This window comes from Pyxicephalus adspersus, chromosome 12 (genome assembly GCF_032062135.1).
Source record: "Pyxicephalus adspersus chromosome 12, UCB_Pads_2.0, whole genome shotgun sequence".
Lineage (NCBI taxonomy): Eukaryota > Metazoa > Chordata > Amphibia > Anura > Pyxicephalidae > Pyxicephalus > Pyxicephalus adspersus.
Window position 1 is genome coordinate 20,002,783 of NC_092869.1, and position 144,179 is coordinate 20,146,961.

The window sequence follows — 144,179 nt, forward strand, 5'->3', positions numbered from 1 at the left end:
GACTGTTGTCATTGTTATGAGAAACTTACCAATTTATAGTTGTCATTAGAACAGGAACATTTTTTGTAGTGGAACAGAAGTTTTTTTTCTAGTGGAAACACTTACGTGTCACCTAGAAGAGCATTTCCCTCACTCTCAAATGGCATTCAAATGGCAAAAATAAAAATCTGCCAGGGGTTTTAGTTATTTCATATCCAATTAAAAGATCTGTAAATCAAAATTCTTTTATATGATGGCTTAGATAATTTCTGTCAGCAGTACATGAGCCAAAGCCACTGCAAGTGTTGAGTTGACCCCATACAAATAATGCAAATAGGGACTCCAATATAATTCCTGTGTCTTCTGGTTTTTAGAAGACAATGCACATTGTTGTCAGAGCAGTGAGCAATAGCAAGCAATTAATTTGGACGAACTGCTCTAAATGATGGAGGATGATTCTGATCAGCTATTATGGGAAACTGTGTTACTTGTAAGCTATCCTTTGAAGAGCTTTCAAGTCAAGTAAGAAAGTGAAGGTTTTTCAAGCAGCTAGAATAGTCTCAAACTGTAAATTATCTGATTTCACTGTGCGGCCTATTCTTGAGTCTGTTTGTGTACTCAATTATGTGTATGAAGAATGAATCGGTGTTCAGAAAAGTATTCTCTGCCCCTCCTTCCTGCCAGAAGTTCAAAGCCTTTGCTAAAATCTCTAGGGGCATGAAAACCAAATACTCCTACTACTGCCCAGATTAGCATTTAGAACTCTGCACTGATATATTTATGCCCCTTTAGCTTTAACTATAACTCTTTGCTAATTCTATACAGTTTGTCTAGCTCAGTATTTTCTGAGGATACATATACTAGTTTTCACATAATTATCCTCAAAATCCCTGGCATCTGTACTTTGTCAAAAGTAAAAATATTTCTGATTCACTTTACCTAATGTGGAGTAACCCTAAGCATATAATAGATACTTGCAAAGTTTGGCTTTAAGAAATATATTATAGAAAGATACAAATAGATTTTGTTGTATGAATAGAAAAGAGACAAGCTATACTGTGTAAGTAACAACCAAACCTAATATGTGATCAATAGAGATTCCCCAGTCCTGGGGGCAATATGGAGTAAGGTAATATTCTCTCAGGGTTTCACTGAAAATTGAAATGTTGAAAGAAATACTTTTAGAAAAGAACCAGCTGCATAAATCCTAGTCTACTAAACATGTGATGGCTCAGAATGTCATGTATTGCATGTATGTTATAAGAGGGCCCTCTCAAGATAATCCAAGAGACCAATAGGTAAACACAGTAATTTTCTGCAGAAAATGTGGTTAGGTTTCATACAATCCCATTTAGAGATCCCACTGAGTGCTGTATGATGCACCTTGGGACAAACCGTAATTGTGTAGCTCAAAAGCTACTAATGTAAGTGGTCCACCTTTGGAACGTGTAGTGAGTATGTGATGTATTACCCCTTCACTATATGAGTAAATCTCCATTTTTAGCATGAAAGCCTTGCATCAACCAAGCATGGATCCATCAAGCACTGTCTATATGTCAAATAATTCATCTAACTATGTTTGTCTACAGTAAAAGCTCATGAGATCATTATTCAGTTTACTAATGCAACATTGCATAATAACCATATTGTTTAAAAAATTATTTATGTAGGGTTCTGAATGATTGTATGAAATGCCATTTTTTTTCACCTCAGCTGTGACAGAAATTTATTGAAAAGAGGTGAGGGTAGAGGGCAAATAAATTAATGGGTGAAGGCTAAAAAAGGGTGACTTGATACAATATAATAGTAAAAGTTAAGAAAAGCACTAAAGAAAAAGAGGGTGGAGGAAGGGTGGGAGAAGTGGGGTCAAATAATTTCTGTCCTCATTTTTGAAGGTCTAAGATATAAATAATTGTGAGCTATCTGGAAGCATTTGTGTTTGCAATATATTGTGTTATTATGAGAACCTGATGTTAAGTGAGCAATATTCCTTCTAAGGTAGTATGGGAAAGAAAAGGGCAGAGAAACCATTTAGTAGTTTTTAACTATGTGAGGCATAACTTTCTTATAATGTAAACTCATGTTAGCTTCAAGTAGTACAATTATTTTTAAATAGCCAATGTTTTATGATTGTTTAGATTTTTTCTTCAAAGCAGCATAATTACATTTTGGCTGTGTTCGGTAAGAAAATTTTTAAAGCATTAGAAGATATGCTTAATTATCTATCAGAAGTCTTTTTCCTAGTGTATAGAAGTAATTCCATCAATGTATGTTTGTAGTTTGATCACAGAGAGCTTACCACACTACAACACCTTCTCAAACATTTATCATTTTTTCTATTAATACATTGTACTAATTAGGAATACGTTTCTCCCAGTCATTAATTTGTAATTACTCTTCATGGTTTTGGACATTTACCGTGTTTCCCCAAAGATAAGGCATCCCCATCAAATAAGCCACCCCCCGATTTTTGCTCAATTAAAATAAAGCACCCCCCGATTACTGATACTGTGTGCCTCTGTGTGACTCCTCGATGCTGGCTGCAGTGCAGAGTGAAACTGAAAGTAACTTCAAAGCCAGGAAGGACAAGCAAGCTGCTGATCCCTGCCCTAACAGAGTCTGTTATCCGGCCGTAGAAGCCAAAGTGGGTTAATAGACACTTTGGGAGTTAATAGACCCTCTTTTAAAGTAGTCCCAGTACATTTAAACGCCATTCTAAAAATGATTGAGTTACAAAATTAAATAGGTGAGTGGTGAGGATTATTGGTAAATGCATGTCTTTTTATATGCATCCGAATGTCGTATGTGTTAGGCACTATTAGAAATTCTTTTCATAAAAAATCTCAAAGCCTTTCCTTCTAGGCACCTGCAGCTGTTTAGCCCTGTTTGTTCACTACTAGATCCTTTCCCACTGGGATAAATCTATTATACCTTAGCATTAAAAGAGCATGTCTCTCATTCTAGTTTTTTTTCCATTATATTTCATTTATTTATTTATTTCCTAAATGTGTAGGAAAGGTGTCTGTGTAGCTAGTAAGAACTAATAAAATATCAAAGAACAGAATGAGAAAATAAAATACAACAAGTAAGAAGTATTACATTCACAAGACAGATTTAAATCGTAATAGCATTAGTAACACTGTCAATAAAAGAGGAAGCTACACAGCATAGGACAAGATATACTCTTAAGGAAAGAACAGGCAACACAGGAAACCAAAACGGTATAGTTTACCAAAACGGTAAAGTATAGATGCTGATCTAGTTAAGGAGAGAATAGCGTGTTTATTGGTACCCTGCTGTTCCTTCTGTATTCTTTCAACTGGGGCAGGTCCTAGGCCAGGATGTATTGCTCAACTGCAGTGTAGAGAGGAGAATAAAGGTTTTGGGACAAGATTGTGTTGGGTAACGAGGGTCACATCACAAAGGGTTAAACAGGTATAATATATACATATTTGTTTCTAGCAAATTGTTTTAAATTTCATTTCTTTATCAATTTGGCAAAAATGACTGTTATTCATGGCTAGCATGTATTGTCTTTACCTACCTGTGCTTCCACAAAGATACTTTTATGTACTGTAGGAGTGACACATGGTTCTCTTACATGCCTCCCATAACACAGATTTTTGGGCTTTAGTGGACAATAGCTAGATCTAAGTGCTGTCACACAGGGAAAGGCCTGGTAGGTGTTGTCTGAACATAGACTTGTATGCAAAGAAGACATTGTGAGCCTTTGTAGGTACAAAAGATGAAAACAAAACCTTTAAATTAAAACATATCAAAATTCACTACACTGACCATCATGGTATAAAAATACAAAGTGTTCTCATACATGTTTTGCACACATTGGGCCTGATTTATTAAAGCTCTCCATGGCCGGAGAGAATACACTTTCATCAGTGAAGCTGGGTAATTCAGCAAACCTGGAATGGAGTTTTGCTATTTGTTAGCAAATGTTCTCAATCCTGGACCAGATCCATTGCAGATTTTTGAACACCCAAATTCACTGTCGAAAGTGTATCCTCTCCAGCCTTGGAGAGCTTTAATAAATCAGGCCTTTTGTGGTGTGGGTTCTAGTGAATTTGTATCTGTTATAATTGAAGTTGTTTTTATAATTTGTACCTAAAAAGTCCCACAATTGTAACATATGTATACACTAAGCAAAACCATTACATTAGCTTACCATTGTCAAAATACGGGTTTTAAATAAAGTTGCTTTTACGTAACTTTCAGATTTATGTAACTGTACTCTTTGTAGTTTAATTTGCTGTCTGGAAGATGGTTTCTACTGATGTGCTATATGAAGTCTTTAAATTACTCTATCTGTTCTGTATTTTCACACTCTGCTTTTGTATATTTTTATTTAATTCTTGCTTGCAGGAAACTAATGTATCAATAGCTACATCAACCTGCTTTTCTACAAAATAAACAAGGGAAGGATGATCCAGCAATTTTTTTTTTAACAATATAAGAGTGATTTTCTAATGGAAGAAAATGCATCTTAAAAATAGTATTCTAACTATAGAGCTGTGTTTTGTTAAACAGACAAATGCTTTTGCAGGAACAACTAAAAGTAACTACTGGCTTGTGTGTGTGTGTGTGTGTATATATAATATGTAAGTTATTTTCCATATTTCCATTTTCAAAAAGTAAGTGACTTGTTCCAAGGAGTCTGGCCGAGGATTCTGAAATGGATTTCTGTACTGATTTCTACTGTGCTATAGTCACTTGGTAATTTTTTAGCAAAAAGTTAAGAGGCCCCAGCATCTGTCAAGGTTTAATTTTTTGCTACTGCTATTTATGAAAACTGCTGAATGAAAAGGGGGGATACAGCATTTGTCACTGTGGCATTTTCTGCTACTGATTGCTAATTAAGGAAGTTGGGGAGTAAAAAAAGGAGACATACAATATTTGCCAAGGTGGCACCGATTATCTTATCAGTAAAAGGTAAAAGTAAAACCACAGCAGAAAATTTGCAGCCACACAGGCATTTTTCTCCTATTTGTGCTAATACAATTTGCCTTTTTTTTTGCATACTTTAAATGTTAACATCAGAACAAAAAAAAAAACAGATAGCAGAAATAGCCTCACTTGAGATCAACAGCCACTAGTGCAGCAGGAGGGAGGGCACCAGCTTTGTCACTACTAAGCACACCACCAGCGGGCGGCAGCAGACAAAGAGGTATCATTATATATGTTTTCACAAGAAAGCAGGAACAAGATTCCTCACAGCCAAGCTTCACCTCTTGTTGACTGGCTGACTCATTTATTTTCACAGTCACAGCAGGGAAATGAAGACAGTGAACACAAAACTAGCCCTATACCAGGGTCACCACAACTCATAATCACTCTCTACACCAGTTTTCAATTCACTTTCTGTTTTCAGACAGTATTGCTGTTTCTCAGGAAATTAGGACAAGAAAATGTTGTGACTCACAGGAGCTGTTGAGGTTGAAGAGGACCAATCCTGGAAAGCTGCAAGCCAGTAGTGTTGAAGAGCAGAGCATTGATAGTGGCATAATTCCCTGTCTTAGTTCTGCAGCTGCCTCTGCTGGTGACAGTAGTTGTGCTGCTGCTGTTGGCAGTAATGGCAATGCAGACGGTGGGTAGTGTGTTACCAAGTCCAGGTTGCTAAGTTCTGGGCAAGACCTGGGAACTTGTGAGAGTGAGAAGTATGACAGTGATGAGTTGGTAGTTACTGTGCAGCAGCACCCATTGGAAAAAATGTTTTTGCAAGGCAGAGCCTTCTATAATGTTTGCAGGTCTCTTCCTACAGAAGCAAGAAATTAATTGGTGTCTCCTGTATGGCGTTTTTTTTTTTTTTTTGTGTCTGTTCATGCTTTTTTGTGCCTCTCCTAATACTTCTTCTTCCTGTAGTTCTACTGAAGAGCTTATGGAGTTTGTTCAGCCATGGTAGAAGATACCAAGCTGCCATTATTTTTCATAACCATCTGTCCCAGCACTCTACAAACAAGTAGCCAGTAATGTCCCCACATCCCTTTTTCGGGAAGTAGCCTTGTCCATGCAACAGCAGATACCGGGAGCAGTGGCTTTAGGCAGAGCAGTACATATACTTCAAGGTATATATGTCTTGTACTGGACCGACATTTCCACACAGAGGGATCTGTTATCACCCAGTAGAATTGTTAAGAGGATGCGCTTTAGGGTTGGCTGATTTTTTTGATTCTTCTCCTTTCTTCCAAATCGGTAATGTGGTCACTGACAATGGGACCAAAATCATAGCTGTGCTTTATACATTTGCTGAATTTGGTATTGAAAACATTTCTGCAGCACCACCTTGGCTTGCAGGATGTCTTGACTATAACAAGAAAGATCTATGTCTGCTTCAGCAGCTCCTACAGTGAAAAACACGCACTTGCAGGCTTGTAGAAACAGAATGGTGTCCCATTCCACATAATGACCTATGGCTGCCCACCCACTGAAATTGAAAATTATGTTGCACCACCTCTACGAGCCTAAGAAAATGGTAACTGAATATCTGATCCACAGAGCAAAGACAATGAGCTTGGATTTTAATGTTGAAGCCCATGGGAGGGGTCACTGAAATGTGTCAGCTGGGAAAACCATATTAAAAAAACAGGTCATCATTTCCTTATCTTTGTAGTAGGTACCAACCACAGCAGTAGCAGCACCAAACAAAGTAGGACCAATTACAGTTTCTTGTATATCATGGGCAACCATTTCCACTTACGCCAAAAATATGAGGGTGGAAAGTTAGAAGATCAGATAAGCCAAATGGTGTCATCTTATCTGGCATGTCCCAATGTGCCCAAAAACTTAAGTCTTGGCAGTATAGATAAATGGGCCAAGAAACTTGATATTTTCGGACAGAACTGTATGACATCCAGCTGCTGTCTTGTCCACCCTCAAAGTTTAATGTCAGAGAAAGTTTTCAATACTGCAGATTTGCTCCCAGACTATCCCTGTCTGCCTCATTGTGGAGCGATTGACATTCATTAAAATTAACCAGTCTGGATTGGTGACCTGTTTAAGCTTAAGCTACCTGTACCTGCCTCCATCACACTTCCAAAAGTGCAAATATATATGTGAAACCTAGGTAATTTTCTTGGCAATAATGAGGAAAACTATTTTATGGGTGATGAGGATAGAAATTGCAACGTGTAGTTGCAATTACTTACTGGCAAATGTTTTATGTTGCCTTTTATATGCAGAGGTGATAAAAACCATACATTGGTATGGTCTGCGTAAACCATACATTATCCCAGATTTCTAAAATTGCTAAAAAAAAACATTCATAGTCATTTTCCCCCAGAATAGGCATTTTAATATTTTTTAATCTGAATTCCAACTGGGAATTCCAACTCTGATTTTTTTTCTTTTCTTTTTCTGATCTTTCCAACTGAACAGTCATAATGTTACAGTTTTAAATACCTTTGGCCAGGACTGGGAAATACCATTGCCTTAATGATTATGAGCTTGTGTTCTTGTATAATGTACTTGTTCGATTCAAGTAATAAAAATGAATTAATAGGATCACTGCTTCAATTGTAATAATTTACCCCAAGCAAACAAAAGTAATTTTCTAACAGTAGGACACTGCTAAGCCATAAATTACCTCTTCTCGCTGTAAAGGAGGATAGCCATATTATCTCTGTAAATTTAAACACATACTTAACCCCCCCCAAAAAATATGCTGGCTTCATTAGTTTTTGCATTTCAGTCTAAGAAAGAGTCTAGAATAAAGTCTGTGCGAGAGTGGGAAAAACTGAAATACCCACAGTTACCAAAACAAAGTCTAAAATTATGTGTTACCTGATAAATAAAAAAAATCTGCCTCTCCTAATGATTTTTTAGAGAAGTTCTGTAAAATTTTCGAGCCCTGGGTTCAGCACTCTGTGCCCTTAAACATCAATCCCGTTCCTTCATAGTTTAAGCGATCTCAGAGTTGCAGTCCCAAGTTCTTTATTTTTTATAGTTTACTGATTTTAACCATGCCTAGTCCTTCCCCGTCCCTACCCCAACTATTTTGTTTTTTTTTCTTCCCTGCCCCTCTCGTCCTGTATGAGGTGTTATCATTTTTCCTTTGTTTACATATAATTTAAACATTTATTGAAACTAAATATTTATGAGAGTTTTTAGTTGATTTAGCAACCATCCTCAGAAAAATCCTATTGTAGAAAGTATGTTCTGCACTGCTCTGGACTTTTAACACCTTCATGCTTTTGATATATAGTAGTTTCTATGTGCAATTCCTATTCCTCGATTCTGTTTTATTTCCCACAATGCCCTAACTAGACCACTGAGCTGTAAAGGTCCAACTATGTAACTGTAGCTAAACCAACAGATACTGTGTCCATTAAAGAGTTATTTCTTTACCTTTTTTTATGTAACCGCCATCTGAGGTCTTTCTGGGCTTATCTACCTTTTAAAAAATTGTAAATTATAATGCATTAATTGATACCCTTCAGACTTCCTTCCAATATTGGAATCATGAAGGCAGATCAATGAAAGATCAAGTTTGTATAACAAACCTATAGTAAGCTATCGTTGTAATAGCTATCAGGCTCCATCCAATATGAATCCCATATGTATTGGTTATATATCCAAATCTATGTCGATTAACAATTAACCATTATTTTTCATTCATAATGTTCTTGAGATAATGCACAAGAAGATAGCACAATTTATTAAAGTTCAAGGCTGGGGAGGATACACTTTTATTAGTAAAGCTGGGTGATCCAGCAAATCTGGAATGGATCTGGTCCAGGTCAAAAACATTAGCTAAAAGATAGCAAATTAGTTTTAGGAAATCAATTCCAGGTTTGCTGGATCACCCAGCTTCACTGATGAAAGTGTATCCTTTCCGGCCTTAGTGAGCCCTTAGTGTCACAGTGTCATGGACAGCACAGTTGGCTCAAGTTAGGACTCACTTTGCAGCACTAGGTCACAGGTTTCTATCCTGGCCCGGACTCTATCTGCAGTGAGTTTGTATGTTTTCCCTGGGTCTCCGTGGGTCTCCTCTGAGTACTCCGGTTTCCTCCCACATCCCTAAAAAAATGCAGTTAGGTTAAACAGCTTTTCCTCAAAAATTGTCTACGACTTTTAGACTTTTAAACTATTAGACTACGTTAATGACATATGACTATGACATTACATTGTGTGCCCTTTTAAGGAACAGTTAGTGATATGACAATGGACTTTGTAAAGCGCTGAGTAATATGTCAGTGCTATATAAATACTGGTACAAATATTAATACCAGTACTGGGTGAAAGTATATAAAAAATCAAATAGACAATTCACATAGCCCCATTGAACTACAGATATTTGATATCCCTGCTGTTAGAGGTTTATGCAAAAATATTAGCATTGATAAAGTACAACAAATAGATTTAGTATATGTTTTTGTGTTAGAGCTCTAAGTGAAAAGTACTTTTTCATGTCTCATGTACTTTCTGTAGCTGGTATATAACTGCTGTTTTATTGCTAGAGAAATTAGTTTATTTTTTTCCAATGAGTTTTGCTGTTTCATCTTGTTATACATTTACATTTTTGCAGAATCTTTTAATTTCTACCACTAAAAGTTCAATACAGGCTTGTGCTCAGTTAATATTTTGAATTCATTGACAGGTGCGTTTTACCTGCAATTGACAACATTCTGACCTGAACTTAACCTGCATTAGACTGTATGGTGACAGAAACCAAGCAGACCTTAAGTCTGATGGACTACAAGAGTAGAAGATGACTATTTTCACCACTGTCAACCAATGAAAGTGGAGGCTTGAGTAGGAACAGGATCACCAAAATGGAACAGTTTAAGAATAAAAAAAGGTATCCAGTCTACATAGTACACATAGTTGATAGACTTGTCATACTATCTAATTCCTATTAGACCTCTATAGAATGTGATAAAATGGGGAATTTGTGGCATGAAAGTGCAGCTAACAAATCTGCAGAACTTCTATGGTGCAATATTGTGCACACGGACCAGAAACTCAAAGAACTCCGGCTGTTCTAAGGGAGACCCTACCCAATATTAGTATAGTGTTCTTATTGAAGTGCTCAGTGAGTGTATAAACAATGATCTACTTAATTTTTAAACTAGTTTTTTTAATTATAACAAATAACATATATTTAGAGGCTTGACCCGAATTTAATCCACAATTATTTCAATAAGTGTTTTGCTGTTCAGAAGAAATATTATACTCTGCATTCCTGGTCATGAAGGAGACCTTGAGTACTCAACTACCTCCTGATTAGTAGTCTTCCATGCTGAAATAAGATCTAAAACATATACAAATAGTCTTTGATTAATTAGACTTTGACTTGTTGCTAAGCTATTTTATGTTCTTTTTTTTTTTTTAAATAATCACTTTGAATAAAGATTTATACTAAGAAACAAGTGTTTCTGATTCTGACATTTCAAATCATCCTCCTTAATAATAAATGCCTGTCACAACAACCCTTCCACACAACAGCTTAGGTTTGAAATTAATTTGATAGTAATGGTGCCTGCATTGCCTCCTGGAAAAAAGGAGGGAATGGTAAACAGAAGACAACAATCAAGCACAAATCTGCAATTACACCTTGGGATTAGATTGTAAAAGATCCGTACACTGCCTCTAACTCCTCACTGGTACAAATAAACATTTCTTTCACTTCTCTGCCTCATGGTTCACCTGCTGGGAGTGATAAAGGACAGTCCTGTGGTTGGTACTAGTAACTCAATTTTAAGATTACCCAGGGCTGAGGACTCTTTCCTGCTCCAGGCAACAGCACAGGAGCCAACCAACTGTCACACTTACCTCTTCCTCACTAAAGCACAGGCATTCATCCCCTGTGCATGCTTGCAGTTCTGAAGCTGGGTGAACCTCTGTTTCCAAGCTTTATTAATTCCATCCAAGTCCAACTTACCTGGCTCACAGACTGCACTTCGTGCTCGTGCAACAAGTCTTTACTGGTGCCGAGCTTCCTAGTTTTGTGAACTAGCTCCTGTACACCTGCTGCTTAATCTAGTGTTTCCTGTGTCCAGTTCCTGTGTTAACCCCTCATTGTCCAGTCTGTTGGTTCCCAGCCAACTTCCCCGTGCTGTTCCTGTGTTCCTGTCTGCCTGTGGATATCCCTGCCTCACCTGAACCTCCTGCTGTTTCCAGTGTCTCATGTGTTCCCTGTGCCAGCAGTGGCCTCTGCATCAGTGCTGTCTGTCTCCTGGATCCCTGGCTATTGACCCTTGGTGTGTGACCTGACCTCTCTTGCTTGGTGCCTGTCTCGATACCGGCTTTCCTTGACTACCCTTCTGCTTAATGATTTTGTACCCTGTATTGCCCACCTTGGTGTGCCCAAGGACCGCAACCTGGCCGTAACCTGCAGCGCAACATCCTCACCATCAGAGGCTCTGGAGAAAACCTGGTTATGGCTTAGACTCTGCGCCTAACATTACTTCCTGAGGGAAGTACATTCCACATTTTCATCGATCTTACAGTGAAGAATCCCTTTGTTATGTCGAATTTAAACTTATTTTCCTCCAGACACTAAAATTGCCCCCTTGTCCGTTGTGCCAAATAATTGGGAAGTTAGTTCTCTATATAGACCAATTATATATTTGTTTAGGATGATCATATCCCCCCTTAAATGTCTCTTCTCAAGGAAAAATAGATTCAGGTCAGCTAATGTCTTCTCATAGCTGAGCTCCCCTATTCCTTTTATTACTTTTGTTGCTCTTCCCTGCACATTTCCACAATATCCTTTTTGTTTACTGGTGCCCAAAACTGGTGACCAATGCTTTATAAGGGGCCAGGATTTTGCCTTATTTTCTGCAGTCTATTCCTCTTTTAATACAAGAAAGTACTTTGCTAGCTTTGGATATTGCAGCTTGGCACTGCATGCAGTTATTAAGTCTTTAATCTACCAGCACCCTCCGTTTTCATTTCTGACTCCCCCAAATGTATTTCCCTAGACAGTATGAAGCATGCATGTTATTAGCCCCCAAGTGCAAAACTTTACATTTATCTATTTTAAATGTCATTTGCCACTTGGCTGCCCAATCAAACAATACATCCAAGTCTGCTTGTAGATTATATACATGGACTTAATTCTTTTACATAGTTTGGTGTCTTTTGCAAATACAGACATTATACATATAATCCCAAACTCTATATCATTTATAAACATGTTTAATGGTAATGGTCTGAACCCTGGGGTACACAACGAATAACCTTAGACCATTCAGAGCATTATTCAATATTCACTTCTCTCTGAACAAAAGTAATTTTCTTGGACTTGAACTTGGACTTGAATGGTTGGATTTGCAGGTATGTTCTTAGCTCCCTAGTAAATAAATAAAGAGAAGGGGTAAATTTATACAAAGATGTGTACCCCCCCATAATAAAAGGAAAAATAACAATACTTTAATCCTTTGTTTCTGTCCAGCTTATTTGCATGAGTGACCTCACTAGTCCTTTTACTGGGATAGCTGGGAGATTTCAAGAAAAGGATCTGTTCAGTGATCTGTTAAGGTGATGCATCTGGATGCCTCCCAGTTTTTCTAGAAATTAGGGAGAAGGGTCAGTTGCATCAAACTCACCTAGGTCTAGGATGGAAGGCATATCATTTTACTTTATGTAACTGGTATTGTTTTTAAAAGGCTTCCTTAATTATTCTTAACCAACATACCTACGTTGTCATATCACAAGACATAGCAACCCACTACAGTGTTGTCATGTGCTGGTTAAGAATAAATATCGCACATGCACAGTTTGACCTATATAAATACCTATTTATAATACACTGCAATGGTGTAAATATGGTCTTTTGAGCCATACTTTTACAAAGTCTGATTGTTTCATAATCAACAGTTAAAAAGTTAAAGGGAATGGATCATCTGTTGTGGTGCTTTAGGCTTTAAATGTTAAAGCATTAGGCAATGCATGGTAATGTGAACCAGACTGATGTAATCCATTATCAAAAAAACACTTTTACAACTTGCCCAGCACTATCCTACCTGCACGTTCAGATTTTCACTACTGTAACTACTGTGCAGGTTTTTACTCAGTCAGGATGAAACGTGATGTCACCAGAACCCCAAACAACAGTAAGAATGCAAAAAGGAGTTATCTTCCTAAAAATAATATTTCACAAACAAGCAGCAATGGTTTAAAAATACTTTTTCTCTTTTCTGGCTCTAGTCTCCCATTAATTCTCCATGCCAATATGAAATAGAAGTATTCATATTTTTTTGCTGTATTCAAGGAAACTCAGACAGGATCTAGTTAGGTAAGGTTTGATTCCAGCAAATGCAGCTTTAGCAAAAAACACCTAACATACACAACTCGGATTATGCAGACACAAGCAGTTCTGGAATGGAACGGCAACAGTACAAAGCAATAAACCTGCACATCAAGATGCTATACATTTGGAAACATCACGAAGGGGCTGCTTGTAGCATGCAGGCTTCTTATCAATATAATCACAATTTATTGTGTTATATCTTCGCTAATGATTTTTTATGGCAGTTTATCAGCCCTGCTAGAGACACACAGAATTAACTATAATATACAAGACATTGTAAATGGTTATAAAGTAACAATCTCCAACACATCGTTCTTCCGGGAGAGGGGAATATAAATTGACGTCTGTATAAGTGATGATCAGTGTTTATGCAGGAGAATCAGAAGCTGTAACTTTTCTGGTAAACGGATTACACCTACACTAAAGTTGTATGTTATGTCATTGTGATATATAGGCCAAGACACAAAAGATTGTACTGCTTTTTTTCCCCCCTATTCCAGTTAAAGGGTATTGTAAGTGAAGTTTAAATCCAGGCAAACCACAAAAAAAAGTATATGAAAACCTGTCAAAGGATTCTTAATTCCATCCAACCACATTCGTAATTATTACACCTCACGCAACCACCTCCTTGCAAAATGAAGGGAGAGGCATTATCTTTGTTAGAATGTAATTATATTTAAATATAAGAACAAAAAAGCTCTTTGTATACTTTGAAGCTTATTGTGATTTAAAAGGGTAATGTCCAAAAACATTAAAGTTGATTTTACATGTCACCAATATTATGTATGCAGGATCTGGAACCCGATGATTGGTTATATTTCCCTAGGGACCCCCACAAAGATATTTGGCAACATAGATCACAGTCCTGGAGTTTACCCCTGTGGAGAAAGACGACAGGCAATGAAGCAATGTAATGAATTACCAGAGAGCAAAATTCATTTCTAGAAGCATTCAAGCATAGTCATAGCATGAGCAGAAGGTCAAGGCAGGCAAACAGGATATAGAGGTCTAACTGGAGTAATTACCAGAATAGAAGGACAGGATTTGCAAAGCATAATCAAGGATCACAATAACCTTTTCTTTAGCATTGCTTCGCTCAAAGCACACTTTTACAAACCTGCAGTCTACTGACTTTACAAGCATTTTGGATCATGTTTGTGCTGTGGTATCTAGTTCAAAACATACTATGTCATGACAGCTCTAAAAAGGGATTACTGGTACACAAAAATCACTCCAGCCACCAGTGCTAGTGCTAGCAAAAAGGGATGAGCAAGCGAGATTTGTAAATTCGATCTCGAGGCGAATCAGGCCTTTCTCGCTTACCGAATATGTAAGCGATAACGGCCTTGAGAATTCGTCCGTCGAATTTGAATTTTTCGGGACCTGCAAGAGCAATCGTGGAATCGTGCAAGAGTGGAGCTGACAGCTTTGCTCCCCTGATTGCTCCTGCAGCCCTAACAGAACTATAGTATGTATTCTTGAATAGAGATTCTCTATCCAAGAACACAGAAGTCCAGCGGCTGTGCTCATGAATGAATGCAGCCGTGGCAATCAACCTGTAATGATTCACAAGGCTGCATTCATTCATAAGCACAGCCGTAGGAATCCTCCTGTCAGTGTGCCATCCCTGGGCACTAGAGGTTAAATGGGGACAAGTCTCCCCATTCATCACCACTAGTGCTCTGTGATTGGCTGAGGAAAGGAAAATCCTGATGACGCCTGAGCCAATCAGAGAGCAGAGATTATATAAAATCAGAAAATATTTAAAAATATAATAAAAAAGGAGAAACTGCTTAACAATTACACTGGGGAACAATTTTGAACACATTTTTTGTTGACTTCAATTTTACACTAAAATAGGTATGCTGATTCTGAAAGTGCAGTTAGTTTTCTTCTATCACCTCAGAATTTTTTTCTACCGCTTATATTGATGCGATTACTTTAGCGTGGATTTGTATAGGCTATTCATTTACACACAAGACAGTGAGGTCAGAGGTTGTGCGCTGCTCTACGTGGTGAATAAGCAAAATTTATTTTTCTACTTACACGCGTATTTCCTTTACTTCAAATCATGTCTGGCTCTGCTGTTTTTCGTCGTAAGTGCCTAAACAACCCTGATTCATTTTGTTATATCTGTGGCAGTTTCACCATTCCCAGTCAAGGGGCGAACATCAGCACATTTGTAGAGCAAACCTAATTGGCATATTTCAAAGTTAAACTTGGTGATCAAGATAAGTCTTGGGCCCCTCATAAAGTATGCAAACAGAGAGTCGAGGGTTTATGGATGTGGACAAAGGGAACAGGTGATAAGATGCCATTTGATGTACCTATGGTTTGGCAAGAGCCAGGAAATCATTTCAGTGACTGTTACTTTTATATAGTGAAAACTTCAGGATATAACAAGAAAAATAAATGTAACGTAGAGTATCCTAGTCTACCATCTGCTAGACGCCCAGTGGCTCATTCAGGTGAAATCCCAGTGCCGATTTTCAGTACACTACCCTCTCTTGAAGAACATGATTATGGTGATGAACTAGGTGACAACAATGATGAAGAGTTTGAAATTGAAGGGGACTCTGTTCGTAAGGATTTGATCAGCATGGGTTGAGTGATTTGTCTTGTGATTTGGGACTATCGAAGAAGGCTTCGGAACTCATAGCATTACTTGAAAAAGGAACAAACGTATCGTACTTTCGAACCTGAGAAATTGCATTTCTGCAGTACTTTAGAACTGACAGTGGCTTTGTGTATTGCCACAAAATACCCTAATTTAATGGAGGAATTGGGAATTCCAATCTATAACTCAACTAAATGGCCACTATTCATCGATAGTTCAAAGCGGAGCTTAAAGTGTGTCCTCCTTCACAATGGCAATATATTTTGGTCAGTCCCAATTGGCCATTCAGTTTCTCTTTGTGAAGAATATGCAGACATAAAGAGAGGTATTGAGTTGTTGCAATATCACCAACACAATTGGGTCATCTGTGTTGACCTTAAAATGGTATGCTTCCTTCTTGGTCAGCAACGCAGATACACCTAGTATCCCTGTTATCTGTGCATGTGGGACAGCAGGGCTCATGAGAGGCATTGAGAGGAAAGGCTCTGGCTCTGATGAAGCAGTTCTTTAAAGCTTTGCCAACTGAAGGAGACTGTTTCAAGTACTTCATTTTGGCATTTCCTAGCCTGTCATTTGAAAAAATAAAAGGCTAGTGTTAGGAGGCGGCCTCTGGGCGTAAGCACCTAGGCGATACCTCACCGCAGGAGGGCACAGGCAGCCTATTCCCTCCGGCGGCTGCGCTCACTGTAGCACTGGGGTTGCAGAAGCAGCACCCTGTAGGTTTCAGCATCCCTGTGGATGAGGTTTCCCCCAGCATCCTCTGCACTGAGGCTGCACAGCTGAAGTGAATTGTTTAGTGTGCAGCTGATTGCTGAGTAAGTTCCTGTGTATCCCAGGGTGTCATTGGCTGGTGGAGCTTTATAGCCTCTCTGCTCACATTCAGAGGTGCCTGTTAAAGCTGGGCTAATCTGTGTTAGAGTGTGTTTTTGTTTGATTACTGTTGCTGACCCTGCCTGTTCCTGATTTTATGAGTTTTTGCTGCCTGGAATGACCTTTGACTGTGACCTGGACTGTGCTTGTGTTTTGCCCTTGTGTACTTCGTTTGGTGGATGGATTTTTGGTGTATGACCTCTGCTCTGTATTCTAGACTTGGCTCTGTGTGAACCCTGGCCCTGCTTTATCTGTGGGCTCCTGGCTTGCTGCCAGCTTATCCCCAGACCCCACCCCACCCAAAAAATTGTAAAAAACAAGTGTAAGATCTAACTCAACAAAAAAATGCATTCCCCAGTGTTATTTAATAGAACTTTATATAGCACACTTTTTTACATGTATCTCCACTTCTACTTTTTTTCATATATGATGGGCTCACTGGATGGCTAAACAAATTCTAAGCTGAGTCTGGCTTTGTACTGAAGGGACCTAAATTACTGGGACTTAAGATACTAGGTCAATTACTAGGACTCTGGTCAATCCAGCTATATAAATTTGAAAAAATCCAAATTTGCACTGCACTCCGAAATATCTTCCTTGAAAATACACCACCTAGTCTTAGAATTCATGTTCTGGGAAGGGTTTTTCCTTCTAACATGTTTCATTTAAATAGAAAATATTTTAGCATCTTTACATTTAATTTGCTTTGGACTTGTTAATTTGCATATTGCATTTTTGATGTACGGTTCCATGTTTCGTGTTGTCATAAAGCAAAGTTGTTTTCTGTTTTTCTACAGTTCATTTGTTGTGGCAATTCTTCAAGTTATTTTACTTGAAAATTCCCTTTGAAAAGGTTGCCAATTCGTTCTAGTGATTCTCTTGTGAATCATTGTCCTTTTGTTGAAAGCTGGAGGTTTGCCAGTAATCATGTAACTAAAGCCACCGTGGCCCAATTGATTGCCTATCACCCAACACCACAGTCAGCCTAATATACAGAGAAAATAACATATTTAAGACCACTGTGCTGGCAGAATAATGGTCTATCCAAGCAACAGTAGCAACTGGTTGCTAATTAGTAGATAATGATAATTGGTGGAGAATGAATTTATACATGATTCAGGCACCTGTGCCAGACTACTATGAAAGCAATTAATATCCTGTGGAGTCAGATTTAGAATGGCACAGGGCTCAGTAGGGGGACTAAGATGGAGCTCGGAGCTCCAGTGGACCCTCTAATGTGTTATTGCTGGAACATTTGGTATTACACCTCTGTGAAAGAGTAAACACAAGCATTACCCAATATAACTCTGAACAAAATAAAACTAAAGTCATACTTAATATTTATTTAAAAAAAAAAACATTATCAGATGGAGCTAGTACAACATGGACCTGATGTACAAAAGGTACAAAACAGGGTGTGTGGACTAAAAAACCAAAGAAAGCTCTGAGCAAATGCAACTAAGCATTGTGTGGTGTATTATTTGGGTTTTAACATAAAGCAAATGCATAAGCCAAATGTCAAACCATATAATAAAAAAAAAAGTTCTTCTTAAGAATTGGCACCCCAGGACCCTTTTTAGTACCTTTGCTGGTTTTTATAAAATTCTCCATAGTTCAGCGGATGCCCTACTATGCACTCCAACAGTCAGCCATTACCCCTACTTGCTAATCCTCCCATCCGATAAGAGGACCAAAGCATTAAGCTAAATCTCATTACGTTTTAAGAAGTGGTGTGGGTGAGGCCTAGCTTCCAATTTAGGAAGCGACATTCCTTTTGGAATGCCTCTGCACAGCCCTGTCTTACCATTACCGACCAAATGCTATGGATGACTGATAAAGAGACTCAAGAGAAAAGAAAAGGGATGGTAGGAGGAAAGACAAATTTTATCCATTGACAAAAATTTAAAAGAAATATACCATTGTGTAAAACAAATTACTTGATCTCTTTAAAGCTGGACATTAGGATCAAAAAATGTCTACATAAGACATGTAAAACCTGAATTTTGGTGATCTCTTTGTATTCCTTACAGGTCTGTGCAGCAATCTGGTGTGAAACTTTACCAATGTTTAGGAGCTTCCTGTTATGAAGACAAGTCACTACCACTCTCTCTCCTCATGCAAGGAGTCTGATCTATTGCCTGTTCCACATATTGTAAAAAAAAAAAAGCAAAAAAAAGTTCTAGTGAACATAAAAGTAAGATGTTCACATTCTAATTTTTTTAAAGCTTTTTCAGAGGAATACACTTTTAGTGTTGTTTTAAACCTTAAACAAATAAATTAAAAAAAATGTATGTAGAGGCACACATGGTCTCATTACAGAAGTGTCTCTGCTTGCTTTTGGGATACTACACTAATTGTTTACCATATATTTAAAAAAAACGTCCCAAAAAAAGTATCTAAAAAGTATCTAAAAAATAAGCAAAAAGCACACTGTCACTGAGTAATATATACACACATACATACATACATGCAAATATACCTCTGACATTTACCACAACTATGCACAAAGATCAGCTGTGCACTCACATGAGTCTCAGTCATATGTATAGCAAGTTTGGTTGAAATGTCTGAATGTGTTTTCGAGTGATGGTGGAACATGCAAACACACACAATTTTATATATATATAGATATTGTGGTATACTACCCTTGTGGGATCATCTTTTCTGGTGTAAAAGGTACACTCAGACTGCAGGAGAGGTGTATGAAGCATACTGGAAAAAGAAGAGAAGGTTAAAACTGACCCGCAGTCAATTTTATTAAAAGGTTACATAAGATAAAAGAAAACAAAAATAAATCCAAGCCAGGAAGGCACTAACTAAACAGCGGGCAGATTCCTCTCTACCAGTTGGTGGCTAACCCAGCCAACTCAACACAAACGTTCCAGCAACCTTTACTCACATGTAGTACAACAATGGCTCTCACAGGCAGCTTCCCTGTTCCCCAAGTCAGAGAGTGCTTCCTTCATAGCTGTGCAGTAATTATTAGCCAGACAAAACCAAACTCTGGCTGGGATCAGAACACTTCTGAGTGACATGCCAAACCCAGGTCTGGAATCCCAGCAGACCAGATGATGGTTCATCTTTTACATAGGAGAGGAAACGGGGAGAAATATATATCCCTCCAAGATGACCCGTTTTGCCATGTCACATATTACCCCCCCTCCCTGCCCCTTCTGCCCAAGCCACCGCGATTGAGTAACAGATATTGAGTAGCAGTGGACTCGTGACAAAGTGTCTACATTATCCTGAGGTTTAGCAGGTCTGTGTTCCACTGTAAATTTAAAGGGTTGGATAGACAAGAACCACCTGGTCACACATCCATTTTAGAGGGGCGTGATCTGTGACAAGTCTGAACTTCCTACCCAACAGATAGTACTTAAGGGCTTACAATGCCCACTTGATTGCCATTCTTTTTCTACAATGGAATAATTTTTTTTCATGTACATTCAGTTTTCTGCTCAAGTACACATCAGGATGCTGTTACCCCTCTTTGATTTGGGACAGTAACGCGCCTAGTCCCACCTCGGAGGCATCAGTCTGAACAACAAACTCTCTGGTGAAGTCTGGAGTCACCAATACTGGTTGTATACAAAGAGCCTGCTTCAGAGTCTGAAAAGCCTTCTTGGCTTTGGGGTTACACTTGATCATGAAAGAACTTCTGCCTTTAGTGAGGTCTGTCAATGGGGCTGCAATTGAAGCAAAATTGGGAACAAAGCCCCTATAGTTGCCGGTAATTCCCAAAAAGGCTCCAACTTGTTTTTTATTTATAACCTGAGGCCATTTTTGAATTGCCTTAATTTTATTAACTTAGGGCTTAATTACACCTCTAACAATGACATACACCAGATACTTGGCTTCCTCTATGCCTATACAACACTTCTTAGGGTTGGCCATCACTCGCTCTTTTCTGAGTGCGTCCAAGACAGCCTGTACCCGAGGCAGGTGGGTTTCCCAGTCAGGGCTGTGAATGATTATATCATCCAAATACGCAGCCGCGTACTGGCGATGAGGTCTCAAAGTCGTGTCCATCATTCTTTGGAAGGAGGCAGGAGCACCATGCAAGCCAAACGGCATCCTTTTGTACTGCAATGACCCCCCTGGGGTAGAAAAGGCTGTCTTTTCTTTGACGGTGTCAGTCAGGGGTATTTGGTAATGGCCTTTGTCAGGTATGAAGCTGTTCCCAATCTGTCAATAAGCTCGTCCACCCGTGCCATAGGGTAAGCATCAAATTTAGACACACTGTTAAATTTCCTAAAGTCACAAAATCTGATTCTTCCATCTGGCTTTGGGATTACCACAATTGAGCTTGACCAGTCACTATGGGATTCCTCTATTTTTCCCAATTGTAGCATGTTTCTAACCTCCTCAGCCACTGCTTTATGTCTTGCTTCTGGGATAGGATAAAGCTTTTGATTCACCCGAACCCTGGGTTCGGTAATAATGTCATGCTTGATGACTGTGGTTCACCTAGGTATTTCTGGAACATCCCTGTTTTTTACAAGAAAATCATTTTTTTGCGACAATGATAAGGTTTCTGTGAGTTTTATCTCGGGTACTAAGGGACCTGAAATGCTTTTTGGGACTGACATGGCTACCAACATTTCCCTGTCCTTCCAAGGTTTGATGAGGTTAATGTGATTGATTTGTTCTGGTTTCCTTTTCCCTGGCTGATGGATTTTATAATTCACCTCCCCTATTTTTTCCATAACTTCAAAAGACCCCTGCCATTTAGCAAGAAAGGTGCTTTCGACAGTGGGTTCTAAAACTAGTACCCTGTCTCCTGGGTTAAGGTTGCGAACCTTGGCATCTTTATCATACCCAGCTTCTCTGCCTTCTGGGCTTGCGCCATATGTTAACAAGGGGCATAACAGCAGCGAGTCTTGCATTAAAGAGATGTGCTCTATAACGCTTCTATAGGGCATGGTCTGACCACAGTTTCTTTCCCTATATCTAATAGGCTGCAGGGGTGTCTGCCATACAGCAACTCAAAAGGTAAAAAGCCCGTAGATGACTGGGCATAGCAAACATCAGGTGAAGTAACAAGAAATCCCAATTTTTCCAATCTTTGTCCACCACCTGTTTTAACATACTCTTTAGGGTCTTATTAAATCTTTCCACTAGCCCATCAGTTTGTGAGTGGTAGACAGAAGTGTAGAACTGCGAAACTTTAACAATTTACAGACCTCCTTCATTACATGGGACATGAACGGTATACCCTGATCTGTTAGCAGCTCCTTTGAGATACCAACACGGCTAATTACCTACACCAATTCTTTGGGGATGGTTTTGGCAGGGATGTTCCTTAAGGGAATGGCCTCCGGATATCTGGTGGCATAGTCCATTATGACTGGTATATGCTGATGACCCAGAGCCGATTTTACCAGCGGACCCACCAGGTCCATGCCAATTCTTTCAAAGGGTACTTCAATGATTGGCTAAGCTACCAGGGGGCTACGAAAATGGGGCATCGGAGCCGAATACTGACACTCAGGACATGACTCACAGTAATCTCGGATATCTTTGTGTAACCCAGGCCAAAAGAACCTACTGGTTATCCATTCTCTCGTTTTCTCCATCCCCAAGTGTCCACCCATTATATGCCCATGGGCAAGATCCAATACTGTCCTTCTATAAGGCTTAGGAACAATTAGTTACATGATCACCTTGTTTCACAACTGGATACAGCAATTCATTCCAGTGTAGATTAAGGGAAGGACATATCTCTCATATCTTCATCAACAGGTTTGCCATCAAATACTTTTACATTTTCCCAGGTTTTATTGAGCGTGGGATCTCTCAGTTGCTCGGAAAGAAAATCTCTTTTTACTTCCAAATCAGGCATACAATCATGTGCATCTGCAGCATCAGAACTAGGCAATGCATTGTGAACACTGTCTATGACCTCAGCATCCTCTTGGCCTCCAGCCATTACAGAGAAATGGAAGGATAAATCGCCTTCATTGGTCACACCTACAGTTTCTCCTTCTGGATCAATTGGGACAGGGCTGATTCCCACAAGCTGACCTTCAGGGTACAGATATTCCTGACTCCTGTTTTCCCACAACTTCCAAAAGTATGGAAAATCCCTCCCCACGATGGCGTCATGAAACAATGTGGGAACAACATCTACCATTTGTGTGGCCGTGCCCCAAGGGGTATCAAATTGGACCACAGCAGTCTGGTAGTCACGGGTATCCCTATATACACAAATGACCCCTATAGTGTTGGGTTGGTATTTGGAGGGACACACAAACTCAGCTTTTATCAGAGTTACAACCCAGTGACAGGTTTTTCAAGACTTCTTTGGCTAGCTGGAGTACACACCACCTGAGCAAAGACATATGTTTTTTCAGAAAATCATATTGCATTGGCTCATGGGTTATTGGACAATTAGCAGCAAAATGTCCTAACCCTTGGCAACAAAAACATTTTAAATTTTCTCAACTCCATCCTCTCAAAGGCCACTTGGACCTTACTGCCCTCTTTGGCCCCTCCCTAGATTTACGCCTACAGTCTCTTCACAATCTGAAACTCTGAAAGTCTTAATATTTTTCCCAGGATCCATATCCCCTCGAACAGTCTTACCAGGGGTTCTCTCTCAATGGGAGTTAAAATAGGTAACCACTCCTCAGCCGCACTATACCACTCCACCATTTCCACAAGCTGGTCCACCCATTTGGGGTCCCCATGGGTTACCCATCTCCTCAGAGTGGCAGGCAGTGCTGGTGAATAACGTTCCATAACGACCAGCTCGATAATCCCTGGAGCCGATAAGCACTCTGGTTGTAGCCATTTCCTGTTAAGATGTATAAGATCATATGTTTGTGAACGAGGCGGTTTTCTGGGCTTGTACCCCCAGTGGTGCACTCACTGAGCTTGGACCGCTAGCGTTACTCCCAAACATGCAAGGATCTCCGCTTCAAGTTTTTCATAGTCCAGGGCAGCCTCAGATTCCAAATCAAAATAGCCTTTTTGGGGTTCGCCAGTCAAAAATGGTGCAATTATTCCAGCTCATTGTTCTTTAGGCCAACTTTCACGCACCGCAATCCTCTCAAAAGTAGCAAGTTAGGCCTCCACATCATCAGCCACTGTTGTTTTCTGCAAAACGTGGCCTGGATCAGAACTCTACTGAGTGACATGCAAAACCCAGGTCTGGAATCCCAGCAGAGCTGTTGCTGGTTAATCTCTCCCATAGGAGAGGAAACGAGGAGAAATATATCTTCTCTTCAAGATGAACCCTTTTGCCATATCATAATACATATATATATATATATATATATATACACACAATCCAAATACGGTTGTATATGGAAACTAGAGATCAACTATAGATTAACTAACTTTATTAAACTGATTCTTTGGGGCTCTATCCTACACTGCATGCAATGCTTTTTTTATGTGTTATCACATTGCAGTGACAGTCATTGTCACTTGCACCACATTAAGCAAGGAAGTACAACACAACTTCACTACCTTGTGTTACAGTGTAGTGTATCTAAAAAAAAAGTAGAGCATGATTGATTTGTTGTCTATTCCAGTATGTTGCTGGACAGTGCACTTGTTTGGGATGCCCTATTGCAACAAACAATTTCAATAAAATAATGAGCACATTTTTATGCAATGCACCAAGGCAGACAGATGCGAATAGGTATTTGGTGTTTGCTATGAGTTATTGGTACTGAAACCTGTGCCTGGCTCAAAAATTTTTTCTGCCTTACTAATAAAGCCTCCTGAGCTGCTTGTATGATATACTCACTTGTATTCTCAGTAATACATGCTTCTGCCCGTAGGTAACAGGAATCACCTGCCCAGGTGCCTTTTAGTAGCCTTGCTTTTGCTTAAGTTCTTATACTATAATAATACCTTAATTGCTAGTCAGAGTGAACAGCTTTCTTTAGTACTGTATACTAAATATTTCAGGTGCAGTGTTCTTGCTTCATTGAACTTTACATCAACATTGTTTCTCAGTGCACAGGGAGACAAATGTTCTTGTGTGAGGTCAACAGGAGCTGACATTGACATTCAGCCTGGCCAGACTTATTTCCCTTGTTTTACAGTCAGATTGTTTTAAAGTAACTCCAAAGCGTAAAATACAAAAAAGCACAGAAAATAAACTGTTTTTGACTTTTATACCTAGAGTGGATTCTTACAGCTTTTCAGAATGCAGATGGAACTCCAGGCAAATCCATTTTTTATGTAGATAAACAGATATGACAGAGGGAGAAAGAGAGAGAAAAAGAAGAGAAATGTTAGTAGTGAAAAAAAATATAAAAAAACAGTTTGACATAAGGATGATGAGATTGATGGCTACTGCCTGTACACTTACCTAAGGGATTCCTACTCTAAGACACCTAACCCTACTCACCTGAGCCCATCTTTTCATTTCATACTCCTATTTTTCACTGCTGTAACCATCCCAGTGCAGACCTGAAATCCACTTTCTACTGGCACAGAGGAAACGCTGAGTACCACCATCTTCCCTTCTGCTTACGTCACCCAGTCCTGCACTGTGCAGGCAGAAAGAGCAGCCAGAAGCCTCCTAGTATGTGTGACATATGTATCCCTGGGGGCTCTGAGGGCGTAGAGAAGACCTTTTCTAATGGGAAACATCAATGATAACTGCTTGAGACTAGGTACATGCCCATTAACTTGATGTGTTCTTGGGGAAAGGCAGTGCAGGCAAATACGTCCAATATAATCAAGTCGAAATAAAGAGAAAATTAAAGCCATGGATTTTGGCAAACAAAAGTATATTTATTAAGTTAATTATATTGAACATCATATAAAAGACATTAAATTGTATAACATGCAAAATAAACAAAGTTGGTAGGTCAATAACAGGTAAGTTTAGATGGGATGTGAGACCTTAAAGGTAGACAGAGAAATCCCTGGATATAAAAAAACATATGGACAATGGTAAGGTCTTGTATCCCAAAGTGTTTCACCTGTCGGCTTTCTCAGGGGATCTGCGTTGTAGATGGTTAGGAAAACTTTCAAGCAGGGATTTCAATATGATGTAAATGTATATGTGAATTTTTTTTTTTCCACAAAAAGTAACAAAGTATCATATTTGTGCGGAGTTTCAGCAGATTGATGTGCTTGTAGGTATCAGAGGCAAGGGATACTATGTGTTCTGATACAAAGGTATGAGAACACATAGTATAACACCTTGTTGTGTATAGGACTGTGTAGTCACAAACCAGTCCCCATGCTGAACCTGTCCTCCAACAAAAGAATTTACAGTGGACACATAAGCATCATTACTGGAACATGGAACAAATGAAGAAGATGGCCTGGTCTGATTAATCATGCCTTTTGTTATATGACAATCATGACATCATTGACTTTTAAACCAGGTGGTGTGTGTTGCAGCCTGGCAGAGATGGTTTAGCTAACAAGAGGGGCTACATAATATTAGAGCAGTTTTAAATCCAAATCTGAATTCCAAAATCAGCACCATGGACAGCGATTGAGAATCTGGCACTTTCAAAACATCTCTTGATACCAATAAACCCACACACAAACATGGCAAAAATATGATGGTGGACAAAATATAAAATGCATGATGAAATGCACTCAATAAAATATTCTGTAGCACAAAAACTAGTTTTTCCCTAACAAGATTTGGCCACAAAATAATGGTGCATGTTTTTTTTTCTTATTCAGACAGATTTCAGAACACAAAAAACATTAAAAACACTAACATACACAATATTTAAGGTGCCAATGTAATCTTGTTATTTTAAGGACTTCTCCAAAAATTCTTCAATAGTTTGACTGATAAATACAAATATGTAAATGCTTCAATTCACACTCAGGATGCATTTACTGTAGATGGTGTAACGTTTTCCCCACTCCATCATGACCTTCATCTTCAGCTTTCTAATGTTTAACCTGCACTGGACACATTTTAATTAAGTCACCACCTTTTAATTAATGGAAAATTGAATGGGTGAACTTGGTGAAAAGTTAATCACCAATATTTTTTAATCTTCAGTCTTAAAATTCTTCCGTTTACAGGATGGTAGTGAGACAGTTCAAGGGAAGGACTGCCTTAACCAAACACACATTAATGCTCTCAAACTCTGGACTTACAAGGTTTTATAACACCTAGGCTAGAACATTCAAAATGTGGACCCTTGGGGCCATTACATAGCAAGAATCACTGGGATATACCTACCAGCTCACAAAACTATAACTGTAATAATATGCTACCCTGTCTGCTTCCTTTCTTTGATCCCCAAATGTTCTAGAACAGAGAGGTGTAGAAATTCACACTTGTGGGTAACATCCCTTAAAACGTCATCACTAAGGTGTTATTACAATATAAAAAACTATACCTATCAAAATATGCTGCAGTTCCTTGAACCCCATTTTCTCTGGAATGGGCAGGTGCAGAGAACTGAAATTCTAGGTGCAAGTGGGAGACACTTGTGGATAATATTTCTTCACTATAGCATTTATAAAAATCTTTACCCATCAAAACTTCCTGCCCTGTCACACATAACTGTCCACTTCCAATATTTGAACTCCGTTTATTTAAAAGGAGGAGGTATAGATTAACAAAATTATTGGTGCAAGTGGGGAACACTTCTGGCTAACTTCCCTTAAAATGTCATCATAATAGCATCATTACAACAAAAACAACTGTATTCATCAAAATGTGCTGCCCTATTACACATAACTGTTTGCTTAACTTCCTTGAACCCCAATAGCTGGCCTACACATCTTTGAACCCCAATTTCTCAGGAACAAGAAAATGTAGAAAACCGAAGATATAGTAGTAAGAACATGTCCCATGAACATGTCACATGAATTGTATTTCACTGTAAGTATCTATTACAGTGTCAATGGGCTTCAAAAAAGGTTAGCAGTTTCCTCTAACTGACATAAAGCATTGTATGATAGCTTTAGTTTTGTATCTTTTATGGTTTGTATTATTTATACTGGTGGGAAATGATTGGGAAGGGGTGGGGGTCACAAGCTCCTGGCCTAGGGGAGGAAAAAAAATTTGGCCCTGATAGTTGATATATCTTAGTCAATGTTAATCATAGTGCACTGCACACTACTGGGAATCAAAAAGAATTTCCTCTTTGAAAGAGAGAGCAAAGTACCCTTATTCGGTCAGTGGTCATTCACAGCTTTGTTCTGCTTGTATTGCTTTGACTGCAGTAGAAAAAAGTGAGTGGCTTGGATTTTATCCAGTGGCTGGTTAGCTTGGTTCAGTGTTAAAGAACTGACTGGAGAAAGGTCGCTAAGCACAAAATTGGAGTTGTTGCTCACAGTCAGGTTTAGGTTTTCAATTTTATGAAAAAGAAACAAAACTTCCTAATCAACTGCTATGGATATCTATATCATCTGTGCTCCATTTTTTTCTCTAGTTATCATTAAGCAAATGTTTTAGATGGTTAAGATAGTTGACAAGGATTTAGCCGTTTGCCTTTCTTACGCTTTCATCCTTAACTAGATGCGTACCTCAGTCCGTAGATCTCATGGTGGCAGGACATTATTCTATGTTTTCTTTCACATCTATAGACACGAAAGCATAGCTGTAAGCCTCCCACTGTCACAGATTGGTTTCTGACCCTTAGTAGAAACCGGGCGCTATCAGTATGGTTCCGGAACAAGTGATCACCATGTGTTAGTGATCACATAAAGCTGATAGTAATCAAACTAATATGGCTCCACTGTCAGTAAATTCCTTTCTTTGAGTACTTGCTGACTACAAAAGACAATAAAATGTTTAAAAATATTAAAAGTTGTATTTGTAAAAAAAAAAAAAAGTTTTACATTTGGTATCATCTGATATTTAAAAGTGAACTTTTTTAAAACTTTATAAAAAAAAGTATTTTATGTTCCTAAAATAATGTAAAAATATTAAGGTAAACTGTATTGTATAGACTGCTAAAGTGGAACTAAATGTAAAAATTAAAAAACTTAACAGTAACAGCAACTAGGCAAGTCCTTTATGGCATTCTTGGCAGCCCGGGGCCATCATGTATTTTTTTTTTTTTTAAATCACCCAGCTTCACCCATGAAAGTATCTTTTTGCAGTCTTGGAGAACTTTAGTAAATCAGACCCAGTGAGTCAGAGCTCACTTTTTCACCTACTTTTCTGCCAGCTCACAACATACTGTTATTTTAAGTCTTTTTGGGGATCCGTAGAATCCATTCATTTTAAAGTTGTTTTTGGGTGATCCATGGTTCACATTGGAATGCACTTCTGGACTATTTTTAGTATTTATTTACATGCACTTGAGATGGCTTGTGTTTGGAGTAGGGATTCCTTTGTTTAATTCCTGGGACTATTAAACGGAGGCTTGGTGTGTTCACATTTTTTCAGTTTGCCTGAAGGAAGATCTGGTTAGACCTCTGAAATGTTGCTACAACTGTTGATAAATTGTTCATGACTGAGCATATGATGTGCTGGTGATTTCTACGATATATATATAACAAATGTCCTAACATATAAATCTCCTGCAGTTTATAGACAGCAATCAAAATCCTTGTTTGATTTTTTATTTTTTAGCTTCATGCTGCAAAACAGTTGGGAACTGATTGGTTGCTATGAACACCAAGAAATGTTCTTTTTAGTACACATTCTACATGTTCATATACATAAAACCCTTTGGGTTTTGCTCCTTGTGCTGTTCTATTGAATAAGAATACAGAATAAATACAAGTAAATATGTGCAAAATAGTTTTTTTACATTTTACTGGATGGCTTTAGGTAATTGGCCCAGTAGCTGCATTGTTGTTGTGCTAAATTACAGCCCTGCAGGATTAAAGTAGCTTTTTCTGTTAGGAAACCTCTTTCTCTCAGAAGACAGATATTCACCTCGCTGTTTTCAGCATTTGGAGACGAGGCCACTTCATCAAAGCCCTGAAATCAGAAGATTTATGCAGCCTGGGATACACTCTCATTAGAACAAGTTCTATGAAGAAACAGCTCTATCAAACTGTATCCAACCTACTAGTGCTGAGAGTGAAGAGGATAGGAAAGTGGCGGTGCGGAGGTGTGATAGACTTCATTGTTCATGAACTCCAGATCCAACTGAAGGTGTCAGTGGGAAAGCAAATGTAATAGATGTCTGCTAGATCTTAAAGGAAAGCCATACCGTGTTATCAAGTTATTATTACCTTTACCTTACACTAAACCTGTGCTTAACCATACAAATCTACATCTGTGAAATCTGTACTGTGTAACCTAGTAAGGTACTTTTTTTTGTAAATATACTTGTTTTTATTATTATTTTTCCGAAAATGACCCCCCCATTTCCTCTTCCTGACTTACTAACTTTTTGACCCCTCCTATACCTCCTCTTCCTTAAACTCTACCTTGTTCACGCCCAACTAAAATTTTTAACCCTATGCTGTCTGCTCCCTGTCTGCCCAGTCATGTCGGCCTTCCCCTATGCTCCTTTTCCTGCACGCTCCAGGCCTAACTATTCAGGTAGGTGGTTTATGCAGAAAGGGACAGGCGGTGTCCTTTGACTGTTTGACTATTCCCACCTGCCTTGCTAGGAAAATCTGGCTTCCCTTGCGCATGCCGAGAGTGAATGAACTCCGTGCACCTGTGTGGAAGTTACATTATCCAAGCACGGGCAATCAAGTTGGCATTATAAGGAGGAAGAAGAAAAGAAGAAAGATAGGTAGTACTCTGTGATGAAACAGGGATAGTTAGCATGAGTTTAGTTCTGCTTTAATCCTATGTTCTTTTTTGACGATATAACAGGCTGTGGAAGTCTGACGGTAATAAAGGTTTAAAGTTGATATATTTTCTGAATGAATATGCCCATTAAACAACTCAAAGAAGCAATGACTGACAGATATGCTTGTCATCCTAAAATGGTCACAAAGAGTCAGGCTGGACTAATTCTTATTTAAAAAAAACATTTGAAATTACACTATAATGATATTTTGGGTTTTGTATTTATGTATACCCTATAGGTAAATTAAATGCTAAAGTTAGAAAATTGTACACTTTATGGGAATCAGGGCACACTTTTAACTTTTTTTTATATTTAACTCCAAACTGATTTAACAGAAGTATTATGCTCTCTCTGTTCTTTGTGTAATGCCCCACCATGAATACATGATTTATAATCAATTTAAATACAAGCAACACATGGTTTTCCCATTCAATTAATTATTGAATACAAACAGACACTCCTCTTGATGTTAATTAATTGACTTTTTCAACTAACATAGAATATCCGTTTTTGAATAAATGGTCCCTATGATTGTTCCTTGACTTGTTGCACAGATGTATGACTAATAAAATATGACTGCTACATTTTAGACTGTCCCAGACATATTTCAGATGAAACATGATTATTGATTTGCTTGTGCAGGTTTTATGCTCTTAACATACATGTGAATAGATCTGTTTGGGCATATAGATTAGCTGAATCATGTGACAGACTGATTGACCAAGGCCCAGTATCAATGACCACTAGCTACATATACCTGGCTCCCAAGTCTCCTAAATAAATTTGTTGGCTACTCTAACTGTGAATAGGCAATGACAGCTGAAGAACCATTTATGCTTTTGTGTGCAAGTGTATCTAAACCCAGTAAAAATATTTTTACTTGCAGCTCACCAGCAATGTTGCTCATGTGACTTGTTACTACTATGAATATTGGGTTGTAAGGACATTGTTAAGATCTAAAGCGTTCAGCGGAAGTGGTTGCGATGTCCACCCGTCAATGGGAATGACCGAACTATGACAAACTTGAGCAACACTTGTTTACCAGTTCCTAGGACTGGTTTCTGTATTGCTCAACTCATTTAGGCTTTTTCCTTTTATTTTCCCAATCAATCCTGCCCATAACACGCTTCTATCCCAGGGTGTTTTCAATGGTATATCCAACAGACGAAGAGATTTTCATTATTTCATATGTACATACACTAAACTTTGTTTGCACAATAGTCTATATGAATTCTTCCTTACCCCACAGGGTGTGCACATGTATAAGGACTTGTAAGGATGTTGAAGTAAACAGGAACAAGCCACACACTGTTCAGCTCATATTTTTTCATTTTCTCGATCCAGGCTTCAAGCAAGAGATCATGACTTGGAAGACACAAAGCTTGTAAAACCAACCAATTAGAACAGAAGATGCCTGGTGAAGGAGGGGATTATTCTTACAGAGTTATTTATAGAACTGATCAGCAAGAAACATAATTTCCTGTTAATATTACACAGAAGCTTTATTCTCTTAAGGGTAAACAAGCTGCACCTTTAGGTAGGGTTATTGGTGCACATTCAGCTAAGTACACATAAGCGCAGGCGATTGATTTTAAAATAAAGAGCAATTGAAATCAGGTAATGAAAACAATTTACACTTTTACTGAAGCTAAAATAGAACAGCAGCTGATATGCAAAGCCAGCAACTGACAAGCTCACCATAGAGTAGCAGGTATTTCTCCAAGAACATTTTAAAGGGAGACATCTGCCCAACCTTTTACAAAGATATTTAAATGAATTGGTAGACTTGCTGTTATACTCATCTGATACTGACAGTAATGCACAGTTTGAACACTCTTTTCCATAAACAGTATATATTTTCCAGTGGGTTAGATAATCTACCTGTCCAATAGGCAAGCCTGATTGTTGACCAATGGCCGCCTTAGAACTAGCTCTGCTATTAATCTTCCCATTGAAGTTAATTGCAGATGCAAAAGTGTTGATCAAGATGTTTTGCCAAATGTTGTGCCAAACAAATTGTCACAAAAATTGCTATCTGGCGACCTATAAAATAACAATCAAAATGATCGCCACTTTATAAATATGTGAAATTGTGTTGTTTATAAATAATGCCATTTTTATGGTGAACCTGTTCTGCCTAATATAAATAGGCCTCATAGTGACTGACACCACAGTTCAGGCAGCATGAAATGTTCCAATTGTATCATGGAAGTCCAACTCAAAGTTCTCAGACGTGTAAAATTTGTGCACATGTACTCAGAGGAGCCATCAACAATCAAGGTTTGTTTTGTTTTGTTTTTTATTTTCAAAAGGATTGCTTTGTAGTATGGATATATTATACGCAAATTTTGCTCATTCGATTTGTTTAAAAAGGTTTTTTTTAAGTATTGCAATCATTGCTGCAAGGAAGAAAGGAACCTTAAAGAATGTAATACTCAGCATACACATTCACAGTAAACAAATATATAAAAAATAATTGTTTCTTTTTTCATTTTGTTGATGTTTTGGTTTTACATTTAATACTGTTACTTTTGTAGTCTACCCCATAATAATATAGATCATGCTTTGTTATTTTTTCAGACACATAGAAATGTGATTAGGTAGCTGATCGAATACATATAGTTTTTTTCCTAGATGTAATGCTAATTATCTTAAAGTGAAAATGTCCTTTAAGACTGTCTATCCTTATGCAAGGACTACTAAAATGGCCACCTGCAGGTTGCCAACACAATTAATGCTAGCCTGTGACCTGGTTATTCTGCACAACAGGACATTGATCAATGGCTGCAATAAAAGATCAGATGGAAGTTAACCTCCAGATGCAGTTACAGATCCAGACTTTGCCAGGAGATTGTGCTGCTAAAAGCCAATAAGCACAAGTGTCTGTACAGAAGATATCTGTGGATGAAGTATAGGTCTTCCTCACAATATAAGAGAATGTGACCGAGGTATGTTAAGTAAAGTTGTGGCTTGTTTGACCCTGGTTTCTGGTTTTCTAATTTTTGCATATTCCAGTATGGTCAACACTCAGAAACCAAACACACTCTAACTGGGAGTTCATACAGATATACCTGGAAAAACCTGGAAAATGATATGATGTATTGCAAAAAGGACATTGATTATCCCTTCTGCAATAAAAAAAATGGTTACAAGTTTAGTTCCACAAACCTGTGCAACCAAATACTGGTACTACAAAGAGTTATAGGTTTTCCAAAGACAGCAGATATGGTGGGGTGGGGGGACTTCTCTGACACGTTCATCCTAGTTTAATTTGGAGCTATTTATCTTTAGCATTTTGGTTAACGTGGTAAACATTTCAAAAATTGCCTTGATCTCCATCTGTTAGATGCAATTTTATTATTTATTTTACTGAGGTTTTATCATTTTTTTTGTACCCTGAGCATAATATATAAAGAAAAGAAGGCATACACAAAGCACATTTATTGTACTTAAGCATTGTGTTCAATGGTATAACATTTTATTAGAAGAAAGAAAATGACTGCATTGTCAAAGCTTACTAGACTACAGCTGTCATTTTTCGTGCAGTTTAAATATTGAAATCATATTTGTTATTACAGACAAAACAAACATTCCTCTAGTTATACTGAACACTCTCACAGAATTGCATTGCACCCATGCTGTCAGGTTCTTACGTTCTGCATTGCTATAGCACCACACAGCACCATCAATCATTAGTGTAAATGTAATAGGTTGGAGTGTCTGATTAGCAGCATAAAGTTAATTATCAAGGTTTCAGCACTTTTAAACACATCACTGGTCTTAAAAATTGGTCTCTTAACACCGGCAGGGTGTAGCCAGGAGACTGAGAATAACTGACTTGTCAAAAGCTGTAGTAATCAACAAGCCATGAAGATCAGTACTGGGGAATCCACTTAATAGATCTGAAGAATATTACCTGAAAAATTCATCTCTTGCAAGGCTGTTGCTTATCCTGAATCCTTGTGAATATTTATTGTAGTGTCTACAAAAGTCAGGATCAAAATAAAAGTTGTATAAAGTTGAGGTTAATGCAAACAGATTCATTCACAGATACAATTCATATGTTTTTACCTTTAAAGGCATTTGTATCCGGTACAGTAATTCCTGAAATTTACACAGTTCTGCTGCACAACCCAGCCCTATATAGAAAGATAGGAGACCTGTTTTTTGTTCACTGCAATTAGGTAACACTTAAAGGTTTTGTCCTACCCAGCTTGTGGCTGAACAGTAAAAAAGGAAGCAACACACCACACCATACCACAGCCAACTTTTGTTTTCTCTTCCTATCAACATGTTCATTAAGGATGTATTAATGCGTATTGTGCTACAATAATGTGTGTCTTTTATGTTTACATTAGGTTAAGCTATATAGCACTTTTAATCAGGTAGATATAATGTAGGAAAGTGGATATAATGGTGTTGCCCAATTTTGTAGAAATTGTAGATATTTCCTTAAAATACTCTATATATACTACATATAATGCATGCAGATGAATAGATTTTAAATAGATAGATAGGTTTAAAAAAATCTTGATGAAACATCTGCAATTAGGTTCGTTGTAAGCTGTATGAAAAAAAAGATTGTGTGTAAAATGGCACATACACAAAACAAAATAATTTTTGTACAGTGTCCAGATTTTGCCATTCTGAAAGGATGCAATGTATTTTGAAACGATTTTGGAAAATTACAATTGTTGCTAGTATTTTAATGCATTTGAATTAGAAAATTATTTGAAAGGTTATAAATATATTATCATTTTGAATTTTTTTGGGCAGTGATTGTAAGAAGATGAGGGGTAAATAAGTAGAAAGTCGTGGTTGGAGTACTCATAGAACAATGTTTAATATAAGTGGCCTATGGAGGATACTGTCATAGGCAGCAGTCTATGAAAAGCTTTTGCTGGTATTACAACTGACAGATATGTTCCTCACCAGTGTAACCAAGGAAGAAAGCTCTCCTTAATCACCACAAACTTGCTGTCAGAAATATATATATCCTCGAACCTCAGGCTCTAAAAAATCCATCTCACCAGCACTCTGTCCCTCCCAAGGCCACTATTTGCTCATTGATTTCTTCACAGTCTGTGCAGTCACCTTGCTTGCCAATATCTCTACTAGTAATGCTCCACTGACTACCAGCAAAGGACAGAGCACAACAAGAGTGTGTGTATATGTATATGTGTGTGCGTGTATGCAATATGTTTTTAACTAGCTAAACCTTAACTAAATGTTACTTAGTTTGATAGCACTGTGTATCATAAAGCAGATTTATTTTAAATTAAATACTTTTCTTTTTTGCTTCATTTTCAGTGCTGATCTGCAGTATCATAATGGCCACATGACATTTTCCAAGTTGCATTTATAAATGGTGACAACACTAAACCATGCTAGTGGTAGTGTGTGCTGAAATGGCCACTTAAAGTCCTCACTGGAAACCTGTGTGCAGGGGTCACAACACAGATGCACAACTAAGATAAAGGAATAAAGTGCTTTCATCCTATTTTCGGGTGTCTTAACAAAGACCCTAATGTCAGGATTACCAGGTGATTTTTAATGAAAGCTGCAGGTTTACAAATATTGAAAACTGCATGGATACTACATTGACATGTTAAATTTTATAAGAAATTAGTGATTAGGTTTTCTAAACATATTGTTTAAAATGTTACAGCAGTGGAGAAGAATAAGGTTAGATCATATGTAAGGCATATGAATCAAGATCCCCACCTAAGCTAGTTATATACTCATTATCCATGTGAACTATCATTTCTGTCCATCCTTTATTGTGTGTGCCAATGCTAGGGCACTGCAGATATTTCTGCTTGGAAATATGATGCTGTGTTACTATGCTAAGATATTTCTGGTTTTATCATTATGCATACTGAGATTGTCCCTGTGGACATAATTTTAGATGTGTAAACATGAGGTTGTAGCTATGTTTACATTTGTGTCAAGACAGCAAAGTGTCTCTACAGAACTCGTAGTTGCACAAGTATGGAACTGATTGGGACTCCTCTGGTATGTTTTTAGTTGTATTGGTACAATAGTAATTTTGTCTCTGTGGCAAGTTTTTGTGTTACACAGACATGATAAAGTTTTTAGCTTTTAGCAATATAAAGAAAATACTAAACCATTTCAATGTTCCACAGAATCACTTATGCTTATTACAGTATAATACACAGAATAAGTTTGGTTGGCAGACATTTGTCACTTACCTATTTTTAAACATTTGTTCAGATGGGACACCTGCATATCAACCCACAATGCCTGGCCTGACCTTTCAACCAAGGTAAGCCTTTTTCAACCAAGCCTGTTTTCTGCCGCCATTGTATCAGTATATTGGAGCATGGTGGCTCAGGGGTTAGCACTCCGGCCTTTGCAGCGCTAGGTCCCAGGTTCGATCCCCAGCCAGGACATTATCTGCATGGAGTTTGCAGGTTCTCCCCATGTCTGCGTGGGTTTCCTCCGGGTACTCCAGTTTCCTCCCACATTCCAAAAACATGTAGTGAGGTTAATTGGCTTCTACCTAACAATTGACTAATTCCCTTAGACTTAATGACATATGACTATGATAGGGACAATAGATTGTGAGCTCCCTTGAGGGACAGTTAGTGACATGACTATGGACTATGTACAGTGCTGCGTAATATGATGGCACTATATAAATACTGTATATTAATAATTGGAGATTGTTCTATACAGCTCTATATTTCTGGGGGTTTTAGTGTGGTGGGCTACATATTCTTGTGTACCCAGCTGTTTGCACAGTATACAGTACAAAAATGAACTTAGTTATTGTTTAGCTCCTGACTCTCCTTTGTAAAATGTTTCTTTCCACCTAGTTTTACAAAAACATGTTTTGTTTTTTGGGTTAAAGCAGTAGTAAAAAATGCAAGCAGGCAAGTTTTATATCGCATAAGGGACAGGCAAAAACAATGAACGTACCTGTATGTTTGCAATTTGTATTTACATTCAGCTCTCCTACTAGGTTTGGGTCTTTGACCATCTTTATTTGCCAGACTAGAATGCTTTAATCCATACATGTGCATATATTCATTTATGATAGCCAGGTATGCTGGGAATCTACACTGAATTGCACAAGCAAAAATATATATATTTTTTTCTAACTGAAAACAAAAAAGTAGGGGTTCCACTGTATGCAAAACAATTTAATTGTAAAAAGATAATAATAATACTAATAATAAATTGTAGTGCTTAGAATGGGCTGCCAACTGTTCAGAAAAAAACATACTGTTCCATTACACCACATATAGCTTTAAGCACTGTTAAAAAAGGTCACAAGCAATGTTGGATGGGCTTGTGGTTGAGAAATGCTCTCTGTTGGATAATCTACATCTCGTGTATTTACAAGGATACAACAAATCAACTCTATATAAAATTCATTCTATCTTCATTCTCCTGTTTTTACATGAAATGCTTTACGGCTTCAAACATACTGTAGGGGTACATTATCAGTTTTGTATCATTTATATCTTGTGTGAATTTAAGAATAACTATTCAGTAAGCACGTATGAGGCACTTGTTATGCACTTATATCTTTAAATATTATCATTCAAGCAGGGAGCTATCTTTCTCCATTGCACCCCGCTGTTTCCTATGACGTGATTAAGCATTTATCCCTCCTGCTACTGATATATGGGGATTTGAGGCCTTAAATCTGACACCTGTGATATTTTGCAAATTTCGTTTTTACGACCTGAGACTTGAAAGGGATTTGATTGTCTCTGGTTTCAAATCCCTTTTTATCAAATGTCAATGTCTGCACTATGCATTCTCCTAAAATGCAGGGTGGAAAATTGCAAATGTTTTGCAAGAGTAGGCATGAATAGGAGATAGAAAGGTAACATTTTGTGCTACTGTCGCAGCCTGGTAGTTATGAGGTGCCCTTTGTCTGATCCTGCTAGATACACTTTTCACTTTTCCAAGTGGAAATACATCAGGACAATATGGGGTTTAATATAAAGATGTGGAACATGCAATACTGAAATTTATTGTCCTTAGCCGGTAATCACATTTTAGCTGTGACCATTTTAGTATAGAATAGAATTATGCATAATTTAAATTATGCATAAATTCCCAACAGTGTCAGACATTGAAATTTGTAATCACTCTTCCAATTCTTTAGTTGTTCCTGGATTTCTCTTCCTTCTGAACTGTGTGTTTTAGATCCCCTACAACATTTCAATTGGATTTGAATCAGGGGTTTTGAATAGACCAGCCCATAACCCTCCAATAATTTTTGAGCCATTCCTTGGTGGATTTGCTAATGTGTGTTGAACCATTAAAGTAATGGTATTAAAATAATTAAAGGATCCATTTCTGCTTCAACTGCAAAATTTGGAAAGATAATCCCATGTCGTCAAATACACTTTAATATAAAGGAGAGGTACTTGAGTTGATAACTGTAACCTAAAGCATCAACACAACCCTAGACCATATAATTTCCATCACTGTGCTTCAAAGTAGGTAGGACTTTCTCCTGAAAGTTGTCTTCAGTTTATGCCAAATGTATCTGCTCTAATATGATTCTCAGTTCACAGAACATTGTCCAGAAGGCTTATATGTTCCATAGCAAACTGTGACAAACTTGCTACTAATTTTCTTTGTGGACCGCAAATGATTTTTCCTGGCACACCTCCCTTTTATTGAAAAGTAAATCTATTTCCATATAAAGATGTATCTTCGCAATATTTAATGGGACATCTAAGGCATCAAAATATACATAACATTGTTAAAATGCGAGAAAACGTTATTATATTATACAAATTAATTTAAACCACATTACAATATGACACAGTACCATGATAACAACCATAATAAAAATAGCAACCATAGCCGCAAATCTGATTAAAGATGCATGGCTTTCACAATGGCTGGTGAAATAGTTAGCTGCAAGTCACACAATTTATTTTTTTGGTTCTTGGGGATTTCTTTTAGCATTAAACTGTCAGCTTTTAGGCTCAATTTGCTGGCCTAGCCAGTCCTAAAAATGTGAAGTTATTTGATAATGTCCCTTAGAGTTGAATGGTTACATTGAACTTTACTTTGGTAAATATTTATATCACCTTTTAAAATTCTAAGCAAATGGGTTTAGCCAACCTTAACTCTAGCATGGGGTGGCAGGCATGCCAGGCACAGGCTCCCACATATCCTGTTGTTCACTGCTAACACATTTCTTGCTGTGTGATAAAAGAATTTGTCCAGATTGCACTGGCAGGCAATTGACACTGACAAGTGGCAACTGGGACCTATTATTTTTGTGCATTGTGTACTTACACTTCATTTACTCTGAGCCTGTATACCTAGAACAAAACTGGAAGCCTACTACATTACCGTTTGCACTACGTTTTTTAGTCATTAATAGTCGGTGTCTGATGCAGAGTGGTACTGTCTCTTTCATTCCCTCGCCGTAACTTTGGCATTCTAACATGCCATGATTAAATTTAATGTGTTTTGTTGGTTTATCTAAAATGATGCCTTTTTTTACCCATTAGCATACATTCTTTTCCTTGTCCTCCCCCACTTTGTGGGCGGTGCTGTATCGGTGTACCTTTTGTAAATGAGTGGATATATGAAAATTCCTTTTTTATGTGTTGATGCTTTATCTGTCAGCACAAAGGAATGTGGTCCATGTCGGAAACACACAGAAATTAAAAAGTAAGTAAATTGAAAAAGCTAAGTTTAAGTATGGTTGGGATTTGTTTTTAAAACTGCCTGGTAATTTCAATTAGGACATGTTTCAATAGCTCCCACCTTCCATTGGTGTCCATGCTATGTTCATGGCAATTGCAGTTAGCGAGAAAATAGTAACATTATATATTAAAAAAAAAAACATATTCCATTTAGAAACCTATATAAATAGTTGATGCATACGAAGGTGAAAATATATTATATATGATTTTATTTATGAGTTTAGGTTTAGTGACATTTTAAAACGGCCTACTACAAATATATGTGTATAATCTGTGAAGATAATTAACACTATATCTACAAAAGGGCAAGTTACCTAGCAATTCTGTATTGCTGCACACATACTTTCTAAACAGAATTTTCAGCAGACAAATTTTCTCTTATGCAATTCACTTTTCTAAAGAACAGCAACCAATTTAGTGGGTTAAGTAATGGCTATATTCATTAGTGCAATGACAGTTTAGGATGAGAAGATCGCATGAAAGAGCTGTCATTAAACTGACTAGCATTGAGAGCAGTATTTATTTGAGGTCTCAAATTGAGCACTTTCTCAAAAAATAAAAAAGTTAAATAATGCTAAGAAGCAGCAAAGTACTCATTTAAGTCAAACCCAATGATGAAAGAGAATTTGTTAACACAAGCTTTTCTTCCTTTGACTAAAAGAACAGAAACAGTTCCACAACTATGTCCAACTTGTCTAGAATGAAATGGTACAAATGCATCCTCACTAATAATGAAAACATTAACTTTACAAAAAATCACAAGAAAGGGACTTATTGTTTCCTAAACTGTTTAATGTTAAATTAGTCTCTTTTTACTTATTTCTGGGCATAACTACTACTGGGAGAAAACAGTTGGCCCCAGATCTAAAGACAACAAGGATCTCTTGACCCAGGGAGCAAGCATTGTGGCCCTTTCCTCCTTCAACCCCCACTTTGTTTCTCCTCCTCCCCCCCTTCGCCCTTTTCATTCCCTTACCTTCACCCCCACTCCACCATTTCCCACCTCGCCATCCCTGACACCAACTCCAACCTGTGGGAAATTACAATTATGATTCCCTGACCTTAACCTGTTAAGTAGAGAAATATTAACTCAGATGACATGTGGTTAACTTGTCAGTAATAGTTAACAATGTAAATTGCTAAACTACTAGAATATTAGTAATGCCACATCCAAACAATTTTAAACTCACAATTTTAAACTTACCAAAGTTTCAAATGTATTAGGGAAGGGAATTTGACATAAATCAATAAACATCTGTTACTAGACAAACTAGTTACTAGACAAACTGTACTGACAGTAAAACGTCATCTGTTCCAACATTGTTGTGATATTGCCAAACCTGTTAAACTTCAGAGATCCATTTCATATGCTCAAGAAATATGGATAACTCCAGTTAGGAATCCCTGGGCCAAATTTTTGTTTGTAATAGTCGAAATGGATGCTAAACTAAGGATGTTTAAAAGAAGTAATGTCAGTGTCAAAAGCATACTTATCTAAAAATACTTGGAGATATATTTCTGTTTTTAAATTAATATTGCCACTGTGCACCAGGTCCATGGCTATCTGCTGTAGCTAGCATCAATCTCAAAATTCTGATGTTTGACTTTGACCAAGTTTAATTGATTCAAATGTTTAGTGCCAAATCTCTGGACAGTGACGGAGGAAGTGACTCATCTAATAAACCAGGGATGCCCCAAACTTTCTGTTTAAGCCTAGTTCAAATTACCTATAGCGTTTATTTGGTTTTGAAATTCCAAATTCCAGGGGTTCATGATATTATAAATAACTTTGTTGAACCACAACAGATTTCTTTATAAATGTGGTCATCTCTAGCTATATCATAATAAATCGCTGCATTTGTTGGTATCAGAAGGAAGCAAGAGGATCATTTTCTTCAAAAGCTTTATCCATTACTGTCAAGACTTTACAGGGTGATCCACTTTGTCATCCACATGTCATCTGATTCATGGGGGTAAAGGCTTCCCCTTTTCTGTGTCAGTCTAGCAGGCTGCAAAGACCAGCTGCTAAAGCAACTTCATGAAAAGGTATTTCTACTTCTAAACTCTTAACTCCACTAAGTCCATCATTATGGCTTTCTTGGACTTTTGAGATGACATATACAATTTTTCACTCTTAAAGTTTAGTGTGGTAGTAGTGTAGTACTGATTGTAGTGATTGTAGTGTAGTATTCACTCAAGTAAATGCACTTAGTACCATAGACACTATTGTGCACTGTCTAGCTAAATTTGTTTTGGACACAGTACCCCCTACCAAAGTTTTGAACTTAGGGCAATTTTCTTGGATGTACTAGCCACTAGGTGGGACTCACTGTAGACACAGCAAAAGCTATATGTACCATTTCCTGGCTTGGACAAGTAGAGAAATAAGCATAGACAGTTATGAGGTGGAGCAGTTGGAGAGTTTATAAGTTTTAAAGTCTGTGTGAAGTGAAGTAAAATGGGGGGGGGACTTTTAAGTATTTGTTGAGCTGAAAAGAAAACAGACCAAAGTCAAAAGTTTTTAACAATGAAGAGGAATAAAATTCTTATTGGTATAGGGCTGTTTTATTATAAGGTTAAAAGTTGGGCTTGGTGTTAATAAAAAATAAAGTGTTCCTATAAAAGTTCACTGACCATTTAATCCCAAGGGTAAAAATTCTCATATAAAAATGTGACAAAATCTAAAATGCATTTTCTGTAATGTTGATATGTGCCCAGTGTGGCAGGTTTGACGATCCGTTACTTATACACAGGTGAAATTCTAACTGTGCCAGTAATTATCCCACATACCTGCACACAGAAAAATCTTCAAAACACAACTTGCTTGAGTTACCTGAAGAGCATGAAAAAATATTTTCGAACTTTTTCGAAATATCCTTGTTACATTTGAGTGCAGGGCTCTATTTACATATCATGCTGCCACCAGAATGGGACCACCAAATATAATTTGCCTTGAGGAAATAGAGCTGCTATTAAACTGTGTTACCTATTAAGGGTCCATACAGGAAGAGGAAAATGGCTTTACCTTACTAAACAGGACCATATTTATCATAACAAGCTCATAACTTATGATCACACCTATACCACATTTCATAGCTAGGAAAATGCTCTGATTTTCAGCAAATGCCTCTGATTTCACTGGGGAACAATTTTAAACAAATTTTTTGTTGACTTCAATTTTTAACCTTATTTACACTAAAATAGGTATGCTGATTCTGAAAGTGCAGTTAGTTTTCTTCTATCACGTCAGGTTTTTTCTCTACCACTTATAATAATGCAATTACTGTAGCATGGATTTGTATAGGCTGTTCATTTACACGCAAGACAGTGTGGTCAGAGGTTGTGTGCTGCTCTATGTAGTAAATAAGCAAAATGTATTTTTCTAGTTACACATGTATTTCTTTTCTTTCAGATCATGTCTGGCTCTGCTGTTTCTCATTGTAAGTGCCTAAACAACCCTGATTCATTTTGTTATATCTGTGGCAGTTTCACCATTCTAAGTCAAAGGGGCGAACATCAGCACATTTGTAGAGTAAATGGCATATTTCAAAGTTAAACTTGGTGATCAAGATAAGTCTTGGGCCCCTCATAAGGTGTGCAAACAGTGTGTCGAGGGTTTATTGATGTGGACAAAGTGAACACGTGATAAGATGCCATTTGGTATACCTCTGGTTTAGCGATAGCCAGGAAATCATTTCAGTGACTGTTACTTTTGTATAGTGAAAACTTCAGGATATTACAAGAAAAATAAATGTAACATAGGAGTATCCTAGTCTTCCATCGGCTATACGCCCAGTGGCTCATTCAGGTGAAATCCCAGTGCCGGTTTTTGTTACACTACCCTCTCTTGAGGAACATGATTATGGTGATAATCTAGGTGACAACAAGGATGAGGAGTTTGAAATTGAAGAGGACTCTGTTCGTAAGGGATTTGATCAGCATGAGTTAAGTGATTTGGGAGTATCGAAGAAGACTTTAGAAGTCCTAGCATTAAGACTGCGTGAGAAAAACTTACTTAAAAAAGGAACGAAGGTATAGTAATTTCGAACCAGAGAAATTGCATTTTCGCAGTTCTTCAGAACTGACAGTGGCTTTGTCTATTGCCATAACATACCTGGTTTAATGGAGGAATTAGGAATTCCAATCTATAACTCAACTGAATGGTGACTATTCATCGATAGCTCAAGGCGGAGCTTAAAGTGTGTCCTTCACAATGGCAATATATTTGGGTCAGTCCCAATTGGCCATTCGGTTTCTCTTCTTCTTCTCTGTAAAGAATATGCAGACATAAAGAGAGTCATTGAGACAATATAACCAACACAATTGGGTCATCTGTGTTGACCCCCCTAAAATGGTATGCTTCCTTCTTGGTCACCAACACGGATACTTCAAGAATCGCCCTTATCTGTGCATGTGGAACAGCAGAGCTCTTGAGAGGCTTTGGGTGGAAAGGAACTGGCCTCCAGGATCTGTCCTAAAACCGGGTGATCCAAACATTCTACATAAGCCACTTGTTGATAGAAAGAATATTATATTCCCTCCTCTGCACATGAAACTAGGTCTAATAAAGCAGTTCATTAAAGCTTTGCCAACTGAAGGAGTTTTGAGTACCTCATTTTGGCATTTCCTAGCCTGTCATTTGAATAAAAAAAGGCTGGTGTGCTTGATGGTCCACAAATTTTGCAGCTCCTCAAAGATAAACATTTCATCAGGACAATGTCAGAAGTCAAAAAGAATGCATGGTTATCAGTTAAAGTAATTGTCAAGGACTTTCTTGGAAACAGACGAGAAAACAATTACACAGAAATTGTCCAGAAACTCTTGGAGAGCTTACAAAATGCTTGGTTGCAATATGAGCATCAAGGTGCATTTTCTGAATATTCAGTTTTCTAACTTCCCGGAAAACCTTGGTGCAGTCAGTGATGAGCAAGGTGAAAAATTCCACCAGAATTTGAAGGTCATGGAAGGACGGTATCAGGGTAGATAGGATGTACATATGATGGCTGACTATTGTTGGAGCATCCGGCGGGATTGTCCTAACACTTAACACTCCAGAAAAAGCTATAAGTGTAAATGTTTACCTTAACCGCTTACCCATTCATTTTCAAATGTTTTACTGTAAAACAAATGTCATAGAGTAACAATTAAACCTTTGTTTGAACAAAATTTTTTTTTTATTCTATGTAAAATGTGTATGTTTTTTGACAAAAATGGAGGGTATCCTGTATTGTAAAAACTGAATGTGATAGCAAAAAACTGGGATAATTTCTGGATTCACCACCCAAAAATTAGTAGAAAAACAAGTGTAAGATCTAACTCAACAAAAATTGCGTTACCCAGTGTTTTTGTCTGGACTAATCCAGGTTGCATGTAACTATTAGTCTATTGCAAATAGGCTCACCTAATGTCAAAATCTGCAATCTTGTCACTGGGGAAGGCATAAAGCATGTTTGGATACTCACAAGATTCCCTACTCCCTTCATGAATGGCCAGTCACATGTTACCCCATACCAAAAAGTACTTTACTTTGCAGGGTAATGGCATGTTGAAAAACAAGAAGGTAGGTATAAACAGGTGAAAATTAAAGAATCTGTTAAGTTGCTGCACATGGGCAATGCACAATTACCTTTAAAATATTCAAGGTTTTAACCACCTGGGTGTTACACTGATGTCTAGATTTCTGTACCAAAAGCGTTACACTGTTTTTCATGAAATTTTTTTTTTACATTTTAGACCTGTAAGTTACAGAAATATGTCCGAACAAGGGTCTAGTAGATATCATGAATATAAAAAAAAGTTTGAAACACACAATCATGTAAAAAACAAATGTACTTTTAATAAAATCCTATCCTATTTTTTTTTGCATTGAAATTTTTGTTTATATTGTGGGCTTGTAATTCTTAGGATTAACTCCCGGGTATGATAATTATATTTATTTATTATATTAAAATCATTAATTATAATATAATACATAAATATAAATAATAATTTAAAACAATAATGAAATAATAGAGAACAATGTAATCTAAAATAAAAATTAAAAATGTACTTTTATTTTTATTTCATGTTGTGTGGTGTTTTTGTACTGTAAAAACCATTTAAAAGCAGATTACATTGTAATCCTGACACACCCCCATACATCACCAATCACATCACCCGGAAGATGACTCATCCTCCGAGTGATGTGAGGGGGGGATTTCCCTGCCCAGCTCACATAGACAGAGACACAGGCACACACTGGAAGCTGCTGCTGCTGGCATCTCCGGAGAGATGCACAGCACAATGCAGGATTTCTGCATTGTGCTATACATCTCACTGCAGATGCCAGCAGCAATAGCAAATCTTTTATTGCTGCAAGAGGAGCTGCGGACACTGGGTAAGTATTTCCTTTCAGTTGTAATCCGATTGTCATACAATGTATGACAATCGGATTGCAATGTAACATTTGTTTACATTTAACCATCTGGTGAGAAAAACTCGGGGTTAACCATAATTGCAAAAGTTAACGGCCAGGTGGTTAAGGGATTCATTTGTGTGTTGTATTAAATATTAGGGCTAGGTTACAGGTCAGTGGCTTGTATGTAATGACAAAAGCCCTACTCTGAGGACAACTGTACTCAAATGCACCATAAAAATACAGAGTTATTTTCAATATACAGGTAGTCCCTGAGTTAAGGACATCTGAAATACGGACACCTCCTAGATATGAACGGGGCTTCCCTGCTCGTTCTGTGCATGGAGACTTGAAGGGAAGAGGGAGCAGTTGGCATGACCTGCAGAAGAAATCTTTTGCTTAACACAGCTGAGGTTGTGGGTGATCCTAGGAAGGTGAGCTCTTTTCTGCAGCATCTTGTAACTCTTTTATGACCAAGAGAATCTCTGCAGTTGTTTCTTTTTGCATATTAAAGCACATCTTACTCCAGAAGTAATGAATGTCTAGGCTTTATTTTTTTTGCTTTGTTTGTGATTAGCTCACAGTTAGGATTTTACACAGTAACTGACACCATCGCCGCATAATAATTTGTTGAGACAAGCATCTGTCCTAATTCCATTTATTAAAATAGTGTACCTGTACCGACTTACATACAAATTCAATTCAAACCTACAGTCCATATGTCCATATGTAATCCGGGGACTACCTGTAGTTGTATATTAAAGGACAAGTAGCCCTCCCATTTTGTTAAATTTAGCACAATCGTAACAGTATGTAGTACTCTTACTTTGCAGAATATCTGTGTACCCACTGTTGGGCCTACCCAGACTCCAGCCTGCCCTGATAAAAGTACTCAATAAATCTATGTATATCCTGAAATATTTGCCAAATGCTTTGGCTGCCTATAATAATCAATGGGAGGTCAGACAGAAGACATAAGCTAGATTCTAATAACGCCATGTTATCACTTTTGTTGCTCCATTGTAAAGTAGAGAACACGATTTTAGATTAGAAAATTGACAATAGAAAAGGATGCTTGCATACTTGAAAACACTATGACGTGACTTTCTGTAATAGTTCTGTAATAGGTTACAGCTGATCTCCAGGCATCACTAAAAAGTACAAGTTAGGAAACTAGTGCCAATTTTATGTTTGACCAGATCAGTGTGCAATTGGTCGAAATTATGAACATGTGTGTTCTCTATGACCCATTGGCTTTATCGCTGCTTTTTGCCAGGTCAGAAGCATTCTATGTCTCAGTCTTCATTATGGTCTTACATTTGCATGGGGCAAAGCACATTGCTTCAATCCAAGGTTCTGCCCTGTATTTTACCTTTTTAATTGATAGAATAATGGATAGAACTGCCCCAGTTCCTGGCAAACAATGGTAGTTGATCCTACAGAGAACTTCTTTTTCACGCAATGATTAACTCACTTCTCTGATGATCGCACTTCCTTCATCACCTCCCACTAAATTATACATAAAGCAAAATCTAACACAGATTTGTAAGTATGCATATTCTATTTTTAACTTGACATTTTAAAATGTGCGTTTTTTGCATTGAAAAAAGTCTGAATCTCTAATTTCTGGAAAACCTTGTTACTTTATGAATGCCCTATTTTGTTTCTGTAAGATGTTTATGACTACAGCTTTAGTTAAAATGACAAGCCCAGAAACACTAAGTTCAATCTAACTAGCTGCCTTAATAATTGGGGAAAAATGACAATGCCATCAATACCGTGTATTTTTGACACATTATGGAGCTTATTTATCAAGTGCAGCAAAATGGATTTGTAGCAAGGAAACTTCAAAATCGATAGTCCCTTTGTGAATCCGTGTATTAGCATTGATTTTTCAGGGTGTGCCGTCTGTGGTAAAAAAAGACTTTTAGCACACAGAGCTATGATAAAATTTGAAGCTTGAATACTGTAATCAAATCATGTACGAACATCACAAAGAAACACAAAATGTGAACATGAAAGCTCCAAAATCCACCACAAAATACAATAGGCCTTGGGCCAGATATCAAAGGCAAGTCTACTGCTGCTATGTTCATTAATTTAAGGGAAAACTTTTACTATTTTTTTTACTCAACTGTATCATACTGTATGTTCCAGCTTTCGAAAATAAAAATGAATAAGAAATTATATAAAGGGGTATGGGGCTCCTACAAAGATGTGTGTGATATTGAGTTTAGGTAGCTTACTATGATGAAATCTGTCCTAGTGATCAGTTTTTCATAAGTATTCTTGTGTGACGTTTGGTCAATGGGCTAAGTTATCAGTGTGATAGGAATATAAAATAGGCCTGTCTAACTCCTGGAGGGATACACAAAGGCTAGGATTTTCCAACTTTCTGACACTTAAAACCATACCTACCTAAATTTACTGCTCTCTTTCAGAAAAAAATACTAAAAATTGTGTGTTGATCCTGGTCCTCACTGACTGAAGTTAGACAGTCCTGTACTAGAAAGTGAATTCTGGTACCTAGAAGTAACTGGTTGGCTGTACTTATTTGCGCTGGCAGCTGTACATCTGAGGATGGGTGGCAGAGGGCCCTGTTAACTAATCAATGCTGTCAAGCAATCAAAATGTTGTATTTGCCTTTCATCAAGAAAAATGCCTCCATGTTGTAAAGTGTATATGTGTCATTTATTCTGGATGGATCAGCTCTACCATAGTAGTAAATTGGTTACAAATGAAAAGCCTGCCTTGCCACTCTGCGCTCCAAGCAGCATTTTAGTAAATAACTAACCTCTTGTACTACGCTAATACCAATGTGAGAAGTGGATTTTGAATCACCAAAGTAAGAGAAACCTCTCTTTTATACCATCAGTTTAATGGGACTTTTTCAGACAACAAATTAAACAAGTTCATTTCCCACTGACCGACGATGTCAGAAGACCTTTTCCAGTAACAGTATAAATATTGAGGCTATTTCCTACCAACTATGCATCCCCAATTTACTATTATTAATCAACTGTATTTAAAAAGCACAAAAAAAATGAAATCCAAGAGGAAGGGGAAATAGCACACAATATGAGGGGGAATACGGAATGGTGCCTAAATAGTGAGGCAGAAGTAGACTGGTTGGTTATAAGAGATGGTTATAAGTGAGGAAGTCATCACTAGGTCAATAAAGGAGGGAGGAGAGCAGTTAGGGGTGTATTTTTTCCATTAAATTAAAAAGGTAGGGGGAACAAGAGCTGTGACAATATTTAAAGGCAAACCACAATAACTTGAATTTGATTTTGAGGTGAGTTTAAAGCCAGTGTAGAGAACTGCAAAAAGAGCCAGCAGATGGAGAGTGATGGGAAGGATAATTATGTTTGGCTGCAGCAGTTATGATTATAAAGATGAGAGTCTGACTGGTGAAGAGGAGGATGTTACCATAGTCCAGATGAGAGATATGAGCAAATAGAAGGAGTTTGGTGGCTTCTGGGGGACAGATAGGAGTCTGTTTTAGAGATGCTGTGCAAGTTGCAGGGCCTGGAGATGTTCTGAATGTGGGGAATGAAGGTGGAATCAAAGAGAGTCAAGTAATTGTGTTATTAACAGAAATATGTCAGGGGGAGACTTGAATTGTGAGGGGGAGCAGATGATGAGTTCTGTTTTATCTAGTTTGAGGTTCAGAAACCTGTCAGCCATCCATGATGGAATGGCCTACAAGCAGCATTAAACCTTATCCAGGGCCAAGGGGGAGACAGGTTAGTAGAGGACAGATAAATTTGAGTGTGATCTTCATACAGATGGTACTGTAAGCCAAATAATGACATTAGTTTGCCAGGTGAGGAGGTCACAGAAAGTAGAGAACTAGTCCAAAGGCTGACCCTTGGGGAATACCAACAAGGAGGAGAGTGGGAGAGGAGAAATTTCCAGTGAAATCTTGAAACATAATAATTTACTATATGTTAACATACAATATATTTCGGACATGAAATCGGATACTGGGTATCATGCAAGACTGGACTAAAAGAATACAGAACATGCTTTCCTTCTTGAATTGCCGTATTAAAAGTTCCAGAGAATGGTTAACATTGGCTTGAACACATCTTGAAAATCATCCATGTGCTCATCACCACCTTTAATGATGCTCAAAGCCTTAAACTAAACCTGGCTAAATCAAGAGAAGTGCAACAAGCAGCCAAATGCATAAACTGTCATTACCTGATTTAGAGAAAAATCTCATTTTTAAGCTGCCCAGAACTTCCCAAGATTGATATGCAAATCGAACCTTACTCTATATTGGCAAATAAGTTGCAGCAGTGTTTTACAGCAGATATTAAATGATTTTCGTTAATAATAAGAGAAGCTAAATTCTGCTCCTGGACAAGTTTTGTAGGTATATTTAAACTCATAGCAACCAAATCCCATCATCATACATCTCAAGTCATATTGAAAAAACAAAATACTTGAATGGTTGCTATAGGCACATCTTTCCCTTTACGCTATTTTTTAAAAATAGTGCAATAATTCTAGTCACTATGGTAAAGCTAAACTGCAGGCAGATATAAAAAGTTAATAAATTAAGCAAAATATTTTTGAATTGGTTTTAACCTTTTATAATACCATTAAAAATAGCATTTAGACTGGAGTAGAATCAGGATCCAATCAGGCATACAGCATTCAAAACTGCTGACAGGGAACATCCTGATAGGAGGATGACCCCATCTGAGGTGTGAGCAGAGGAATGGCCTCATCAGTTTGTAGCTGTCTTTCACTGCAGGCTGGGGTTTATATAATATATTTTTATAATTATTACAATTTTTATTCATACCTGTATCGGACAAACTTATTTTACCCGCCTGGCTGTGGTATGTGGTATACCTGCGTAAATCTGGGATTGGATAAGCAGCATTTGCATAAAGTTTAAACTTAAAACACACTTTTTTTTTTAATTAACGTTGTCACTCTGATTGGCTTTTTGCTTTACTGAACCCTAGCATACACAACACTGTCTTGTTACATAGCTTCCAGAAAATAGACTGCTGGAAAACACACATGATATGGTCCTAATTACACTGTGTAGAATTAACAGGGCACATATTCCTAGCCTTTATAAATGCAGTGCTCGAGGTCTAAGCTGCCAAAGACCTCAGTGCTGTTCCCTCATGGTTATATCAAAGAACTAATACAGGTATAATCCAAATATTTGTCTGGGTCATCTCAAGACTGGTGATATAAGACTGAGCAGTGATATAAAAGGGCACCTAACATAGTTAAGGGTTGTGAGGTTTCTATGTATTTAATATTTTTGGACTTAACTACCGAAATCATCTACTTCTGAAAAATAAGTGACTCTCAGCCCTGAGTGGCTCCTGTTCTCCCTAATAAACACCTCATAATTATCTTCACACTAGTCATGTTTGAGCCTTTGAGATAATGGTTGCAAAATGCCTTATTATAGACAAGGTATTAACCTCAACAGGCCCTGACTGACAGGTATCTTTTTTTTCAGGCCCCTATTTTCCATTTATATATGGTTCCGACTGAACGTAGCCATAGACATAACATAACGCAATTTATGCATAACGCATAACGCACGTCGTACAGGGTAACTGTTGACATACATGATGTGCCTATCTTCAGTTTCAGAACCCCTGCAAAATATAACCTGGAGCTTTAAATGCTGTAGTTCTCTATGTGCAAACCAATGTCCTTATGACTATTGTCCTTGGCTTTGATAAACCCATTCCTACTTCCTGTTCTTTATGATGCTCCTACCTTAAAGCCCACCACTGTGATGGGCAAACCCAATAACCATTAGCAGTAGAAAGCTTTCAGAACCAAGACCACTTGGAAAAAAGTGACTCTTTTGTCCATTGGGGCACCCAGGGATTCAGAGCTAATCCTGCTAATGTTTGTAGACCAGTAGAAATAGTTTTCGCTGTATTATCAAACCTCAACAGTAAATGAAATACAGACTGATTGTAGATATCCATAATGAAAGAAATGCATATTCTAGTGGGTTGGGGAAACATTTTCTTTAATTATGGAGGAGTGTATTAAAGTTGCCATTTTGCTTTTGTAGGTAATCTTATATGGACCATATGCTAAAAAAGTCCTACAAGGACACACCTTTAGATTTTAATGTTTAAAGCAAACATGGTATATGCCACAGACTTGGTCTAATTCGTCCCTTCTCCCACTGTTCCATTTTGCCTCCAAGAACAGAAAATTTTCTGGGTATGGAAGGAGCAGGTCACTCACTTCTCTTCCTCCAAATGTAACATGGTTGGTGATTACCCTGGAGCACTTCAGAGGCTAATTTGTACAAAGCCAGAGACTGAATGGAATGCAGGAGGAGTAAAGCTAGGTATGTAAAGCAGACAGGTGGCATACGAGCAAATGTTTCTTTGCCCTTTATGGGCAAAGTAAGGTTTGCTGTAGGCATTAATGCTCAGATAGGTTTGATGTGTGATCTCATGTGTCCTTGGGTGAAGTATAAGATTTTTTTTCCAATATATGCTGACCATTGGGGAGAAAATGTGAAAACCTATATATTATAAATTAAATTTTTTTTTAGCATTTAACAAATGACAAATGTAGCAGGGTGTAACAAGGTGAAAGTATTTGTGGGACTACAAATGTCAGGAAAGGTTAAAGAAAAACATATCCTCCAATTGTGAAAAGTCAGGCAGAGAGAAAGTTGTTATTTTATATGTGTCCAAAAAATGTCAATGTCAGCTCTTAATTCCTTGATAAGTATAGTTATTGAACATACACTGGACTTAACCAATTAGATTCTTATACTGCTAGCACATTTTGGCCATACATTCTTAATAAACTGGGAGAGATTTGTCTTGGCTGTCTGTAACAGTTCTTTTCAGGAGTTTTGTTTACAACCGCTCAATGATCATCATAAAAGACTTCCATGGTCACATGATTGGGAGCCAACTATATACAACTGGAGCTTTCAGTGATCACACAGATAACTAAAAACATGCACAGTTGTGTCCTCTTAGCTTTCAGCTAGAACATTGATCATATTTAGTCATTTATATCAGATAGTGAAAATTTGAACCGATGCTAGGAGTCTTTTACATTTTTTATATATATATTTATTTATTATTTAACATTTTACCACCAAAGGTGGGTTCATAAATCTGGGGCAGATCACTTTATCACTTATAGTCAATTCAAGGAATGGCTGGAAGTTCTGCAATAGGCAAGTGTGAATATTTATAAAAATATGTTTTTGTTAGGCTGTTGAGCAGCCAGGTTGCTGCTGGCTTATGTGTGTAGAACATTCTAACCAAGTGCTGTGCTTGTGCTTTAGTAGCATCATTACCTAAGACACCTTTTAGGCAATGGCAGAGAGGGAGAATTTAATTGCAGGCAACACCTGAAATGTGTGAGTCATTTGATAAATGCATGGTGCTTGTCAGGAACAAATATGACAGATGTACTTTTTTTAACTGGCTTTTTCCCCGACTACATTTTTTTTCTTTAAATATAATGATACAATATACAGAGATACCAAAAGCCATTCGGATGTAAATCCCATTTTACGCAGATATAAAGTGTTAAATCAGCAGCATTTAGCATCACCGGTAGTGGTTTATATACAGTCCATGTTATTGAAATGCCCTGTGCTTTACAGACAAACAGAAGCGGGGTCAGCGTGGGGTCCACAGGGACAGAGGCACCCCTCTCTCTTTTGTCATGCTCTCTTACTGACAGAAGCATAACAAGCCTGCAAACAAAAGGAGCCTGTCAGACAGAAGCCTGTGTGGATAATAGACATCTGTCCAGGGCTGGACACAGCAAGGGCCACAGGTCACCAGAGTGCCGTTATCTCCTGATCTGTGCTAGAATTAAATCCACTTGGTTCATTGCTCTTCATTCATTGTGATCAACAAACACACAAATGCCTATACACTCACTGGCTTACATGGAGTGATGTTACTAAGACAGCTGTATAAAACATCCAAATATCTTATGCGCTCTCATCACAGCTACACAGGAAATGATTAATAATAATGACTTTATTTAATCCACTGCTTTTTACACAGAGCCCTTAAGTGCTTTTACATTAATAGAGCTTCAGGCAGCCATTGTGGTACATTGAGTATTCAGCTCATAAAGCATTTGTCTCCACTGTATTGAAATTAAAATCTAATTTTGATGCCTAGGAAGGTGGCTTGGTCTATGAGGGTACTGGTCTATTCTTTCAGAGTGTATCTATCATGTTGTAGTAAATATAAGGGGAGAATAGGGATTGCATAGTCACTTAGTGTCCCTCTTAGTGCATAACAGACACTGTCCTGTACTCCCCAATTGAAATGTCCTTCTTACAGACAAGGGAAACACACATTTTTACTTCTGGCTTGAAAGTATCTTCCTAAGTTTCCTGGGAAAGCTTTCAGCTCTAGAATAGTATAATGTTTGATGTAAACCTGTGGTCAGGCTATGGGCATTCAGGTATGTATATATTACCAACAGCCTAATACTAATCTCATTGAACAAATGATCCTCAAGTTTCATAGCAGAAACACTGCTATGAGGTCATAATTAGGTATCAGGCAAATAAAAGTGTGAAAATACATTAAAGAGACTTTGCCAACAGAACATTTCAACAAAAATATATGTGCAGTTAATGTGTTTTATAGATACTATTTGCCTATAAACTTCAAAACCCCAAAAAGCCTGAAACTTTTTTTGGGCACCACAATTTTGTGATGTCAGCAGCCCCAGCAAGATGTTATGTAGTATTCCCCTCACTTATTTCCCAACAGCAAAGTAAAAGTTTATGTAAAGAGATGAATGGACGGACAAAGGAGCTGGACAGCACGTGGATTAGTTGCCTGCACAAACACACACAAAAAAGGCAATGATGTGAAAAGAAGTAGGTGGCTTTGCTAGGGAACTGACTGTTCCCTGACTAGTCAACTTTTATAGCAAATTCAAAGAGGTGATTCAAAAGAATAATAATAATTTATGGCAAGTAAAAATACCGCAGTTAAGTTTTTAAAGTACTTGATTTTGTATGCCTTTACTTGCAAAGACACAATTTGCTCCAACAGGGGAAAAAAATTTTATATTCATGATATCTACTAGAACCCTATTCGGACATATTTCTGTAAGTTACAGGTCTACAATTTAAAAAAAAAAATTTCATGAAAACCTGTGACGCTTTTGGAACAGAAATCTAGAAATTAGTGTAACGCTCAGGTGGTTAAAGCCTTAATACCCAGTAATAATCTGTGCTTCTAGAAAAACATCCAGCTTTTTCCTAAATCAATCTATAGTAATTGCTGAAACTACTTCCTGAGCGAGCCGATTCTACATTTTCACAGGCCCTACAGTGAAGAATCCCTTCCTTATCCGGAGCTTAAACTTATTTTACTCCAGAAGCAAAGAGTGCCAAAGAGTGCTTGTTCTTTGTAATGATCTCAAAGTGAATAATTGGGAGGAGAGTTCTCTATATGGACCATTTATATATTTATACAGGGTGATCATATCCTCCTTAAACGTCTCTTCTCAAGGGAGAATAGATTCAGTTCAGCTAATCTCTCCTCATAGCTGAGCTCCTCCATCCAAAACTGGACTGCATATTGCAGATGTGGTTTGACCAATGCTTTTTACAGGGGCAGGATAATGTCTCCATCTCATAACTTTACATTTATCTATATTAAATGTAATTTGCCACTTGGCCGCCCAATCAAACAGTTCATCCAGGTCTGCTTGTAGATTATACAAATCCTGTATTGACTTCCATTCCATTACATAGTTTAGTGTCATCTGCAAACACAGAAATGGTACTTTTAATCCCAAACTTTATATCATTTATAAAGATGTTAAACAGTAAAAACAGAGTTTCTTTACACAGAACTTCTGTTGCTCAGAGTATTAGTAATTCTGAGGACATTTTCCAAATTACTTGAATTCACTAGCTCATTATGGTATCTTTGAGTCACAACATGAATATTTTGGTATATTAGGTTAATTTTGAAATTTTAATATTAGGAGTTAGCTTAGTTAATACCGCTTTGATAGGGAGTGTTGCAATATTGGAACCTCCCTTTTTTAGACACACTTGGGATGTACTATTTACATTTTGTATATGTAAGCAATTAGAATTTTCTGTGGTTTTAAGCACTTGCCTTATGCACTGCTGTACTTTTTTATTAGCTTTTGTCATTATTATGTTCATTGTTATATTTGGTGATCCATTAGTGGTATCATGGGTGTTATTTTGGAGTGGTAATATATATTTTTTTTTTTTTTTAAATGTCATTTGCAATTTTGAGCTGTATGTTCAATATAGATTATTTTTTAGCCTCCCTCCTTTCTCAGCTATATGTGAAAATTTAATTTTAAGAACAGCTTTTCTGGAGGGGTTCATTCCCCTTACCCGGTGCTGGTTACCCATTACTAACGACGAAGGACCAGTTTTGGTTGGTATGAAACTACTTGATTATGTTTGTAAGAAAATTATTATTAGTAGTATTATTACACAGTATTTATATAGCCCCCATATATTATGCAGCGCTTTACAAATTCCGTAGTCATGTCATTAACTGTCCCTCAAAGGGGCTCAATCAAATTTTTTTCTTTTTTGGGGGAAAGTCAATTACCCTAACTGCATTTTTTTGGAATGTGGGAGGAAACCGGAGTTCCCGGAGGAAACCCACACAAACACAGGGAGAACCTGCAAACTCCTTTAAGTATTCTATGGTCATTTTTGAATATCTTTTTTGAATATTTTTTGTATATTGATTTATAATTACTTGTATGTAAAGAAACAACACTTACTGGAAATCATGAGATATCATGTGATTTAAATAATTGATGCATGTTTTAGCTCTCGAAAAAAACATTTTGGCTTTTGTTATTTGTGTGTATACTCTTTGTAAATTGGATGCCTTGAAAGTCCCTTAAACTATTTACAGTAACTGTTAGGTTGAAAAAAGACATAAGTCCCTCAAGTTCAACCACTTGAAATAAACATATCCCATGTCAAAATAATACATTAAATAAATGAAAAAAATTTAATTGTTAATTATCAAATTTATTATTAAAATTTTCTTTAATGTATTTAATTTATTATTTTGACATGATTTTGTATTTCAAACTTTATACTATTATATTATACTGTAAAATAAAGTTTTATGAAAAACAATGTACCGCTTTTAGACATAAAAAATCCGGACATAAATGAACCACCCAGGAGGCTAATGCACTCATCTCTATTGCACTGTGCATTTGTTGTTGTAGACAGACAGCAGCTGTCCCTAACCCTAAAAAAAAGTCAGAATTGGACAATGAGTAAAGATAAATTTGTTGAAATATTATCATATTCAAGCTCCTGTGCTTTGCCTGCTCATCCCTCTACAACTCATGTCTCACTTACCTTTCTGCCCTGGTAGAAAAATACTTTCCTAACTGCTCTCTTCACTCCTCCAATGACCTACTTCCTCATTCATATCCTTGTTACATGCATTGCTCCAAGATTTCTCTATGCCCAATTCCACTCTATATAAATGCTGTTTATTAATAATATTAGTAGTAGTATTATTAATAATAATAATAATAATAATAATATTAATAATATTAAACAAAAATTTTATCGACTCTTCATAATCAAGCATAAAATATGTTAGAATTGGAGACAGATTAATTTAAAATCCAGAACCAGACAGGTTCATTTAAAAGCTGACCTCCAAGCACTACATAAATCGGACAACCTTTTGCCAATCCTGTCTTATGACTGTATTGTAATCTATAATTATTGGTAGAGAAGCCAACGTATCACAGAAACTGATTCTTCTGTATTGATGACAGCACAATTGTATACTTGTTGCTATACTAGCTAGGATTTAGAATTAGCTAGGATTTAGAATTTAAAAGAGGCCACCCACAACTAATAGCAAGCACCTCCTATTCAAAGCTTTAGGTTCCTATAGACCCTGAACCACAGGGTGCACTAATATGCAAATCTTGGCTTCTGAATTAAAAGTATAATGCTAACCCACCTAGTCCAGCAAATTGTTTTACATAAAGTGCTTGTATAGTTACTAGGATCAGTCTTTGTAAAATCTGGACAAAAGATCAAATTGGAAGACCCAGAGGTTCAGGGATTAGAAAACCCTTGAGAATCTCCAAGCAGTGTGTGAACACAAAATTGTTTTCCTCTAAATAGAAATAGACAGCTTATTTTTTAAATACAATATAATTGGTGAAAATAATTCTATCTGCATTTTTTTTGGCTGCATATAATTTGCTCAAAATGATGATTGCATTTAAAGGTAAACCTACCACCTGTTCGTCATCAATATTCTTCCTCTGATGCTAATTTTACTTTTGTACTTAGAGCATGACAACGTCAACTTTGGGAGTTCAAGCATGCCCTAGAACTGAGCTTAACCTTCTTGTTTTTTCTATGTACAATGATATTTTTTTGGTCAACAGACCTGGGCTGAAAGCTTAAATTCAACAAAATCACAAAATACACTGATAAAATACACACAAGGGAGTTGATTTACCTACCAAAGGATTTAATTTTCTCTGCAACCAGTTCTATAATTTGCACAGTTCTGTCACACAGCAAAACTGCATGACAAATCAAGCCTACAAGGAAAAGCATATTTACTCCCCAGTCCCAACTTTCACTTGGGCAACTGCCCAAGGACTCTGCCCTCTTTAAGAGACCATCTTGCTGAAAAATCACTGACACTTGCAGCTGTACCAAATACCCATTGTTGCACTCTGTGATTTTTTTTAAGCTCGGGTACCCTACCTAAACCTAGAATAAACTGTATCTTAACATAAGCTATTTTGTATTTAGAACAGCCCTGTCCACACTGATGGGTTTTTAAGTTGCATGTTTTTTCTTATAGAAGAAAGAAAGTAGATTTAAATGCACAAAAACACATTTAAATGCAAAAGTGTAAATGTGTCCCAAGGGGTAGTGTATATAGGCATTTAGGAACATTTACCATGTGTTTGGCATACATTTAAAATGAAATTCTCATTAACTTGTATGAGGAAACAAAAACAAAGTGTAATCTCATCTCTAGCTTATTTGAACTGATCTGGTATGCATGTGTACACTAACTCTCAATCATTTTAAAAGCTAGTCAAGAATAATGATCCATGCTATATAGTGTATATATATATTACAATGAAATGTACCTTTTGGAACCAAATACAATCCCATGTTCACAAATGTATTTGCAATATCTACACCTTCTCTCTATATATAATTTTTTTTTATGTACTTTGGAGAGGTTGCCTATCAATTGTAGTCTGTAGCATCACTTGGGCTGTTTTTAGGTTATTCTGTAATAATGGAAATATATATAATTAAATTATTAACATTTTCAGTTAATAGTTTTCTGTCTGTTAAATTTCCCCTATGGCTTAAGTACTACAGAAAGAATGTAAATGATGTTGTCAGTCAAATAAAAAGGGATGGCACAAGCAGAAGTGTTGCTCTATGCATGTTTTGTTTTGTGTTTTTCACCATATGAAAATGTAGGAAAGGTGTTTGAAAACCTATGATCGCTCAATCATGAAGCCAGCAGATTTTCGGAAAGCAAAGCGTACATACTAAACTATTTGTAATTTAGTTTTTTTTTTTCAAAAACTTTAGGGGACATTTATAATGGAGAGCATTTTTACTATATACTTTAAATATTTACAAAAAAGTTAACACCCTCCTACACCTACACATTATTGCCTGCTTAACATAGTTACAAAGTTACATAGTGGATCAGGTTGAAAAAAGACATAAGTCCATTACCTTCAAAGACAAGGGAAAAAGACAAATCCCAGAAATAAGACCCTATAAGACATGGTTGGTCCAGAAGAAGACAAAAAGGACTTATTTCCATTACATAGTTTAGTGTCATCTGCAAACACAGAAATGGTACTTTTAATCCAGAACTCTATATCATTTATAAGGATGGTAAACAGTAAAGGTCCCAACACTGAACCTTGGGGTACACCACTAATAACCTTAGACCATCCAAAGTATGAATCATTGATCACTATGCTCTGGATGCGATTCCTAAGCCAGTTCTCTATCCATTTACAGATTGACTTTTCCAAACCAATTGACCCTAACTTGCATATTAACCATTTGTGGGGTACAGTCTCAAATGCTTTAGCAAAGTCCAAGTACACCAAATGAACGGCTACTCCACTGTCTATCTGTTTAATTACTTCCTCATAAAAAGAGAGTAAATTTGTTCGACAACTTCTGTCTTTCTTGAAGCAATGCTGACTATCACTTTCTAGCAGAAACTCCTCTATGTGGTTCCTTATAAAACTCTCTAGGACCTTTCCAACTATGGATGTGTGATTAAGGATTAATGAGTATCTAAAAATTAGAAATAATGGCTTTGAAATAACGGCTTTGAAATAATCTTCAATAGAAGACCATATTTTTCCCATACCTCTTTTTTCCTTTCACATGTAGCTGCCGAAAATGATAATTACCTGGATGCGTCTGTTTAAATACTTCGAGTCACTTACCTGGAACAAGCATGCAAATTGAAAAGCAATAGCAAGTCTCATGACCTACATTCTGATTTCCTGTCTGAAATATAGGTGGTATTGGAACCATTTGAACAGCATAACAGCCACTTGGCTAACATTTTCGGACACAGAGGTCAGCAGTAGCAGCTTTCATACCTCCCTGTTTGAAACAGGACAGCATTAAACTTGCCTTTCAGTGGTCCATGTGTCCTACCTCTTCTCTTTGTTAGTGTTTTCAGCATTTACCATTTCTGGGAGTGTCAGATGTATGTGTCTCCAACCATGTGTTGTGGTTTAATACTCCAACCAGTATGTTACTACTGTACAAGTAAAAAATTACTTGGAAAAAGAAACTGTGGCACAGGTGGATGACACGGGCATCAAACAACCCTGGAGGTGTTGAATGCTCAAGGCAATGACTGAGGCTGCAGAGGGGAGGTAGGATAAACAGGCCACTGGAGAGATAAGTATAAGGGCTGTTCTTTTGCTAAACACTGTCATCTTGATTTCATTCGCAAGTTCACAATGTCACTTTAACTTTACAGCTCTGTAACTGCTCTTATGCTCAGTCAGTGGAAACGTGTCAAAACCAGCATCTTACACAACTATGAAATTCTGCAAAAACAGCAATAAAAATAAACAAATAATCCAAGGCCCAGCTAATAGCTAATTACAACAGAGCATGAAGCTGGATGTTGTTACTTTAATCCAGCTGATCCTGCTGTGCAAAGCTCAGCACATATATATAGGAGGAGGCAATATGAGAACCGCAAATGGTGGGATACAGCACTTTAATCCTGCCATAAAACAGTAAAAAGCTTCACTTACAGCAAACTGGCCAGAAATGTGTGTAAACAGACAACCACAGAGGAAGGCTGATGAGCTTAAGTCTCCCTAGACTGCATGACAAGGCTTGTGCAATAAACAACGTTGGGGTAACATACATTACTGTGTTATGTTGAAAGGATGTGTTTAGGTGTAGCAGTCATGCTAAAACTAGGTCTGTTTTTATTTACAGAGATGATAGCCACTCCATCAAGGGGAGACTAAAAACCAGCAAGGACTCAACAAGCACAGTTTTCTTCTAAATAGTCAATGCACATTGATATTTCAGTTTTGCTAGGTGTCAGAGAATTAAACCTTCTATCCATTATAGATATTGGTAAATTATGTCCACTTCAGTTTCCAGATCCGCACATAGATCCAAGAGTCTCTTTAAGCTCTGCCTATAACTAAAATATTGATTTTAACTATACTGACTCTTTACCATATTTTGGGATAGACTTAGTAAAGAGGTGCCCTGTTCCTTTATTGCAGGGCTTTAAAATCAAAACTGGTGCAGAGCTCCTCTGGTAAATGTTGTCACAGCTTTTAGATATGTTTCATTTCTGTCTTGGGTGGAAGGTGATTGTTATACATTTTTTTTTATGGGAGAGATAGATTTGGTGCAAACATAGGATGTAATTTATAATTATTAATCTGATGTCTCTGGTAACACAAAATGGTTCATGCCTTAGTTGTGAACTAAGTTATGATGTTTTAGTGGATTCTGCCAGCAGGAGGTAAGCTCTTGTGCTGGGGATGTTGTTAATGAGACTTTGTGATTCACAATAAAAGTGCCCTCTTCTTTCCCATGGAGTTCAACTCAGAATCACATAGGTCACTTGCCAATACTAAATACTCACCTTGTTAGAGCTTTTATACATGGCCATAGATGCCTCCTGTGTGACCTCATTGGGCCAGTCATTAGGCATAACTCTAGATGTTAGACTTTCAAAAAGAAGATGATTATATGAAAGGACGTTGGGGAAAATTGTGTGGCTAAACAGAAATAAGATTTAGTATGATTTAAATAGATTTTAAAACCTCGTAAAGACATCTGATGAAGATCATAGGACTTATGGTTAGAAACTATCTTTCATAACTATTTCCAGTGACAGATGAAAGAATGAATGCTGTACACAGATAACTATTCTGTTCAATGGGTAGTGAGTCTATAGGAGTGCACAGTGGTCATGCCTGATTCATCATTCATCAATTCACCATTCTATATTTATGAACGACCTCTGGGAACTGCTGTACAGGTGTCAAATGTTGGCTTGAGATTGGCACAACCATTTATCTCAGGCGTAAATCCTCTGAGGTGTGCACATAGCTTGAGTCTATGCACATTATCCACTGTTAATGTTTGCTGTAGTATATGAAAGACAGTGTCAATGACAGACCCCCAATGGCAGACCTCAGTGATAGACCCCTTAGTAACACACCTCAAGTGCAGACCTCTTTGACAGAACCCGCCATTCCCAGTGAAGAAATCAATGACAGACTGTCCCTCCTTCCTATGTAGACATTAAAAACAGGCTCCCAAAAGTCTAACCTTTACTGTTCTCTGACATCTATGTCCCCTGCTGTGCTCTCTCTCACCACCTGACTCTTCTCTGCCAGGATTAGGTCAGGTAGGAGATCCCCTCATCCATAAAGTCTGCGGAGCAGCAGCCAGTTCCTCTGCTTGACTGTAGGGTGTTGCCTGTATTAATGGGACTCTGGGATTACACTAAATTTAAGATGGTTGTGGGGTATGCACTAGGCTCCAGCTCTGGTACATTTTAGAGGAGAGGTAAATTACATTTTTGAGGTCTGACCTGTATGGACTCAGTCTGATTTGAGGTTCATGTTAACATCAATAAGGGCTACCACATCTAACCTGTGGGAGAAAGGGCAGTGATAAGTCTAAAATTGTAAGCCTGGGTTACCCAGCACCCAGTTGTTGTTTACAAAAAGATTTTGAACTTGCACTCTCTCAGAAAGTGATTGGATCAAAAAGGGCAGAATATTGTACACGTGTGTAGTGTTTTGGGGCATCTAAACCAACGGGCATTACTCTTTGGTCATTCTCTTTGGATGGCCACTCATGATGTAACTCTTGTGTGTGTGTGTGTGTGTGCAGGAGTTACAATTGCCCGCGGCATGAAGCTGAGCTTTACACTACAAGGCATATGCCCCAAACAGTATAGAGCTTAAAAAAAAGCCACCAGATGCCAGAGATGTATTAAATTGACAATAGATATTGCATACACTACCTCTAGTAATTCTGGTGCCTTCTTTACTTTATTGTGGCAAAGTTTGCTCACCCCTAGTTTAATCTGTGACCCGCAAAAATTTGATATAAATCAAAGAAAATAATAGTTGTCTTGGTTAGTACTTTTTACAATTTTCATAGAATGGACTAACTAGAGAACATGATGGGAGTGTGCCACTGCACCTATCAATTAAGGTACACAGCAATGTAATGTACAGGAATATTTGAATATCAAAACCTATTAAGTAAACCTTCACTTAAGTATTTCTTTTTGTGCTACACAGCAAATAGAAGTAGTCAACCAGTAAACAAGGCATTTGTGGTCATATACATTATGCAGTGAAGTACTAAACAACTCAATACACAAAAGCTCATCAAATTCTGGTAACGAGAACTGTATAACAAACTGCTGATCTTTATGAAAAGTGGGTTGTTTATTTGTAGGGGTTACTTTTATCAAAGATACAGAAGCAAACCTTATTAATAGCTTTGCAGATACAAATTTTATATGTCACTGTTCATTGACCAGGATTTAGAAAATGGTAATGGAAGCAATACCACTGAAGTAGGTCAGTGTTAACCAGTAACAATAGGGCTCCCTGCCAATGTTATTAACAAGAAATGGATATTTTAAAAAAATTGTCAGGGGCTCTTCATAAATATTGGCTGTGTTCAATTGCATTTGGGTAGCATTTTGAAAGGTTTTGGAGTGTGAGGTTTAAATTCAAATTGAATCTTTCAGGCTATTGTAGACTAGCTTGTTCAGTTGAGTCCACTTTACATTGAGTTGAATTACATTTTATAGACATAGACTATGCTATTCAGGTATAGTCTATTTACTTTTTTCCTAGTATTGCTTTCAAGACAGCACATAATAGGGGGTTTTCTTGTTCAAAGGTTAGCATTTTGATTCCTTACATCATTAAATGTAGCACAGAACCTCAGCTTTCTTGAATGCTAAGCATTGAGAAAATTACTGACAGTCATTTAAAAATTTTAAATTTTATTTTGATACATTTATAGCCTAACTCTAGGTTGGGCAGACCCCTTATCCCCAATCACCTGTCATTTTTGCTTGTGTTTCTTGTGTATATTATACTGTTATTGTCACAGACATGCCACATGTGGTTCTTGGCATTACATAGAAATGCCATTACAGCACTGGACTCCCTGTATGAGAAATCCACAGGAGTCAGTCATGGATCATCTTGCCAATACCCATAAGTACTGCCCATCTACCTTCCAACTTCAAAAGTTGTAATGTAAATAAATCTCCTCCTACCAGGCATAGCTTTCTGAAAATAACATGCAAGGTACATTAGCTTTTATTTATAAAATAAATAAAATTATAAAACAATGTATTGGTTTCTGGCATAGAGGTTGACGGAGGAATACCAGCACAGAACCTCAGATCCAGGCATTTCTGCTTTGATGGTCAATGGAGATGTGTGAAAATAGGAAGGCCCAAACAGTATTTTCATACTACCCTAATTGCTGGACTAGCTGATCATCTTTTGCATGCCATATTCACTTATTGCATGTGAGGTAACCTCCTGCTTTTTTTTTAATAATTTTAAATTTTACTGCCTTAGTGGCAATAATACTTTAAAATTGTAGCTGGTGTTTTATATAACACATAATACATTACAACGAAATCAAAGTCATCATTAAACTGGACCGTTCATGTAAAAAGGCACGCAGCATCATTCATGATGGCAGATTGAACTTTCACTCAGCCTCTATTAGGTTAAAGTAGCTTTCAAAGCATTAGCAGCATCTTATGCATAACCAAGGCAGTAAATACAACAGTGCAGACCACAGCAGTCTTGAATATATAATATGTGTATAAAGATGTCTACCTTGGTTCATATATTTGTTGTTCTATTATTTTATTACTGACTCTAATAAAAAAGATAAAGCTACAGTTTTCTGCTATTAAAGTGGACATGTCTTTTTTAGTGGACAATGTTTTACAAGAAACGTGCAGTGAGAAAGTATGAGGAATACCAAAAGCATTTGTTCTAAGGAACTCACTCCCAACATTGGCTTGTTCCAAGTCAATGGACTCAAAAAAGTAATAAAGCCAGCTGGACAACTACCATTTTTTTATATTCTATTGTTCCCGCTTATTTGGGTACATTGAAGCCCCTTAATAATGGAGTTCAAGGGCTATGGACTATTCTTTTTGTGTGATTATTGGAACTGGGACAAAAAGTGATGGAAATTTAAAACACAGTTGTCACCAAAACAAAAGGTTGGGGTAACTATTCCAATGGGGCACCTGCTCTTGTGACCAGTGTATAAAATGGGGAAATCAAGTCCAACTTTTTTCATCTGGTGGCTAGATGTTTTCTATTACCTGGAAGGGGCAAAATGATGCATTGTGTGCCATGGAGAAATGTTGCGCATGACCACATTGCAGGAACAGTAATTGTTGCTTACAAAACATAATTAAATAGAATCTATTCTAGGTATCATAGTCTATTTACCAAAAAATATATGATTTAATTATTATGCAGGGCTCAAGAGTACATAAGGAACAGAATGTAAAGGTCAAGAGTATTTACCACATAGGGTGCAGGGGTCTGGAGTACCTAATGCATGATGCCTAGAGGACAAGCATACTTAATTGTATTGTATATGCTTTTATTCTTTAATGACCTGTCAGACAGCTCCTACTCCAAAGCTGGAGTCAGTGTCTCTGCTGAACTGGTAATAATATTGACATATTGGGGCAGCTTATTGACTTATAATTTTACAGTCCTGACCAAATGGCAGTTGCAACCCTTTTCACTACAGCTCTTTGCAAGCCTAACAAAACTTTAGGTTTACACCTTTTAAAACTGAATGCTAATCTTAACTGTAATCCTGCACTGTTGTCCACATTGCAAGGAGCTCCTCTCCTGTACTATAATTGTTTACGTATAATTTAACACTGTGCAATAGAAGCTGCTGTAAACCATGTAAAGCCTGCCTAATTTTCGAGATTGAGGACATTTGCCTTTGCACTCCCTAGCTGTCATTTCTCTGATCTGGCATTTTTATTCATTGTATTTCAGTCATGGAGTCTGGTGTCACGTGCGGGTGTTACCTTGGTTATTCGGCTTGCAAAGGCAGTTGCAAGCCCCTTTCACCAGTATTAGCTGTCGGTATTCCATAGAGAAGCACAGTGACTCAGTAATGCTTTTACTGACTGGTTTTATTTTAATTTTTCATTGGCATGTTGATGAGGCTAGAGAAGGCCAGGAAGGCAAAATGTAAGCAGATTAAACTTTAGGTACTGTAGGTATAGCACAAAACTTTATTTTGTATGTCAAAAAAACATAGAAACTGACCATTGTAGGTACTCCTGGTAGTGTTGTGTGGTCATTTTAAAAAGCAGCTTAGACTGTTAGAATAAGTATGCCAATAAATAATTGTAATACATTTATTTGCCCATATACTGTACTAGGTGTAACTGTGGCCTAAATGTATTTAATTTATTTTCTAATTTGTTCATTCATATTTTCAGTTTTCATTTGTACAAAAAATGAATGACTGACAACATGAGATTTTGAGTTGTTAGTCTTCTTATGGAGGTTTGTGAAATGTCTGTATATAAAATACTTAACCGGGAAGGTATATTAAAAAAAATGGAGAGAAAAGTCTGTGCCAATTAGCATGTGATGCATTTTCCTCTAACCCCGCAATTCCTTATTCTGCTAAAACCTTGGAATAAAATGTACTGTGTGTCCTATCCTCCCACTCAGCAATTGTGTTATAAATACTTCTTCAGCACACGCCTGAAGCTATCAATCATAACTAGTGCTGTCTTTGTAGATCTGAAATTTTGGTGATGGTCAGCTAAAGATGTGGTAAAGAGGTGGTAAAGTTCCTCATACCTGGGAACTTTTAAGCTGAGCCAAAGATTTGGAAGAATGGTACTAAAATATAGTATGATGGGGTCAAACTGATGTAGATGCATCCAGTAAGCATAACCTGTAGATGCCAGATATATGCAATTACCAGACAGATTTGTTCCAAAACAAACAGGAGCTGACTAATATTCTGTACATTGTCAAGGACAAAATCTAATTTCTTGTTTATCTATACATTTTACTTTTATAAAGGGATATCAGGACAATGTCTTGTGTACTGTTGTCTTGGTCTAATCATGAAATCCACCCTTGAAGACATGAAGGATAATGCCACTGCCAATTCCCCCACCCTGATCAAGGATGGTATCCCATGAGACATTTAGGTACGCTTATTATACAGTGGACTCACCTTGATTCCATTTTTGCTAGCCTTCTGACAAGACCATTATTGCTGACCTGGTGGCTGTCCCCAGCATGCTATTTCACAAGACTTTCAGCCAACTTTCCGTTACCCTAGGCCAAGCTGGGATGCTGGAGCATAGGTGGTACACAATGGGGCTCATGGCAGATACTGGCAGTTGCGGAGTGTTACAACTTACACTTTCTTTTTTTCTTGCAATAACAGGTTAGAAAAAAAAAGTTGTAATAAATAAATACAGAGCTGCATTAACGTGTGTCTCTTATTTCTGTGTGGAGTTTAGCTTTAAATTACACTATATGATGAGTGCCATAGAGGAAGAATGTTTTCTTGGCAGACAGAGTGATTTAAAGAAAAAGCCGTACTGAGCAGAATATATAAGCTGACATTGCTGACCTACATAACAAGCTATTTGCCTAGGTGCTCAATACTTTTGAAATCACTGAGCCAAAACAAGTATGCAGATAGTGTTGTGACCTCATTTGCCACATCATTGTTCCAGGTCAGTGAAACAATGTCGCAACAAAGGAAAAAAACTATGACTGAACATATTTCTCTCCATACAAACTTGTTTAAACAGCATACTATTTTCATAATGGCTGTTTCAGGGACCAGCTAAAGGACTCAGTGATCTACACGTATGTTGACTTTACATGCTGCATACATATATAGTGACTGGTGTCCCTCACCAGTATTTCCCTCACCAGTTGCCTGAAGACAACTCAAAATGTCATATTTCCCCCTTACTTCCTGTCTTTGTTACAATTGTTACCAAGGGGTGAATGTCATTATAAGAGCACTAAAGAGAGAGAGAGAATGGAATGTTCAACACTCACTACTGCTATTCTGAAAGTCTGGCCCTCAGATTGTCTTACTTTATCCTCCATGCCCTCCCCACTAACTTCCCTTTTCAATAACCCTTCCTCCCAATGGGGCTTAATCTAAACAATATTATAAGGCTATGCTAGAGAGTTCAGGCCACCAGCTAGACACTTTGTGGACCCCATATTTAGCATGCGGATGCTAAATTCTCACAGGGAAAGTCATGGTTAGCGACACTACAATTTAACTCCTTTTGAGCAGCTGTGTACTCTCTTTGAATCCCCACCTCAACTGGTGTCTATATGACATAAAATGCACATGGGGGTCTATGACAGGCTCATGCCTAAGTATATCCATGAGACTCAAAACATGAGGTTGTGGAGCTGGACTGGCACACTGCTTTTGATCCAAGGCATAAATCTTTGGTTTTTGCATAAACACAGGAGAAAAGCTACAAGAGCTTATCCTAGTGGTACAGAGACTCAGTTTCTTTACACTGTGTATTCCCCTCCCCATTCCTGTGTACCCAACACCTGTTGGAGATGTGGCGAGGGGGAGCACTTACCTGGCATATCTGGTGGTTCTGTAAAGTCCTGCAAACGTATTGGCATAACATTTTCTCTGTAGGCTCAGAACTATATGCTATACCTAGCTCTTATTCCCCTGAAATTGGGTTACACTTCTCCCAGGCTCTCCAACCTCGCAAAAGAAACCCTATATTGCTTTTCTTGAAACAAGCATCATCTCCTTCCCTAGCCCACTTAGTAACTAGGGTTAATGATAATATAAGAATGGAAGAGATTAGAGTATTTGATAACAACTGTATGAAGAAAATGTATGGCCTGCTGGACATGCTGGCTGCATTTCAGTACCTCGCCCATATTGAGAAATGGAGTTGGAGCCCCATCTTTTTAGTGCATGTTTTTACCTGGTGAACTCTACATGGTTGTTGTACCCACCCCCTATCCCAAGAAAACCCTATCTACCACCCTACTCTCCCATGGTTGTTATTTACGAGAGATAAATGTAAATTTTGCCCCTTTATATTAATATTGCCATATAGTTACTATGGTTTGACAAGGCCACATTATGGGCATTTTGTTTTTGTCTGTTCTTTCATAAGCAATGTGTAATAGTTGAATCTTGTGGATGTTTTATATACCACTGTACCATAATTGTATCATCTGTGTTGTAAATTTTCATTTTTGGATTCTTAATAAATACAAATTGACGCATACAAACTTGACAAAATGTTTGCCTTTACATACAAATTAAAGTGGTTTCAATATTTGGCAAAAGTTTTGCATATAACCAACATTAATTTAAAAACCTGAAGTTTTCTGTTCTTTCAATATATATTGTCCCTGCAACTGGTTTAGAGTCTGTATTGATGCAATGATTCCGCCATGTTCTTAGGATCAATACTTCACAGAGTGTGAGAAATGACTGCCTCGAACAAGGTTCTCACTGTTCCCAATGAACTGAAAGGTCCTACTATGTATTAATGTTTTTATAAGTTATATATATTTATAATGGTACATACATTTCTGTGGGAGTTTCCTATTATTCGCTAGGCACAAAACAGACTGTTCACTCCCTTCAAAAACACATAATCAAAAATGAAATTTATGAAAGCTAAGAAAGCAAAAACAGGTGATAATAGATGGTGTCTATGCTAACCTTCAGATGTAACTTTACCTCAATTTGTAGCTCTAACCTTATCTCTCATAATAACTTTTTGTGTAACTTCAGCAGCTCTGACTTGAAAAACACCTGTAACACCCACATGAAGTATTCCTGTTCACAAACTTTCCTAATAACCTTCCCCTTCATGATGTGGGGAACATATGGACAGTAGAACTAATATTTTAAGCTTCGTATGAATGGACAGATATCTTAGATGTACCTAGAAAAAAGGAAAATTGGTTTGCATCAGACTGACAACTATGGCTCACTCATGGTATGTCTTATCCATGGAAATGTAAAATTTGGACCATGCAAGAAGTTGGCAAAATTAATTCAAATATTAAATGAATGTTATTTGCTCTAAAACATATTGTATTTTATCTAATCTGCTATCAAGAAACGTTAACCAGTGATAGATCAGAGAAATTACAAAATCCATCTAATACTCTTCCTATCTGTCCCATTGCAACCTAGGACTTGGGAGCTGACCCAGCTATATTGCTTAGTAGCAAGAAAAAGTCATGTCCTCAGGATGGCTTGATTGTATAGCACAGTTTTTCAACTGTAGACCAGCCTTTCTCAGCCTTTTTGTTATGGGGGAATCCTTTGAAATAACTTGCAGTATTTGGGAAACCCCTGACAATAACATTATCCACTGGCCTGAATACATTGGAATGGTAGACAATGGGAAGAATGCTTCTTACATTGGTAACCAGTGGAAAGAATGCAAACTTTATCTCCCCTCCTATTGTGTGTTAGGTCCCCCACCTACTAGATGGTAAGCTCTTCGGGGCAGAGTCCTCTACTCCTGTGTCACTGTCTGTATTCATCTGTCATTTGCAACCCCTATTTAATGTACAGCGCTGTGTAATAAGTTGGTGCTATATAAATCCTGTTTATTAATATTAAAAATTATAATAATAACCCTTACAGATAGCTTAAAGGTTTATTTGTGTCACTGAACTAAGTTACACAAATTGCTTATTGCTCAAGGAAATGCTAGCAACCTCAGGCGGAACCCTAGGGTCCCTTGTATACCATGGTTGGGAAACACTGATCCAGTCAAACAAAAATACAAAATCATTTGACAGGTAAGGTAATAATTCCATATGTGTATTTATTTAGTTGTTTGCCTATAGTTCATCTTTGGCGTGAGATCTTACCAACGTCTTTGATTTGCTGTACTTTGTACAATATCATCAGAAGCACAACAGTATCAGTGCAGGAAAGGGTTATTTCTTTGAGTACAGACAGCTGTTGGCAGCATAGTGAAGGGCAGTTAAGAGGCCTATTTTTTGCTACCTCAGGCCTGGACATTCTACAGCTAATAACATGCGTGCAGTAATGGCTTTTTAGGAGCCTTTTCTCTACCTTTTTTCTCAATTCTTCCACCCCACCCCCTTCTGGCAGTTGTACTGCAAAAAAAGAAGTTTGTCTTTGATTGGGTAAATGCTTTTATTAACCTAACAGCTCTGTATCACTGTAATGTGGCTGTTTAGGGGAATTGCTGCTCGTTGCTGACTGCTGAGAATTGTTTGCCATTGCTCTTGTCTGCTGTTCACTCTATCTCTGCCAGAACCACGTCTCTGGTGTTCAGATCTCCTGTTTTCCTGCAGTTTCTCATGTTGCTGTCTCTTCTATACTTATGCCTTTTATATCATACTTTATCCCTTGCCTTTCAGGCTTCAGACAGCTGTCAGTCTTTTATTTCCATCTGTCAGGGGCCTCAATGGAAGATGGTTATTTTTCTCCCTCTATTGTCAAAAAGATCTTCTATATACTTAGGCATTTTCTTTTGCACATCAGGGCTCAGCTATTTTTCCCATATTTCCTATATACTTGTATACTATTATGATATGTTTTATTCCATCTCCCCCATTGTTCAGAAGTGTGCAAAAAAACAGCAACTACATTGAACTTTGCTGTTATTGAAAGGTACAGGTGAAAATGTTTGCTGACTGACTGCCAGGGCTTTGAAAACAGTCACTTACTGGCCATTGTTTGGAAGCTCAAACCTTTACATCCCCACTAAAAAATTAACATGTTTGTACAGCAAAACCTATTATTACAAATATTGCTGGCAAGTAACAATGCAGTTTTGCTGTAAGGAAACCAATAGTTAATTTAGGATATTATTTAGATAAGATATCTATGTGTGTGTGTGTATATATATATATATATATAAATGATATAAACTGATTACCTTTCAAGATTGTGTGAACTATAAAATCATTGACTGCACGTTTAACACAATGCCAATGGCCAGTTTTGCACAACCAAATGTTTATAAAAGTCACGATTTTTACTTTATTGTATCTTTTGAAGAAAAATACAGATGGATGGCATATAAACACCTACCCTGAAAAGGACGATTCTGAGTTTGGCAGGTATACTATACTGTACAGTATATAGCCAAGTATTCATAATCCCATAGATTATGATGGGAACAACAAATACAAAAGCATATTTATAGTTGTGTATGACTACTATGGGCTCTATTTATAAAACAGGAAATTGGACATTCCAACAAACATTCCCTTGTGGGAATGTTCCAGGTTCATATGTTTCAATGGCAGTAATTGATTCCCACCAGGTAATGTTTAGGAAAAAGTAAGACCCCAAGCATTACATGGCAGGGTCAAGAGGGGAGGGGTTACAGGAGTGAAAAAGTTAAGCGTAGAAGGAAGTAAGGTGTACAGGGCCAGGAAGGTGGGTGGAGTTTCAAGTTAGCATGTGGGAGTAAAAAAACAGTTGGAGAAAAAAGGTGCAGGTTCACACTGGATTGTGCACAACATTTTGTTTGGTGATTATGTCAGGTCACTTCTTTATTACTGGGGCAGGGGGGAGCTAAGGCTGCTGCTAATTCCCCCCCACGTTGTGCTCAGCTGTCTAGGATGCCAACGCACATCAAGCCACAGTGAGTCCAGTGCCATACTAGATGCCCAACTAGGGACCTATCTAGAGCCGGATTATGCTGCTGTCTTTGCTGGCGATGCTCCGGTTGGAGAGGCAGCCCGGAGTGGGAGCAGAGCCACTGCAGACGCTGACCCATTACCCGGTGCGGTCAACAGGACTTCTACGTAGTCCAGGAGTAGAGATCCAGGCAACTGAGAGATCCGGGGCCTACGGTAGTGGATGCAGGCCCAGGATGCCTGGCAGCATAGGATAGACAGGCGCAGCTAGGCCGCAGTCATCTCCGGCTGGTAACATCACCGCTGAGTGCTGGTAGATTTAGGAAGTGCTGACAGTGAGGGCAGATGGCCTGAGAGATGTGCAGGGGGAGACAGCTGTCAGCTGCAGTAGCGGAGGTATGCCTTGTGCAGTCTGGTAAGTCCCGCCAGGTTGTCCCTGGGGAATTGGATTACTTGGTGACTGACGTGGGAAAGGAATGTTTATGAGTGGCCAGAAGGCTGGAGGGTGGCTGAGGGTTCACTGTCAGGGGGCAGTGTGTGGCACTAGGGTACATGGAGGGAGGAGCCTGTTGGGCTGCAGGAGGGACTGTGAGAGCTAGTGATACCCTTCATCCAGTGGTATCACTGAGGGTGTTCCCAGGCCAGTGATGCGGTGGGCATCTGGGTCCTGGAGTGATATGGAGAAGTTGACATGGCACTAGGGTAGGAGGCTATGATGGATCAGCAAGGGGTGGCACAGGTGGGGAGTCAGGTAGGTCCACTCCCCAGTTGGGGGGGTTCTCCAGTTTTGGAGAGCACAGCGTTAGTCAAGGTGGAGCTGTGGGCATCACAGGATGCAGAAGGGTAGTGATAGCGGATGCAGCAAAATGCTAAGTGTACATGTGTTTTGAGGGGCCTCTGTGGGGTGCACCTTTGGCAGGAAGTTGGGGAAAAACTTGGAAGGATGAGTATGTGGAAATTTTTTCTCTCTATCGCTGAAAAGTTTTAATGTGGATAAAAGGGTTGGGGGATGGGAGATGCCTAGGGGACAATATGTGGCGGGACAATGTGTTTGGCTTGATCCCTTTCACATTCCAGAATTGGCTGCAGGCATTCACCATTTTGGTAAGTGTGATTGGGAAAAGGTGATAAAGCATTGCTTTGGGTTTACAGGGGCATAGCTACAACCAGGCGCTACAACTAGAAATTTCATTAGCGCAAGGCGATCAGGCAGGCATTGAGGTGGGATCACCAAGACATTCGTTTTTGGATGAAGTTGATGACATTAGCACGCTTTGGGGCATCTTTGTCGTCATTACTAGGGGAGCCGAGGGTTCTAGCTTTAGGGGATCATCACAAGAAAACGTAGGGGGTATTTCTGGAAGTTTAATGGGGACCATTCTTTTGTTTGGGGGCAGCTGCTGATTCTGGCATGGTGGCCTGGGTTGTGGGTGAACAGATGGGGCAGCACGATGCCTTAACAACAGGTGGACAGCAGATTTGTCTGGTAACAGAGACAAAGTCCTTGAGGGTGGATAGACTGCACCGTTTTCTTGATAAGTTTCTTTACTCTGAGCAGAGGGTTTTCATATCACATGCACGTTGACCGTAGTTCCTCTGCACAATTTGCGTACACTTTTCAGCATTTGGGGGTGGTTTCCAACAAGCTGGGTAAGAAAGTGTATTTGGTAGAATGGCGGGCCCATTTGCAGAGCCGCCATGGGTTGATTTAGTTGTTCCCCCTTGGGTGGTGTCCCGAAGAAGGAGCAAAATAGGTTACGTTTGTTTTAACACTTGTCACATCTCAGTGTCTGTTAATGAGGCGATTGTGCAGCGTCTTCTACACCTCATTTGATGAGACTGTTGTCTGTATTCAAAAGCTTGGCACGGGTTGTTTAATGGCAGAAGACAATATTGAGTGCCTGGTTTGATGTCAATCATTCATTATTTAGATGATTTCTTGTGTTTGGGGCTGTGAGTACCACGTCTGCACCCATTTGCTGGCTTCGAATGATTGCTGAATCTTTTGGGGTGCCTGATAAGACAGAGCTGTCATCTATATTGTTGTGTTTCCTGGGCAGTGAAATTGATTCCGAGGTGACGTAATGTCCCCTTCCTGGGGTGAAGTTGGCTGAACTTAAGGAGATGTGCACTGGCCGTGTGGTCAGTGGGAGTTGCAACTGCCTTCATTGCAGTCACTACTGGGAAAATTGAGCTGCGCTTGATGGGTGTTTCTCGATAGGCCGAGTTTTTAGCCGGAGGTTGGTGGCGGTGGGTACATCGGAAGTGAGGGTGCCACACTTTCAAATTGTAATATAGAGCGTAATCTTCATTTTCATTCATTTCAATTAGATAGTAGATGCATCATGTCAATTTTGTGTTCTAGTATGTTACCTTTATCTGTAGACACTGTTTAAATTAGGATGATTGTAATGTTTTTTAATGTTTGTTTTTAAAAGAAAGTCCCGTAGTAACAGAACAGAAGGTAAGTGAAAATATATCCAATTCAAGATTGAATAGCAAGATATGAAATGTTAGAATATTTTCTGTCCTTCTGACAATGGTCACCAAGTCAAATAAAAAGAATAAATCTTCCCAGTGGGGTCACAGAAAACATGATAGGATTTGTAATAATTCCCCAGTCTATTCAAAGCAAAAATAAGATTTAGGATACAATGGAAAGCTGAAATCCAATCAGGTATAAAACTTATGCTAATTATTGATTTTATGTATTTTTTTAACATCATAAAAGTTCATGTTTAAATGCAGTGAGTCGAAAGCTAATGTAATACTTGTAAACCTGTCGCAAGTGAGGCTTTCTAGAAAATGCAGGGAGAACACTCATTTACTTTATATGTATTAGTGACTTAACAAATTCAGCACGGATGCTTCACCCTTCACTTCTGGGAATGCTTTAGAACAGGGGGGTCAAACTTGGCCTGCGGGCCAAATCTGGTCCTAAAGGTCCTTTTTTTTTTTTTGGCCCTCCAAAAAATGTTGAAAATTAATTACATCTGGCCTGCCCCTCCATGTTACCACCTCACATCATTTTCAATTATTCAATTCCATTATTCCCGTACACCCATCATTAGACACAAAGCCCAGGCAATGATCGCATGGTGCCTGACTACCAGGGGCATTGTGTTTGTTTCAATCCATCAAAGACTGCATAGTGTAATCTTCAGTGTCAGACAAACTTGTGATGTGAGAGGATGAACAACACACAGCATGCATAGATAGATAGAAATTAGTCTTTTCAACCCCAAAGTGTGTGGAGAGGGGTTTGTTTTTTTTAGTTATGGATGAAGTAGTAAACTTCTACAATTTTTTTCAATAAATTTCAAGTTAGCTCCCGACTTGGTCTAAGTTTTTAATTTCGACCCTCTGTGTATTTGAGTTTGACACCCTTGCTTTAGAATGTAAGTCATTGGCAAAAGAGTGACACCACACTCATCCAGGCATCAGAGGAGCATGTATGTCTGGGATTAAATACCAGCATGTATCCCCAAAAAGTGGTCCTGCCCCAACCTAATTCTTGCAAGCAACAGGATTGCTAACCATTTACAGGTGTGACATTAGACTACATACCTCAATTTGATTTATCAGCATCTGATCAGCACCTGCACTGGGAGGGCAGTAGAAGATGCCAATAAAGTTTACTACATACGCATACATATTGCCAACATTGCTTGACAATGAACATGCTGAAAATAAAACAGATTAAAGATTTAGCAAATATACAGCTGCTCCTTCACAGATCATTCAGAGGCTTGGAGAAAAAAGGTAGCCAGGCTGCATTCATTAAAACATATCTAAACCCAAGGAAAAATGTAAAATAGTTCAGCTTACCATAGATGTCCTGGCTAAAGCCTTTTTTCCAGCTTTTCCCACCTCTTTATTTTTCACACAATCATTGATGTTATCATTAATTGGGGATAAGGTATCACTAAAAAGCAGGTGACACATTTACTGTTGCCAGTTTGTGATTTTCTCAAGTAAAAATCCATCATCTTGGGCGATGAAAATGTCTGTACAAGGTTTAACAGTTGATACTTCACATTTTCAGTGTGGTCAGAAAATGGGGGGGAAAAAAAGCATGTACAGGTTGTAATATACCAGTTCATATCACCTCCTAAGTCATCCCATTAGTTATAAAAATGGCATTACATCCCTTTGTTAGCACCTAATATGTATCCTAGCCATAAACTGGACATTGATAAGTATGCAAATTACATTTTGCTACTTAAATGATAATAAATGAATAGCGATTATACAAGGATTATGCAATGTGTTAGGTATGACTTTTAAAACTGTGCTGTAAAAGGTCAGTTTAATCGATATCAAGGCACGCTTGAATTCATATTAAGTACATGAGTCGGAATAAAGAGTTTTAAAAAAATCTTGATCATGGAGGCTGAACCTGGCCATGCAGCAACAAGAATGGAGGGTGCCAATACCATACATACACATGCTAGATAATTGTCACCCAAAACAAATAATTGTGATCAGGCAAAAATGTATATAGCGGTCCCCTGATCCATCTGGCTGATCAATGAACCACCAAGTGGGAACAACTACTGTACTTTCCTACGAACGAGTTAAAGGCAAGTGCCATGTGCTTGTATGATGTCTGTATAGTGCTTTTATGTCTCCCCCTGTCACTGGAAATGATTAGGTAAGAACCCAAGTGGTTAGTCTTCTTGATTTGCAGCACTAGGATTCCAGGTTCAAATCTTAGCCAAGACACTATCTGCTTTTGTATGGTCTTCCTTTGTTGCCTTGGTGTCCTCACGAGTCAGACATACTAGGATATTTGGCTTTGCGCTAGAAAAAAAGAAATGACCTTATGTTAGTGACATTAGAACGTAACTTTGGTAAGAACATTAGACTGTGAGCCCTTATGTTCATCTCAGCATCCCTGATAAAAGTGTATCTTCTCCAGCCTTGGAGAGCTTTGATAAATCAGGCCCAATGTCTTAGCTCCAGATCAACAAAAAAGATGTTATTGACTGGCCAGTCCAATCCTTGACCCTAATCTAATAGAAAACTTGTAGGAAGCTGTTTCTGAGGCAAAACCAAGAAATACAGAATAATTGTGGCATGCAATTCAATCATCCTGAACTAGAATACCTGTTCACAGGTGTCAGAAGTTGGTTGATTCAATGCATCACAGATGTGCAGCAGTTTTTAGAAACAGTGGGTTTTAAAACTAAATATTCAGTGATCCAAGGGAAAGCAAAATCTATACAGTGAATGTTTAGTTTTTAATAGCTACTGCTATTTTTGGTTTTTGACTCTTTTTTCACTCTGTGTAAAGGAATACCACAAATTTGATCAATTTTTCTTCCTCATGTTTTGATTTGGGAAAGAATGTGCAGTGTTCCCAATGTATTTGTGTGTATGGAAAGTAAAGATATTATAAGCATTTTGAGCTGTATTCCCTTTTTTGACCATGCTGCTGTTATTCTGAACACAACTGTATCTGTGAGATAATGTCTTGTGTGTTTCTTATATACTGTACACTAACTATGTACATCTCTCTGGTTTGTATTGTGCTGTCTCTTCATCTGCTTGGTGAAGTATCTCTGTACAGCAGTCACTATGTTCTTCTCGCAGTAGGAAAGTCTCTTTGGGCTGTGAATGGCAGCCCGTCACATGCTGTGTAATAATCTCACTTTCTCTCTGAGAATTTCCTCTCTAAAATGCAGCACTTACCTCCCTGGCTCTTCTCATTGCCTCCAAAGTGATTTTCCCAATGTCATTTAACCACTTAAGCACATTACTTACCAAGCTTTTCCTGTCTGTGCGGTACATTCTGTAACCGGGGACTTCTCACATGCTAATCTAACATAGCTAAGCAGAAACAGTCGTCCCATCTCAGTTAGTCGGCTTTAACAAACATATCTAGGAAGAGAAAATAATTCACATTTGCTCTAATTAAACCAGTTATTAATCTTATCCCTGTGAGGTCTCTATTTACTACTGTAACTCCAGGGGGGTCTAGGGACTGATCCACAAGTAAATTAACTGCCATGCATCCTGAGCATGAAGGGTAAGAGTTTATATATGAAACTGTAGTAAAATTCTAATTAAATCTCTTTATTATGACATTACTGTCTGCTTATAGAAGAGTTACTTCAATTTAATGGAAAATAGCATTTTGAAGCAGATTTAAAGGCCAAGAACTATTGTTTCCTATACAACCTTTGTTTGGTTTGGTCAGCACCCCCATTTCTGTTAAATGTTTAGTTACAATAACACACGTATATTGTAAATCTGGTATTTCAATAAATTTGACAGTTATTGACTTTATTTTAATTAATTTATTTTTATTGAATTATTGATTTTACTTTTTTGTTGATTGATTTTACTATTTTGATCACTTCGGACCAATTTTGCAGAATCAAATAAAACATAAAAGCAATCAAATGAACTGGAAAACTCCAAATGATCTTGTGGTGTGGCTCTTTAATTTTTAAATGAAATTTATTAAAATGAATAAATCTATTCAGGAGAGTTTGACTCTTATTAAGAAATGAATTTAGGTATTTAGACAGTCAATTGTAAGGAATGGAGATGCATGTGGATGCATTGGTTTGGCTGTTTTGTCTGAATTGATGTGGCATAAATATAAGGAAATGGCATTCTGAAAAGTATCAGTCCTGCTGAAACATATCAGGCTCTTTAGCTTATCAACAGGTTGAACTCAGAAATGGCATTATTTGTGTATGAATAAAACCACTTGTTGGCAAACAACCTCCATACTTAATACAGTCCTAAACACTGTTCTCATCACCTGTCCCTTGTGCAATAAAGGGCCTGCCTGATCACAATGTTTTAAGTTTTGTGTTTAGTTCTTTAGGAACTAACCTGGAGTCCAAAGAAAACAAGTACTTCAGCTGCCCATTTTTTTTATATAGCATGCCCAGACATTCTCCCTGTGAACATTTTTTTAGAATACTATACCTATATAACAGCATGCTGCTATACAGTTATGAGACACAGTTCTAAGGCAGCACAGTGGCTCAGGGGTTAGCACTCCAGCCTTTGCAGTGCTAGGTCCCAGGTTCGATCCCCACCCAGGACATTATCTGCATGGAGTTTGCAGGTTCTCCCCGTGTCTGCGTGGGTTTCCTCTGGGTACTCTGGTTTCCTCCCACATCCCAAAAACATGCGGTTAGGTTATTGGCTTCTCCCTAACAATTGACCTTAGACGACATTAATCACATATGACTATGGTAGGGACATTAGATTGTGAGCTCCTTTGAGGGACAGTTAGTGACACGACTATGGACTTGTTCAGACATGTACAGCGCTGCGTAATATGATGGTGCTATATAAATACTGTATATTAATAATAAGTTCCAAGTCCATCAAGTTCAAATACTAAGGAAATAAACATAAAAGTTTTTAAATGTGTGACCTCCCATATCTCAAAATTCTTTAAAACCAGGGCTTTAGTTCACTAGGGAATTTTGGTTACTAGTAGTTATGAGGGTCCCCTGTGTACCCTGAAAAAAAAGCCATTACCACAAACAGTTTAAGAGATATAAAGGTTTGAAAGTTTCACAGAGGTTTCAGACTGGGCTGCAGAATATTCCATGCAACCTTTATACACACAGCTGATGATGTCATTATACACACCCACTTGTACACACCCACTCAGGCGAACACATTTTACAGGTGGTTTGTGTTGTGCTGCGTCCTGTGAGCAGTGTCCTGCATTCATCATAGGTAAGCTGTGCTGTCCTCCCCCCTCCCCCCCACCTATCGTCAGCAGCTCTAATCTTCTGAATGGATGATAGCTGAGCATGAGCATCCACACCACCATTTTGTTCAGAACGTTAAAGCTGCCTAAGAGGTGGGCGGGGGAAGCACAAATGTCTGGAACAACCGGCTATGAAGCGGTTTTATCGCCAGTTGCTATGTTCATCCCCAGTTTATGACCCCAAGTCATCTTGTAAAGGGTCCACATTTTCGGACTTGATCTTTTTGCTATTAACATATTTAAAACATTTGAAGGCGACATTTCATTTTTATATTTTTGGAATGTCTTTTCTTACTCTTTATAATTTTTCCATCATTAGATATGAGCCACATTGATTGTTGTCCTTCTAAACTTATAGCCCATGGGAATATATTTTGCAGTGTATTTGTGCAAAATTGACTTTAAACGTTCCCTTTTTCGTTTTGTATTCCTTAAAAACAATATTAGAGAAATCCTTAACAATTGAAAATTTGTTATGGGTTGTTTCCTTGACTTGAGGGACTGGAAGGGAATCTTGTCCTCAAGGAACACAGAACAAAAATGGGAATGTTCTACAACTATTTAAATTTAACTGGGAAAAAACACACAACAGGTTCTTTCTGCCAAAATGGAGGAAGCCATGTATAGAAAAAAAATAGAAAAAAAACACTAATAGCTTAAAGAAGAACTTTAGCATCAATAACATAAAGTAATCATTTTCTGTATGGCTTTATCAGTTTCTCACCTCATTGTGAAGACATGTTGTCCCACTCTTCTTTACAACATTCCTTTGGTTCATAGAAGTTTGCTGGCATTTGTTTATGCACAGATCTTCTAAGGTTTTGCCACGGTATTTCAATTGGGTTGTGATCTGAGCTTTAGCATTACAATTCTTCAGCTCTTTTAATTTTTAGCCATTTTATATTAGATTTGCTCATGTGTATCATATCATTGTCCTGTTGTATGACCCAATTTCAGCTAAGCTTTAGCTGTTGTAGAGATGTCCTAACATTTTACTGAATATTTTGGTATACAGAAGTGTTTATGGCTGTAAAATACCCAGGTCCTGTGGCTGAAAAACAAGCCCAAATCATGGCCTCTCCAACACAATTGATAGTTGGTATGAGGTAATTGTGCTAATATGATGTGTTTGGTTTTCACAACATGCATTCACTGTGCATTATGGCCAAACATCTCTACTTTGGTCCCATCTGTCTAAATAAAATGCCATCAGCAGCATTCATTCTGTCAGTACACATTCCATTTGATGCTCCCTTTTCTATCTACAAATAAACTTTTTTCTATTCCAGAGGTATGCAATAAAACTACCTATAAGTTAAACCTTTTCAGAAGGAAATATGCTGTTGCTGCAAACCCCATAACCTTCAAATATAATGAGTCAGTCCTGCTTATCCTATGACTTCAGTCCATTCTCAGTTATCAAACACCAAACAATTCTGCAGCATGTGAATTCACACTGCAATAGGAATTTGTCACTTTACTTGTTAAAGGACATTGAGAGTAAAGATGTCAAATGATAGGCATGATGGCAAGGTATAACGAGGGGTTCTGTAATAACATGAGTATACACTACATATATAAAATACACAAAGCGATTACAAATATATTTCTTCAAAGGTTTCTGTTCACATGGGTCTGTCATTTCCTATTTCAGCAAACTGTGTTGCTGCAACAGAGGCATGCAAGGACTAGCACTGATAAGTCACAATGTTCCTCAACATTTACTTTACAATCCTGAAAATAATACTGAAAAATACTTAAAAAAATTGTGTAACATATCAAGAGATCCAATAAAGCCAAGCTCTAGAATTAAAAAATACAATATGAAACTGCACAGTGATTGTAGGTTTCTGATGTGGTGGATGAAGTATTTCAGAAACTTCCTGTAGATGCATTTTACATGACCAAGTAGTTTGGATCTGACGCCCCCACTACCCCTTGACACATAAACCCCTACCCACAATATACCCATGAATGATATAAACCCCACCCCCAAATTTAACTTTATTTCTATAAACCACCCAACGCCCACCAGCCAATACATATCCCCTTACCCCCCCCCCCAAGAACTCACAGACACCTTCCTTGGGTTTAAATTGGCTGGCGAGCAGCCGTTTATTATAACAACATAAATAACAATAAATAACCATAAATAACCATAAATACTTGTAATAATAACCAGCTTTATAAATACACATATTATCTTAATTAACATAAATTACCATACTAATTTTTCAACTTTTTATACTCTTACAAAACTTTAATTTATAATAACACATTTTCAACCAATAACTTTACCACCATCACATTTAACCCAACCCCAATATATTGTGCAGGATTACACTATAACACCACCGCACTCCAGTTTTTCTCTTCCAAGCTGCAGGTCTAGGAACCAGGTAGAGTCCGTTCCACCAAAACTGTTTTACCATACACCGGCCCCTGAGCGCCCTCGCGCCACCTCCGGGGCCCCACCATAATACCATTTAAGTGGGCACCCTACCACCGGGTTGCCCTACCCAATTACCAACCGGACTCATACCCCCTAGACCCCAACCGCCAATCACCTAACCCTGCTCCTTAAAACAGGGAGGGTGGGTGGGAATTTCTTTTTCCAGCAAAAAACTGTCCCTTCTCTGTGACTGTCCCTCTTACTCTGCATGCGATTATGCCTCGTGCTAATCACCCCCTCCCCCTTTTCCCTCTCCTTCGCCTCATCCCCTGACTGAACCTACATACATGTATTAGCCCGACAAATGACCAAAAAAGGAAAGGGGGGGAAGGTGGGGGCTGCCAAAACACTTAGTCATGCCAGCGTTCCGCCCAGTCCCCTTGCTGCAGGCCTCTCTTCCTCAATTGAGTTGTGTTGTAATGGTGAGTTTCTTTTGGCAATTGCTTTAAAGTTTGCAAGGGTCTAGGGCTTGCTGAACACAAAACAGAGCGTGTAAATCTTTTGCAGGAACTATTAAATTTTGGATCCTGAACATTAGGTTGATCTGTACAGTTAGTCCAGCAAACTCTTTGGCAGTTGAAAGCTGCTTACCGAAGTCTTATCATTTGATCTTCCAAAAAAAAGAAGCTATTTAGATTGTTTTACCATACATTTAAGGGACATATTGATAAATTATTACACATACATTACACCTGAAAAGAGTTGGGTTCATGGGCTATTTTAGTGGTAAACAAGTCTTTTAGCTGAAGATCTCCCGGGGCTGATAAATGATTGTCCCACAGTGCCCAGATGCCTTACACACCATTTTTCCAAATGTTTCCGCAGTAGGGTTACTATACAGAAATTGATACTTTAGTTTAAACTTCCACTGACTTTTCAAAAATACAAAAACCTAAACCCTGTTGCACTTCTAGTTTAGGTTTCAAAAGGTGAGAACAGTATTCTGTATAGCTGTGTTGCATTTTTGGATAGATTATTAGAACCCAGACCTATCAGATGTAGTTTTGGTCTCCAAAAAGCTTTTTCACGTTTCTTTTTTTTTTAATGGTGCAACCATGGAAACTTTGAAAACTAACACTAAGTTTGGAAAATTCTCAATTATTAGTTTTACTTGAACAATTTATACAAACAATATGTTTAGATAAGTGTGGATTTCCTATTGTGAAAACAAGATGAGAAAGTGTTTTCATGGCAATTGGGGTATAACAATATTGATGCCATACCCATACAAACTTCCAACTTTCTAGAAAAACAGAGTGGTTTATTGGAAACATGATGGTCCTTTTTTATCCATATGATAAATTAGTTGTATACACATTTTCTCTTCCTTCCCAATCATTATTACAGAAGGTCAACGTGGATGATAATACACCTTTCAATGGGTATCCAAACAGTTTTATAGTACTGCTTCCCTTGAATAAGACAGAGCTCTGCTATGATACTGGAGTATGGCAACATACTGTAGTTCCCCAATGAATGGTGCTAGACTACAGAAAACTTGCTCAATATAAATTCTATCAGAGCTAGTGGAGAAGGTCTTTACTCCCCTTTCAACTCCATCCATAAAAAGACCCCAACACAAAGCAGGGGAAGCTTCAATTCACACAAAATCCCACCTTACATATTTATTGTTTTTTTTTATATCCTGTCCAGGTTTTTTCCTTGTGTGTCCCTTAAAACAAGGTAAATCACAGTCCAATGTGTATTCCAGTATTATATCCTCTTTTCATTCAGAATGTAAGCTCTGCAGGGCAACCCATTCCTGTGTCCACATTTAAGGTCTGGTGCTTTCAGAAGTGATTTCAGTTCACCTCTCCCAGAACTATACATTAGCATTAAGTGCTCCATGGCCTAAGAAAAGAGCAATAATGCTGTACACTTAGCATGGTAATTCAGCCGAGGTGGCTAAAAGCACAGGAGCAATAAAATATGTGCTGAGAATAATACATGCACAGGAAATAATTATTATATTTTGAACATAAAAATGGGAAAACACTCACAGGCATCAATTTGAATTATTTGTTCAGGTGGAAACTATCAAAAAGTGTTTTATTTCTGAAGTGTCCAACCAGCTATTTAAAAATGAATTTCAGGACATTTGGAGTAATTAAATTAGAGAAGGGGGGTTGTCACAAGTGGAGCCTATCACAGTGCTTCTGAAACCCTGAACAGTCATGTACCATGAATGTGGCTTTTGCTATTTCAAAAAGCCTCATTTTGACATTGATACCATGAAACAATGGGATTAAATACATTTTTCTTTCTGTCTTCCACAGACACTTTTTCTCAGATGTATTTATATTATTGTACCCAAACAGAAGGTCATAGTATATGATCTTTATTCATAAAACAGCAAAAGATAAAAGAACCCAAGCTGAACTCACATAAGGTCATACTAACCATAATAATGTGTTATAACACACGCAAAACCACATGCCAAGTTATATCAAGTATTACTATATATATAGTATAGTTATAGTTACTATATATACTGGAATTGAACCAAAATTTTGTTTTCCAGTAAAATGCCATTAATAAAGAAAATTGGTTTATGCTTAGGTAACACCAGTAGGTGGTATTGTGTCCTTATGTAAAGCGTGTAACAAACACTTGCTGTTGGAGACATGAGTTTGTTACACATTTTATAAGAGGGCATAGAGCTATCTACTGGTGGCCAACAATAATGCACAGAAGATCATTTTGAAGCTAGTGATCCATCATAACCAACTTAAATGTACAAAACACTTGACAATTTAAAAGGAAAGGAAAACTAGCTTATGTGATGTTAATTTTTTCCTCTTTTAAATTAAGATTTTAAAAATAACACACCATAGATGTATTCATTCACAATAATATTATTCATATTTCTATTGTTTATTGTTTTGAGTGTTAGAGGTAACAGCCATATTTTGTGTCCTAGGTTTATACTTGATTCAAAGTATTTTCTTGTATTTTCAGGTAAAAATAAATAATATTGTTAGACCACTTATGTGCTAACTCTGATACCAATTTTTAGGCTCAGTTCACGTTTATGTAACGTAAAAAGTGTGTTCTAAGTGTGCAGGAGCAGACAAAAAAATATTATCCCTCTTTGTCCAAAATTGCATCAAGATGTTCAGTAGTGTGTTACTATGCATTGTAGTGCAACTTAAAGTGTCATAGTCATTATTGAAGTAATGTAGAGCAGTAGGGCTTAATACTAGTCATTTTTAATGTAGATTAAACATTTTACATGTTGATTGTATCATACTGTATATGACATATTCCACATACATTCTTTTTTGCAATCTTTTCATACTTAAATTTAGCTTTCCAGCTTAATCACTGCTAAAATTAAATGCCCATAGTTTTTTCTTAAGTAAACCTGTAAAGCTTGCATTGCAAGACTAAAATGACAAGGCTCTATGGTAACACTACTTAAAAATGTGATAAAATGCTGCCTGGGAGAGAGAAAAGAAGTCTTGGTGTCGTAATACCCCTAATACATACAACTAAAAACTTGGCACCAAAAAGTGCAAGGTTTTATATATATATATATTCTACCATCAACAATAACAGTTAAAATGTAAAATTTATGAGAATAAACATTAAAAATGTAACATGAAAAAGAAAAATACACATACATATAGTGATACTGATAGCGGGTTCTGTAATACACATTCGAGAAAATATAATGCATCAAGCAAAAACATGTGATGATGACGACTGATTAGAACAGATCTGGTAGATTATGTGTTTCGCAGAACAAAGACCGCTTCATCAGATCAAGGTAAAAATCCCCATGGTAAATGTGTGTCTTCACTGTAAGGGTGACACCATCCATAGGTCTGGTATTTTGTGTGTGGGAGCTTCATAGTCAAGAAGTGTTTTATGAATATATAGAAGACAAAGTATATGGACAAATCTTTTAACTTCATTTAGCTCTTTAAAGTGATTATATAAATTACTTAGGTTAAAGTCAAGGCAGGCATACATTTTGGCACAGACCAAGGAAAGACCCAAATATAGCTGCCATCCATATGAAGCAGCCAGGTACAAGCAGGAAATGCCTGAAATACCATAATCTAGCACCAGAATCTAGCATATTACAGGTATGCACCTTCAGTGTTGCTGTAAAACCTGGAATATCTGGAATAAGGACCCTTTTTCTTTTTTTCATAGGTTCAGTAGCAGCCTCTTAAGATGATGTAATGGTAAATTAATCACCAGTTTTCTTTTTGAGGAGCTACATTTTTAATAGATTTTGATATACATGTTTCTCTTATCTTACTTAAGTCTTCCAAAGAGTGTATATGAATGTTGTAGGTTTGCTGCAGTCTTTAGTGTTGCAAAACAACCACAATGATTACCATGGATTCAAAGCTGCTGACTGTGTATGTCAAACAAAGAATGTAAAGCTGACATGCTCCATTGATGTGACTGATGAATTTCAAGTTTGGGAACCCATTTAAACAAAATAATGTCTTTAAAGGCTTGTCCATAATATGACATTGTGTTTTAGTTATCATGTTTAAAGACATGTATCGCACTTCGACCCAAAGGGTATGTAAACTACAATAAACATAGAAATGGAACAGGTAGTAAAAAACAGCTAACAGGCACTAAAGACCAATAAAACACATCTTCATGTATGAAAGTAGCATACCAAATCACTTGTGTGTAGCCTCTGCACTACAAACTATAATTTTGCTATACAAACACCAATAATAGAATACAATTGTTTCCTCCAACATCTGATCCATCATCTTTTGTGAAGTTAAAATAGAGATGGAACATAGTTCCCAGGAGCAAATCTACTATGTTTTGTTACTATAACTTTTATTATGAGCTCCATTGTTTTATCCACTGCATGATCTCACTTCAGATTTTCACACTATGTTGGCCCTTTACACTGCCATGTCTGTTCTCTGCTTACTACTCTCCTACTTTGTTATCTCAAGTAACAGAAGGAACTTGCTGTTTTCCGCTGTATTTATACTTTCACTCAATAAACTTTTATAGGTCTCTTTATAAAGAAGGGGTGATATTAGATATTATACTGTTGTGGGCAAACTGGGGACGGGATTTGCCAAAAGCCAGGTGGTTACATATTTTTTGCCCCCTTCCTTTTTTGGAAAGCCAGGTTCCAGGAGCCCTTCATGACTGGAGAGCACACATGCTTTCTTGCTCTCATTTGCTATCCAGGAAAGTCCCAACCCTAGTCCCATGCCTGGTTTTAACCATGGATGGAGAGGGGGTACAAATGCAGTTTTATATTTTATGTTTTTAGGATAAAATAACATCTTTTACCTGTCTATAGTTTAGGCTTAGATAATCCAGTCAGAGCATGTTAACAGCTGTCATATTTTCCAAATCTAAATGGAAAATAAAGATTGGGTGTTTTCCACCTTCCAAGTACTGTATTCTTGTAACATGGTGCTGCAGTGCCTTTAAGAACCACTGCATAAATCCTGGAAGAAGGTGCCCATGGTGCATAAAGTACAGACAAATATGTAGGAATATTCAGATCATCCTGAATCCACTCGCAGTATCCTAAAAACAAGTTTGTTAGTTTGAAGTTTGTTGCTTCAACTGTTTAGCCTATTCAGAGGACAAGTGGTGAGACACAACAGTTGTATACAGCACCAACCAAAATTTTTCTTCAACTCATTTACATATCCCCTGAAAATTTTAAGGCAGCAATACCTTACAAACGAGACCAAGCTATAATGGGTGACTGTGATCACAATTCAATGGGTACTTTAAAAGAAAACAGTACTTTAGCTAAAATATTGATATACCATATATAACTGCTACACAAACCATTTTGTATTTTAATAGTATTCCAAAGTACTTTTCTATTTCAGTCTGCAGCAGTGACATGTGACTTGCAATATAAGAGCCTTGAGGCTATCTGTATACAAACATCCTGAAAAATTGTTTTATCTGCTTGTGTGATTGGTTCACTGCTTCTCTTTGCCTTTACCAAGGTACATGTCAAATTTCAGCCCTTACCTGCAGTTCTTACCTTCTTTTTGGCTTGCCCTGTTCTTTAAATTTGCAGTGCAGATTTTCTCATTACAACATACAGACTTTATCAGATGGTTAAATTGAAGATGAACCCTCTATTCTGAAGTAAACATGTTAAACAAAACAGTAGTTTATTGTGAATGAATCTGCAATTAAAGGGTAATACAATCTTTGCAACATATGTATTTTACCTAAAGTTGGTTGTCGGTATAATACTTTAGGTAGGCTAAGTACATGTGACATTTTTTAATCTTGATTTGTAAGCACTATTCTGAAGAAAATCCTGATCGTGCTCAGTGGGTGTTTGGCAAGCTTCAGCAGGCATTTTTTAAGAAAGTAGTGCCTGAAGAGCTCATTTCAGCTATCTACCAGAGCTTGCAAATCCCCTGCTGAATGTCTGTGAAACTTAGTTAATGTTGAATAAAGCTAAAGCCACCACTTTCATTAAGATATGTAATCAGTTATCCCCTATTGAAGCTAGAGTATGTTGTAGCGCAAGCAGAATTCAATGGATTTGAGGACCAACTAGGAGATACTGATCAGAATGCACTGTAAAGATTTCAGAGACATTGGGATATAAAGTAGGCGAATACTATCTGTTATGAAAGTGTCAGAAAGGCACATACGATCCTTTAAAGAGATTCTTTTACTTTACAACATGTTCCCAGTGAAGACATATACTATAAATAGACACTATAAGTAGAATGATGTACAGAACTCTAATTTGCCTATGCTGCCACTATGATCAAAAAATAGGTCTCCTGAAGTCCACAGGACATTCAGGACTGTTTATCTTCTGGGTTCCCCAGGTCTAACCTATTTGCTGACCTTCACTTCCTTGGTGTCTCATCTAATTACATAGGGATCAGCTGGAGGAACCAATAAAAGCCGTCAGTATTTGTAGGTAAGGACAATTACACTCCAGGAAGCGTCTATTTCCCTGCTGACTTAGGTGGACTGTTTTCCAGGATCACAGCTGAATTCAGGTGGGTATATACACAGTTCTCCCACAGATGTGTCTTCAGGAAAAACAAATTGTAGAGCATTAGGGTCACTTTAGGTTGATTTTTGTTAGATATCTGAAAAAAACCTAACTTGAATACCCCTTTAAATCAGTTGCTTGCCTTTATAGAGACTTGGCAAGACCAATACAATGAGGGTGGAACAAGGCCCCTGCCTTCAGTACAACAGAAACATCCTCATGATTTACATCTAAACACTGCAGCCCTTCCTATATTATCTGGGAACCATGCTGTGCTTCTGCTAAATAAATTGCTTTTCTAAGCTATCTGAATAATCCGTATTTTTTTAATTTTTTTTTTTGCAGGAAATGTGTAATTGAATGCAGCCTGTATAATAAATTATTGCATAAGCAGTCAAAATTAATTTGCCGTGAGAACCAGGAATTGTCTTTTCGGAAGCCCTATTAAAAATGAATGTAAAAATTATGATGGCAACTCATAGTTTCGCATATTTTTATTTATGCATAGCATTTTGTTATTAGTTGGCTGTTAGAATTATTATTAGATTTTATGATCTCTGGATACAGTGGTGACATAGCACACCTGTATATTTTCGAGTGAGCAAATCCTTGCCGGTAGTGTTATTATAAATTTAAAGGGCTCTTCCTCCTTAATGTGATGTTGCATTAGAAGATGCCGGTAGTAGAGCCAACCCAATTTTATTTCTATTAGTATTCCTTGTCAAGAATTCTGCACCTGATATCCAAACTCTGTTTCTTCCCACCAATAAAAAAGAGTAGTAATCTTATTACTTCGCTCCCCTACACTCCTAAAGAAATTAACAAGATAAGCACAGATCCCTTAAAGTGTACGTACAGGCAAAACTTCAAAACATTTGGATGGAGTAGGTAAGAAGTGATAAGAGGGTTTCACTTGCTCCCAAGAGAACTAACAATGAATGGAAATACCCACAATATCAGAGGAACTCTCCTTAAAAGTTGACAGTGTAACAGGTGTTTCATCCTGGAAGATTATCACTTAGATATTGTTCTGGTGACTGAAAAAATTCCCCATCACTTTCTAAACTGGTGATAACGGTCACTAGGACAAGTGGAGAGGGTGAATCTGCATAGATACACGCAGACCAAATTTGACAAGGGTTCAGAACCTTTCTATTTTACCCAAAGCTGACAAAAGCTTTGGTTGTTGCTAAACTTCAAACATGAAGAATGGGGAAATGCTTAAATAAAAAATTGATTCAACCAAAAAATTAAATGTTAAGCACTTTAGCATTAGTGGATAAGTATTTTCTGTTTATTATAATACAAGAAAACAATTCTAAAGGAGCTTTTTTAGGAATCAATAATTTATCCTTCGAAAATGTAATAAATGTTAAAAACATATTTTATTGTAAAACAACATCATAGCATAGTTTGTACATCATAATCAATAATATCTTGGCATGAATAATATTGTCCAACTTGAACGCATCTCGCAGTTATAGAAATGCTTCTGCATTAGTAATAGTATACCAATAATTGCATTTTTCCACTTTCATCATAAGCTTGTCACAAATGGCTGGCAATAGATCTAGGCAACAAATTATAACTGGGGTAAGGTCATAGAGCCCACAAACAGTGATCCAAAAGTTCAGAATAAATAAAATATGTTGTATAATAGTCTCTTTACTTCTATTTTCACCATAAAATGACTGCTGCTTTAGTACCTTCTGCAATGTACTAATAAATGGTACCGTTTAATCATTGACTACACACATGCATTATAGTTTGCCTTTTGAAAGTGATTAGAAAAACTAGATTTCATACAAATGTTCATCTACATTACATGACTATTATACTTTCAATCAATACTTACGTCCAAACTATCCACATCCAATTTTAAACTAAAAAATTGGTTGCTTACATTTGGTCAGCTGCTGTTTTACTTTCAAAACTTTCCATACAATTGTTAATCGGAACAAAAATGAGATCAATGATGAACATTGGCCCTTGTGTACTAGGCCTAAGTTTTGATATACGCAAGGTTATGGGGCAAATAGAACAAGTTCCTAACCTTTTAAGGTTTACTTACACATTAAAGTGAGTCTACACAGAATAAATATAAGGCCCTTGTCCAGCACCGGTGCTTGCCAGATACCAGTCCCCCAATTTAACACCGCACTTTTTGCCTATAGCAAGCCCCTGCTCAGCCTTGGTGGGCTAGTTGTGCCATTCCAACACATGATTGCCCCCAGGACATCTGACAAGGAACTGAAAGCGAACCGGGAAACCACAGATAATGCAGTGCCAAGATTTCAGCAGAGGCAATTCCAAAATAATTAGCCAGAGGTCATATACAGGTATTCAGTCCGCCAGATGAGCTATACAAGGGCAAAGACAAAAGCAGGGTCAGGGTCACAAGCAAGAAGTCAGTCCAGGCAGCACACAGTCACAGGGTTAGGAACAGTAAATCTCACAAAATAACACACCGGCAGCATGTCAGCTCAACTTAATGCTACAAGAGGCACTGGTGGCTGGGAGCAGACGGGCTATACTTTTTCCGAAGCCAATGGCAGGGCAGGATTGAACCAAGGAGTAATCTGCTCCTAAAATGCCCTTCAGCTGTGCACAAGAAATTTCATCTCAGGCTTCACAGCTAAAGGGACACAGGAGATGCTGCTGAAAGTGACATCATTGGACAGAATAACCAGCATGGGGTCGCTGGCACCATAAACACCTTCTAACAATAAATAACTGTGATATTAAATAACTGTTATATGCAGTCAGATCATGATACATTGGCCAAATGTGGATTTTTGACTGGGCACTTGGCTCTTTTTGTTAGAACAAGACTGACACTTGGTGAAAATTTGTATCTTCAGGAATGGCTTTCCATTCCTTAATTAGACTTGTATTTTATTTTACTTATTTTTCTGGCATTGGCCACTGCAAATAATGCCAACACCATTTTTGATGTGTCAATATTCTATTATTATTGTATAGCTTTTTCCTACCTCCACAGTTGTCATCAGCTGACTAACTGGTGACATCCTGAGAGTGTAAGGTGGGTAGGTACATTTATTTAAGGTTAAAAAAAATACAGAATAAGTATTTAACCATGTGATATGCTTCTAGTCAGGTCAATCTTGAAAACCCCAGAAATGGTAAAGGGGAAATTTGTAACCATTTTCTAATGAAAACAGAATTACACATTTGACTTTATTGTCACAAAACCACAAGCCTTCGTGCATATGGTTGTTGATGATCCTAAAGACATATGATCCAGCCTCAGTGTATATCCTAAACCAGTGGTGCCCAACATTTTTTCATCTGAGGGCCGCTGTTGACTTTGAGAATAAACTCAGGGGCCACAATGCAAATAAACATTAAAGATGTATGCTTAAAACTAGTATAGTAATAGTAATAGTGTAGTAATATGTTTGTAGTTACTGTAACATACATGCACCAAATTGAAGTAATGACAAATCAAGAATTTTTGCACTCACCATTTAATGATCATTTTATGAATGCAACATTAATAATGAAAGAAACAATACTAAGTCTACCATACAGTGCTGGCCAGTACTGGCCATACTGCTTCCCACTCATCATTCTTGTACCAAAGAGCAGAAACTACACCATACAATCCGTTCTGTCAATTATAGGGAACCGTTAACCTTTTTTGTACCTTCCACAGAAATGAAACTGTGACAGATAGCCAAGGGACACATGTTCCTCGCTCTGCAGTGTCTGCAGATTTCACTATAGGAGGTAGTGAGCAGTGCTGAGCATCTCCCCCTAGGCAGAGTTCTATGGCATGAGGAAGGGGAGTCCGAATGCAGCCTTGAAGTTTTGTGAAAAAGCACCTTATATTTGGAGCACTACTGCACAGAGCAATTTGACAGTATTTTAATGCTGATGCCATGGAAGGGGCCTCTAGGGGTCCCTAACATGAAAACTCAATTTGGGGACCCTGATCTTGCAGTAGCCAACCTTAATGTGAAAATATCCCTGATCGTTGTAAGGATTTTATGCTTGTTACCCTTCATCTGGCAACTTGTTATGTTTAGGGGGCTTAAATTTGGTTGACAATCGGTGTGGGAGATATGAAGATTTATACATGGGGATAATGACAGCTGCATGGACACAGACACAGCACTCATGCTGCTGCTGGGATTATCTCACAGTACAAGGTGAGCGAGAGCAGTCACAGCTGATTGCCAGGTCTATAGTGATCTTTTAGCTTGCTGCAAAACAATCACAATTGGAATCATGTTGGTGGATGTGAGTTTTATCCTTAATTTTGTTCAGTTTGGCAAGTTGATTGATGCCCCTACAGCATTTCTCTAGATTTTACTGTATACGTGCAGCCAAAATTAATTGAAATGATCACTGTCTGGTGGATGACCTGGCTGACATGAAGAGACAACTAAAGCCGAAGACAAAACAGATGCTATTTTATGCTTAATTATTTTTTCAGAAACAAATTGTGTTTAATGTTTTGTCTTAAATGTCATTTCAGGCCATTGGTATTTTTGATGTGATGGACTGTCTTTCTCCTTTGTTTTTTAATTCATTCGAAAATATAATTCAGGGAGAGGAGGTCTTGATCATGGGGGAAAAATACAAGGGTATTCATTTGTTTATGTTAAATAATAATGGTAGGATAATAAATTGTTAATGTAAGGTTAATAAATAGTAAGTATATATATATATATATATATATATATATATATAGATATATATCTCAATAACATGTATAAATAATATGTACACATCACTTTTAGGATTAAAAAGAATCAGATAATACCAATTAAGCCTTAAGATGTCTGCAAGTAGTTATTACTGATTTCCACAGCACCATTATCACTGGTCAGTAGGAGAGGTACCTGTCTTGGCTGTGTGATTTGGGAGTGGGGGGGTGGTCATGGCTGGTGCAGGATCCTTTCATGCCTACACATCACCCCAGCCATTTCCTGCATTATGCAATACCAAGCTATCAAGCTCTATCCCCTCTTAGTGTATGACAGCGGCCCACTCCATGTTAGGAGCACTGACAGCTTTCCTGATAACAAAACCTCAGCAGATCAGATGTCAAACTGACAGCATAGAAGAAATTAGCTGTCACTGTGACCAAGTCATTGTTCATTTCATACTAGTTAACCCTAATTAGTTTATATTTAATGCAGTAATTTCCTTATTTACTAATGGGTCTTTTTTATTATCATCTGGCGAATGTGTTGCTTCCCAGTAAAAGTTTAAAGTTTTTTTACATTTTCAATGAAAAAAAAAAGGTCACAGATAGTGTTTGCCACTTTGGGATTTGGTAGTGTTTTTTGCAAACCCCCTGCTTGACACTTTAGAACGTTGAGAATTTACTCCATTAAGATGAATGTGAATGATGACCGCTTGATGTACCAGTACCACTTTATGAGTATTATGACATCTTTTCTTCACCAAAAAATAAACTTTTTTCTGACTCCACTTTTTTGGTTGTGCTCAATTAAAAAGTGTATAACTTCAAGGTTAGTCATTTCTGTACCCTGCACTGGCCCCTGCATATGTGGATGTAAACACATCCATCTAACATTTTGGCCAGAGGATCTTGTCCTCTTCATCTCTCACAGTGCGGCATAAGGTAATAACCATAGCAAATATATCTAATGCTGATAATTAAACGCATAGGAAGTCTTAATTAAATGGACATAAAGCTTGTACAGCAAATAATAGCAGCAACAAAAAACAGTAAGGGTGAACACCCTATCATAACAAAGTTTGTATTTTTAAATGTGTACAAAGTGCCAAATACTAAAAACGAGTGAGGTATACATTGCACTGCAAATGTGTACATACCACATAGAATTTTGAATTTTCTTGCAACTTTTGACCTAGAAACTCTTTGCAGCAATGTTTTATTTTATTTTTTTGTTTATTTACTTTAAGGCAGCAAGATGACATGAGAGCAAAGATGATAGATAGTCATTCAGCAACACAAGACAGCAGAGATATAAGATCAGGAGTAAAAAGGCAGGTTTAAATATAATTTGCATAAAAGTGATATTGGAATTTGCCTAGAACAGAAGCTTGTGACATACCAACAATGTATGATGAGTAAATATTATGAGGGAAAGTATGAGATGCTTACTCTTCCAAAAAAAGTGTGACCTTAGGAGTCTGCAATTGAAGGGAGTGGTTCACGTAATTAAATCTTGAGGACAAATCCACAAAGTGAGGTCAGAAGGTCATAGACAACTTGTTGCAAAATCTAGGTGAAAGCTTAACTACAGGTAGGGTCAAAAAATTCCCTTGCAATGGGAATATCCCCACACTGCAAGGGTTAAATGCTCCTTTCATAGAGCTACTGTGAATAGAAACCTTACTTATCTCATGTCAGTGGCCTACTAGAAGAAGGGTATCAGCTGGTACACTGGGTAAAGTAAAGGCGTTTTTTGTATTATGTTTGTTTTTGCTTCCTTAAGCTGGGTACACACGTGCAATAATTGTCGTTGGAAAGGATCTTTCACGATCCTTTCCAAGGACTAAGGGCTACATGATGCATGAATGAGTGCTGTACATACAGCTTCGTTCTGCTCTATGAAGAGGGGAGGGGGAGCACGACGGAGCGGCACCCACAGAGCGCTCTCCCACTTCCTTTCCATTATAATCATTTGTCGTCCATCATCCGTCGATCCGCCAGGACAGTCAATAGGGCGATGGATGACGGGCGCTGTACACATGCCAGATTCTCTGCCGATATCGGCTCTGAGACGTTTATCAAAAAAGAAGCATTGCAAGTGTGTACGTAGCCTTAGATATATGCAGGAAAGAGTTCAGATGATAAGCAAGGAAGATATTGACTAAGTAAGTTATTGAGTTTAGGACCGTGAGAGCTACTCTGGGCTTTGAGACAGCATTGATATGAAGGAGGAGAAGTATGATTGCTTAGTAGATAAGAAAGCATTTCTGAGCTTGTGAAGAGCACTCTTACACCAAGAAGGTATCTTTGGAACCGCTTATGTTGCAGTGCCATTGAACAACTCAGAAATGCCCTTTTCAACATATTAGCATTATCGGTGTGCTAGGGTTGCCTGATGATGCAACAACAGTAGATCTTGGTCAATGAGGGAACCAGGATGACAGTGTTGTTATAATGTAGCCTAATGCTAATGACTCAGGTCAGTAAAAAAACAATCATAGCAAACAGAATTTGGTCTAAACCGATAAATGCTTTAGCGAAAATGTGATTATGTGTTTGGGCAATGCACAGGTTTTTCATATTTATGATCTTAACAGCAGCAATAGCATGCAGCAGGGGAGGAACCCGCTTTAAGCATTGTGGCATGTCCTTTACATCTGTTATGCGTAAAACCTGTTTTTGGAACTTTGTTAATCCTTAGTGGTTTCAATACCTCCTTCAACCCCTTCTTTCCTTAGCTATTGTTTTTGTTTTGCATTTTCATTTTTTTTTTTAGCGGGACATTTAACAAATGCTTTGTACCCGATTCAATTATTTTTGAGTCACTAAAATAAGGTGACAGTTAAAAACGAATTTTGTTTCCAGGAGGAAAAATGAGTTTTGGTTACTATGTTAGCCATAATCAACATGACACAGCCAAGTTTTCATGAAGTCACTTAGATTTACCTATGTTGCAACACCATTTCCATCCTGTTTGATGGTCCAGAAGGTAAAAGCCGATTACCCTTGAATCTGTGGACAGAAGCTGTCATTGAAGAAGAAGATGCATTTTGGCATCTTCATATTGGTATCAGTGGACTTTGTCTCAGCACTGGGATGCAGTCTGTTTAAGCAGTTGGGAAAAAGAACAAGGAGAAGAATGTTAGTGGTACAAAGACTAACACTAAAAAGCAGTGGTCAGAACAAAGCAGGAAAGAGCAGGGTAAGACTTAGTAGAATAGTTGCTGTGTGAATTCAAGAGCCAGTTCCCTTTAGTTTACTCTTCGCTAAAATTTGGAAATTTTAAATTTAAAACGAATTTAAAATTCATTTAGCTGGTTTGTCATCCTGAGCGCCAATAAACTCATTGAGTTTGTTAAGTAAAGAATATTTCCCTGCTGTTAATTAGATACTCTTGTCATACCACCCACAATTTGAGCTTTTCTTTTGGAAATAAAAGTTCAGAGTAATGCATAGAAGAATGTAGTAGTATTGATGATGGGTCTATCTATAAAGCAGCCATTGCAGGTTGAGTACACTGGATTTGAAAGCACTGGAGTTATGCTAAAAATAAAGTATGTGCAAAAGTGTAAAAAGTCTTTTTTTTCATTGTTAATTTAATATATGTAACCCATGTTTAACACATCTTTATGCTACCAAATTATACTTCTTCAGGTAACAAATTAGTTCTTCAGTTAAAATAAATTTTCTAGAAATTAGCTCATTAGGATTGTCTTAAAAATATCAGTGTTCATGTACATTATGAGGAAACAACTTAATGACTGAAATATTAACTAAATGTTGCTATAAAACCCTTATGCCCATCCTAATAATTGGGGACCACATACTGCTCAGAAGTATTTAAAGTGGCTCTTTACTGAGAGAATTTGAAACTTGCCATTGCTGGACTTCTAAGGAATGCTAGGATGTAAAGCTGATCTTTAAGGTTGAGGAGTTTGTCACACACATGTAAGTGACTAGTAAGTGTGAAGCAGTAGTCACGCAAGGTGACCAAGACTTTTTTGTACACCTCTGGGGGCCTTTAAACAGTATTCTGCATTTTCTTAGACCACTGATGTTTTGTTTAGATTTGATTTTAGTATTTGAATACTTTGGTTATTTTGTTTTACACATTTTTGGTGCTGTCCATCCATTTTCTCATTTTGTTTTAAAAACAACAATTATAAAAAGTAATTTTTAAGGGAGCTTACTCAGCTGTACTGAGGCTTAAGTAACGAGTGGCAAGGTCTGATAAGCCGCACAATATCCTCTACCCTTTGTAAGTTCTGACATCATCCAATGTTGTGCTTACACAAAGTAAGTACTGTATAACAGAGTAGAAAGAAAGGTCAGGAAAGTTGGCTTTCAAGAGATTCTTTCACTTTGTCCAAAGTGGGCAGAGTGATGGGGTCTTTTTAAAACACTTCACCTCAAGTCCTGCCATCCACGTTTGTTCTGCAATTTTTTGCTGACGTCTAATGAAATTAAATTCTCAAATCTATCTATCTCCTTGCCATATTTACTGCCTTGGTTTACAATATACAATGTCATGGTTTTACTGGTCTAATGATGCAAAAACCACATAAATATAGAAACCCAATGGTTAAAATAGAGAACTACCGGTATATAGGTTAATGTGCGGCATCAAAAGAAAAGGAGATAAAAGATTCTCTTACCAAACATGATAAAATATTTTGTTCCTTTATTCTCAATTTTCATCATAAAAAACATAAATGATAAATGAAAAAGTTTTTTTGTCATTACTGTCTCTTTTTGCAAACTCGGAGTCTAGATAGTCCTCCCCACCTTGGCATTCCCTCTTCCTATTTTGCATTCTGTATAATGTAAAATAATTTAAAACTCAACAAGGAGAGGGGTACCCCTGTATATGACCATTGTATATGTGCACATAACTGGAACTTCTATGAGAATGAGATATAAGGTGGTTGTACTCTTCCCAGCAAGTATTAGGGTATAAGCACACAGAAGGCAGATGTCTTCACATATTTCTCTTAAAACTCTTACAAACCATGGAAAATTCATATTATTTTGGAGAAAGATACCATGTGGAAGCAGCTTTGATAAAGAAGAACCACTGTTTTGGGTATCTGGAAATGAAGTCCATTTCCTTGCTAGACTTTTTTTTGTATTTGCATTGCATGTCTGTTTCTGCAATAACCACCTGTCTGATCCTCAATTTTGGAACGTGGGACATGTAAAATGTTATCGCTTTTTTGAAGTACCGCGTCCTTTCAAATATTGTAAAATGGTGGTGTAGCTAAATAAACCTGTAGTTGTTTTTTAATTTTTCAGATTTGTAATTTATTTTTCTGTATTGCAGTCACAGGTTTTCATGTAATCTATGAAACATTGAAGTCACAGCCTTCAAAGTAAATTTTCTGTGAAGTTCGGCACATAGAAGTTAAAAAAGAAAGCTTTTTTACTTCAGTATACTGGCAGATTTCAAATCTTCTTACAGAAAGGACACAAATCTGCAGCTTGGCAATTACTTTTATTATAAGCACAGTACTTACTATCAAGTCACTAAATTTAGAGCCATTGCAGAATATAAAAGGAAATTGAGCCAATTAAGTAGAGCATAATAATTCAATCAACCAATCAGCTTTAAAGAGATAAGCCAGCAATACTTAGCTAAGTAAAGCTTGTGGTGTAAATCTTCAGCATCATGAGACCTCACTTCAACTCCAAACTGTTGAAATCTTGTAAAGTAGCTACTCTAACAATCCTGACCCAGAATCAATAGGTACTTTTGTTTACAATATTTAAACTACCACCAGCACCCCTGACTGATGCCAAACATGTAAACTGTCCAGAAACATCTACTATCTACTTTCTAACCCCATCCTCCATTCTCCTCCAGCCTATTTCCCCTGTTCATTAAACAGAGAGAATATCAATGGTCCAGATAGTTGCATGAGCCTGTGATCTCATGACTTGACAAAGCTCCAGATCTTCTCTCTGTTAGATGATAAAGTAAGTAAAGTAAGTGGGTTTTTCTTCGGGTGTCCAGATCAGGACACTGATTGGCAAGTATGACATTTCCTATTGGGGGTAGGGATCCCAATATTAGGACTTATTGAGAGATGATTAAAAGTCAATGCAGGCACATTTGTCTGGCAGTTTACCTGCATTTATTCCTGTTCTACAACTTGTCTTCTTAATAGTGGCACCCCCACTTCACCCACAAGGAGATTAGCTATATTTTATTGCTCTATGGCTTTATTCATGTGTGTCAACAAAATCATTTAGCCTGTTACAGGTCAGCATTGATAAACTGCATATTGCCATGCATAGGAAAATTCCATTGTGTACTGTGGAAAAAAGAGATGTGGCAAAAAGATGGATATACAAAAAAGAAATATAGACAAATATATATTTTATTGCTTTTAGTCCCCATTGCTTTAGGGTTGATGTGTATTAAGACTTCACATCAGTACCTACCACTTAAATATTGTCATCTGTTTTTGATGGTACATCACCTTGAAGGTAATTGTGCTGGCAAATCATTCATTGTCTATGAATCAAGACTATGCATTTATCTACTCTCTCTAGAGTTTTTTTGACTGCTGATACTATGGGTTTCACTTTATTTTATTAATCTTAGAACTAACATACAAATATACATATATCAAACATGTCTACCATTAGATACCTTTTATTCAATTTTATTGATTATACCTAGACGGATTTTACTAAATCAATTTTAAAATTTAGGGAAACAACAATAACTGGAAATGGATTATACCCTAATCCTTTGTAAATAAATATATCTTCTAGGATTCACTCAACCCCCTCCTGGGAAATGTTCTCACATCAAAGGACTACTTTTTCCCTTTAACACTTTGGTGAATTATACCAGAATCTGTCTTAAGTTTCTGTAGAGCCACCCATTCTTCTACTGAAAAATTAATAAAACCTCTTTAATAAATTAATAAAAAAATCCCACTTAAATGAAACAAAACCTCTATTTCCCTACTCTAAATATTTCCATTTTTATGAACTACATAAAAAAAGGCTCATGCCTCTATTTGACTTGGGTCATAGTCTTTCATTTTAATTTTACATTTCCTTTTAGGGGCTCTTCAGAAAAAAAATGGCAATAAAAAGTGATGGATTTTTGTTGATTATTATTATATACTTGTTTACACTTCTTTAAAGCTCAGAATGGATAAAAGACTTATAGCCCATTGTGATATGATGAAACAAGGAGGTTAGGTCTCCTTTTTTCATGCAAATGAGTTCAGTACATAGGGGAATTAAGTTATTTGGCAGTCAAAACAGTATATACCCATACCAATGTTGTCATTTTATGAGTGAATGATTTACAAGATGGTTTTCAATAATTTTGTTGTAATAGCAATTTTGTTTACCACTGTTTGCCCTTGTTAATCTCTGATTTGTTTTCTAACCTTTGGAGCATTTATGTGAAATTTGCAGCAAGGGGGCCCACATGCAATTCCCAGCCAAAAACTTTCTGCATGAACTTTTGTATGTTCTTATAGTGTTCAGTTTTTTTCTTCCAGATCCCAAATACACATTGGTAGCTTGACCCCAAGACTTGTGTTACATTGTGGTAATGACATTATTGTGACATGACTGTGAACTTTGTATTTATATTATTAGTGATATGTTGGTACTATGAACCTAAGAAATAATAATAATCATACACTTTGAAATTTTCAAAATTTGAAATGGACTATTTTTCAATTAATTTTGTTGGAAAGTTCTGTTTTGTTTGGTCCACAAATGCCTGGATGTAATCTCAGAGCTGAGGAAAGATGTTGCTGGTGATGCTTGACTCTAAACAACTTTTATGAGCAACTTTATAAGGTTTCCTACAATGCAATAGTAAAACAGAAAATAAAAAATATCACATCTTTTCCACAGCTGATGTGAACAGCTAAATATATAATTGAAATGCCCCTACCTGTCCCCTGAGACCACCAAACTCCTTGTACATGTTCTTATCATCTCTCGTCTGGACTACTGTAACATCCTCCTCGCTGTCATTCTACTAACCCGACTCTCTCCTCTACAATCTATCATGAATGCTGCAGCCAGACTCATCCATCCTTCCCTCCGCTCCTCCTCCGCTGCATCTCTCTGTAGTTCTCTCCATTGGCTTCCATTTCACCTTAGAATCAAATTTAAACTCCTGTGCTTTGCCTTCAAATGTCTAAACAGTTATTGTCCCACTTACATTTCTGACTTAAAAAAATACTCCCCCTGCTGCTCTCTCCGCTCTTCCAATGACCTACTAATGACTTCCTCACTCATAACCTCATCACACGCACGGATACAAGACTTCTCTAGAGCTGCCCCAACCCTCAGCTGAGGAAAGATGTTGCTGGTGATGCTTGACTCTAAACAACTTTTATGAGCAACTTTATAAGGTTTCCTACAATGCAATAGTAAAACAGAAAAGAAAAAATATCACATCTTTTCCACAGCTGATGTGAACAGCTAAATATATAATTGAAAAATTAATAATTTTGTCAGTATTGTGATCCATGTTTCCCAGCTACACTGCATACCCATGTCCTAGATCTCTATGAAGAAAAGTATAAATCAATGCAGCCCAGCCTGAGCAACTGCCTTAGCTCCCTAGTGATTATTTAGCAGTTATTTTCTTTTTTCATTTCTGGTAATAATGGCCCTGCATGCATCATTGTTTCCCATTTGCCATTTATTTTACTAAAGGTAAACTAAAAAAAATGTGTACCTACTTTTATCTCCCCAGTCTTTCTCACTAAGACTTCTCCAACATCTTTTAGAACCTCAACTTAATACACACAGGAAGTTACTATTATCCCTAATCTTTTGTATTTCCTCATTCTTAGGCATAATTCTAAGACTTTAATTATGAATGATTTTTACAACCCATAATTTAGATCCAGTAACGTTTAGTTCAGTAATCTGATCTGTCTAACCCAGTTTTCAACAGTGAGACTGATTTACATTTATTAGTTATACTGCATATAGCAGCAAGCATGAATATCAAGATTATAGTGTTTTGGACAGGTTAGCCCTATCTGCTTGTTTTAAACATATCTGAAGGTGCAAACACAAACCCTCATTCAACTTCCAATAAAACTCCTGGATTAAAGGGAGAAATCAAATATATTCAGCCCCATCATATCCGAAGGTGCAGACTTAAACCCTTACTGACAAACTGGTAGATTTTAAGGGGACATAGATTATGTCCCTTTGGGTGTCATATACCATCTTGTGTTTCCTTTAGATCTATACAATAGGATTTGAGTATATAATTTTTTTCCAAATAGGATCTTTTTCCATACATTGTTGTTTACAAATACAAATACAAAGATTTCTTGGATTTCCTGCAACTTTTTCTGTTTTGAGTTTACTATGTTTATTCATATAAAGAATAGAAACTATGCTTGTTGTCAATTACTTTTTTAGGAAAAAAACAGAAAGATTGTTTATTCTGTATCAAATCTCTTATCTCTTCAGGCAAGAAAACTACTTTCATAACCTTCAAATTGTTATCCTAACAACATCCAAATCTCACATTACCCTTTTTCATTATTAATATTTTTTACACATTTAAGCTTAATGTTTTCAATCCATACAGTTTTGACCGATCATTTCTGGAGAAAAATGTGGATTCTATAGTACTATTTTTATAGTACCGTTGGCAGCACAGTGGCTCAGGCCTTTCCAGAGCAAGATCCCAGGTTTGAATGGAGTGGTCTGCATGGAGTTTGCAGGTTCTCCCCGTGTCTACGTGGGTTTCCTCCCAAATCCCAAAAACATGCAGTGAGATTATTGGCTTCCCCAAAAAAATTGACCTTAGACTACATTGATGACTATGGTAGGAACATTAGATTGTGAGCTCCTTTGAGGGACAGTTAGTGACACAACTATGGACTTTGTACAATGCCGCGTAATATGATGGTGCTATATAAATACTGTGTAATAATAATAATACTAAAAGATTTCTGTATGAGAATCTTATATTATCTTTTATTCTACAGGCTTTATGCAATATCATAAAATAGCATCAACTACAGAAAAAGGTCAGCTTTGGTAGAATAAGCATCTTTATCTGAAATCCTTATAACTGAGTTACCTAATTGTGCATTTGGTTCCTATGTCAGCTCTATGCCTTCTACTTAACTATTGGACAATTAATCAGTATCATTAGTAGCAGAGATTCTTCATTTAGCAGACATGTGCATCTCACAAGGATGGCTTTTCAGTCCATATATATATATATATATATATATATCATATGTATGTGTATATCTATAAATATATATATATATATATATATATATCACACACACACTTGCATATACATACACATATGTGAATATACATACATACATATAATGTTAACTTTGTGTTAAAGTTCGGTACAGCATTGGGTAAAGCAAATCTAAAGCCAAAAGATGTATTATATTGCATCCAACCAGTTCTTAGATGTGGTGGCTTGTTTTCTTTGTTAAAGATTTTTACTTTATTACCTAATGATCATACCAGTAAAATAAATATTATTCTAGGGTGCCAACACTCCATTTCGATCCATGTTCTGTAACCATGTAAGACTACAAACCCCTCCCTTGCCCTAATGCATAGAGAGAAGGGCTTGTTCACTTGAGCTAGCTTAAAAAGCTAATAATATTGTTTGATATGTCCATTCAGAACACAGGAGAACATAGGATCAACAGGCCCTGTCACTAGGAGCCATCCAGGATTGCTTGAACCAGAAACAGATCTGAACCTGCCCTAAGTATTAGGTGCAAACAAAAAATATTTTAGGTTTTTCTTATTTGATTTAAATACACTGTACTTCATTGTTTGGCCTAACTAAAATGTCAATAAAATTGATACAAAATAAAATTGCTATACAAGCTATTTTGTAACTTCTTCTTATTATATTGTTACATTCCAATCTACAGACACTGTAATTTTCTAAAACTCTCAAAACCTTTAAATGTCTTACAATATGCCAAACTAGATGCTTTCTTTACGTACTGTTGTACATATTACCCTTAATTTTCTGCTTGTGTAATGGTCTTGTTGCTATTCTCAGGAGTCTGCATGATGTAAATCACTTGCTGTTGGAGTTTACCTTTGGAAAGATATTCTGCAAGGGTCATCCACAACTAAGGGAATGCAGACACTACAGCTTTTCTCATTACAACATCGACATTGTACCAAGTGGGTATAACAAAGGTTGCACCTTTAATTCAAAAATAAGTTTAAACTCCAGGCAAAACAAACTTTTAAACTTGAATTGGGTCCCCACTGCAAGGTTTATGTGTTCATTTTTTAATCTTATTGGCTAAAGATTCTCAACGGCTTCAGAAAATCAGAAATTACAGTTGATCTGTTTGAATTGCTAGAGAAAAGTTAGTGTTAGGCGCTGAGCTGTAATCAGTGTGTGTAGTATATACAGAAAGGAGGAAAGATTTTATGTTAGGAACATGTGTACATACATTTAAATACTTCGGCAGTTATTTGTTTTTAAAAGTACAATGCCAACAACCACTGCATGGAAACAAGGGATTCTAATGTGTCTTCAGCCTCTTGAAGTAATTACATATAATAATAGGGGAAGGATATGAAGACGGGATTGTGTGGTCTCCTTCAATGAAAGGAATTCTAAGTAAAGTTTAGAAATTGTAGTCGAATATGAAGAAAGGTTGTTGTTTTTAGACATACTAACACTTGCTATATTTACCTGCATGGCTTGCCTAGTACACATAAAACTTGCATATTATTGGTTGTGTTTCTCATTACCATATTTTGCTACACACACATACCTTTCAAAGTTTTTACATGAGAAAGACACCTGTTGGCACAAAGTATGTAGGCAAAGTTGCTGCCATACATCATATTACAGGGACCAGAAGGAACTGGTATGCAGAATGGTAGTTAAACTAGTAGGTGCTTCTCCTTAAAACAATTACATGTTTTGGGGATTTTTTGCAATACATTGGAGATTGGATGAAAGGTATATTGTAGTATAACCTTTTGGTATTTAAAGCTGAACTCTAGTCATCATCATAAAAGTACCAGAAAATCTCCCTGTTGTGTCCTTTAATAGTTTTATTTATTACCTTGACCCTGTATTGTGTACATCTTAGCCCATGTGATATTTTGCAAAATCTGCAAAAGACATTACAGGAAATGTCCACACATAAAATGTACACTAAATAAAGAAAAGTACGTAAAGAAAATAGCCTAAAAGGGAGAGTAAGGACAAAACAGATTTAGAGTAGTGGATCGAATGATGCTGTTAGTTCATCAGACAAGAAATGAAATGGAAGATTTGTACAGGTCCATAAGGCTATATCTATACCAACATTACATTAAAAGGCTTACAAATGCTCATATGGTTCTTTGAATGAGTTTTTAAACTATAAACACCCCAAAACAACCAAAAACACTTGAACATGCCAACACTTTTCTCTACCTTCCCCACTCATTTTGGATGGTTAGAGCATATTATATGTAATAATGGCATATTACCACTGTCCAAAACCTTCAGGATATATATATATATATATATATATATATATATATATATTCTGCTTTTCTCTGAAATCTGTTTTTTGTATCTCCCTAATCAAAAGCATGCTGTTGATAGTATCCAAATGTACTGAATCTGAAACTTAGGGCATACAAGCCACTTGGTTTATTGGTCTACTCCACGGCCTCTTTCTTTCTTGTCCAATGCAGCCTCATATAAACATCAAAGGAATCTCCATTCCTGATGTTTAGCATAGAATTGTAAATGTCAGACTTCAGATACACATATAAACATTGCTAAAAAAATAGCTTATTAAGACTGCAAAAAGTTATAAAAAAATCAAAAACAAGGTAAGTGTAAAAAAACATGGTAATAACTACATTATTTCTTACAGAAAGTTATCAATAGATTTTATGTTACAGTATACAGTAACAGCTTTAATTTTCTCCTAACACTCACAAATAGGTGTACGTTGGTTCCATCATTGGGATACTTCATAACCAAAATATTCACAATTCAACATTTGGTAATAAGCACCTGAAAGGTAAGCTTAACTAGTCAAGATGTCACTTTAAATAATAAGTCGTTCCCATTCTTTTATCTATTTTGTTTTATACTGTTTCATTATGTTGATAATTGTCTGACAAATTACTTAGATACATCATCTTAAATTGTAGTGAGAACAGGAAAAGATTTCAGCTCAATTTCCTTTTGATAACATTATGAACGTTATAAGAACGAGCATCGATTCCGTCAAGTGTCTCCATTGAAACCACACTTGAACAAGCTTGAGACTTGCCTGAAGCTTTGTCTTGGTACTTTCAAGAATATTTTAAATGTGCATGAAAAATGTAGAAGCAATACTTAATAAAAAAAACACACTTTGTTTCCTATGTGATCTGCGTTAGTTTTAAAAATTAGTGTTATTTTAGATGAAGATTATTATTTGTATCCTAGAATTTGTCCTCTTTAAATAACACTTTAAGTATATTTCTGGTGCAAAGGATTTTTACAAATGAAATAAAAGCGTTTTTTATTTTGTTCTTTTTTTAATGCAACATTCAAAAATGAATACAAACAAAAACATGTTAATATTATTTGTTACAAAGATAGAAATCAATAGGAAAATAATAGCTTAGGGGAGGTAATAAATAATAGCTCTTACTTCAAGCTGATCAGTGTTTATACCAATTGTCAGAAGGTTAATTTTTTGACAACAGTTTTTGTAATAGTGGTTGTATTTACACAGCAACTTGAATAGTTACATAGTCAGGTTGAAAAAAACTCCATCCACTAGGGAAATAGTCATATTCCAGATAAAAAAAACCCTATGGACATAATAGTTAATAATAGTTGATACAACTAATTCCTGAGGGAGCCGATTTCTACATTTTCACAGACCTTACAGTGAAGAATCCCAGACGCAGAGAGTGCCCTCTTGTCCTTTGACGATCTTAAGGTGAATAGTTGGGGATACAGTTCTCTATATGGATCATTTGTATATTCATACAGGGTGATCATATTCCCCCTTAAACATCTCTTCCCAAAAGAGAATAGATTCAGTTAAGGTAAATTTAACTGACAATTGAGATGTGCTATATTTGATTTAAAGAGTCCCTACTTGTAATTCTACAGAGACAGGAGAAACAACAAAATTAGGGTACTTAGAGGTTCTATCTTGCCTCTGTGATGTGTCTGTAATTCTGCAGAGACAGGAGAGGAGAGATGCCAGTGTATTATACTGTAAACATAAGTATGCAGTGCTGGGTGAGAGCTCAATATATTTACTTTGGAGATGTACACAGCAATATCTCTAAATGAAACAATAGTTTGCCTTTCTGGTCTCCTTATTTAGATTTGTTGAAACATTCTTGCGTCCTGACCTGTAGCTTTCTTACTTTTGAGCCAGGAATCTGAATGTTATGTATTATTTGAAGTTTCATTAATGTATGTATTTTGGATTGTTTTTTATAATTTGTATCACTTACTTATATTGTGTATATATTGCTACATATGTATACTTTCTTCCCTTATAGACATCAGTACTCTTGCTGCTCTTGAGGACTACTCCTGAGGAAGCAGACTATGTCTGCGAAACGCGTCTAGAGAAATTGAGTGTGCTTTTGTACTCACCTAATACATTAGATGGGAAAATGGTTGAGCCCTTTTGCGCTAAGCCTAACACGTAAGAAAGAGTTATGTTAAGAGCGGAGAAAAAAATTATTTATTTGCTCCATATCGTATGTTCTTTGTGATAAATTTTTATGTTCTTTTAAAAAATGTTGAAATAAATTAACAAATCATGTTTTAAACACAAAAAAAATATTTTTTGTTATTCTCTGCGGCACATTAAAAGTCCCTCTTTGTGAAACAATTCTGTAATGTTAGTGTTTAATCTTGGTATATTCGGGATGTGGTGTCTTTCTAAGACTTGTGATCAGAGATGGGCCTAAATTTAAACTCAATATCTATCACTAAATGCAAAAAAGGTGCTCCTAAAAATTATTTACAGGTATGATCACAAACACTATCTTATTGCAGATCAATGAAAGATGGCAAACCCTCCACAATTATGCATTATATAAGATTCTCTGATTGTCAATTTTTTTATAACCTTCCTATTTGTCCTATGATATTTGAAAGGAAACCTGTGTTGAAAGTAATACCTAGGGTGTCCGGTTGATCCAGTACCTTCAATGCTTTGATTATCTAACCTGGAAAATATGCAGGTCAAAAGTTCTGACTTTGTAATCTACATGCTTCTTCTGTATTTGTACTGAAGCCGAGCCAGCAGCATTTTAACTAAGCAGATCAGCAATCACAACTGCAATATTCCTCCTAGTACAGATTTTATTTACAAGACCCAAGTGATTTTAATTAAAAAGGGGAGTGCATACTTCAGGAGCAGAGGGTTCTGAGTCTGATGTGGCAGTCTTGTTACTTCACAGAAATTGTCCTCTGATCACTTAAATCATCATTTATTTATGGAAACCATCTTTCGCTCATCAGGGGTGGCTTATTCTATCTCTATTGATCACAAGGCTTTTTTAAACATTTTGGATTAGTTTCAGGCAACAAAATTACAAGATAGCTGTATGTTATATTGACAAAAGTTCTTCTATATGACTGCTGTAGTATGTCATGTGGTAACATGCATTGAATTAAGGCAACTCATTTGTTTTCAGCAGACTATATTATTTTTTCATGTGCAGTAATTTAATTTTAGGATTTTCATCTTAGCACTTGGTTCTTCGCAGGTTCTACAATAAGCTAAATACAACCTCAGATAAATGACACCATGTGACATTACACTGTGTCATCACTTCAAAAAAGACTAAGTCAAAATGTAAAATCAGTTCATAAAAATGTAAGTATACCCTTACCACTTCCATAGATATTGAGGGTAAATAGCAGCCAGCTAATCAAATGCACTTAATTAATTGTTTAATAAATCGGTAAATGTGGCCATCTCTATGAAAGCAGATGTTTGGCAGTTTGCTGGTCTGGATCATTCAGCTTTGTGTTAACATAATGTCATGGTGGAAATATATCAGTGCATACAACTCGTGCCAACTGTCAGGCACACTGGGGCAGGGGTGTTGATTTGGGCTTGTTTTCTAGTCACAGAACCAAGGACCATGCAACCATTGCACTAATCATAAATTCCTCTGTATACTAAAGTATTCTAGAGTCAAATGTGAAGCCATCTATACAACTAAAGTTTGAAACTGGGTTTTGCAAATAAAAAAAACAATGGCCCACTCAAAGTTCAGAACTCAACACAATCCAAATGCTGTTGCAGGATCTTTAAAGAACTGTGTTTGAATGTATTCCCTCAAACTTTAATACTTTTTTTAAGTTATTGGTTTTAAAGTGGTTCTACAAGCTAATAATTTTTAGGGGTGTTTTTCACATGGCTTCTTTATTTTTGGTTTAATTTTTATTAAATAAATAATGATGGGTGGAATATGTTGGGTGTTCTTTTACTCCTGAGTTTAGATATAAATATTTTACAACCTAAGGACCAGATCAGTTTTCTTATTATGTATAAGTCGTATTAACAATGTGTATAACCTTAAAGTGAAAACAGGGTTTTACTTTTCCTCAGGATTGTATTATTATATCTAGAGCACTTTCTATCGACATCAAAAATCAAATAACTATAATAAGTGATATAAATGTTATCACCCCTGCTGTGAATTATTGATCCATCCTTGTGCTCAAAACACCATATTAAGTGCCATACAACCCACTGAGACAGACTCTCACTTTCAGTACTACCTTTCTATCACAGAAAGACAATTACTTGGGCATTGTCAGTTCTCTTGGGTAAAAACATCTTCCTTAGAGCAGTAGATTCCACATGTATCAAAAGCTTTGTATCATCTGTAGCATATTATATCTCTTATCTTAACCATATTACTCAACATGAGCAGCATTAGTCAAATAAAGTGGAAACTATATAGTGCAATCATTTATTGCATTTAGATTAAAAAAACATTAACATTATAAACCTAAACATTCACAATTCCAAAGTGCAAAAAAGCACTATCATTCATGAATAAAATTATTCTGGTCCAAAGCATTCAGATCCTTTGATACATTTCAAAATTTAATGTCTTCAGAGGTACCAATGTTATGTTGTATCATAACATGCTTTGCATTAAGGCAACCCATTCATTTGTAGTGCACTGTTCTACATTTTTAGACATGTACACACTACAAAGCATAGTAAGGCAATATTTCTTTGTGCTTTGCAATGTATTTTGCACTAAGGTTTGAAGTTTTGTGTTTCATTGAATGCATTACGACAGAAACTTGCTTTTGTCAACAAGCAACAATATAAATGGTCAATGAATGCAAGTGTTTGGATTAGCATAAAGTACTGAAAAATTTCCATTTTTTTGTTTTATTACTACAAATATTGTAAACATGTCATTCAAATGCAATTCCATAGGAAAACTCTGTTATCCAAACCATTATACCTTTCATCAATTCAATTTTATGTATCAGGACATAATAAAAAAACATACGTTAGTATTTAAATTAGGTAAATAAACCTCAAAATGCAAAAGCAGTGTATAAAAAAGTACACGTTAGCAATTCCATAGGAATTAGGAGAATAAGTAAAGGCCAGATGCTGCTAATCAAATGCATTTAATTAATAAATCATAATCAAATATGACCACTTCTTGAAAAGCAGAAGTTTTGGTAGTTTGCTGGCCTGGAGCATTCAAGTGTTAACATAACACCAAAATGGAAGAATATCAGCAATGATCTTTGAGAAATTGTTGCTGCACATACATCTGGGAAGAGTTATAAGGCCATTTCCAAACAATATGAAGTTCATCATTCTACAGTGGAAACGATTATTCACAAGTAAAAACATTCAAAATTATTGCCAATCTTTCCTGGAATGGGCATGCCAGCAGGCCTTAGTAGGGTAAATGTTAAAGTTCACACTACAATTAGGAAAAGGTTGAACGAGTATGGCTTAGAAAGGTTGGCTGGAAAAAGCCTGCTGAAAAACAACAAGACTTCTGGTAGTTAAAGTTGATAGTTTGCTTTATTTGCTTTAACATACATAAAGATTTTAACATATGAGGTGGGGACATTAGATGTGAGCCCCTTTGAGAGACAGCTAGTGACATGACTATGGACTTTGTAAAGCACTGCGTAATATGTCAGAACTTTATAAATACTGTGTAATAATAATAATAGAGAGCCAGATGTAGAAATGTTCCACTTCTGTTATAGGCTATAGCTGTTATAGGTGTGATCTCTAGTAGGCTTGTGTAATGTGTCTTCAAGATTCCAGTCTCCTGAAGCATGTCACTACACAACTTTCTTTAGTATTACATATTGTGAACATACTGTGCAGTGCTTTAGGGTGATATTTAAGCTTCCTTTTTCAAGAAAGGTAATCACCACTGGAAACAGGTATTCCACTTACATTTTTAGCTTATGGGGCTTTCAGCATGCTCTCTAAATATTAGGGGAAAAAAACTTGAAATCCATTTTTTTAAATGTTTGGACATTTAACATTGTTTAGGCAAATAATTCTTAAAAATTTGATGCAAGATATCTCACTGGAAACTATTACCAACGGCAATGTTTCAGACGTGTGATGTACTCCTCAGTTGACCTAATAGGCTGCCTATTAGTTGGTCGGTTCAATGGCAAACTAAAGAAGTACACCAGCAAGCTGATGCAAATAACTGATTGCAAGACAGTGTCTTAGCACTTCATCTTGTGAGTGGACTACACTTTTACTGGAAAGATCATTAGGTTAGAAACTTTGCAATGGATTCTAAAATGATAGACATTTACATACATTGTACTTTTTTTTTCCTAGATTACTTTATACTCCCTATTCCAATTCCCTAGAATAACCTCCTAGTTCTCCAGGATAAAACATTAACATTATTTTGGGAAAACAAGGGCCATAGATTTACCAAAGCCACACTAAGTGCACCTAGACCTTTGGGAGGGTTGGAAGTCCCAAATTGTCTGCATTTTCATAGAATGGCACAAATAGCACAAATATTATCTCATGGCACATTACTGTAACCTTGACCCCAATGGACTGCCATGGACATGTTTTGCAGTTCCCCAGCCTCTGTTGAAGCTTTATTGTAAATAGCATCCTAATTGAAACCTCCATTACTTCGCCCTGCTCTATCTTACTTTCTCTCAATCTGGGATAGATGACAAGGCAAGAAAAAATCTGTGTTGCCTCCATATCCCCATACCAGCGCTCTGGGTCACCCCCAAATTTATTCATTGATTAGGAAAAACACTGTGGTTTTGTTTCTGTGGTTGTGGTCTAAGGAGAACAATGGTTCATATTTGGTGGTCCTGCCCAAACGTAAGTAGGCACTGGGTGATAGTTTACAATCTCATTTTCTATATTAGATAGCTTAGTCTTCCTAAAGTACTTGAAAGTGCATAGTTAAAAAAACAAAAAACCTTAGTTCTCATACCTCTAACATCTCCCTAATTTTAAAAAATGGATATTTTTAGCGGCTCACATTGCTTAAATTTGGAAGACAACTGCTCTTGACTCAGTCAGAAAGTCAGGGCAAAATGAAAATGGATATTGACCGATAAAAAATTACCCTCTTTCCTTTCTTCCTTTCTTAAAACTTTACACTTGTCCTATCCTCGTTATTCTTTCCTATGTCTTTGTATTGACAGGGTTGTTCTTGCCTCTCATGTTATTGCGACACCAAGCTACTTTATAACTTGTCTCTTTCACAGTATGGACTTTATACCTGTTTTTTTTTATTTTTTATTTAGATGGACTGTGTTGGTTAATATGTGATATGCCAGTTTTTTGCTCATCTTTAACCAAAACGCTCAATAAATACATATACAAAAATCGTGCTGTGTTACATTTTTAAACCAACACCTTGATGAAAACTTGATGAAAAATACAAATTACAATTCTAAAACTTTAAATCTGGCTAGTACAACATAAATGAGATATTATGTGAAATAAACAGTGTGGTTCAAATATGTATCATGTGGGAAATAGGAAAACAAAACATCACATTTCCCCTGCAATAATAAAATTGAAAAAATCAGTAGAATGAGTCAGTGTGCCATGATCAGAGGGTGTCTCCTCTCTGCAGATTAATATATTATAGAATGAGATGCAGAGATCAGCTGAGTGGAATGCAGGCTTGGAGATTTCTATATAACAAACCCAGTATGAATCCTTTACATTGCATCTATTGCACATTATCTGATTTCAGCATAAAGCAAAAGTCTTTATAACTAAAATTGATATTGATATACCTTCATTTGCTTTCTTGCAAAGATGGCAGAGATGGTTTGTGTACAGAACTTCCTGATGGCCCATCCCTTAATACTTTTATTTCTCATTAATATTTTATTGAGAAGGTAGTCATTACAGTTCCTATCAATGAATCATTTCATACCAAGTGCTGTATAGATGCATAGAACTTATTTCTGATTTCCAGGCATATATATGAAAAAAATAAAGCAGAACTGAAAAGTTGTAGGTATAAAATGCATATGGTCCCCCTGCATGTGCTCTTTCCTGATACATGATGCCTTGTTCTACAATGTGTCCGTCTGTGGAGCTTGGTCCATCTTGGTGCTTCCTATTGTCAGAGTCTCCAGCAATGAACAGTGACAAGCACAGTAGTGACAGTACCAAATGTAATTACATTTACAGCAGTCAGAGGCAAGACATGCCTTAGAAGTCTTACAGATATACAGCTATGAAACTGAAGACACAAGCTGTAGGCCTAGGTATCCTCATATATCAAGAAGTGAACTACTTTTTTAGAGGGGATTTAAGACAAAGGTTACTAATCTTGGGGTGATTCCCTGAATGCATATTGCTAGCTTGTTGCAATTCACAGTTTAGGAAGGGAGAAGCAGCATTACAAGCCAATCAGTTGTGCTTCAGTGCACAGGAGCTAAGGAGAATACTGCTGATATCAGGAGAGAGTTACCTGATATGCTCATCAGTCTTCTTATTCTCCTTTTACTGTCCAAACACAGGCTAGAGGGACCTGTAAGTGTTATTTAAAAAATATTTATGGTCTTTGTACTGGCTACATTAGTTTTCTTTTTTTTTTTTGGTTAAGTTCATTTTCTCCAAGTACAGAAATTACTCATTCATCCTTCCAGAATTCAGTTTTCTTTGCAGTGAACTGATACTCAGATAATATCAGAATCTTAGCTATCTTCTAAGAAATACTTAGATATGTCTAAACTAGAGCATAAAAAACTTTAGGTCTTTTCTCATTTCAGTCAGTTCTATGCTGTGTAACAGAACTGTGTAAATATTAGAACTAGATGGCCAGAAATACGAATTATTTTACAAATAAAACCAAAAGGGAGGGATTCTATCTGTGTAATTAGTAATTTACCCGAGGTTCAGTTTTACAGGACACCTATCAGGTGAAAAACAAGGAGGCTGCCATAAACGACCTATCCTGGTAAAAATGCTACTTGTCTGTGCCTCTTGTATTAAGAGGTTTAGTCAGAAACATTGAAAAAGTTTACAGATGTCAGTGCCTTTTTGCCTTTATGTTCAAAATTACACAATGTGCTTTAGAAAGTAACCATATTCTATGCAGAAACAAAACTGTCCGTTCTGCAGAGAAAGCAGTGGTCTCCCTGCAAACACCACCCTCTCAAAATTTAAAGCCAAATTTCTGCAGTTAGCAGTGATCATATGCTTTGCTGCCTTCCGCTATAGATAGGACATAGCAGGGAAGTGTGGAAGACTACAAAGAGCCATTGCTTCCATACAAAGAGATGAGGCTGATTTGTTTCAGTATGCTGGTAGTGACCAAATATTTCTCCTTTTTCCTTCCAAGCTGTGGCTGCTTTATCCAACCATATCCAACCATATTCAAATATCAAAATAAAATGGGTTTAAACTTAATTTATTAGGACTTCAAGGTTCTTTCTCTCCATGGTGTCTGTCGTTTATCTGTCAAATACCAGATTCTCTACTGCTCAGTAAAATGTAGACATTTGTCACTTAAACAGTAGAAAAGGCTTATTCTCACCTTGGCTAGACTCTGAGGCACCATTAGATCTGGGCCTGAGGTTCAAGAGCTCTATAGGTCAGTGGAAACGGTTCAGTTTTTTAAAGAGAAAAGAGGAAGATGAGTGAGCGACACCCAGCTGTGCTTTTTTGCATAAGAAAGCTAAGCAGTCCTTCCTGAAAGGTTGTTAACCAACCTGCCATGGCGGACTGATCACTCCAGGGGACCTGGCACATTCTAGATTTTCCCCCAAAATGATCACGAGCATTCATCTTGAATGATAATCATCTGCCATGTGCATGTAGTAAGACTTGGATTTGTGTACTCCTGTGCAATGAATTCTCCAGGAAACATTAGTTTTACTTTCGGATATGGGTAGGACATTATCATTCTTTTGATATGCTGTCTAATCACTTAATTCACCTTAAAATTTGGAAATTAACTGAAATTTCAACAAGAAAAGTTAGATTCCTGAGTAATTTACACTAATAGTTGACGTTTAACCTGGAAATACTAGCACAGACATTTAGGAAGATGCCAAGACATATGGCATGGTAAATTTTTAGGTGTTAACCATCTAAAATCTTTTTTAAATTATAAACTTTTGGGTGAGTTGACTCCTAATTTGTTGACATATATTCTTATTTTTTTGAGCTTGCTTAACAGTCCCTGGGAAATTACTGAAACAAATTTCTGTGTTCACTGTCATTTTATGGTCCCCAAAGACGGATTTGGACTTTAGTTTAATTGACTCTCCATATAGCAGCTTAAGATGGTTGGCACAGTGCCTTGTAATGGTACAGCCTATTTTACTAGGCTCCAAAATAACATTTTGTACAACAAAATGGAAAAAAAATAAAAAGATCTTGCTGCTTTTGTGCTGCTAGAAATTACATCCACAGTATTCCATGACTGGGAAGAATTATGCCATGCTATTTGCAGGAAAATGATTTCCTTATTAATAACATTTTATTAATTGAATGGTGTGTAAGAAGGAACATGCCCTGTTGTGTTGGAGTTCTGATGTGAATAGGCAAACAATAAACTGACAGTCTGCTGGCAGGTGGAATCACCCACTCAATTGGTCTTTGTCTTAGGAATTCCAGTGTCAAGAGAGCCCATACAAAATTTAATTCATTTTCACTTGCTGCTTCCTTCATAATCTAAAAGGTAGATGTTTGTTAAGCCAAAATGTTTGTTTTCTATGGCATGACAAAGCATTAAAATCTCTGTCAGGTAACCCATGGACATACAGCTAATGGAACAATTCACTGCAATGTTATACAAATTGTCTTTTACTTGCTTCTCTCTTCTTCTTTTTCTCTACTTTTTAACTCTCTGGTCACACATTCTCTTCTCCCCTTGTGAATAATCTTTCCCATTGTAGAATGATGGACTTAAGTTTGTTTGGAAATGACCTTATAACCCTGAATTGGTGGGCAGCAACAATTGTTTCTGTAAAGTCATTGCTGATGTCATATATTTTTGACATTGTGTCAACACACACCTAATTGCTCCAGATCAGCAAACTGCCAAAATGTCTGCTTTTATAGAGGTGGTCACACCTGATGACAAATAATCCTGTGAATTTGATTAGTAACACTTGGCTGCTACTTACTCTCTATCTTTATCTTTTTGTTTTTGTTGTGTAGCTTTTTTGCTTTATATTAGATAGCCAAAATGCCTTTATACCTTATATATTATAGAGGTGAGAATATTATAGATATTATTGGGGTGTACTGTATATATTATAGAGGTGGTCACACCTAAAGACAAATAATCCCGTGAATTTGATTAGTAACACTTGTCTGCTACTTACTCTCTATCTTTATCTTTTTGTTTTTGTTGTGTAGCTTTTTTGCTTTATATTAGATAGCCAAAATGCCTTTATACCTTATATATTATAGAGGTGAGAATATTATAGATATTATTGGGGTGTACTGTATATATTATAGAGGTGGTCACACCTGATGACAAATAATCCCGTGAATTTGATTAGTAACACTTGTCTGCTACTTACTCTCTATCTTTATCTTTTTGTTTTTGTTGTGTAGCTTTTTTGCTTTATATTAGATAGCCAAAATGCCTGTATACATCGTTATACTGCTGCAGTGCCTCTCTAACACTCTTGTACACTCTCTTAAAATATTGGTGTATTCTCTCTCTATTTTCTTTACTTTCTCTTTTGTGGTCTGACCCTCTCTATCTGGATTTGTGTAACACACTTAAAAAGCTATTGCAGTTACCATCTATTGTCCATTGGGCAAGATTGCAGTTGAATAAATAAGTGTTTAAGTCAATACTGTATATCGAGGCACCCAAATGACAAATTCTTTCTTCTTTGAAATGACTAAACAGGTAGTATTATCTGTTTGAAAATATCACCTTCTCTGATATCCTCCTAAAGATATTTTGTGGTTACAGAAAACCCATCAACAGACATCAACCTAAATAGGCATGGACTGTTGAGCAAAGACAACAGTAGCTGCGAATGGTGACAACAGTGGATTCGCTGCAGACCATTTAGCAAAATCAGCCTGCAGGAAAAGGGCATTTTGCATCATAAAAGGAAATTTATTAATGAAGTTTTCTTGTTACTTTAGAGATATTTAGCTGTATTTTGTTGTTATATTAGGCTAAATTTCTACTTTAATATAACTGCAGTATTTCCAGGCATTAGAAGTTAACTTGATGATTTGACTTGCTAGCTGCTGTTGTGTTTTAAACTGGTGGTGGAATGTATAGCATTATCGATACTTGCAAATAGAATAGATCAGTTTTTTTAACTCAGGACAGTCAACGCCATCAGCTATGGGCTGGTCCTTGCGGAAAAATTGTTCATTTATGATTTGTTTGCACAGTTCTGTCATTGGCAATATCCTTACTGCAGATCTGCAAGAGAGCGAAGATTTTGGCAGATCTCTGTAGCAGAGCAGGGAATGATTCCAAGATAAAGCTGCAATCTATGTACATGAATGAGAGTTTAGTCCTGAAACAATTAGCACTAATGCAATACAGGGTGGATTCCAAATGCACCAGCAGAAGACGCAGGAGTGACCTTCTGTGCCTAAAGTTTTATTGCATTCATCAAAGCCTCACCCCTTCTACCGCAAAGTAAAAGAACTGCCAGGGGGAAGGGAAAATGTTGAAAATAGGTTGACCGAACTCCCAGAATACTCTGCAGCAGATCTTTAGGAGATTGCTTTCTTATCTGGCATAGAGCAAGGTCCAGGGAGTGGTCCTGGCAGAGTTCTGGGAAATGTAGCAGGACAGTGAGACTGCATTATAACCTCTGGGCTTAATGCTATTCTCTGCGACAGAATATGACATTTATCCCTCTATGATAGGATCTAATTCATTGCTAAAACAGACTCCTCGCTTGCAGAATGCTTCTGATGTTCCCACTCTTTTGTATCAGCAGAAGTTTAAACTGGTACTGTGCAGCTGACAAAATTCGCATTACCCTGTCTATGAGCGCCTAAAAGGTGGCAAGGGATTTAATCAAAGGTTGTAAAAGAAAACTGCATACTATGCTCAATTTTGAGCTAAAGAAGCCCATTACAGAAAATATTACAGTCTAAAATCAAATATTACTAAGTACTTTTGTACACTTAGTGTACGTACCCCAATTATGCTGTGGCTTTAACATTTGTTCTAACTTCTACTGTACCTTCTTACCTCTTTAAATTATCAAAAAAAAAAAAAAAAACTAAAAGTCTGTTGCTGTTGGGGACTACCTGGTGAGGCTTTCCTAGTTATTATTAATATTTAGGAATAGGAACAGGATTTATATAGCGCCAACATATTACAAAATTGAGGTTTTATGTACAGGGTCTAAGAAGGGGGAATTTATAATTAGACATGCCTCTCCCTGATTGTGAGATACATATATATTCATTTAAATATTTATTTCAGCCATATCCTCCTAATATGTCATTTAAACATACATTTGTCATCTGTAGGTTTGCAGAGCAGGGAAATGTGAGAGTGGGGCATTGGTATTTTTGAACTTTGCTGCTGTTAGTCTTTGGCACAGAAGATCCTGGCACAACAGAGATGAATGTGTGATAAAAGTCAATAAATGAATCATGTGTTTTGTCCATTCCAAAGTTAAGAAAAATACCAAATACTTTGGGGTCTTGGGGAAGGTTTATTACCTAGCAACATGGAGATTACACAGGGCTTGTATACTCTTCAAGTGGCTGAATTGAGCATCAAGAAGACAAAAGACATGTGAAAATGAGCACCTGGTGGGCCATATTTTATTTAAACTTGTTGCTTTTGTCTGCAAGGGCAGGTCACAAGTTTACCAATCTGCTTACATGCTCATTTTTTACTTGTTGGGATCTTCTGCATCAAAGAATACCATTTCTGTACCCTTATCACCTTATGCTCTATTTACTTGAGCTAAAATTTAATTAAAGCTTGAACCTATTATAGATCAAAAAGTAATTTTTAATACTTTTAAATCTGAAGCTTTTCTTAAATATTACCTGGTGACTGCCATGAAGGCCCTTGTTCAGGCTCCTTCTAGTTTAGGGTGACAGTGCTTCTGTCTTCCTGTTGGGCCCACTCCCCTGCATCACCTGGGCTTCAAATGGAGATTGTGAGTGGCTATTTTAACCGACATTGCATATTCAGGGCTCACTTCTCTCATCAACACACCCTGGAAACTCTATGCAGCCATCACTGAAATGCATGTAACTAAACCAAAAGTAAAGACCAGATGTAAAGTGGCTGCATGAGGTTATCAGCACTGAGATGGTATTAATGGTTGCATAAAATGTTAAAAAAGGCTTTCCAAAGCCAATAAACAGCCAAAACAAGTTGTTCAAAGGTTATACATATGTTGATGTGAGGTGCTGCTTGAGGATATTACTGTAAAGTAAGGGTTATTTGGCAGGAGACTTGGGAAGATTCTATTCTTAACTATCCTAGAGTAGAGTGTAATGCAAAAATCAGGAAAATCATAGGTGTGTTTTTTTTAGCATCTAAAAGGGCAATACCATGTTTTTTACACACACATATTACCAAAGCCTATGTCATCTTCTGTGGGCTGACTTATCTATCAAAAATTAGCCAGCCTCTGTCTAATGCAAATGTAACAGAATGTGCAGCCAGACACTTAAACAGTAAACTGAATCATCAGCCTGTTCCCACTCTGCTAATTTGACAATGGGGGAGCACCCCACTGCTAAGGCCTTCACTATGTTCAATCTGCTCTTTCCAGTAGGCAAGATCTCATTGGAATATTGTTAGATTGACAGCACTGTGCAAGGCAACTGTGCATACCATTTCCTGTAGTAAGTAAATGCTGCCATGTACCTTAATTGCAAAATATCTACTCCAGTTTGCAAGGACAATGAATGTCACATTCAGGCACCCAATTTCATACCTGACTTGCGCCCCATGATATTATGCAAACATCCCTGGTACCGAAACACGGACATAGTCCTTGGTGAAAAGTACATTGATAGAGCTTATCTGTGTTTTCTATACAGGAAAACAAGACAGTAATCAGCAGGCTTTGAGATCAACTACTTCATTTTTCAATCAATTTCCAACAGCAGCGTACGCCTATATCACATCCATATGATTTCACACTGTGTCTTTGTTTTGCAATGGTTTCACGCAGTATTATTGCAGCAGTGGGGCTTGTTTTGAGGTTTGTTTAGCAGTTCCTACATGCTCTCTCTGTTGTCTGCAGAATTTCAGAATAATTTTCACATGGCTCAAACACTTCTGCATATTTAATGGTAGACGCACTGTGGTATTCCTTGTTACAGACTTTTCTTCCACTGAGACTTTATGCAGACTTTAACTTGTAATTCATATTGTTTGACATTGCTTACTACTAATTACTAGCATTGCTTGCTTAGCCTACAGTACTGTGTGTTTTTGCAGATGATTTTCTTTTTACGTTCTCTCTCTTTTTAAGTAATTGCTCAGTGGGTTCCAGTACTTTCAGGACCTTGAAATAGGCATTAATAGGCATAAATAGGCATTAACAATAACATGTTGTTTTAAAACAGAACGTTAAGGGTCAGGAAACTTGCCCACAAAGTTTGTTTTTTCCCCATCCCCTAAATAGGACTAGACCTACCACCCTATAATTATTTTATCTCTCCACTGGCTCCTTTATCCAAGGTCTATGCTTGTGCAGTTTGACTCCTTAAATTTCTATGTGACTGGTAGACAGGTCAGCTCCTATCGATCCAGCAACTCCAAAGAGGCCTATGGATTAGTACTTCACAGGTGAACACAATGGATCACAAAAGTGATGATAGGGGATAAACAAAACAGAATATATACCTAATGATGCACACAGGGTATAAGAAGTCTAAAATGAGTCAGTCAAAATCCCTTCTTTGTATTTGCCCATTGTGTAGTATACCAACAAACTCCCTGCCACTTGTATCCACTGTAAACTATAGGCTGTTGTCAACCTATACAGCAGAGAGTTTTTCCATAGGGAAAAATCATGATCAGAGGATAGGACTGTCCATAACAGGCAGCCAATGAGAAAATTCACTGACACATAACTTGAAAATAAGCCGTAAACCTGTAGTAAAGCTATACGGTGGTGAACATTCTCATTCACTCCCTAATGACCTATTTGTAATGTGACCAAATATACCTGAACACTGTGTTTAAAGCCAGTTGATTACAGTAGATATTAGAAGATTGGAGTATGTTGGTACTGTATAAAGCAGGAAGAGACTATTAGAAAAGCACAATAACTATTAGACTTATTAGAAAAGCACAAGCAAATTATTGCAGTATAACAGCAAATCCTTCCCAATCCAATAGTTTCTTGAACATAATTGTTTACATCACAGGAGCATAAAACAACGAAAAATTAGAGTGTTTAAACATGTGCCTTTCATCAGGGCAAATAGATGAATGGGAGCACTGAACCTCCCGGGATATCTACGTCAGGCATCCGAGGAGGCTCTTGGGTGGTCCTTCTGCGCATGCTCGAGCATCTCAGGCATGCACAGAAAGAGCCTTTTCGGAGAAAAAAAATTTGCTGATCTCACATGTGCAGTGCGATCGGTAAGTTTTTTTTTTCCAAACAATGTCACCCAATCTTGTGCCTGGGTCAGGTGATGTAGGAAGAAGAACAAGAAGAAGAGATGAAGATGGTGGTGCCTGGGCGCGCTGGCCCGTGGACGAGTGCTGGGACTACGCAGAACCTGACGAGAGAGACCTCCGGATGGATCAAACTGCCCTGCGTGATTGAAGGGAAGAAGATTTGTTTTTGTTTTATGCCGTTTTGGGTTTAGTTCCTTTTTCAACCCATTCACAATGGAGGTCAGCGCAGTCTTATTACACCTACATATCAATAAAACCTATTATATTGCTGGTAAGAGGCATCTCATGTGCCACAGAAATCTGTTTTAGTTGCATTAATGTAAGTAGATCTCCCTCAGAATAAAGCTTCCAGTGTTTATCACTTGTACACACCATCTTTTGATACATTTTGTTTATAGAGAATGCTCTAGTGAACAAGATTTCAGAAACCTCAAACAATAACAAGAGGGCATTTGAGGTTCCCTTTGAAGATCATATTGATGTAGAAAATATAGGTTGTACTTTATTTTCTGATGATAATTTGTATCACTGGAGTTCTAAAATAGAAAAGCCCTAGTAGTTTAAATATTTAGTATAGTATATTGATAATGTAAATAAATCCACAGTCTCCAGTTACAATAGTTATAGTTTTGCTCTTTAAACATATCCTAATAATGTACCCTTATCTATACATGAATGAGGTTTTGGATGCCTCTATGAAACGCATAGAGTGCCAGTTTGTAAAATAAATAAGAAATGGGATAAATACTGATCAACCCAAACAATAAAGCCACTAATAGTCAAAGTCAATAATACCTATCATCTCATTATAATGGCACTTGTCAAGCGGTGGGTTATATTAGGCAGTCCAAGAACAGTCAGTTCTTTAAAGTGACTGGAGTTACTAGCAGAAAATAGGGAAAAAGTCAGGAGTTTCTGTTGTATGCAATAGTTACTATCTACAAAAAGTGGGTAAAGGAATGACAACTGGTAAGCTAGTGAGAGGTTGTTTTCCCCCATACGGCTCATTGATATATGTTGCGAGGAAGAGGGAAGGTTAGTGTGTTTGGCCCAATACCACAGAAAAATTACTGTAGCAAAAATGGCTAAAAGCTAAATGTTGTGTAAAAGCAAAAGGTGTAAGAATAGTGCATCACAGCTGGTTAGCCACAGACTGGTCCAACGGCCCATTTTGAGCCCTTGGAAATGTGCTCAAAATGAACACATGGGCGTTGGATCTGAACCTTATTTTCTTTTAGATCACGGTGATAGTCTTTTGCATGTGCTAAATCAATTTCAATTGACTAATGTCTTATGTTTGAGGTATAAGGCACTACATTAACAAGAATTGATTTACAGAATGCTATATGTTTTCTGATTACAGAACATACCAAAAATCACCTGCTACAAGTGCTGTTTGTCTGAAACCTCAGAGGAAGCCCCTCACTATGAAAAAGGACAATGTAAAGAGTCTGATACTTCACATTGTCTCAGTGTATGAACATACTTGGTGTATAAATTCTAGCTTGAGCTTTTTAGCTCTGCAAAGAACTTTTCAAATTTTTCAAATACGGTAGTTTTCAACACCGGGTTAACAGACATATACATGTGAAAATAAACATTCAGCTTTACATGTTGGGCCTCATTTATTAAAGCTCTCCAAGGCTGTAGAAGATACACTTTCATCAGTGAACCTGGGTAACCCAGCAAGCCTGGAATAGATTCCTTAAAAGTAATTTGCTATTTGTTTCAAGTCTGTTCTACAAAAGCACACTGAAAAATATATTCCAATGGGTAATACGTTTAAGAGGCTAAAATTAAAACCTATGTGGCTCACAGCTGATGTTAAAATACTAAAAGGAACATAAAGAATATAACAAACGATGTAAAAATAAGATAACATGTGCAAAACTTCAAAATGAAAGACAGATTGCAAGGAAAAGTAAGGCAACCCCCCCAATTTTTTTCAAATATATTAATAGCAAAAAGATCAGATCTAATCATTTAGGCCCCTTAAAGGATGTTGCTGGGTTGGTAGCTGGGGATAACGACAAGGCAGATTTACTAAACACTTTTTTTTAGCTCTGTGTACACAAATGAAAAAACCTGAGCTCAAGTCCAAATTCATAATAGCAATGTCACTGCCTTAAATGAGTCACAATGGCTCAGAATTGATATGATTGCGAAACAGCTGGGAAAAATTAAGGTTGACAAAGAACCAGGACCTGATTGATTACATCCATGTGTCCTTAAAGAGCTGAGCTTGGTTATTTCAAAGCTATTATTTCTAATTTTTAGAGACTCTTTAGTCACTGGCAAGGTACCGATGGATTAGCGTAAGGCCAATGTGGTTGCTATCTTCAAAAAGGAAGCAAAGTCATTACCAAGTAACTACAGACCTGTTAGTTTAACGTCCATAGTTAGAAAGGTCCTAGAGAGTTTGATAAAGAACCACATAGAGGCGTTTCTGCTAGAAAATATTATTATAAGTTATAGTCAGCATGGCTTCAGGAAAGATAGAAGTTGTCAAACAAATGTACTCTCTTTTTATGAGGAAGTAAGTAAACACGTAGATAGTGGAACAGCAGCTGATATAGTGTACTTGGACTTTGCTAAAGTATTTGACACTGTACCCCACAGACGGTTAATAAGTTAACGTCAATGCGTTTAGAAAAGTCAATCTGTAAATGGATAGGGAACTGGCTTAAAACTGCATCCAGAGAGTTGTAATTAATGATTCATACTCTGAATGGTCTAAGGTTATTAGTGGTGTACCCCAGGGTTCAGTGTTGGGACCGTTACTGTTTAACATCTTTATAAATAGAGTTTGGAGTTAAAAGTACCATGTGTACTTTTGGTTTGCAGATGACACCAAACTGTGTAATGGAATTATGTTCATACAGGATGTTTATAATAAACAAGCAAACTTGGATGTACTGTTTGATTGGGCAGCCAAGTGGCAAATGACATTTAATATAAATAAATATAAAATTTTGCACCTGGGTGCTAACAACATGCATGCTTCATACTGTCTAGGAGGAATACATTTGGAGGAGTCAGAAATGGAAAAGGATCTGAGGGTTCTGGTAGATCATAGACTTAATAACAGCATGCAATGCCAAGCTGCAATATCTAAAGCTAGTAAAGTACTTTCTTGTATTCAAAGAGGAATAGACTGCAGAGATTGAGACCTAATCCTGCCCCTGTACAAAGCATTGGTCAGACCACATCTGGAATATGCAGTCCAGTTTTAGGCACCAGTTCACAAAAAGGACATTGTTGAATTGTAGAGAGTGCAGAAAAGGGCAACTAAATTAATAAAAGGAATGTAGAAGCTCAGCTATGAGGAGAGATTAGCTGAACTGAATCTTTTCTCCCTTGAGAAGAGACGTTTAAGGGGGATTTAATCACCCTGTGTAAATATATAAATTGTCAATATAGAGAACTCTCTTCCCAAATATTCACCTTGAGATCATTAAAAAGAACATGAGGGCACTCTGTGCGTCTAGAGGAAAATAAGTTTACGATCTGGATAAGGAAAGGATTCCTCACTGTAAAGTCTCTGAAAATGAGGAATAGGCTCCCTCAGGAAGTAGTTTCAGGAACTACTATAGATTGCTTTAAGAAAAAGCTGGATTCTTTTCTAGAAGCACAGAATATAACTGGGGATTAAGGCTTTAAAGTAAAATACCAGTGACTGTTGGTTCCGTGAACACCTGATTGCCTCATGGATTTAGGAAGGATTTTTTTTCCCCTGTTGAAGCAAATTGTACCAGGGTTATTTGCCTTCCTCTGTCCCAATTATGTCTTTTACCCAGTGGTTGAACTTGATGGACTATGTCTTTTTTTCAACCTAACCTACTATGTTTTCAATCTTGGACCAGATCTATTCTAGGTTTGCAGGGTCACCCAGGTTCACAGATGAAAGTGTATCTTCTCCATCCTTGGAGAGCTTTATTAAATTAGGCCCATTTCCTCAAAAAGGGAATACATATATACAAAATTAGTTCCTAGAAAAAAAAGTTTCACTGATAGTAAAGAAAATATGAACAATAGCGCTATATTCATTCTAAAACCTTACCTAGATTTATTAAAACTTTACCTTAATCTGTTAGCATGAATTATGCCCTATCATATCTTGTTTAAGAAACACTGACCTACTGACTCCTTCATATCCCCTGCTCTCTTGTTTTGTTCTTCCTAATTTTTTTTTGCCATGATTAGTTTTCACAAAAATGAACTAACATAACAATAATGTTATAGAAACATTACCTAAAATGAGAAATTGTGCACATGTTACAAATAAGTATGTCTTCCCTATTTCCCTGCAGCTCTAAGCAGTAGCCCACAAATGCCTTATAGAAGTTTGTTTATACCCCTGAATGATTGCTGTTCATGCTTGCATAGGGCACATTGATTTCGAACATTTCATACCCAAGATAGTGTACCATTCCATTGTAAGTTTACCTATAACAGTATCCGACAAACCAGCTCAATTATTTTCGCCATTTTTTGGCTCAACTCGCTGTACATTCATAGCATCACCCTTCTGACTCCTCTCATTATTAATGTTCTCTCTCTCTGCTTTGTATCCTGCACACAGATTTGAAATCTTTTAATAAATTATTGCAGTTCTTTCATTGCAGCTGTCTTGTGGAAGTGTCTTTTGTTTATTGCAATATATTGTACTCACAGTAATACACAGTGGGCCCCATTTAAAAAAACTAGTGCAAAGAAATGTAAGACTGTTGTCCACTTCAACCAATCAGTTTGTATTAGCCTGAACATATTATTTAACAAGGCCAACGAGTAATTGGGATAAATTGCCACCTTCAGGCGGAATCTTCCTATATCCAGTTTTTATGCCTTTGCAGCTGAAATCTTGGTAAATAAATTGGCAATATAATACCTTGGAAGCCTCCTGATCTTTTCACATATCTACTGATAAATTCAAGCAGTTCTCCCATATTACAAGTAAGGGCTTATGTGCTAGAGGGCAATCATTAGGCTTCAGGCAGTCAGAAGCTTTTTTTTATCACACAGGGAGATCCCCAAATTCACTTCAAAATCTTGCAAGTGCTGTTCTGTCACCATTGGGTATTTAATGTACAGCGCTGTGTAATATGTTGGCGCTATATAAATCCTGTTTAATAATAATAATGGGGTGACATTCACAGTAAGCCCTGGCACTAAAACTATAATACCCATTCCTGCCAGGCTATTGTCCTAATGTACAGTAAATTGCATCTATTACTGCAATGTATGATAACTCTGGTGACATTCAATTTGAATCAACACAATGAAACAGTGCACTTGATCTGTCATACACCCCATTGTACCTAAATAAATGGTGTTTATTGCAAAAAAAAAAAACACTTGGAACTTGAAAAGCTTTATTTTTATGCATTGAAACCTTATAGGGTAAGTCTTACTTCTGAAACTCCCATTTTACAGAGTGCTAGATATACAGAGTGCTATTTCTGTCTTCAATAACCAGGTCTGCCCCTTGTGCCTCTGTGCCCCTTGGCAGTTACTTGATTACAGACATAATTAGGTATTACCTTTACATTATAGCTTTAGGGAAGTAGAGACATACGTTTCTGTCTGTATGTCTCTTGGCATTTCTATGAGACATAAAGGGGCCATTCGACACAGAGATTCTCTCAAAAACGTAAAATATTTTGGGTGCTAATAATGGACTTGGTAACAAGCACAGTTAGCAGGCAGTTACAGGCACCAACTGACCTCTAACCCATGCTGCTTACTGACGTAAACGTGAACTTTTCAATGAAAAGTACTGGCAGGTGGAAAATACTCACAAACAAGGAGACTTTAGCGTTGTGTCATATTTTTTAAGTGCTTATATACACCACATCACAGGTAATTTCAAAAGCATGACAGCACCTTGGCACATTTCTTACTAACAGTAGCTAAAAAGCATTATGACTAAGTACTGATAATGTGAAACGCGTCAAGTCAAGGTGGTGTCATGCATTTTTTATTTGCTTGTATTGGGATGTGAATAGAGCACTAAATCAATTTATTGCTTATAAATATTTTTAATTAATTGGCACTGTTTGGTAAGGCAGAGCTAGAGGCATTCCCTGAGTATAACATAGAGGGCCCGTGGCGTTTCCCTAGTGAGTTAAGAACTATTTATGTACCAAAGTGGTAGGAAATGGTGACAGCCATTTTTAGTTATATTCTGGAGTTTCCAGTAGGCCCCAAGTTCTTTTACGCTACTTGCAGCATCTGTATAACCCTAGAAATCCCTAGTCAAAATACCAGTTTTGTACTAGGCTGATGCCTTTGTACTAGTAGCAACCTCACTGGTTGCTACTTTAAAGTCTGTAAAAATATAAAACATGACTGTAACATTCACCAAATATTCACTGAATGTGACTCTTCCTGGTGTACATATTTTCACATTTTCACCTGTGAAAGTTGAGGAATGTCACATTCACATAAAATATACCCCCTAATAGTTCTATAGGTCAAAGTTTAGTAAACGAGGCCTAGTCTAGTCAGGACACAATGGAGCATAGCAACCTCTAAGCCTACATGGTCTAAGGACTCTCGTTGCCAATATGATATATTTACCAAAATGTTTACACCTATACATCACACGGCGAGAGCAAAATCAATCATAAATACATCAATATTGAAACACAGAGCAAAAAGATTTTTTTCCTATAAATCTGAATTAAACACAGTAATTACATTATTTATAGTAAAATAAAATATACAATTATGATTGCATTGTCAAAAAAATAAATAACCACTACGAAGTATGTAATGATATTTGTTGTAAACCGGAGCTCAATAATAATTGTGTTGTTGGTATAAGTCATTATCCAGCTCCAACACATTTCTTTATATTGATCTGTGTTTCCCCAGATCTCCCTTCCATTTTGTCCTTTTCTCCTTCTTATCCTTGGAATAGTAAGTACTGCATCCTTCCTTCATATCTCCTGCATACATAGCAATCTTGCTTGCAGTCCTTTTGACTAAAGAGGACCTGTCATTATTGGAGTTTTTCAATCATAGAAACACTTTGGGCTCTATTTATAGACAGGGTATCTGACATTCCCTCAAATATTCCTTGGTGGGATTTAGTTACTTCATTTAAAACACATGGACCTGAAAGATTCCCACGAGAGAATGTTTGAGGGAAAGTCTGATTCCCTGTTTTATAAATTATCATTTTTATAAAATTATCATAATTCTAAATGGAACCAAAGAGAGTAGGCCAAGAATGGGAGGGGGGCAGCAGGACAGTTAGGTATCATATGTTTTATTTGTTAATTTTATTGTTTTTTATTCTTTCAAGATAAATTATCTTTTTTATAATACTAACATTCTAGTAACCTCCCTCCCCTAAAAAAGGTTGCCTGGTGTTACGATCATGCAATCGCGACATTATACTCTATTTAGAATTGTTGGAGTGCATACATGTTGTACCTATCTTGAAGTTTGTTTGGTTAAATCAACAGTTTCTTAAAACTTAGGGCCATTTCAGATATGCAGTTGACTACAGCATTATACTGTTAGCTCAGCCATGCTTCCACCTGCTCCCATTTAACTGGCTAGACTGTATTTGTCAAGGAGTTAGCACTGAAAAAAGGACTCCCTTAGATTTAAAGTCAGCCGAGGTCCCATGGCATGCCACTGTAAAAAAAATCTATCTTGAAATCTGGGCACACTATCATTTTAGAAAATAGTTTCATGTACACATATTATATGTGCCTTCTGCTGTTTTAAATTTGCCAGTACCACTGATCTCTTTCCGGGGATGTTCAATTTCTTCACGTTAAAAGAGAGCAGTTTTAAAGTTGACATGCTGAGGGCAAGCTACAATACCAAGGAAAGAAGTGTAAAAAACAGAAAGGGCAAAGAAGAGGGGGGAGAAGAAGATAAACAATACAAAGATTTAACAAAAAGGGAAGTTGGGGTAAGGGCCTGGAGGCGGGGCGGGAGGGGCTATCTGAAACCCAGGAAGTATTTAAATATTAGACGAGAGAAACTGCATTACCTATAAAACACAACTAGGTACCTGGGTATCACTGAAAAAAGAGCTTTTTAAACAATATATTACCTTATATAGAAAAAGTAAACTACAACCTCCCCTTTAGTGCAGTGCAATAGAAACCCAACAAGCAGTTAAAAACCTGAGACAAAATATAATATATATGATTATGATCCTCTCACCATTCGCCCAAGAATCTCCATAAGGCATAAAAAGTAATAAGAAGTAAAGATTATTTTTCCAATATATACCATCATAGTCAAATAGACTAGAAAACATATGACATATCTGATGCAAAAAGTACTGATGTAAAAAGTAGAAGCATCTAGGATAAATGTTTGAAAAGTGTGTTAATCAAACAAAATGAACAGTAAAACATTACCATATCACGTGAGGTAAGTCAGCTGTATGGTTTTTATGAGATGTAAGGACACTGAATTATGACCTATAATATTCAGCTATCCAACAAAATTAGGGCTCAGTGAAAAGCATGATATAGCACAAAGGATAAAGGATAACTCAGGCGGGTTATCCAAGACTATATTATAGTTGATTCAAGTACAGTTAACCTTGATGACATATTGTAGAAATTTAAACATCTAGGTTACCTAACTGCTGTTGCACTTCTTCCAGTTCTCTCTTGGGTGCACCCACAATATGAAGGGCTAGGCCCCCCAAGACTGGCTTAGTGAGCTCTGTCTCCCAAATGCTCTGGGAGGACAGACCACATAGCTGCCAGAGAATCTATAGATGAAAATGTAGCTGGAAAATTGGAATGGAAATTGGCAAGCAGCAGGTACAGCCACTGCAAACTACTGGCCAATTTCTATCTGCCACTCAAAGTCAAACCTAATACACTGGGGAACAATTTAGAACAACTTTTTTGTTGACTTCAAATTTTAAGCCTATTTACACTCAAATAGGTATGTTGATTCTGAAAGTGCAGTTATTTGTATACTATCACGCCAGTTTTTTTCTCTACCACTTATATTATTGCGATTACTGTAGCGTGGATTTGTATTGGCTATTTATTTACACGCAAGACAGTGTGGTCAGAGGTTGTGTGCTGCTCTATGTAGTGAATAAGCAAAATTTATTTTTCTACTTACACTCTGTTCGTAAGGGATTTGATCAGCATGAGTTGAGTGATTTGGCACATGATTTGGGACTATTGAAGATAGATATATATATATATATATATATATATGAGAAATATAAGAAATTAACACAGCCCCCTCACAAAAAAAACAGCCTTAGCACTGGTCGTTAACTGCTACTTCTACTTTTTTCGTTTAGTTACATTTTTGTTAATATGTTTTGGTATATCTGTGCATAATACACACAGACAAAAAGTCAATACTGCTAGAACTTAACAAGTGTATATATTTTGTACACTCTGCCTGCGATGCCCTGTATTTAGTTATCAGTTCTTTCTTTGGACTACAGGACTAATTTACTAAGAAAAGTGGCATTTTCTTTTTTAACAGGTTGCATGTATAAATCAGGTTTCCCAATTTTATTCTTAGGGATACCAGTGAAGAGGGCAGTGCCTACTAACATTAATTGTAGAAGGGGTGTAATTTTTCCAACAATAATAAATTGCATGACTTTAGAACTATGGCCACCAGAATTGTAAGGGCTAAAAAGAGCCAATTTGATTAAGCCAGCCAGCCTCTTCTCTAAAAAAAAGGGGGCACAAAGTAGTCAGTGTCCATGAACTAGACGTTTGTGTAGGTAAATTTGACAAAATAGATGGGGGGAAATAAGAGTGAGTTAGAAAACAAGACTTCAACAGTTCTGATTGCTATCTCTTTGATTATTAATTTTGGAGGTATTTTGGTATTTATTGAATACTAGCATAGCATTTTTAGCAAAACTCCACTGCTACTATCCAATTTTACACTGCTTTATCCTCCTAGTTCTTTTATCCTTCAGTATTTTGTTTCTAGTATGGTTTGGTCTATGATGTTTTTTAAATTTCAAGTTTTGAGTCACGAAATACACAATAAGGATAACAATAGTACATATCAGACAACCAGTATAACTGGTATAACCAAAATAACTCCAAATATACATCAACTGAACATACCCTTTATAGCCGGTCATGAATTCTTGAAAAACATATGTACACCCAGACATACCGAAGTCAAAAGCCTAACCTAGAGGAGTCAGATTTTTTTTTTTTGGCAGAGACTTTGTGTTTACGTCCTGAAACCGTTATTACCGATATTTCAGGATTGTGTCTAATATGGAGAAGGAACTGCTCTAGGGTTAATACAAAATAAGCGGGGGGAGAGGACAACCCTGTTTAGTCCCATTATTATTAGAAAAAGAATCTGAAAAAACTCCATTAGCTTTAACTCTGACAGGGGGAAGGGAATAAAGAGTTATGATACAAGTGATCATATAGTCACCTAGCCCAGTACATTTAAAAACTGCTTTTAAAAATCCCAAGATACCTGGTTGAAGGCTTTCCCTGCATCTCTTGAAAGCAGAAAGGCTGGAAGGTTTTCAACATGAGCTGCATGGATGAAATTTGGAGTTTTTGTAGTGTTATCCCTAAACGGGATAAAACCCACTTGATCCATATGGATCAGTTTCTGTAGGAAGAACGTTAATCTGACCATTAAGATTTTGGAGTAAAGCTTCATATTGGGATTAAAAGAAAAATGGGTGTGTAGCTGGCGCATTGAGTAGGGTCCTTTCTTCCGCATAGCGGATCTGTGGGCCAGTAAATGCCAGTAAACTTGCTTACTGAAGCATTGTGGAGAAATTGAATTAAATGCTTCCAAAAAAGGGTTGCTTAGAATAGGAAGCATATTTTTATAATATGGTAGAGAAAAGCCATCTGGACCTGGGGCTTTTCCAGCCTTCAAGGTCTTCATTCCCCATGTAGGTTCTTTGGCTGTTATTAGACTCTCTAATGGTTCACACTCTTCAGGTTCCAGATTTGGCATTCCTAATGAATAAATGTATTCTAACATGGGATTCGAGCCATGGTCAGTTATCGCTTCTAAACTCATGTTACCAAGGTTGGGGAGAGTTTAGTAATAGTCCTTAAAAGTATTAGATAAGTGTGTGTTGTGGTAAACTATTCCATTAATGGTTTTGGGGTTGTAAGTCCGACTACGTTTCTGTAAAAGGGTGTTGGCAAGAATCCTGCTATATTTACTACTGTATTCATAAAACGTAAGCTTGCATTTTGTCAGCAAGGTCTTAGCCTTTAAAACACACAGGGATCTAAGTTTTTTTCTTGTTTAAAGTAATTTATTCTCCACTTTGAGGTCAAAAGTTTGTAGGTGTCTATTTCCAGGTCAATGATCTCCTGCAAAAGGAAGTGAATGTGGTAATCCCTTTCCTTTTTAAGTCGCCCTCCTTGTTTAATTAGTATCCCATTAATGCACACATCACATAATGGAGGAGTTGTTTAAATTTCAAAAAACTTGCAAGAAGTACCTATCTTGAAGTTTGTTTGGTTGAATCAACAGTTTCTTAAAACTTAGAGCCATTTCAGACATGCAGTTGACTACAGCATTATACTGTTGGCTCAGCCACGCTTCCACCTGCTCCCATTTAACTGGCTAGACTGTATTTGTCAAGGAGTTAGCACTGAAAAAAGGACTCCCTTAGATTTAAAGTCAGCCGAGGTCCCATGGCATGCCACTGTAAAAAAAATCTATCTTGAAATCTGGGCACACTATCATTTTAGAAAATAGTTTCATGTACACATATTATATGTGCCTTAAATTTGCCAGTACCACTGATCTCTTTCCGGGGATGTTCAATTTCTTCACGTTAAAAGAGAGCAGTTTTAAAGTTGACATGCTGAGGGCAAGCTACAATACCAAGGAAAGAAGTGTAAAAAACAGAAAGGGCAAAGAAGAGGGGGGAGAAGAAGATAAACAATACAAAGATTTAACAAAAAGGGAAGTTGGGGTAAGGGCCTGGAGGCGGGGCGGGAGGGGCTATCTGAAACCCAGGAAGTATTTAAATATTAGACGAGAGAAACTGCATTACCTATAAAACACAACTAGGTACCTGGGTATCACTGAAAAAAGAGCTTTTTAAACAATATATTACCTTATATAGAAAAAGTAAACTACAACCTCCCCTTTAGTGCAGTGCAATAGAAACCCAACAAGCAGTTAAAAACCTGAGACAAAATATAATATATATGATTATGATCCTCTCACCATTCGCCCAAGAATCTCCATAAGGCATAAAAAGTAATAAGAAGTAAAGATTATTTTTCCAATATATACCATCATAGTCAAATAGACTAGAAAACATATGACATATCTGATGCAAAAAGTACTGATGTAAAAAGTAGAAGCATCTAGGATAAATGTTTGAAAAGTGTGTTAATCAAACAAAATGAACAGTAAAACATTACCATATCACGTGAGGTAAGTCAGCTGTATGGTTTTTATGAGATGTAAGGACACTGAATTATGACCTATAATATTCAGCTATCCAACAAAATTAGGGCTCAGTGAAAAGCATGATATAGCACAAAGGATAAAGGATAACTCAGGCGGGTTATCCAAGACTATATTATAGTTGATTCAAGTACAGTTAACCTTGATGACATATTGTAGAAATTTAAACATCTAGGTTACCTAACTGCTGTTGCACTTCTTCCAGTTCTCTCTTGGGTGCACCCACAATATGAAGGGCTAGGCCCCCCAAGACTGGCTTAGTGAGCTCTGTCTCCCAAATGCTCTGGGAGGACAGACCACATAGCTGCCAGAGAATCTATAGATGAAAATGTAGCTGGAAAATTGGAATGGAAATTGGCAAGCAGCAGGTACAGCCACTGCAAACTACTGGCCAATTTCTATCTGCCACTCAAAGTCAAACCTAATACACTGGGGAACAATTTAGAACAACTTTTTTGTTGACTTCAAATTTTAAGCCTATTTACACTCAAATAGGTATGTTGATTCTGAAAGTGCAGTTATTTGTATACTATCACGCCAGTTTTTTTCTCTACCACTTATATTATTGCGATTACTGTAGCGTGGATTTGTATTGGCTATTTATTTACACGCAAGACAGTGTGGTCAGAGGTTGTGTGCTGCTCTATGTAGTGAATAAGCAAAATTTATTTTTCTACTTACACTCTGTTCGTAAGGGATTTGATCAGCATGAGTTGAGTGATTTGGCACATGATTTGGGACTATTGAAGATAGCTTTAGAACTCCTAGCATCAAGAGAAAAACTTACTTGAAAAAGGAACGAAGGTATCGTACTTTCGAACCAGAGAAATTGCATTTCTGCAGTACTTTACAACTGACAGTGGCTTTGTGTATTGCCATAACATACCTGGTTTATTGGAAGAATTGGGAATTCCAATCTATAACTCAACTGAATGGCAACTATTCATAGATAGCTCAAAGCAGAACTTAAAGTGTGTCCTGCTTCACAATGGTAATATATTTGGATCAGTCCCATTGGCCCATTCAGTTTTTCTTTGTGAAGAATATGCAGACATAAGGAGAGCCATTGAGATTTTGCAATATTACCAACACAAAACTGGGTTTGATGAAGCAAATCGTTAAAGCTTTGCAAACTGAAAAAGACTGTTTTAAGTACCTCATTTGGGCATTTCCTAGCTTGTCATTTGAAAAAATAAAGGCCGGTGTGTTTGATGGTCCACATATTCGTCAGCTCATCAAAGATGACCAAAAGAAATAAACAGTACATTTAGGGTAATATTTAAATATTTTTTCATTGTATGTAAAATCTATATGTTTTTTGACAAAAATGGAGGGTATCCTGTATTGTGAGTTATTGCTATTGTTAATGAGTGGGTTATTGCTGTACCAAGCTAATTGTAAAGAACAATTTTCACAGCCAAATATACATTGCTAGTGTACATTGTTGCTACAAAACAGTCCATAAAAAATCGCCCTGTTCTGTAACACCATGTATTTAACACCATATACAGCTTCAATGAATTCCCCAAGGATGGTATTTATTGGATGTGTATATTTATTGTTTTTTATTAGGCTACCATAAAATTCCCCCCCTGCTGTACAATAATTTTAATTTTTGGTTGGTACATGATCTCATGGCAGTCCCTTTCCATATTTTTTAAATGGCATGATTTGCTCCTCATTGACTTGAATTGAATTCAATGGTTTTTAAACAAGATTCACTGTTAAAATAAACCTAGGCAGATTTACCCACCACTAATTTTAATATGCTGGAATTCTGAATAAAATCCTAATGTGGGTTTTGTGTTACAGAAACTAATGATTTTCTTTAGCTGAATTGTTAACAGATTATCATTAAACATCTGTTTTTTATAACACACATACTGTATATTGCGTTATGATTTACACTCCTGGTTTTCATTGTACCATGTATTTGTAAGAAGATATTTCCCCTTTTTAAGTTTCTTTTTTTTTTTTGCTCCTTTATTACCCTAAAAACAGATTTACACCTTTGAATACCTTATGTACCAAACTGAAATAACTGGAGAAGGAAATGCTATTTAAATAGGAAAAATATTGCCAGATACAGACTTTTGTATATATTGTGGAGGATTAGCTTCAAACGTCAGGCTGGCAATGTGGTAACTCCAGGCAACAGATTTTTTTTATAGCTCCTGCCCGTATTTATAAAAACAAAGGTTGCAAACAAACAAAAACAGTCTGCAGGGGTGATGTCCGCAACACAACAGTCTTATAAATGGTAAATGCTTTACATGGTAGTTTTTCTCCTTTTTGTGCTTGCCAGGCAGGTAAATTTTATGGTTGATTTGCCCTATATGCTTTATAATTTCATAGGCCCTTGCCACCTGGCAAGAAATTCTGGGGACCAGGACCAATACTCGGTGTTACGAGTTACTTATCGGTCTGGCAATCCCGTGCAGTGCACAATCACAGTATCAAACACTGTTTATTCTGTCCAGTAATGTCATTTGCAGCAGCAAGAAATAGCAGCAGGTCGTTCTTCCCTTTATCTGTGCAGCCAGGGATACTTTATCAGCATCCCCTGCACACACTCTGAGGCTGATCCTGTGCTGTCATTGACTGCTAGGGCTTTATAGCCTTTCTGCTCACAGTCACCAGTGCCTGTTGTAGCGTTAAGCTAGGATGATTTTGTGCTGGTGTGAATCTGATTTATGGTTGCTGATCTTGCCTGTTTCTTATCCTGTGAATTTATGCTGCCTGGACCGACCTTTTGCATGTGAGGTTTACGGATTACAGTGTATGACCTCTTGCTCTGTATTCTGGACTTATCCCTGTTGGAATCTTTGAACTGATTTATCTGTGTGCTCCTGGTCCCCTGCCAGCCCTTTCCCAGGCACCATCCCTCGCACCCAAAGTCCTGGGGTCAACCGTGTGCTGGTAAAGGCAACCAGTTTTCTGATGCTGAGGGGCTTGTTATAGGTGAAGAGTATGGTGTTAGATTGATGGACTGGTGTCTGGGGAGTACTATTGCTGGACCAGGGCCTTAAACTTGGTCACCTGGATAGAAAGTTCGGACCCGTGCACAGTTATTATAAATTCTGCTTTGAGCTTGGGGTTGGGCTTTGATCCTTCCTGGACTTCAAGCAGATGTTCTCTCACCAGAAGCATTACAGTGGTCAGGCAGTCTTGCTTGTCAGTAACATTTTTCACTACACTCCTTTGTGGTGTGGATTCACTCTCCTATGTCTCCTTTGCCACATCAAAGAGTCCTCAGGGGCGGCACCTTTACAGCAATTCAAAGGGCGAGAACCCCGTAGAAGCCTGTGGGACCTCGCTGATGGCAAACAACAAATATAGGAGGCAATCCCAATTTGTACTGTCTACAATTAACTTTTTGAGCTTTTGTTAAAGCAGACCTAAACTCACTTTACAACCCTTATAGGTAGACAACCCTTATATGTTAAGGAATTTTTTTTTTCAAGACTGTATGGGAGTGCAGAGCCTCCTGTGATACCTACACCATGCATCCCAGGAGGCTCTGATTGCTCAATCTGCGCTTGCCTGAGATCCGGGCATTTTTTCCACACATGCGCAGTGAGATTGTGTTTATTTTTTTCCCTGTACATCGGGCTACGTTACCCTATATTGCATGCGCAGTGCGAGATTGGGTGACGTAGCAAGAAGAAGATGGAAGAAAAAATGCGGAACCGGGGGCTTCCACCACGCCGGGACAAACAGGAATTCTAGGACGATGGGGGACCAGATCGTGGGAAGGTCCAGCATCATTTACAGATGTGTAGGATTAAAGGTAAGTGTAATTTTTTTATTTTCAGTTTAGTGTTGCTTTAAATCTCTCCACCAGGCTGTCTGTTTGGGGATAATAAACAGAGGTGCGTAAATGTTTAATCTCAAGAAATTTGCACAGCTCCTGCGTCACCATAGACACAAAAGTGAACAACTCACGGGCTAAGGTTTTTGAGGTGTTTTTTAAGGGGGCTGCCTGGGGATACAGTGTGGCATAGTCCATGACAACCAGTATGTACTTAGCAGATTTAACTAGCAGCCCTACCAGGTCCATTGCAATCCGCTCAAAAGGTATCTCAATTACTGGCAATGGGAACAATTGGCTGAAGAAGTTGGGCATCGTAACAGATCTGACATGCATTGTTCTCCTAAATGCCTGGGGCACCACAAGCTGGTCAAACTTTTCACCCCAAATTTTATCGACATGATACAGCAAACCATTACAAACTGCAAAGAGTGGAAACACATTTTCTGCTACAGGACTCACTGAGTCTCTATTATTTACTTTAACATTTTCCCATGCTCTGAGTGTCAGGTCCCTCAGCTGAGCAGTGCCAAGGTTATCCCGAGAGACCTCTAGCTCTGGCATGCTAGACTCCTCAGTAGTCTCTGCAGGCATTACAGGATCAACAGTGAGCCGAGCTTGGGGAAGCAGCTCATCACTTTCTGATCTGTCATCAGCATTTTTTACAACAACATTTAAATCAGGCAGTTCCACATTTTTTTTTCTGGATACTCCACTCCACAGGAGTAGCATCTGGTTCATGCGCCTCACTGTCCACAGACTCTGAAGCCTGCTACTCCTCCCAGCATAGCTCCTGGAAAAGGGGAAAGTCTCAACTCAGGATCACACTATGCAACAACAAAGGGGATACTGCCACCTCATAGCACACAGTTCCTGCATGGGTCACAAAGGTTACCAGAGCCGTGAGGTATTTCCCCCATGTATACATGCTACTCCTACCTGACTCTGGGTCAGGTAGCAGTCTTTCACCAGGCAGGTGTGCACTAACGTGACCAAACTTACCAGTATGAATGGAAGCATGAATGGTATGCTTACCAACCTGGACAACACAGATAGGCACCTCAGGATCGGCAGTCAGGCCCAGACAGGTGAACATGGATAATCTCCTTGCCACTCCACACTCCACGAGCTCTGTGGTGCTAGAACATTTGGCAGCAACATGTCCATAGTCGCCACACTGCCAGCACTGAAGTAGTCCACAAGCTTGGTTAGGGCTGCCAATACAGTTAGGGAGCCTCCTTTTTGGTGACTTTGCTGCTGCCTCAATTTTACTGAAATGTGGGTACTCTGGGCAGTGTTTCCTCTTTGGGGCCATCTTGCTGGCCGTGTTTGCCATGGAAGATGTCCCCTAGGTTTGCCCTGTAACGCTCCACCAACTCAACCAGGTGGTCGGTTGTCTTGCGTCTGCTTGGCTTACCCACCGTCATAATTCTGGTGAAAGGGCCCAAAAGTACTAGTCTATGGTGACTCTCTGAAAGCCCCAATCATAGACCTGCTGCACTCACAGGGAAGTGCTGCACTCACAGGACTCTCAATCACCACAGGATTTCCAACTTCAGCTTGTTGTCCGCATAGGAGTCCTGGGATTACAAGTCGAAAAAGGCATTCCTGGCATCTCCCACTAAAAGAGGTGCTACTTCAATTGCCCACTGCTCATTTGGCCATGTTTGCTGCTCAGCAGTTCTTTCAAAGCTGCACAGGAATGTATCATGCATGCCCATGTGCAGTCATTTTCTATAGCAGGTGGGTTCCTGGCATGGTCCGGGTTTCCACCCTGGTGTAACAACATCAGCTGAGAACTGAGCCTCAGTACTGGCTAACTTGGCTGATAACATGAAAAACAGTATACCGCTTTTGGTACAGAAATCTAAGACATCAGTGAAACGCCCAGGAGGTTAAACAAAGGTGGCAAACAAACAAAAACAGTCTTCCCTTGTAGGAGTGGTGTCAGCAAAACAACAGTCTTATAGTTAAAAAAAAAGAGCATCCTGGCTAGCAAAACAGATTGTTGGACCCGACCTAAAAACAGCACTTCACCTTTCACAGACACAACTGAGAAACACACACTATTACAGGCCCTGCTCCTTAGCACCAGGTGTGTTATAAAGGCTTTTGGGCCTCGGAAAAAATCTGCCCACTCTATTCTTGCAAATTTCTAGTAAAACCAGCCCCAGGATAGAAATTTTAAACAACCCCCAGGGAAAGCTAGAGCTTCCCTGCAACCAAATTTTTGCTGGTTTTACCTCAGTAATAAAACCTGAAAAACTGTGGTCCCAAATAACGCTCATTTAGGACTTTTCCTGGTAACACAGGTCCTCTCTTTGCCCCTGTGTTACAATATGTTGTATTCTAATACTGTAAATTTTCTTCTTATACATACACACTTACAGAACTTACAGTCTTACAGTTCCATATTTCTATTAAAATTTCCATATTGTGTGGATTCAGGTAATTTGTGTAGCATTACTGTTGAAGGTTCCCTGTGTCCCATAGGAATTTGGTTCATTTGCTATTTTAACCTCATGTGTTAAAGCAAATCCTTATGTTATACTGTTGTAAATGTCTAAAGTTATATAGCTAAAGTACTATATACAGTCACATGTAAAAGCTTGGGTACTTCTAGTCAAAAACTATTTTTCATTGCAGATCATTGCAGAGGTAATTATTACAAGACAGTTTGCCTCTTCAGAGTTGGTATGATTAAAATGTTTTTCTTATGCATTGTGTCAATATTATATATATATATCATTATATTTAATGATTGTTTTTATAGTGAAATTACTGAAACCAATGATGGAAAGTAAGTGCACAATTCTCTAATATTATTTTAGTTATGATTATTTTATATTATGTTGACACAATTGTCCTTAACTAATAAGTACGGTATATAAAAGATACATATTAAGACATTAAGAGTAATTAAAATGGTTTCACACATATATATATATATATACAATACAGATCGATACAGTATTTTTTAAAATATGGTTATGGGAAAAAAAAAAAACAATACTGATTATTAAGGTTTTTGTTCAGAATTAAACACATCAGCGAAGTAAATGAATAAAACTTCACAATAATAAGAT

General features: G+C 37.3%; 1 long non-coding RNA gene across 1 annotated transcript; it reads left to right on the plus strand.

The window, feature by feature from the left end:
- The first annotated feature begins 36,678 nt into the window (after positions 1-36,678).
- LOC140342635 (uncharacterized) lies at positions 36,679-110,570 on the plus strand. Its single transcript, XR_011923116.1, has 4 exons — positions 36,679-36,728; positions 106,768-106,895; positions 108,676-108,754; positions 110,247-110,570. It is a non-coding gene; the product is annotated as an uncharacterized lncRNA (long non-coding RNA).
- Positions 110,571-144,179: the final 33,609 nt, after the last annotated feature.